The 106,477-nt window shown below is 42.7% G+C and overlaps 3 protein-coding genes across 9 annotated transcripts; 1 reads left to right on the top strand and 2 right to left on the bottom strand.

The window, feature by feature from the left end:
* The first annotated feature begins 5,266 nt into the window (after positions 1-5,266).
* Positions 5,267-10,945, top strand: MTERF2 (mitochondrial transcription termination factor 2). 3 transcript variants are annotated; one of them, XM_068400496.1, is made up of 2 exons: positions 5,267-5,288; positions 9,546-10,945. In XM_068400496.1, exon 2 carries the CDS (start codon positions 9,560-9,562, stop codon positions 10,751-10,753), a length of 1,194 nt encoding a protein of 397 aa, XP_068256597.1. In that variant the 5' UTR covers positions 5,267-5,288; positions 9,546-9,559; the 3' UTR covers positions 10,754-10,945. The 3 variants fall into 3 exon arrangements, with proteins under 3 accessions (XP_068256597.1, XP_068256596.1, XP_068256595.1); XM_068400495.1 differs by lacking the exon at positions 5,267-5,288 and adding an exon at positions 5,428-5,505; XM_068400494.1 differs by lacking the exon at positions 5,267-5,288 and adding an exon at positions 5,576-5,647.
* Positions 10,946-11,739: 794 nt separating this feature from the next.
* Positions 11,740-29,648, bottom strand: TMEM263 (transmembrane protein 263). Of its 5 annotated transcripts, none has more exons than XM_068400499.1 (5): positions 29,549-29,648; positions 25,927-25,986; positions 24,726-24,836; positions 21,292-21,361; positions 13,472-16,182 (listed from the first exon to the last, which is right to left on the bottom strand). In XM_068400499.1, exons 4-5 carry the CDS (start codon positions 21,353-21,355, stop codon positions 15,896-15,898), a joined length of 351 nt encoding a protein of 116 aa, XP_068256600.1. In that variant the 5' UTR covers positions 21,356-21,361; positions 24,726-24,836; positions 25,927-25,986; positions 29,549-29,648; the 3' UTR covers positions 13,472-15,895. The 5 variants fall into 5 exon arrangements, with proteins under 5 accessions (XP_068256602.1, XP_068256600.1, XP_068256598.1 ...); XM_068400497.1 differs by having other exon boundaries at positions 24,726-24,839; XM_068400500.1 differs by lacking the exon at positions 29,549-29,648 and adding an exon at positions 29,056-29,167.
* A 35,311-nt stretch (positions 29,649-64,959) lies between these two features.
* Positions 64,960-105,231, bottom strand: RIC8B (RIC8 guanine nucleotide exchange factor B). The gene is made up of 10 exons (XM_068401066.1): positions 105,094-105,231; positions 101,431-101,478; positions 88,339-88,947; positions 85,169-85,263; positions 80,379-80,532; positions 79,942-80,037; positions 77,278-77,422; positions 76,981-77,125; positions 74,594-74,713; positions 64,960-66,076 (listed from the first exon to the last, which is right to left on the bottom strand). Exons 1-10 carry the CDS (start codon positions 105,178-105,180, stop codon positions 65,965-65,967), a joined length of 1,611 nt encoding a protein of 536 aa, XP_068257167.1. The 5' UTR covers positions 105,181-105,231; the 3' UTR covers positions 64,960-65,964.
* Between the last annotated feature and the right edge of the window lie 1,246 nt (positions 105,232-106,477).

Consider the following 106,477-nt stretch of genomic DNA (forward strand, 5'->3'; position numbering starts at 1 on the left):
GCGGCTCCCTCCGTCCGGCTCGGGGCGGTGGGACCCGGATGAGCACGAGGCTCCGAGAAGGCTCTTGGAGGCGCCGAGTCCTGTCAGGACCCGCCCTCGCGCACGCGCGGGAGCCGCCGCGGGCGGGGGCGCGTGCCCGCTGGCCTGTTACGTATAGCGCCTTGCGCGCGCCCGCGGCTCTGCTCAGCCCCCGGCAGCGGCCGCCGGGAGGCCGGCGGTCGCAGCGGGCAGAGCGGGTGTGGCGGCGCCGTCGCCATCGGCTCGGCCGATCCCACCGCACCCCCTCCCGCGGGGCGCTTGTGTAAGCGTGTGCGTAGGCAGCCCAGCCCCGCCGGGTACCGGCCTGTGCGCGGACACCGCCGAGGCGCGCCCGAGCCGGGCGGGCAGGGGGACGGCGGCAGTCCTCCTTCCCCCTCCCCCGTTTTAGTCCTCGCACGTACCCCTCTGTCTCCCCTCCCGTGTCAGTTTGTCAGAAGGGACCGCGTTTGTGTGGCTGCCCGCTGCGGTGCTGAGGTGGCGTGAAAAAGGCTGGAGCAGAACCGCTGAGCATGAGGCAGAGTTGGCCCGGCCGTGCAAGCCTCCTGCTGCGGGAGGTGCTGAAAGAAAATACGTTTTCAAGCGAGTACTGAGCAGTGGAATGAGTTAAAATGGTCTCTCTAGCGCTGTTAGTAAAGTCATGGTTAGTAAATGGTGTATATCTAACGCCTTATCGTTTAATTGCAGAGCTCAAACCAGCGTCTGTGTGCTGCCGACACAGCAGGTTTCCCTGTATCACAGAATCACAGAATCACAGAATGTTAGGGATTGGAAGGGACCTCGAAAGATCATCTAGTTCAATCCCCCTGCCAGAGCAGGATTGCCTAGACCATATCACACAGGAACGCGTCCAGGCGGGTTTTGAATGTCTCCAGAGAAGGAGACACCACAACCTCTCTGGGCAGCCTGTTCCAGTGTTTGGTCACCCTCACTGTAAAGAAGTTTTTCCTCATATTTATGCGAAACCTCCTGTGTTCCAGCTTGAACCCATTGCCCCTTGTCCTGTCAAGGGATGTCACTGAGAAGAGCCTGGCTCCATCCTCATGACACTTGCCCTTTACATATTTATAAACATTAATAAGGTCACCCCTCAGTCTCCTCCAAGCTAAAGAGACCCAGCTCCCTCAGCCTCTTCTCATAAGGGAGATGTTCCACTCCCTTAATCATCTTTGTGGCTCTGCGCTGGACTCTCTCTAGCAGTTCCCTGTCCTTCTTGAACTGAGGGGCCCAGAACTGGACACACTACTCCAGATGCGGCCTCACCAGGGCAGAGTAGAGGGGGAGGAGAACCTCTCTTGACCTGCTAACCACACCCCTTCTAATACACCCCGGGATGTCATTGGCCTTCTTGGCCACAAGGGCACACTGCTGGCTCATGGTCATCCTGCTGTCCACTAGCACCCCCAGGTCCCTTTCCCCTACGCTGCTCTCCAACAGCTCTGTCCCCAACTTGTACTCATACATGGGGTTGTTCTTGCCCAGATGCAGGACTCTACACTTGCCCTTGTTATATTTCATTAAGTTTCTCCCCGCCCAACTCTCCAGCCTGTCTAGGTCCCTCTGAATGGCTGCGCAGCCTTCCGGTGTGTCAGCCACTCCTCCCAGTTTGGTGTCATCAGCGAACTTGCTGACAGTGCACTCTATTCCCTCATCCAAGTCATTAATGAATATATTGAATAGAACTGGTCCCAGTACCGACCCTTGAGGGACTCCGCTAGACACAGGCCTCCAACTGGACTCTGTCCCATTGACCACCACTGTACCTTTGCTCGTGTTGGGCACTAGGTATGGCTAACTGCTGGATGAGGCTCACACTGACAGGACTCCAGAGCAATTTCGGGTCCTAACAGGGCAGCTCTAGATGCAGATCTGAAAACAAACCTCCACCTGTGGACTGCAACCCAAATCCACAACTTCCAGAGTGTTCATAGACAAAGGGGTAGCAACAGCAAGAGGGGTCTCATTAGAAATAACGGCTCTCAAGTAAAAGGCGGAGGACTCACATCAGCAGTACTGACCCTTCTTGACTTCCAGAATTCCAGAGCAGGACAGTACTTTAAGAATTGTAGTTGCTTTTTCTACTAAAATGTTTTCTTCTGCTATGATACACAGAAAGTAAAAATAAAGTCTTTTAAAAAGAGACAGGCATCACGGGTTTCCCTTCATGCTTTTCTTTCCTCACTTTGAATGACGTAATAAAATGTCATTAATGATCAAGTCATTCTAACAGCAAAGCCCCCAGCTATGATTAGAATCCCCTTCTATTTGGTTTTATACAAAATTTCTTTCTAAAAAGTGTGAAGGCCGAACTGTTCATAAGCACTGACTTTAAAAATAGCATAAATTATTATGAGTTTTTCAATTGTTACTTTGTCATACATGGAACATCATATTCCACAGCTCATCATTCCGGTCCAAGAAGATCATACTGGATCCTGTCGTATAAAATACCCTTGCTACAATGCAAACCTGAAGTAGTTGGGATGTTGTAAAGATGAGCATTGTTTTCTCAATTAATATGAAGTACATTCTTGCTTGCTTGTTTTTTTTTGGTTTTATTCTTAAGAAATGACAAATATTTGGTGAAAAATTTTCAAAGAAATAAAATAGAAAAAGAAATATCAGTAGTTAATGACCACTTTCCGTCAAACTCCTTTTAATTCTATAATTTTTGAGCACATTGAAGAAGATAGATTCCTTATTTTCAAGGAAAGTCACATCACAATACAGTTTTTATTTCAAACTTTTAAACTGCTTTTTCATACTCCTTATGTCCACTGCTAGTTCCTTACAAGGCTGTGACACTGAAGATGGCCCTGAATAAAGCCCAGCGTCAACTGATCTGCCTTCTTGGGAACATTGAGGTGGAAGCAATCCTCCCTCACTAGACCTTATGGTTTCATAACCAAATTGCAACCATGAAGACCATCAGTCTGCAAGCCATTTGTTGCTACAGACTAAATAACAACTGTAGTATATCATTAGCATATCATTATGTCAAAATACCATTCGGATCTAGCCATACCTTCCATGCTAGATGGTTTGTTCTTGATGTAAAAGTGGAAGGAAGATGAAGACGACATTAATTAAAATGTCAAATCTCAAGGGAAGAGTCTCTCCAAGTTAGTAGAAAAAGAAAATAGAATCACACTTAATCAAGGAACTCGTACAAGTAAACCTCATTTCTGTGTTCTCTTGTGGATAACTTTTTTTAAAGAACATTATTGCTAATTTAGCTAATTTAGCCCAGACCATGATCACAAAAAACAAGAGAGTGGCGAGGAGTTAGAAGGGAAAAAAGATAACATGAAGGCGTGAAATGATAAAAATAAAAAAATAAAGCAGCAAGAGTACAATACATTGTGGATTAAAAATTAGAAGCATTTAGATACATGTTTTTAAAATCATTGTATGTAATTTATATTCACAAACATTGCTGATGGTTTTTGAAGCAGGAGTTATGTAGGAGGAGACCAAGCCTGAACTGGGTTCATAGAGCATCATTTCTATAGGGGTTCTCTTCTTCATTAGCTCTTTTTCATAGATCATAATACAGACTATTGAAAATGTGGCTGACAAAAGAAGTGTTCCCACCCAGAGACAACAGTACCAGTTTTCACTCTCTGAAGGATGGGATCATGCAGATCCAGAGTTAGTTTAAAAAATCCTAACATGCCTAGAAAAATCTTTCTAGTCTAGAAAGCCTTTATGTGTCTTTACTGATTTGTTACTCTACGTTTAGAAGAGAAATAAAGTAGATACAGATAAAAAAAAAATAAGATACAGGAAGATTATTCTCACCATCACATCTCATTTAACTTCTGAAACACCACCAGCAAAACACTGTAAATCCAGTGACTACGTATGTGGCTTTTATTCTTTTGTTCTGTAATAAGTGCAGTGATCATGTGGAAGAAAATATACTGCTGTAAGCCAAGGCTCCCATCATCTCATCAGTGTTGCCTCTCATCCAGATTTGATCCTGAAGAGATGTTTTCAGGGTACTGCTTTCAAAAATAGTGGAAGTGTCTTTGCAGAGATGAACAGGTTTGGTCTCAGGAGCCCTAGGGCTTTGATTCCTGGGTGCTGTGTATGGTACCTGCCATGCTATACACGGTGCAAGGCGTCACTAGCGCCATTGTTTCAACTTCACATCTGGATAAATACAAGAAACACCATTTATGTTACCAAATCAATAGTACTGCGTTCAGCTCTGGGGCCCCCAACATAAGGAGGACATGGAGCTGTTGGAGCGAGACAAGGGAGGGCCACAAAGATGACCAGCGGGATGGAGCACCTCTGCTATAAAGACAGGCTGAGAGAGTTGGGGGTCTTCAGCCTGGAGAAGAGAAGGCTCCAGGAAGACCTTATAGCAGCCTTCCAGTACCTGAAGGGGGCCTACAGGAAAGCGGGAGAGGGACTTTTTACAAGGTCAAGTAGTGACAGGACGAGGGGGAACAGTTTTAAACTGAAAGAGGGTAGATTTACATTAGATATTAGGAAGAAATTCTTTACTGTGAGGGTGGTGAGACACTGCAACAGGTTGCCCAGAGAAGCTGTGGCTGCCCCCTCCCTGGCAGTGTTCAAGGCCAGGCTGGATGGGGCTTTGAGCAACCTGGTCTAGTGGAAGATGTCCCTGCCCATAGCAGAGGGGCTGGAACTAGATGATCTTTAAGGTCCCTTCCAACCCAAACCATTCTGTGATTCTATGATCAGTTGCTTCCCATCAGAACACAGACACTCAAGTAGCTTAATTTTAAAATGTTCATTTCTTTGCTATCATAATACTCTGAAATCATCAATTTTCAAATTATTTTGATTTTTCTGTATTTTCTACACTAATTCTCTCTTGAAAGCTCTTTAAATCCAACCACCTTTAACTATTTCTAATCATAACAAGGTCTGTTTTAACCAGTGGAAGAACCTCAGGCGATTTTGCATCATGAAGGACTTGATGACCTTAAAGGTCTTTTCCAAACAAAACGATTCTACGAGGAGGCCGTGTAAACCCATTTACCACACTGATTGAGAACAGAGTGTACCAAGACATGAACTGCAGCACACTGGGTTCACATCTCTGGGATGGCAAAGTCCTCGGTTACTGCAAACTCAGCCTCACTAACCGTATTTCACTGCCACCCGCTCCTCCCCTCCGCGGCCGCCATGTGGTACGTCCCGCACCCACCCCCCCCCGGCCGGCACCGGTGGTAGGGCCCAGCGCGGCGGCGCAGCGCTCCGCGGTGGCGAGCCAGGTCAGGCGCCGCGCGGGTGTGTCGGGGCGGTTGCCGCCGGCTCCGACCGCCTCACACCAGCTGCGGGCTAGGGGTGCGAGTGCTTCAGCGGGCGCCCGGCCGAGCACCGGCCCGTGAGGGGAGCCTCGGCGCGGCCCTGAGGCGGGGCGCCGCGCGTAGCGGGCCGGCTGACGTTCTCTTTGGCCTCCCGTGCTCTGACGACAGACGCGGCCGTGTGGTAACAGTGACGGCCCGGAGACGAACGGGGCGAGGCGGAGCGGCCGCGTGTTCTTCAAATGATGCGTGGTTGGGAGGGAGCCCCTTGGGCGCGAGCCCTGGCTGCAGGGCGGGAGCGACGCTCCTGCCGCGTGACGCCGACGGTAACGGCAGAGACCCGCTGTGGTGGCGAGGGCCGGGATGGGGGGCGCCGGCCGGGCCTCCCGCCCGCAGCGCCCGGGCTGGCTGCGCCAAACCATCCTCCTGCCGCCCCGAAGCGGAGTCCAAAGGGAGGGAAAGGGGGTGTGCGGGTTGGCATTGACCATGTGGCTGGGTTTAGGCAACCGGGCTGTGGGGGCTCACTAGCCTTCCATTTTCTCTGTACTAAGAGAACCACTTGATGGCCTTTGGCATAAATAGTACTGTGCTTCCTTAAGCTTCTGTTGAATGTGTTTCCTTTCCTAGATGGAAAAGCTTTTTCCCCATGAGGACGGTGGAACTGTAGAACAGGCAATGCAGAAAGGCTGTGCAGGCTCCAGCCATGGAAGTTTTCAAGACTGGACTGGACAAAGCAGCCTGGTCTTTTCCCATAGCTGACCATGCTTTGAGCTCTTGAGATCCCCTCGAACCTGGATTATCCTAGGATCCTCTGTAGTTTTTTCTAGAAAGCTTTATGTTGGTCTAGCATATTTTTGTAATCTTTCTTTACCTCATTTCCACTGCTGATGCAAAGCAGATTTAGTTTTTGTCTGTAAGTGCAGAACTGTGAGTGCTTACTCGACTATGCATTAATCTAAAAAACTGCTACCTATTAGCGCTCCAGATTTCTGCACAAGCTATTCAAATCCTATTTACACTGCTCTTCTAGGTAGATACCTACTCTTACTGCTTAATTCAAAGTTCAATCTAGGCATTTAGTAGTTTCATTTAATTCTGTACAGCCTACTAAGACCTGGCTACAATCTGCTGTAATGAGAATGGTAGTAATCAGCGTAAGAATAGCTGTCATACTGTTGCTCTCTTCAGTGAAAGATTTTGTGAAAAACACAAAATGAGCGAGAGGTTGGTTTGCTAATTTTCAAAAAGTGAGATCTGAGTCTCAAAATACACATTCAGAAATTCAAAATTTCTGAATGAAAAATGAGGGATGAATCAGCCAGTTGATCCTAGTATCCATTTCCTATAGAAAATATACATGGGAGTCTCATTAAATAATGAAACTTACAACACCCTTTTACTCTGTAGATACAGGTCACTGCGAGTGTGCTAGCAAGCAGGATCACAGATAACTTCCAGGTGGACATTAGTTCACTTCCTTATTGCTGTTACAACACCTGGTGATAAGAGGGTGCTGCTGGCAGTGAGAGCAAACGTCTCGTCTAAAGTGGCTGGTTTTTTTTCTCAATTGATTTACAATCCCCACAGCAATATAAGTATGTAAAAAGTTACAGTGGGGTCCTGCATATCGTAACAGTAGTCCAGCCATGAGCTTTAAGAGAACTCTGAACTCTTAGAATAGGTTACATACCCTGGAAATGTAATACTGTCATCTGTGGACTCTGAAATACACCAAGTTGTAACTCTTAATCATCATCTCAGTTTCTATAGAAAACCATGACATTAAAATCCATTCATCTTATTTTGCATGTTATATTTTGCTTAGTGCTTGACAAGGGCTCCCAAGTACCCCAGTCAAATGTGGTTTGGAAAATAAAGTTTTCCTTCCTTTGATAGTATTCTGTGTTTCTGCATGGATGATCCTCACTAACAACAGGAAAAAAATTGACTATGATGTCAAACATTTTCAGACAATATAAAGCTTCTTTTAAGTGAACATAATCATTTCCATGTCGGATCTTGGAAGAACAGAGTTTACTATACTAGAATTTTTTAAAAGCTCTGTAATAGATAAAATAACTGCATTTTAAGTGCATTACTCACAAGGCAGTTTTGTTTAACAGCAGGCTTACACATTGAAGTAAAAGTCATGGTTATTTTTCCAGTTAGTACTTTGGAAGTATCATCTGACATCCCAAACAATTTTAACAATACTTTATTTTGCTGGCAGTTTCCAGCTGAGCTGAAGCATTAATGAAGAAAGCCCTGATCCTTCAAAGATTTACTTACTCTGACTGGACCCACTAAATTCAATAGAACTACTCAGAGTACTCAGACACAGGCAGCTTGGAGAGGCTTTAGTTTGCAGTCCCCATGTAACAGTCACTTTTTCAGGACATGGAAAGGTCAGCGCACGAAAAGTGTGTAACTTACCTACACTTAAGAGTACTTTCAGGACTATTGGGAAAAATCACTTGTTCTGCGGTGGAGCTTGCTGGACAGCACTTCTCAAATCACAAAGTTTATGAAGATAAAATCATTAGTCTTGGGGTAATGACACAAGCAGCTTCATTAGGCAATCAGATTTTGCCTCAGAGATTTGAAATAATACTAAAAAACAAGTTAAACAGCTTCTGTTAATAACATAAGCTGGCAGATATGAAATTATTTTAATGTATTCTCTGTTAGTTTATGATGTAGTAACATAACAAGCGTCCAGCTTTTAGAAGCTGAAAAACATCAACTTAAAAGCAAAGGTACACTTTCTGGAGATAAAGTATTTTACCCCTGGAAAATATTTAACCTTACCTAGCAACTAGATAGAGGCTCTATCACTTAAGTTCTCTAAACAAACCACATATTTTCTTAAAAGATGGGCCATAAAGAAGATTCTAGGGGTCTCGTATAGCTGTTCCTGCAATAGGCTTCTTGGTCTGTTATGTAGATTAGACTGCATGATCATAACAGTCTTTTCTCTCCTAAAAAAAACCCACAAAAAATGATTTAACGCTCACACAGGTATTTTTGAAGCACGCTATACTTTGGGAGAGGTGAAAGCAACTGTATAAATAGAATTGTCAAATGCACAAATTGTATTTTTTTCCCCTCATTTTCAATTTGAGCAGTTGTAAGCATGTTACCAGCAGTAGCCATTTGTGCGAGTACTTCCCTTTCACACTCCCTGCTTTCAAAAGGTTGTTACAAAAACACCACCTAGGAAGTGAAAAGATACACTTCATGATATCTGTGTTTGACTGCTGCGGCTCCTTTGGCCGTTGCAGAGCAGGTGGCACTACACGCGCTACTGGTGATACCGGGCAGGCAGTTTGAGCAAAGGTGGGGTATGGGGTTACCCACAGCTGCCCTACGGTTGCCGCATGGACCGCAGCACAGCCACACACCTGTTCTACAAGGACTCTGCCTACCAGGGGTGGCTGGCGATGACAGAAGTGATGTGGAGACAGAAATAAGGCGTCAGTGCAAAGGGCAGCTCTAGCAAAATAAGTACTGGAGAAGGCAAGTGAAGGCCTGAAGATGTTACAGTGTACTTGCTTCCTCCCCTCAAATACCAGTGTGCTTATTCAGAATCCAATTAACAGACTCAGCTAGTGAAAAACATACGCATAAAGGTTTTGATTATTTTTTTTCCTTAATTACAAGAATGATTTCACAATGCAGTTAAAGCTATGAACTACTGAATGAGCACCAAGGGGGTCTCTGACACATGAAGGAACAAGTCACGCTCCAAACAATGCTTGAGAAGTTAAGCAAATACATTCAGAAGAGTTAAGAAAGGTATTTAACCTGCTTTTTAAAAAAATCATTTAGTAGAATTACTGTCAAATTAAAATTGCAGGAAACATTCTTCTAATACGGTACAAGTGAGCTGTAATGTAATTAACAATGTTAGCTGCAGTAAATGGCTGACAGTTTGGTTCTTTGTATGACTGTAAGCATTTATATGGACAGAGCGCTGCTCCCACATCAGTTCTGTCGCATCCACATGTCATCCAGTAAGGCACCCATCAGAACATTAACCTTTCAAAAGTCTTTTTTTTTTACCCCAGCTTTCGCATGAAAGCGGAATTTTGTGCCAATAACAAAAAACTGTTGAGAATCATTTCTTATGCTAGCTCAGTCTAAATATCAATGCCTCTGAGAACATTATGAGGTATGTAACTTGTGCCTTAAATGGGTTTTCTTACAGTTGTTCTCTCTCCATAGGGCTGAATTCCACAATGTTGAGAGGAGTCGCTCATGGTGCAAGAGATACATTTACTCTTCTGTTGACAAGATCTCAGTACTGTAACCCAGGATTTAATTTTCCATCAGTATGGACTGACATAGCAAACAGAAGCTTCCCAATACATTCCAGTTACACAAGTGATACAAAATCAAGAGGGGAAAATAAAAAAACCATTGAGAGTCTCTACAGATTGTCAGTTGACATTAAGAAAATACGCGGACTAAAGGAATGGGTCCTTCTCCGGGACGTGGCCTATGTTACAGAAATTGCTGGTATCTTACAAGAAATGGGAGCGGATGAGACTGCTGTAGCCAACATTTTAGAACGCTGCCCAGAGGCAATTCTCCATACCCCTGCAGAGGTAAACTCCCAAAGAGCTCTATGGCAATTAGTATGCCAGAATGAAAAACAGTTGATTAAATTAATAGAGCAATTTCCAGAGTCTTTTTTTACTATTGAATATCATGAGAACCAGAAGGCAAATATAGTGTTTTTTCAAGAGTTGGGACTTAAGAATAATATAATCACCAGATTCTTGACGAGCGCACCCAATATTTTCTACAATCCTGTTGAGAAAAACAGAAACGTGATAGAGACATTACAAAGAAATTATTTAAATTTAGGAGGTTCTGATGCAAATATGAAGATCTGGATACTGAAGCTATTGAGCCAAAATCCATTTATTTTATTAAATACCTCCACTGCAATCCAGGAGAACTTTGAATTTCTCCAGAAGAATGATTTCACTGACCATGAAGTTCTACAGCTGCTGTCCAAACTTAAAGGTTTTATTTTTCAACTTACTCCTACTACTATGCAGAAGAGTATGTTTTTTTCCAAAAATGTCTTTAAGTGCAGTGATCAAGAATTAAAACAGCTAGTGCTAAAATGCCCAGCCCTTCTCTACTATTCTGTTCCAGTTTTGGAAGAAAGACTTGAAGGACTGCTGAAGGAAGGAATTTCTGTAGCACAGATTAGAGAGACACCAATGGTGCTGGAGTTGACAACGCAAATTGTTCAGTACCGAATTAAAAAACTCTCTGCTTTGGGATACGATATAAAGAGCGGAACTCTAGAGAGCTTGAATGGTACTAAGAAAGATTTTGAAGTCAATTATGGTAAGATACAATCAAAGAAGGAGAGACCAATTTTTAATCCCGTTGCTCCTTTAAACATTGAAGACTAATTTGAATGCTGTCCTTGAAATTAAGCAAAAGAAAATTATCAAAGAGAAAAGAGATGTTGGTTCTTTGAGAAGAGACAAAACAAAAGTAGTCTTAACCAGATTGTAGTCTTACACTATACTTTGTCCTGGAGTGGGTGTTGGGCACAACTTCATTATATAATTAAAGCTTTCTAATGCTTTCAAATAATACCAGCACCTGGTTATGATAAAGGTTGCCTTTTTTCCCCAGGGAGTACCTCACGTGTTTTTTTGGCGCTGTTACATTTCCTTATCTAACAGGACATTAACTGTTCAGGATTTTCAGCTCTGTCACTGCACAGTCCACCCTGCGGTAGTGATTAGCACAATCTTATCTGAGAAAGAGAAAAGAAGGGTTATTTTTCCAGCAGTATTCATCAACCCACTGGTTCACTGACTGTTGGGAGACTCTTTTGGAGTTCAGGTCCTTATTGCTGAAGTAAGTAGCTCTAGCTCCCCGATCCTGAACTGCAGCAGACTTCACTTCTTGGATAGGAGAGCCTAGCTAGAGCACAGTCTGAGAACAGGGGCAGGACATAATATTTTTATTAGTGATTGCTACAGTGAGGCCCTAGTATGTTTTGTGTACAAACCATAATGCAAAGAAACTGCAAGAGCTTCCTTTACACTTCTGAGACTTCAAAATTTACTCCTTTTGCAAAAGGTTTGCAGCAGGAGGAAATACATTTATTGCTATTGTCTAGTTCTCAATTTCTTCTTTTCTAGGAAGGCCTGGGGAGAGACTCAAGTGAGTCTCAAATGATTGTAGGAGAAAGGAAAAAAGTCAGGCTTTTATATTAGGTGTAACAAAACTCTAGTCTGTAAACCACTGGTGATTAAAAATGACTACCAGATTTGCAAACAGCTGCCAGAGTTTCTAAATATATGGGTGACACTGCTTCTCAGATATCACCGTATGGTAACTGTTGACAAGTGCTGGCTTTCAACATAGTAACTATCTGACAGTGTTTAAAGTCTCAGGAGATTTTATTTATTTTCATTTATGAGCTGTGAGTGGTAATATAAAATAGTAGCATCATTGACGATCATCTCAATAGAACAAGGATCATTAGTGATTTTATTTCTCAGAAGGACTTTCCTAAGCAGCTATTCCATACACACTCCCTCTTGACAACAGGAGAAAAAACAGTTGCACACCCCCCTCGCTCCAGACCATTCTTCAAGGTCATTTTTAACAGACATTTTGGCAGCAAGTCCAGGGTTCCTCTTCTTAAAGAGAATTTTTAAATTGCTGAGGAAAGCTGGTGTTGAATTACTTGTTTATAGAGGGTGGGCTGCAAGATGATGATTTCATATAGCCTGCCATGTTATCCACTGCAAGCTTGGAAAGGGCTAGAAACATCTGGTTAGAGCAGTGCCAAGATCTCAACAGCTGAAGGTCTTAAACTCACTGCCATGCAAGCGGGTGCGGACGTGACTACAGCCTGTGGGGGTAAACACTGCTCTTGTAAGGACATGTGTGACAGTGGTGAGAATTCAAGAAGGGGCACATATCACCAGCACAGTAAAAGTCAGGGTGTCTTACTAAGCCATTTCTTTGCTGACTCTTCAAAACACATTGTTTTTCAAGAGGAAACCAGGAAGACAGCCATATTAAAAATTCATAGGAACTTGCCCTTGTCACTTTCTGACTGTCCTTCAGTGCTCAACTATTAAGCAGACCACAATATTATTTGAATTCAAAAGCATCCTTCCCCTCAGACACAAGGGGGCATTTCAGCTCACTGAGGCTATTCATAATGCAATCTCTAATGCTGAAACACAGAGCTGATCAGTGGTTTAGGATGAAAAGGAAACCAAGACATAGAAGAGAGTTTTCCCTGAAAATATAGTTTCAGCATTTCTACAGGTACCTGTTTTTAAAGTTCCTGAAACAGCTTATTCCCATCAGGTAGAGTATTTCCAGTGGCAACAGACAAAAAGGAAAGTGACATATTTCCTTAATTGAGTCACAGCGTGAGTTATCTCAAACTCATTTTCCATTCTGAATGTTTCAATTTCTCCTCCTCCCCTTTCAAAACAAAAGCATAAGCAGAAAGATTCATTTCCTCTACCAGCAGACCAAAATTAATTCAACCCTTCATTCATAACTCTATGCCTGTGACCTGTTTTCTCTCTTCCCCACAGGATTCATTTATAATAAAACCTCAGGGAAGCTCCCAGTTACCAGAACATTGTATTGCTGAAATCCGCTTCCTCATCTCTCACTCTTACAGTGAACATGAACCAGTTTATACCGTTTAAGTCCGGCACTTAAAAGCCTGTAGACCAGCCTTTCGTTACACAGTGAGCAGTCAGGCATACAAGTAGTCTTCATAAACATTTCCCCTTTTGAAATGGGGGCTGGGAAAAGGAAAGTAAAATAAAACCACCACAAAACCAACCCCAAAACACAAGAACAACCCCACTCCCCCTGAAAATTTCAGTTCCATATTAAATTCAGCTCACTATGATCTTAAAAGTGCCTCAGTTCCCAGGCAAAAAAAAAGAAAAAAAATAGTGCAAGTGATTTTGTGTTGTGTCTACACAGAGCCAACACCACAGTGATGTTACAGTTTTTGCTAAGAACTTGTTGGTGCTATTTAGACGCGGGTAAAAGGCACTCTGGGGCACGATACTGTGGGAAGGTTTATACCTAAGTATGCCTTTCTCCATAAATCAACTAAGGAAGCTTTCAAGTGTCTGAAACAGCAACAATTTAATGTTTCACAAGTGCCAGGATAGAATCAGAACAAGTTTTTAAGATGAAGCAAGTTTCATAAGTGAATGGAAAATATTCAGGATATAGGACAAAGCTCTTTTCGAAAACTAAAACCATATGCCATGTTAAAGTGTTTCAGTTACAAGATTCAAAAGTAATAACTACAGGATATGTTAATGAACAAAACGAAGTGTTGGCAGCTCTTGATGGATCTAACATTGCTTATCTCAGACCACACCTGTTTTGTTGCAAGTTTCATAGTATAAAAATTAGAGAATGCATAAAAAAGGGGTATGACCAGTTCAACATTTATGCTTTCAGAAAACGATTAGGAAGGGTTTGGTTGAGCGTCACAAATATCACCACGCTCCCAACAGGTGACTTGCAGAGTTCAGTGGTAGCACTCGGGGCATACGTCTACATTGGAAACTGCAGGGGAGCAGACAACACTCAATTATTTGCTGCAGGTAGATTGCCTCTGATATCCAAGCTAGCTCATTTCTAGAGCTAATGGTACCCTTAAACTATGCTGTATTTGATGTGATTAGCTTCTGACTATAAAAAACAGTTAAAGTCTTCCATTTGTTGCATAAACTTACCTCATTACACCCTTGCAGCAGAATGGAGCTAAGCAGTCGGTGCATCTACCAAAAGGAGCAGATAATTCTGTTTGTTGGGTTTTTGCTCTCCCCACCACCCCAAATCCCCATGCTTACCAATACCATGCTACCAACATATACACCAATTACTGATATCAAATGGAGTTGTTCCAGAGTGCAGCTGAAGTACCAATGGCTCACAGAGAGACTAGGTGACTACTGTACCATAATTTACACATAGTATACTTCCAACACCCATGAATATAGGACTAAGTTTTAGAGAAGTGATATGTTTTGATTTTTTTAATTTCTAAAATGTCTCCCTATATATCCTTCTTGTACAACTATAGCCACTGAAAAAATAAGCTTACGTGCTTAGAAGTTCTCTGTAGGAGCACAAGTTTTTAGAAAAATACTGCATACACAACATTCACAGCCACCTTCTACGGGCTTCCAAAGAGGTTACTTATTTGTGAAGTCAGTACACAAAAAAAAACAAAGATCACCAACAGCTGCTATTTTAAGGTAGTGTCAAGCTGTGTCTTACAAGTGCATTTTGCCTCACACACTGCAGAGGACCTACAGATGTTCCCATCAGAGGTGTGTCAACATTTGGAATCTGTCAATATACGATTTACTTGGATGATGTTTGGTTGGTTGGTTTTTTAAGGCCTCATCTACCTTTTTTGGTTTGTTTTAAATAAAAATATTGCTTTTTACTCAAAAATCAAAATGCAAAGTACGAGAGAAAGATGTAGTGAAAAATTCCTTGCATTTGCTTAAACAGAGAAAGAAGCTAACCTGGCGCATCACGGAGTTGAGACAACAGCTTTGCTAGTTCTTCAGTGGTTTCCAATTACATGAAAGAATTTGTTTCAAGTCAGTTGTGCTAGATGACCACAAACATCAGCCCAGTTCCCATTAAACCCTCATTTTTTTTTAGTGTCTATAAGAAGTTTATTAGAAGCAAGTTTTCACTTGCAGGAGATAGATGCGTATCATTAAATACACCTGAAATGGAGCAATCTTGTTTTCAGTAAAAACTGACACGGTTTCAGATATCAGGATTCATAAAGAGAGTCTAAAGCTCATTCTGTGAACTGCACTGAAACGACAGGACAGTTCTTTACACAGCTTCACCTAGTAAAAAGATATTTTTTCTAATAAGGCATTAAGTTAGTTTACTCTTTATGATCTCTTCTACCATGCTGTCAAACTTTCTCATTTCTATCTCCCACTCTCATTTCCAATTTCTGCACACCTCCAGTTCTATTTGCTCCAGTCCGCACTGGCAGAATGAAGTCACTGATAGTTTACAGGCTGCCTGCAAATAGTTTCATAACTGAAACTATTCGGGTACGTCCAACAATGCTATTACAGATGAAGGATCCTTAGCAGGAGGTTGTGGAAACCACTGAGAACAGTAAATGGCATCTCCTCATATTGATGGTATGGCAGAGACTACCAAGTTTCTATGTTCACATTTTAGTCCAAAACTGCAAAAGACTTACAGTAAATGAATATTCAAATACATATTATCCCTTCAGATACACTTAGTCACTTCTATAGTTATCAAATGTAACATTTCACCAGATACAAAGCTTCAATCTAGGCTCTAATAGATCTTCATACTCTGTGCTAGCCAAGCTTCTTCAGTCCTTTTCAGATGAAATTGAGTTACCTGCACAGCTCTTTAGAAGATAAAGTGTCTAAGACACATGGCTTCTCATGGTCCAAATCTTAGCAGATTTTAATGCCACTGATGTAATATTCTGGAGAATCAAGTATGTCTCAGTTTTGGGTTTAGTCAGACTTGTCCTTTTTCTTTCCTGTTAAAGGCACTTTACTTGCAACAGCAGATCCTACAGCTGTAACACCTCCAGCCACAGCAGAAACACTTCCTTTGACTAGCCCCACTCCCATTGAAGGCACAGATGTGACAGCTGTTTTGGTAATTTCCAAGCTCTTCCCTCCAATCCAAACAACACCCCCAATCGTGGCACCAACAGCTCCCTTTGTGACACTGAAGAGGCCACCAGTCACACGAGAAAGCACGCCAGGCTGCTGCTGCGGGTGGTCTTTTAATGAACCTAAGGGAGGAAGCAACAAGCAAATCAATCACAGGGCTACGATTAAAGCATTTTCAAAAGAAAAGTTGTTCATAAGTATTTCCTTTTCTAGCCTAACGGCCACTGCACACATTACTTACCTTGCAGGCTACTTTTCTTGGATGGTCATACAATACCATTGTTCCAAATAAGTCTTTGCTGCAGCAAGATGTACCTCAGTGCTGTTTTCTAAAACACAAGTCAATACTAAGCCTACAAATACCAGGCATATAGCTGCCAGGCAGTCTTACATGATAAAATGCTTTCCTCTGTCTGTGCACCACCAACTTCCCAGACTCTGGAAAGTCTCATGGCCAAGTTAGCCTCATTTCTGTACTTCATTAATGGGGGGGACACACTACACGAGCCTCCCGCTCCCCCCATCCTAGTAGTCAGAGTTAACCCATGTGGGACACACCCCAAAAAAGCAGCAGCACTACCTTGCTGTTCAAATCTTTAAGGAAGGACTGGAAAAAGTTTCCTGGAGAAGCAGAGCCAAATGTTTATCAAAAAAAAAAAAAAAAAAAAGCTGTTCTTTGAAAAGAGCTCACGTTGAGACAGAGCTGTTTCTTTCCTTAACAATTACTGTTTTGAAGATGTGTTTACAAGGGTTGTGTGTAGGGGTCACAAAAAAGGGAAAGAAGGTTACAAACGACAGCAATCAGGGGAGTCAAAAGGATGGAGAGAAGGACAAAAATTTATGCCAGTTCTTCACTGTATCACTTCCTTTCTTTATCATGTACACAAATTTAGTTTTCTTTGAAAAAGGCCTTTTTTTGCAGTTTGGATAGGGAAGGGGAAAAAAAAAGAACTCCAATGGCCAAATAACTTCTAATAAAGTGGTCCCCAAAGGTACTAACAATAGCAAGAGTTACAGGCTCCCAATAGAACTCCCAATATGACGCACAAAACCGAATGTGAAACCATAGGATTTTTGCATGTTATTGACCACGTAAATGTGTTTTTTCTTTTTAATGTTACGTTTAACCTGCATTTTTCACAGTTTCTTCCTAGATGCTGTATAAGTCAATTTGTATTCCATATTTATGGTATGATTACATAGTCTCAAAATAATAAGTATTATAGTCAGTATGAGAGTCATAATAGAGAGTATCAGAGTAATAGAAAGACTCCCAGAATTAGCGACGTAGTCCTCTGATAGTTTAGCAATTGTCTTTGTATTTCTAAATATAGCCTTCAAAATCCTAAAGAGATACATGCACCTTGCCTCTAAAGGGAATCAAGACTGCAACTCCATGCCCCACTACTGCATAAATGCCATCTAGTCTTCAGAGAAGAAACAGGAAGATGAAACAGTATGTTAACATTGTATTTAAGCACATATCACCCACTGCACCTATAAACCAGCTTAGCCCTGACACATGTTTGTCTGCAAGATGTTTTCAATGTGAGCCTTGAGAAATCTCTGGTCTTCACAACAACGTTGTACAGGTAGGCATTTTTTCAGTTCCTGTTTGTCGATTCTTCACCAACCCCAAACTCTTAAAAAAGTTTCAGAGAAAACCATGGCAAGAGACAGCCAGTTAACAGAAGTAGGGTAAGAGTTCCACAGGTTTTTTTATTTTCTAACTACCTCTAGGTAATATATGGGATTTAACAGATACATTTCCTTTTCTTAGGGAAAAAGAACAGGGGGAACCAAGAAAAGAGTGAGCAGAAACACAGCAGGCAGAGCTAGGGAAGAAGCAAACATGAAATAAAAAGGTGAGGGAGTCAGCAGTGAAAGAACATGCTTTGAAGAGGACAACAAATCTAGAGAGGCAGAGCAAAAGAAAAAGCAGAGCTAGAGCCCCCAGAGACCTATATCCAGCCCCTGTGAACACACTCACTCTGCACTGTGATGTGCCTTAAGAGAACCAGCAGAACAGGTCACTGCCTCCAGTGCCCTGACTGCTGACAACTCGCATTCAGAGGACAGTTTCCGAGAGTCAGTTCCCAGCATTCATCTACTACAAGATGAAACCTAGAGTGAACAACGTCCCATGCACCTCCAATGAGTTTGTGATAGTGTCAGCACTGACCCAGGACTCAGAATCCATTAAAGAAGCATGAAGTTCAGAGTTCCTATGTGCATGCCCAGAATAATTCAAACAAAAGATGCCATCTAAGTCAGGGAATTTCTTAGAAGTTTGGCAAAAAAAAAGCATGAAGAGGAACAGTGCAGCTCAAGGGAGCAAAAAATACTAAAAATGCTTCCAGCTTACACTACTCTCTCTTACTTAAGAAATTGATATAGGTAACAGAAAGGGTCATGGAAACTAGAAACATAAATGACAGCCTTCTACGTAGAGCCAAGTAAGACCCTTGCTGGCTCATTCTAGGCCAGCAGCTTTCAACCTGGACATCTCCAGCAAAAATGCATCGCCAACACAAGCACACAGAGATCAGAATTTCTGTTTACATACAGAAAGCCTTTAAACAATCACACTCAGAGAGGAGTACATAGAGCCTGGTATAAAATCCACTGTCTAGCTATTATTCATTAGAGGATTCTTGTGACCAGACTTACACACTCTGTAAAAAATTTGGTCAGAAAGTGCTTCACTTCCACCTAACTAGATCACTGTCGTGAGGCTGAAGAGGAATAAAGTTTTATCACGCTGAATTTTAAGAGCTGATTTCAGTGTTTCAGACTGGACGTTAGCAAGAAAGGACCCATAAGAGCTAACTTAAAAAATAATGAGAAACAAACAAAAGTAATCTTGACATGCTTTTCCTCACATTACTTCAGGTAGCCAATCCTTTGACAACATCTACTCTATTTCACAAGTGTAAAAACTGACTGTAACTTGGTGTATTAATAACTTCTGGTGATGGTTGACACATTCCCATTTCATTCCTGTTTGCATTGTCCATTAGATCTAGTAAATGCCTGCAGCTGCAAAGAGTTTTTATTGCTGGTTGATTTCTATTCTAGGATACGCATTCCTTGTTTCTAACCAGTATGAGAAAGAAGGTAGAACAGATCATTCCTAAATCTAGGGAGAAAATGACACAAGTTCCCTGTTCAGGGCTTGGCTCTACCATGCTACCATGCAGCCAGCTTCCTGCTAAAAAAAGTCCAACAGCAAACAACAGTTTGAATGAATGCAGGTTGCAAAGGTTGGCGCCACTTGCAAAGCAGAAAATAAAGCGTTAGAATAGCACTACTCATAAAAAGCAGGAGCACAAAAGCTTATTCTACATATGTAGACAAATTGGAACTATTTATATCTTTATGAAAAACCAGCAAATTGGTTTTGGAATTGAGCCTTTCCTCTAAGGATTTTTTTGGCAGCCTGTTCAGAGAGCCAGCTTTCTTGCCAACATTGAACTGGTAGCCTTCCATCCACATCTGGCCATCTTTCTACAGTGGTGTAAGCATATCGCACATGAAGGCCTTGTATGACATTTAAAACAGGGATGTTCTTCAAGGGTATTCCAACATTATAACTAAGCTCATAAAGTTTGAAGAATACATGTGAAACAGAATCAAAAGGAAAAACCTCTTCAAGGATGGGGTTTCCATTAAGATGAGCTGTATTTCATTCTACTCCCTCTAACTACATTAACTTTCTCCATCTATTTAGACTTCAAAGTGGTTATTGTCAGACTGAAAGAAAATACTGTGCAGAAGAAAATCAGTCTTAATTGCTCACAAATTTTAAATAAAACCTTGCAATACCTAGTGATGATCAGGGTCTGCTGTTATGCTCTGAACGTGGACAACCTACTGAATATTCTAGGAAGATAAAAAACGCCCACTTGTTTCACTGCCTTCCTCAAGAAAGAATTGGTTGTAATTTACCAGTCAGACCACTGTTCAATTTCTATATGTGAGGTTTAACATGTATAAAACACAATTCAATCTTTAAGGGGGAGTTAAAAAAAAGCCTTAAAAATTAGACTTGAAGATAACACACATTAGGGCATAGTTTCCAAATTGGCATTCACTTTCAGAAATGTTTCTGGGATCTTGACAACCCCACAAGAGCTTAAAAAGAAAGATTTTTGTCCTCACGCCATGATACTGTAATGAGTTCAAGTATAGTAGAGCTTAAGAACCTCTGTGCCTCAAAAATCTTTTTCTCCTTTTCCTCTCATCTTCTACTTCTGTTTCCTGCCTAATAGCTGTTACGAATAGAGCAAGCTATTCCACTTCAGCTCCTTCTGCTGCAGTTAATGGATAATACTGTTGTTCAAGTGAAGTAAATTGTTCAGTTATACAACATATAAAAGCTGAGGGAAAAAAAAAAAACCCAACAAACAAACAGAGCTTTGAAGTGCCATTATAAATTGAAGAGCAATGAACCAAGAGGGACTCACAGACCTCTACATCCAACACATTTGGTCTTAAAGCAAGAGAAGACAGAACACAGACAACCTGTACGCCAAGAATGGCTTTTGATCTAGTATGCTTCCAGTCACAAGATGCAACCAGGACTCTTTGCAGTCCTGCTGTACCACAGCCCAGAAGGGAACTCTGTGCATTTGCAACTGCTTTTCCTCTGCAGATCTAATAACCAATTTAAGATTCATTTGGTTCAGGAGACCAAGATCCCACTGCATTAATTAAGTCAAGTGTGTGTTTGTTTTTAGGAAACCATGAGATTAAGTCAACAGTTAGAACCACAGTTAATTGTATGATGGAAAAGGGTCTCCAAAAGTAATAAAGTTCCATATATTTTTAAACACATCTTGTTTAAAAGTCACAAGCGCTATGAACTCAGCAAGGTGTTCAAAAGCGAAGCTGGGCTCTTTCCATCTCACGTAATGAACAGCAGAAATAAACACCCATTGGACCAATTCACATCTCTAGAAACTAATCTGCAAATTATGTCCTTTAGTATTTGCCCATCTTCTCTATAATTTATCAGTACAGTTGTTTACTGACTTATACTCAGTGGCCTTATTGTAATCAGGATAACACAGAAGTGAACAATAATCCAGATCCATCCCAGGGCTGGCCTGCTTACTATTACTTAAATGAAAGTTAAGGTGTTCAGCTTGCAGATTCATTTTTTTAAGAGAGAACCGAACTTCTGATGAATTTCTGTGAATTTACTTCATATTATAAAAACCAATACATACCTTCTGGTGGTTCATCATGAAGGTATGATGGGACTTCCTGTTGACTTTTGTCCGTTTGATTCATTATTGCCTAAAAAAGAAATTCACACATACTACACATCTTTTCTGGCAAAGCATAAATGTAATCCATGAATCCATAATTTATGTAGTTTATGTTCCACAGAAAAGTAACTTCTTTCTCATTACTAGATAAGCTAGCAGCTCCTGCCCAACTACTGCTCTTTTTATTATCGGTCTGTGCTTTTGCATTCCTCAACCAGATTCAGTACTTGAAAAAGGAACCCTCCACCAGTTCAGCAGGCTTGGTAAGAGCTTCCACCCCATACCCAGTGCATCTCAAACCTAAAAAGCAATCAGGAAGAAAACCAGTATAAAAACAAAACAGCCACTGCCATACAACAGCTTATGTTTATGCACTAAAAAAGAAAAGCCTAGTGATCATAGAGGTGGTGGGTAGAAAAACAACAGCGACATGCCTATAAGATCTGTTAGTACCTGGAAAGCTGTAGTTCAAAGAAACAAGTCCTTGCAGCAGAATTTGAATAAATGCCATGAAAACAAGATGGAAGAATTGTAATGAAAACACTCCATTTATCTTGTAGCAGTACTGCATACACAGTGTGGCGACAGCAGCAGAACTAGACTGTTTTAACTCTACACAAACTTTCCAATGAAAACTCAGGAAAGATTTCTTTACACCAAAAGCTGTTTCCTAGAGTAGTTCTAGAGCAGCAGTCCCTGACAGTGAAGGGAAGCGCAGGAGAGCTCAAATCAGCAGCTCTGCTTACTGCATCTTCCCTTCAGAGGGGAAGAAAGCAGTATCTAGCCCAGGGTTCCCTCCTGCTTTCCTCCCCCACGAAAGTAAACCTTGGTGTTAAGTCCTGTCTCCTCCCCTGAGCCCTCCTGCCAATCCTGCTTTCCCTCCTCAGCAAGCACTGAGGTCAGGAAAAGGAGAAAGATAAACAAGTTGCATTATACCACTCAGCATCCTTCTATCTTCCTGCCAGTGACCTTAGTTCCCTTCTCCCTGCACAAGCCTTTGAATCATTTTGTTTCTTCCAGGAGTCACTGACGACCACAAAAATAATTCCAGCTTCTCTTGCTGTGCCCAGATCTCTCTGTACCTCTCTTCTGGGTGAGAAAGCAGTGGCTGAGATCTGAAGAAGGGATGAGGAGACAGTAGCAGAACTTGAGGGTAGGAAGACTCACCTGGAAAACAACAGCTAAAAGAAAAAAGAGCCCAACCAATCACAGGGAGCAACCAAGTGCAATCAGGTCCTGAGAAAGGACAGGATTCAGGTACTATACAACTTCTTTGCATTCATCTAATGCAAGCTGGAAGAAATACACAAATTTCATCCTTGCTATGTGAAGTTACACATAGGTTGTTGCTATTTTCCAACTTGAAACAAAAATATCAAGCACTGTAAGAAAGAGAATCATAGAATCGTTTGGTTGAAAAGGACCTTTAAGATCATCGAGTCAACCATTAACCCAGCACTGCCAAGCCCACCACTAGAAGGCAGGGTCTGAACTGACGGGCCTGACATTACTTGATCAAAACATCTGTACAGAGATGAAGCAACTATGCTTCTACTTAACATGTGGCCGTTTTGTTTGTTAAGATGATTACTCTATCAGGAATTTGGAAGGAGTTTATTTGCTGCCATTAGGGAAGGTCCTAAAAAAGGTAAAATAAAAGTCACAACTTCTCAAGTCTTACTTCAAACAAAGGAATAAAAAAGTGACCAAAACAGTTTTAAAGCAGCCCCAAGGGAGACACAAATGAGTTAAGCCAGAGAGAAATTAATTTTTATAAAGAATTACCTCCACTAATATATTTGGATCTAGCCAGCATGTAACTCCCAAAAGAAACCCAGATGAAATTGCTTGTTTGAGCTACCAAAAAGTTTTTGTCAACAATTCCTCATAAGAGGGTCAGAAAAGCTATTTAATCTTATGAGGAAAACCAAAATACTGTCAGGGATTATCAACAAGTTTAGAGGGGAGCTGGAGTAAATTACCAGTTTTGAACACGACAGAACGCTAGAAAGTGTCACAAGGCTCTGCACAAGTTTTAGTGTTTTCTGCTATTAAAAAGATATTGGACACAGCGGCACTGACAGCAGATACAGCCCCGATGAAGTACCGAGGATCTGTTCTGGATGATTAAGACAAGACCTGTCCAATGGAAAGAGTCAGAGTAACACTGGCAAACAGCGCAGGTAAAAGATGCTTTCATAACTGTCCGTAATCTAATTCAGGCCACTGTCAAATCTGCTTGCAGTTCCTGCAAAGCTAAATAAGCAAAGCAGTGTATTGGCAGGGGAGTTTCACAGCAGAGTTTCTAGTTTAGTAATAAAGTATTAAAAAAAAAAGCATATAAAATCACAGCACTACATAAAAAAAAGTGATAAGATTAGGCATTCCCTTCCCTGCTACCTTCCCTAGAACCTCAAGGTTACATAATTCTTGACCCCAAGCTACTTAATAAAAGGTAGACAGGAATATTACACAATATATCACTCGCATGCAATGATTTAACAGAATTGCAACTCCTTCTAAACCATAGAAATACTTCATTCTCTTACAACTACATGGACCACAGTGGTTTATCTCCTACAGCTCAGGCACCGGTAACCTGCTGCTATCAGACCCCAGAAGTCAATGGAGTACTACATGGGCGTGAGAGGAGGAGCTAAGGGAAGTAAGTCACTGTTGGTAGGACTGAATTCATTCTACACAGAAGGAAGCCTCCAGGGGTCTGCAGATCAGAAAGTTGAAAACTACTGTATGATGTGTGGTTCTACAGGTGCCTGGAAGCAGTCCAGCGATGCTGCAAGAGATGTGCCTAACCAGCTTGTGCTAGGTTTTACTCACTGTTCTCCTACTACATCAGTGCAAGTGAAAACAGAATCACATCACTGTCAGAAGGCAGCTCACAGTTTGACCCGAAACAGAACTTGGCACACAAGAGCTCACAAAGTGCAATTCAAGTCCTTTTTTCTGTAGAAGCTCTCCAGTGAATCACAGAATCAAGTCCAAGATCCAACAAAGGACTTAAGCAGAAAAATTTAAGATACTTAGGTTACAGCCTGTGTCATGCATCCTCATATCCAATTTAATACGTCAGGAGACTTAAGAGTCTCTGAAAAGTGATCCAAAATCCTGTGTGCTAAACAGGGCGTAGCACACCTAGTGAACAGGAAATACTATGCACAGGAGTACATCTTAAACCTGGCTCCCCTCCAGAGATTTAAAGTGAGTATTTCTATTGACTGGAGGTCAAAGGCCTGGAATAACTACTTGGTGGCAGATGACTTCATCCAGTCTTGGAAGAGGGCAGGAATATAATTTTTTTCTTCAAAAATTTGAGTTAAAAAAAGCAGAAACCACTACCTTTAATGCAATACTATCAAGGTGAAAGCACTCACAGTTCAATGCCTCCTTTGTGTAGTAAGATCCAAGCTCGTATGTCCCACGTTGCAGGAGTCCCCTGGTCACCAGACGGCAGGTATCCTAAGAGAGCTTCCTCTTCACCCTTCCTGCTGAAGGTGTGTCCCCACAAAGAAGAAGAAAGCAAAATTCTTGAGACCCAATAGAGATTACAACTCAGCTAACACCTAAGGCAGCAATCTGGAAGTGCAAGGATGAGACTTTTGTATGGAGAATTAGGTCATTCAGACACAGTATTGATTAACGAACTTTGGAAACTTAAGTTGGAAGCTGCAGATTCAAAGTTCCTTATGTGCTGAATCATTAGTCACAATCATTACCAGTATTGCAAGTGCATGCAACAAGGCAAAGATTTAATCAGAAGCCTGAACTTTGGAACTTTTCTGGTATGTTTTTCAGAACATTCTTCAAAGTATACTAAGACTGGTGGGGATACTGGAGGGCAAAGAAAGAAAGAAGGAAGAATAAAGCAAGCAAGCAAATAGATCTATCTTTGGCATTTTCATCCCGTGATGCCAAATTTACAATGTCTTGTGTCATGACAACCGTGACAACTGGGGAAAAGCCTCCTGCTTCATTTAACACAGGCATTAAATGATAACATGGAATGAGGCAGGATCTCTCTGAGTCCTGGCAGAACTCATATGGACATTCCTGAAGCAAACATCTAGAGTATCAGTGGCACTTTCCAGTCTCCTCCTTCATCTGTGCAGATGAATACATAAGCTTCATGTTTTCTTATGTTAAGGAGTTGAAACAAACCCAGATCAAATGGGTACACATATAAACGACTGTCTGTTTTTTAGCTTACCTTCACACTTCACACTTATGAAGGTACTAGTCATTCGAGAGGCAAGATAATGCATTTTTTAACAACGCATTAAAATATGTATCAACCTTCATACTAAAAAAAAAAAAAAGGAAGTCACCCTTTCCTTTGGTTTTCAAGAAGACAAGACACACCTTCATATTGTCAGAATGTGAAATATGTAAGAAGCTTCAAAGTTTTACACAGCTGTAAAGAAAGAATTGGTTTAGAAGAAGATTTTTAATTCAAGAGCTCTTTATAACATTAACATTATTACACGACCCCACATGAAAACACTAGGAAGCTCTGGAGGTAATGGTACAGCCATACATACATTCACATCAAAGCTGATTAAAATAAAACTTTCTCACCAAATGTTCCTTTGTGAAGATGTCTAATTAGGTGTGTCCACAAAAGTATTCTGCATACACCTAGGAGAAAAGTAGAAGGTTAATGACATCTTTAAGGAACAGCACTACTGTCACATTCCTGCCACATGTGTACAGTGGGAATCATAAACACATAGCCCCACAGTAGGGGAGAAGCACACTTGGCATGGCCTTAAGATGTCAGAATTTTATGAGATTTATTTCACCAAAACGTTGATTCCTTCTGTGTTATTGGGCAATGGAGATAATTTTACATGCTCCATATGCTGCCATGAGGATTACTACGAAGCGTGGTAATCAATGTTAAGACACAACCTCTCCTTAATGAGCCTGCAGTTCTTGAACAGCAATTTGTTTAAAATTTTAGCCTTCCATTGAGAAGTGGGCTCTAACCATTACAGATGTGTGTGCAACTCCCCGAGCCTCAGATGATGCTCATGATGCCTTCCTGAGTTTACAGACAAAAAGCCCTACTGTTTCACCACAGCAAACCTGGCCTAAGCAGCAGCCAGTAAGAACTGGCTTGTTTCAATGCCACTACTCAGATATTTGAGGGCAGCAATGAAACTACCCAAGGATGGGGCCAATTTCAGTTAGCAGCATAATGCTGCTCCAGAAGGCTGCAGCAGCAGACAGTGCTGGAACTATTCACCTGACAGAACTGCAAACAATTGATCGCCTCATCTCAGTCCACCACGAAAAAATTTTCTTCCTTCTGCCCATCAGCTATGCAGTTAGAAAGGTTGGCTACAGAGCCGATGGAAAACAAAACAACCCTTGCCCCATGCACAGCTCTCCTTCCCCACTTTCAGCAGCTGCAGATTTCAAAATGAATCTGATGTCTTTCACGAACATGAAAAAAAATATTTTTAGGGATGATACTTTAAGAAATGCGTTCTGGGAAGAGTAACAGTGCTCTACCCTCCAAATTAAACAAGGAAATAAGCACGAAGCCAAAAAGGTAATCCCACCCATTGCTGCTCTTCAGGGTACTGCCTCAAGCTGCACAAATGACCCTTGATTATTAGCTTCCCTGCTTTACGCCTTGGATTGGGACTTGTAACATGTTTATGGGTAAGAGTGCTCAGTGCTGTCAGTTCTCTCAGACATAACCCTCAGAGCACAGCCAATATGGAAATGTGTTTTTCAGTTAGTTAATGCAAGGGAGACAGTTTGCTGAGCTTCTGCAAGAAGAAAGCGTCAACGCTAACAGCACTGAAGTAAAAAAACAAATCCAGGCACGTAGAAAGCATGGAGCTAAAAACTAAGAGCATAGCTGACATTTCAACCAAGCCTTCTGTTTAAAAAGCCAAGTTTTCAAAATTCAGATTTATATACAAATCAAGACTGGCTTGGAAGCAAGCATGCTCGTTTCAGAGGCAAAAAGACACAGTCTTCAGGGAAAGACTACAAAAAAGTCCATTAGAAATTTCCAAGTGTGAACCACAGCTTACTTCTAAACCTATAGCAGAATGGGCTACAATTCCCCTGAAAAAGATACCAAATCTGCTGTAAGAAATATAAACAACAGGCTCACAGCATGCAGGGTTCAGCACATAGCTGGGAAGGTAACCAACATATCTGTATTAAAAAACAAACACACACACACCACAATTAAAGGCAAAAAAGGAGGTATATCTCCTGAAAAAAAAAACCCTTAACTCTGCCTGGGACATTACAGCATCATATCTGCCTATAAGAGAATCCAGCATTTCTCTATCACCCTCAACTGAAGTATAGATCAGGCTCCAGAAGAGGCTCTAGGGAACACTTGACGTTGGCAATCAAGTTCTCCAAAGCAAGGATTCACAAGATACCAAATTAAAGGCAGCAGGAACCTGAATTCCCCTCTCCAGTCCTCCAAAACTGGTTTCTAGAAATTAAATAGTAAATTCCAGTAAGGCACAGGGCACAGCATCAGAAAAGCCAAGGACTTGCTCCATTTTACCGGTCCTGTCATCCTCCACCTCCTGCTAGCTCTGCTTTCTAAAGCAGAGTCTTCCCCGTTTCTTCTAACACTTTCCCAGTGCCTGAGCTCCACACCCGCCTCAGCTCTTTTCCAGGAGACCTACAAAAACAAAACCTGACCATCCCTAACAGCCAGAGCAATAAAGCAGCTGCTGCTGAACTTCCTTGCCACCCCTGCTAATGAAATAATGAACTTTTTCCTTAGCATCCACCACCTGTTTGTTGGCTCCTGCCTGACATTTAGACCTGTTCACTTGCCAGACAAGGACCACCTTTCGGTTTGCACTTTTGCAACACAGTCCATTTTTATACTGAGGAGGCAACACCAACTCTACTGAATGTTTAACCACAGCTTAACAGAAAGCTTGGAAAAAAAAAAAGTCTGGATAGTATTTACTGAGCAGTCTTAAAATTGATGTGCATGCAAACCAGTATTTGTGTACTAAATTAAGCTATCTTGTATGTACCCTTCTAATTACACAGAGACATGCTGCCCAAAGCAATGCTCTGGACACACTGAAGCAGGCTACGTGCACTTGGTATTTATCTTCCTCACAGAGTGACATCCTGATTCAGACTTCTTGTTTTCAGCCCACTTAAACGAGCAGAAGGAAGCATTTAATCGCATCCGCAGAGGCTGTCTATGAGCTTCACACAATGACCAGAACCAGCTGCACAGCTAAAATAACTTGGATTTATTTTCAGGCCACACCATATGAACACCTAGGCTAGGTGAATGCTGAGAGCTAAGCTGCTCCCAAAAAACTCTTCCAGTTCCTGCTCCATCAAGCTGGATTTGAGAGAAGTAGATGAAGTGTAGAGCAGGTAACTACAAGAAACGTCTGAGTACAGCAAAGTTTAAAAAGAGAAAACCCGAAACAAAGCTGCTCCTGGCACGGAGGAAGTTCACGGGGGAGAACAAGACCAGCCAGGAGCGAGGCCAAGGCGAGCATGGCTTCCCCAGCCACCGCCCGAGCTGGGCGAGACGCGCTCCGCCATGGACGCGGGGAGCGCGGCGCCGGCCCAGGGCGGGCGGCAGGACGCGGCGGGCGCCCCCGAGCCCGGTCCCGCACCCGAGGAGGTGCTGACTTCAGCCCATCGAGGCCCCGCACCCCCGCCACCTCCTCCCCCCGCCACAGCTACCTGCCTCCCCGGCGGAGCTCGGGAGGCGGCCCAGCAGCGACCCCCGCCCGCCTCCCCCCACCGGGCCGGCCGCGGGTACCGCCGGGCACCTCGGCGCAGGGCGGCGGCACTGACGTGGCAGCCAAGGCCGCGGCGGAGCCGCTACGCCCAGCGCGGCCCGGCCCGGCCTGGCCCGCCCTCCCTCACGCCCCCCGGTGCCGCGGCAGGAAGCACAAAGGCGGGCTGGCTGCGCCCCTCCAGGCCGCCAGCGCGGCGGGAGGCGCCGGGGCAAGCGGCGGCAGCCCCGCTTCCCCGGGGCCACCTCTCCCGCCGGCGGCTCCGCCGGGGCGCGCCGTGTCCCCTCCCGCCTCCTCCCCGCGAAGTTTCCCTTCCTCCGCAGGGAGGAAAAGAGGGGAGGCAGGAAGGGCGCTAGGGCGGCTGCCCGCCCGCCGGGCTCCCCCGGCTAACGGCGGAGCGGGGCCGGGGCGGCAGCGGCCGCTCAGCCCTCACTCACCGCACGGCGGACACGGCTGGGCTCCGCCGCAGACTTTACTCCTGCGCCTTTCCCCGCTGCCGACGTGGCGCCCGCCGCCGCCTGCCCCGTCGGCGCCCGCAGACCCCGCCCCAGCGCCCGGCGCGGCCCCCTCTGCGGCCGGGGGGCGCGCAGCCGCCGCCGCTCCCGCCCCCTCCCCGCCCCGGGGCTAGCGGGGGGTGGCCCCCGCGGCGTCCCCCTCCAACGCGGCCTGCTCCTGCGGCGCCACGCGTCCCTGCCTGCCGCCCTCGTAGGGGTCGGGCCGGGGCCAGCGTAGGCCCTCGGGGACGGCCCGACCCTTATGGCCCCCAACAGGCCCGCGGGTACCTTCCTCCGGTGGGCAGCGGGGCAGGCCCAGCCACGGAGGGCCCGGCCCCCCGAAGGGCCCCTGTGGGCTGCGGGGCCGGGGCGCTAAGGCTGAGCGGGGTCTTCTTGGCTGCGGGGCCGGGGCACTAAGGTGGAGGAAGATGACAGGTAGTGGTAGGGCAGATGAGAGGAGGAAAGGGAGGACATCGCTGTCCGAGATGCCGCAAGCCAAGCTCTGCTGGGCTGGGGAACACCTCAGGTGAGAGGTTGGGGTGAATAGATGTGCCCGTGGGGTGCCCTGGCCGTGCTGTGAGCAGAACGGGGAGGCTGCAGAAGCTGCCTGCAGCAAGGAGCAGCACCGTCTGCGCGGAGCACTGCCTGGTGCGGTGCCAACGGCATAGGGTGAAGCGGCTGCGCTAATCCGAAGGACCTGGGGTTACGTTAAGCAGCGTTTACATTGCACCCTTTCTCCCAGCTATTATCTGAGTGAGCGGAGCTACTTGCGTGCAACCTGTAGGGAATAAAGTTGTCATGATGGTTTAAGGGCATGGCTTTCTAGGTAACTACACCAACATGGATAGTGGGCAAAGACAGGTTTTCTGGTGCTCACCTCCTTCATTGGGACCTCTCCGTGGGCACCTCTAAGGATCTTTGGGGATGAACAGTCACTTTCAAGTTTGTTAGACAAGGAAGCGTTGGATGGCCAAGGGAGAGAGGGAAGTCCCAGGTACTTAGAATATGAGTTTGGAAACAGAACTCCTCTCAGCAGCACAGGAATACTAAGTACCCCGTGAAACGCTTCATAAGATTAAAAAAACTTGCATAGGCAAAATATCACCCCTCCTTCCTCCATTTGGCTTCGTGCTTGACTACTGCCCTTCGGCTCCACCGTTCTCTCTACGAAGATACATGTATGGAGGATAATCTTTCCTGGACTCCTCCAAAATCTGGGCAAGAACAACCCCATGTACCAGTACAAGTTGGGGACAGAGCTGTTGGAGAGCAGCGTAGGGGAAAGGGACCTGGGGGTCCTAGTGGACAACAGGATGACCATGAGCCAGCAGTGTGCCCTTGTGGCCAAGAAGGCCAATGGCATCCTGGGGTGTATTAGAAGGGGTGTGGTCAGCAGGTCGAGAGAGGTTCTCCTCCCCCTCTACTCTGCCCTGGTGAGGCCGCATCTGGAGTAGTGTGTCCAGTTCTGGGCCCCTCAGTTCAAGAAGGACAGGGAACTGCTAGAGAGAGTCCAGCGCAGAGCCACGAAGATGATTAAGGGAGTGGAACATCTCCCTTATGAGGAGAGGCTGAGGCAGCTGGGTCTCTTTAGCTTGGAGAAGAGGAGACTGAGGGGTGACCTCATTAATGTTTATAAATATGTAAAGGGCAAGTGTCAAGAGGATGGAGCCAGGCTCTTCTCAGTGACATCCCTTGACAGGACAAGGGGCAATGGGTGCAAGCTGGAGCACAGGAGGTTCCACATAAATATGAGGAAAAACTTCTTTATGGTGAGGGTGACTGAACACTGGAACAGGCTGCCCAGAGAGGTTGTGGAGTCTCCTTCTCTGGAGACATTCAAAACCCGCCTGTACGCATTCCTGTGTGATATGGTCTAGGCAATCCTGCTCCGGCAGGGGGATTGGACTAGATGATCTTTTGAGGTCTCTTCCAATCCCTAACATTCTGTGATTCTGTGATTCTGTGATTCTGTGAAAATCATAAGTTCCTCTGTGAACTCAGCACCTACATGGAAAATACAAAGCAGCACCCTATTTCCACAGATATATGTCTACAGAGGCCTTTTCCAGGCTCTGTATCAGCCTCAGCTTCAGCAGTTTACCTCCTGATTAGCACAGAGGGAGGTAATGCAGGTGTGAATGAGGGTTGAAAGAGATCTCTCCTCCTCAGAGCATGCAGATCTAGTCAGACGTCACTGGACAGTTGCAGGAGCGTTGCTGATCCAGGGACTCAATGTTCCTGACACGCTGAACAAATAGCAGCAGTGCTCTTCAGTTTGGCACTGAACGGGTGACAGCATGAATGCGTGAGAATCCAAGTGAAAAACCGAGGGCAGTGTCTGGTCAGGAGCATGCTTTTGGATCTTTCAGGACATGGGAGGCATGCAGGGTTCATGAATTAGTTGTGTTCTTTGGAAATACTACACAGGCACACAGGAGAGTCCTGCTCTGGGATCTTGATTTCCACCCGGGAGGACAGGTCAGCGACTCTCCAAACTTGTACAGTGTTTACCTCACTGGTGCTAACAGATGACGCCCACCCTTACCTTCTTCTTGGTTGTTGAGATGAAGGGATTTTCCTATGGCTGCTGCTCATCCCTTGCCCTAAGGCCCAGGCATTCGCGGTGCTTTCTTTATGTAGGGTGCTGTGCTTCAAATGCAAGGCCCGTAGCTTCACGTTTCTAGTGGCAGAAGAGATGCTGCTTGAGTATTTTCTCTGTTATACAGTTATCAGTCACCCATAAACTTTACAGCATGAGGCATCAAAGGATGTTTTGCCTCCTACTAACTGAAAATTAAAGGCTATTGCAGAGATTGAAATCTCTTCTTTTTCAAACTCTGAAAGACTTAGGATGGCACAGGAGGACTTGGGTTGGTGAAGTGTTTTGCTGAGCAAACGGAAAGAGCAAACTTCCTCATAAAACCACAGCCATTGGTGGTGGAGTCTCACTGGCAGGTGTAATAACTGAAATAACTTCAGGCTGACATCTCTGCAAACAACAGAAAACAAATGAGCGACGTCCCTGTTACTTTGCTAAGCCAACGTTGAAGCTGAGGAACAGGTTTTGGTTGCAGAGGTGTCGTCATAGCGACTATTTTTCCTCTCATTTAATTTTTCATGCATTGAACATTTCCTTCATAAATAGCCTCAAAGATGATCTCCTGTTGGTATATTCAGTAAAGATTTCTTTAGTATTATTTAATCTTTATGAGAAATAAATATCCTTCACTAACTGGAAATAGCATATAAGCAGCTTCTTAACAATTTTAAAGCGGAAAAAAATACAACATTCAGTTTTCCACCATGGAGGAGTGGTTCCTTCATTTAGATTATAGGTTTTTAGATTTTGTCTGTGAATGCACTGTGATTACAGATGCAGAAAATAATTGAAGTAAGGGCAAAATATATACATTTTGTATTCCATTATGATGATTGTGGTTATTTCTACTGCTGCAGTAGCTGTGGGGACTTACAGCCAGGGCTGAGTTTCACTGTGTTGGACTCAATGCAGACCTAGGAAACAGCCCTGAAAGGAATCCTTCTCTTTCAGTGTGGAACTTAGTTTAAAACATGACACGTGTCTCCTGAACTCTGAGGCCTTGCAGTTTCTTTTTTCCCATTGTAGGTAGCCGTTGTGAAAAATCAAAGCTGTGGGGAGAGCATCAGGCTCTTAAGTCTGGTCAAGTGTATAGGCATGTGAGTGGACAGCAAACTTCAGCTGAACTGTTTGCTTAACAGGAGATGTGAACGAGGAGCACAATGAGAAAGCACATGAGATACTGCACATGCTGTTTTATCTGGTTCATTTCTAGAGATAATGAAGTGGAGCAGCCAAGGGTGAAGGCCAGAGATGGACCTTATAGGGTGCCATCTCCTAACTGGTATGCCATGGATGGGAATACATCCCTATCACAGATCCATGCCTGTGGCGTAGTGGAGAGAGATTAGGCAAGAACTGTGCTTTTGCAAATTAGAAATATATATCTACCCTGGGGCTTAAAAATAGGTTCCTCTTAACCTACTAGGCAACCCAGAAAACTTCACCCCAGCAAACCCACTAGTTACACCTCCCCACATCAAACCAGAATGATACTTCCTATTTGCATACGCCATCCTCCACTCAATCCCCAACAAACTAGGAGGAGTGCTAGCCTTAGCCGCTTCCATACTAATCCACGCTATTAACCTAGGTTAATAGTGTGCTGGAAGGAAGGAGGGGAGAGGGAGAGATTAATATCCAACATGGGAGCGAGGCCACAGGCCGATGTTACCTTACTAGCAAAACCAGGTTGGAATGAAAAAGCAGCATACCCCACTCAAATGTATATAATGTCTTCATTGCATATGAAGAGATGTGCTTAATTAAGTGTGATGCCTTACCTGCAGATGCATCTTGTCTCATAGAAAATGAAACTGTCTGTCTGCTAGGAGTACTGGGTGACTGTAGCATGCAAGGGAAGAAAGTCAGAGACATGAGTTGGTTGTTGTCTCTGTTTAGCCCACACCCAGGGCTAAACGATAACCAGTTGTTCTATCACACAGTCTCCCCTCCCCAACCAAGAAAGGGAATTGGGAAAAGGAGGGAGACTCATGGGTTGAAATTTAAACAGATTTAATAAAATAAGAAAACTAATATTGATGCTAATTCAAAAGACACAAAATTATACTTAGCTCATAGAGCGGTGGCAAGTCAGAAGGGAAGAGAGCCCCCAGCAGCTTTCCCATTTATAGTGAACCTGACGTTAATGCTACAGAACACCACGTGGGCCAGCCTGGGTCAGCTGCCCTGGCTTTCACTGCTAATGGCCTTGATCACCACAGCTAGCCACAAACCGAAACAAAATGTAACAGAAAATTGCTTCTATAAATTTTATCCCTGCAAAACCAGGACAGTTGTACAACATTTTCAGCTGATGGTTCAGAAAGTAACAGATCAAACATATTACTGAAGTACCACTACAGCATCAGGTACCAACAGAAGGGCCAGAGTATCCTCATTCCTTTTCATAATACAGCTGGCTGCAGAGTCATACCAATACAAACTGGGAATAAGCAAAACCAGATTTTAAATCTTAGGCTGATAACTGTTTGGAGGTATCTTTGTTACAGGTGCACACACAAGTTCAAGCCATTATCATAATATAATTATATACTTAATAAAATTATCAAGAATCATGGTTTTGCAGATTGTAGTCAGCTCATTGCTGAGCTATTAAAAAACTGGTTCCAGCAGCAGAACTATTAATGAGCTTGTTTCAAGTAGCGTGTGCGTTGTGATTACTTGGCGCTCTGCCTCAGTTTAATTAAGATTTTAAATTTACATACTGCTATTCAACCATATGTTGCACTAGTGTTTACAAAGGTGAACAGATTCTATTGTCCACATTTTACAGGTCAGGACACAGTGTCATTTTGGAGTCAAGTGACAGGACTGAAGCCACCCAACCCCTGAAGTAGTCTGGATCTGTTGCTCAACCTGCAGGGTGGCATTTCCTCCATACAACTGAGAGAATGATTGGGTGGGCGTTGAAAAACCTGGAACAAAATAATTACAGTAATATTATTCAGTAGAACTATAGTACCCGGTTTAATGTATTCATTAAGATTTGTTGCAAAGATCACAGAAAAGCTTCATATCTGTGGAAGTTCAGTGGCCAATTAAAAAAATGTACCTTTGGTAGAAAAATTATCAAAATAATTGAAGTGATTTCTCAGAGTCTTAAAGAAAAAGAAGATAATTACATTATAAGAAACAGTGTTGTTCCTCCTATCATTCTTTCTTATATTACCAGCAATTATTTGATGTTCCAGTCTTGCAAGTCTTATGCACATGAGCAGCCATGAGTAGCATGAGCAAAGTTTGCTGAAACAAATGAGCCTGGAAAGGTCAGATCCCTGCCTTGAATAAATAGGTATAGATGATAATATTGCTGTTCAGTCTCCTAGGTGTGGCGTGCTGCATAGAAGTACAGCAACTCTTCTGTGACAGTTTGGGTTTTATCCAATTTTAAATAAAATGTCCTTCTTGCTATTTCGCAGCCGTGTGCTCTACTTATTAGTGCATTTTCGTAACCTTTTTGCTCTGTTTTCTGAAGGTGGAAGGTTGACTGAGTTACGAGTTCGGTGTGTGTTCACCGACATTCATAGTGTCTAACCTCTGAAGAAAATTGTTGGCACAGGAACCTCCCCCAAGAGACTGACATTTAGAATAACAAGCTGTAGTAGGCGTGAAGTCACTCCTCAAGTCTCTCTCTACCATGCCTCCATTGTTGTTATGAAATAAAACATTCACATTATCAGATTTACAGATGTACACAGCAAGAAGTCCTTCCATGTTTCTGAGGTTACAAACAAAGCGAAGATAAAACCCAGGCCTGTGAGGGCACTTGAGCACCAGTTTCCTTGCTTTTGCCTCCCAAGGGGTCTCTGCAGAGCTGAGTACATACCTTCCAACAGTTTAATTAGACATTCAACTCCCTGCTCTGCTTACTTGTTCTTCCCAGTGGACTGATGAGACACCCAAGCATTTGGAAAGTCAGGCAGGTACTCCATACTTTGTCACAGCTAATTAATTACTGGGTTACAGATAAGCAAGTGCTTTCAGGTACTCTTGGTACCGTCCAGAGGTGGCAACGTAACAATAAAACATTCCACAATCTGTCTTAAGGTCTAGTAAATGGTCTGATCATTGCTACCTGTTAGTCGGGAAAGCCAACAGATTGCCACTGGTCCTCAAGGTGTGTCTGTTGGAGCAGTGACATGCCAGAGACTTTTATGCTGTTATTGTGTTTATTCTTACAAAATGAAAAGATAAATATGAAACAGAGTTGTAAAACAGGTGTGGCAATACTCAGAAAAGGTACCTTTGTTTCAATTCTGAACTACAAATCACCTACTTCAAATAAGAAGTAAGATAATACTGACACTGCTAAGAAGTGAATACGACCCTATGGCTTTCTAATGTTGTGTCTGATCTCCCTCATTGCTCCATGCCTGTAGCTGGCATATTGTGGGGATAAAAGGAACATTCAAGAGTAAAAGAAGCCATGTGGTTTCACAAACCCTGGACCCAGCCCTCTGAACCCTGTCAGATACAATCCCATACACAACTAGGTCTAAATTCTGCACAATGGCTTTGTACCCTTCTTCTCTATGTGGAGTATAGTTTCCTTCATTCTCCCCATTTTTCTCATGGAACCCTATACTTCCTTTAATTCCTTTTTCTCTTCAAGAAAAGAATAAAAATAATAAAAGTGATGATGAGGATGATGATGGTATAATTCGTTACTTGCATTTTATCACAGAATCACAGAATCAACCAGGTTGGAAGAGACCTCAGGGATCATCGAGTCCAACCGCTGCCCTGACACCACCCTGTCAACTAGACCATGGCACTAAGTGCCATGTCCAGTCTTTTCTTAAACACATCCAGAGATGGTGACTCCACCACCTCCCTGGGCAGCCCATTCCAATGTCTAATGACCCTTTCTGAAAAGAAATTCTTCCTAATGTCCAACCTGAACCTCCCCTGGCGAAGCTTGAGGCTGTGCCCTCTTGTCCTATCGCTAGTTGCCTGGGAGAAGAGGCCAACTCCCACTTCACTACAACCTCCCTTCAGGTAGGTGTAGATGGCAATAAGGTCACCTCTGAGCCTCCTCTTCTCCAGGCTAAACAACCCCAGCTCCCTCAGCCGTTCCTCGTAGGACAGACCCTCCAGACCCTTCACCAGCTTGGTCGCCCTCCTCTGGACTCGCTCCAACACCTCAACATCTTTCTTGAAGTGCGGGGCCCAGAAGTGGACACAGTACTCAAGATGCGGCCTCACCAGTGCCGAGTACAGAGGGATGATGACTTCCCTAGACCGGCTGGCTACACTATTCCTAATAGAGGCCAGGATACCATTGGCCTTCTTGGCCACCTGGGCACACTGCTGGCTCATGTTTAGCCGGCTGTCGATCAGCACCCCCAGGTCTCTTTCCGCCGGGCCGCTTTCTAACCACTCTTCCCCCAGCCTGTAGAGCTGCATGTGGTTGTTGTGGCCAAAGTGTAAGACCTGGCACTTGTTCTTGTTGAACCTCATGCCGTTGGTCTCGGCCCATCTATCTAACCTGTCCAAATCCCTCTGAAGGGCCTTCCTACCCTCCAGCAGATCGACACCGCCACCCAGCTTGGTGTCATCTGCAAATTTGCTGAGGGTGCATTCAATCCCTACGTCTAGATCATCTATAAAGATATTGAACAGCACCGGCCCCAGAACTGAGCCCTGGGGAACACCGCTAGTGACCGGACGCCAGTTGGACTTTGCCCCATTCACCAGCACTCTCTGGGCTCAGCCATCCAGCCAGTTTTTAACCCATTGAAGAGTCCACACATCCAAGCCCCAGGCAGCCAGTTTGTCCAGGAGGATGATGTGGGAGACAGTGTCGAATGCCTTACTGAAGTCTAGATAGACTACATCCACAGCCCTGCCCTCATCTACTAAGCGGGTCACTTGGTCATAGAAGGAGACCAGGTTGGTCGAGCAGGACCTGCCTTTCATGAATCCATGTTGGCTGGCCCCGATGCCCCCATTGTCCTGCATGTGCCGTGTAATGGCACTCAGGATGATCTGTTCCATCACCTTGCCTGGCACCGAGGTCAGGCTGACAGGCCTATAGTTCCCTGGATTGTCCTTCCGACCCTTCTTGTAGATGGGCGTTACGTTTGCTAATTTCCAGTCAGCTGGAACTTCTCCAGTTAACCAGGACAGCCGGTAGATAATCGAGAGTGGTTTGGCAAGTTCATTTGCCAGTTCCTTCATTACTCTGGGGTGAATCCCATCCGGGCCCATAGCCTTGTGGGTGTCCAACTGGCACAGCAGGTCACTAACCGTCTCCTCCTGGATTACGGGAGGTTCACACAGCCCCCCGTCCCTAACTTCAGGCTCTGGGGGCCGAGTCTCCTGAGGACAACCGGTCTTGACATTAAAGACCGAGGCAAAGAAGGCATTGAGCACCTCTGCCTTTTCCTCATCCCCTGACACTACACTACCCTCCTCATTCGGCAAGTGGTGGAGGCTCTCCTTGACCCTCCTTTTGCTGTTGATGTATTTGTAAAAGCTTTTTTTGTTGTCTTTGACTGTAGCAGCCAAATCGAGCTCTAATTGAACTTTGCCCCTTCTAATCTTCTCCCTACACGACCTGGCCACGTCCCTATAGACCTCCCAAGTTACCCGACCCTTCTTCCAGAGCAAGTAGGCTCTCTTTTTTTCCTTAAGTTCTAGTCTAAGTTCCCTGTTTAACCAGGCCGGTCTTTTTCCCCGACGGCTTGCCTTCCTACAGACTGGGACAGCCTGCTCCTGAATATTTAACAATTCCCTTTTGAAGCATGTCCAGCCTTCCTGGACTCCTTTGCCCTCCAGGACCGATTCCCAAGGGACTCGGTCCACCAGCCTCTTAAACAGGCTAAAGTCAGCCCGCCGGAAATCTAAGGCAGGAGTTCTACTCTTGCCCCTCCTTACTTCCCCCACTATCGAAAACTCTAACATTTCATGGTCTCTACTCCCAAGACGGCCACTGACCCTCACATCTCCCACTAGTCCTTCTCTGTTCACAAACAACAGGTCAAGCAGGGCCCCTCCTCTAGTGGGCTCATTTACCACTTGCATGAGGAAGTTGTCCTCCACACATTCTAGGAACCTCCTAGATTGCTTCCTCTCTGCCATGTTGTATTTCCAGCAGACATCCGGCAAGTTGAAGTCGCCCACGAGTACAAGGGCCGGTGACCAGGCGGCTTCTGACAGCTGCTTGTAAAACACCTCATCCGCCTGCTCATCCTGGTTGGGTGATCTATAACAGACTCCCACCGTAATGTCCGCCCTGCCGACCTTCCCCCTGATCTTCACCCATAAACATTCAACCTTGTCATCCTCACCATCTTCCTCAATTTCAACACAGTCCAAGCACTCCCTAACATATAGCGCTACCCCACCGCCTCTCCTGCTTCGCCTGTCCCTCTTAAAGAGCCTATAGCCATCCATAGTTGCACTCCAGTCATGAGAGTCATCCCACCACATTTCTGTGATGGCAACCACATCATAACCTTCCTGCTGTACAGTGGCCTCTAGCTCTTCCTGTTTGTTGCCCATACTGCGTGCATTGGTGTAAACGCACTTCAGCTGGGCTAGCGGCCTTGCCCCCGACACAGGCCTGTCACCCCTAGGTTCATTTGTGGCTGCCCTGGTCTTATCCCCCTCCCCCATCGAACCTAGTTTAAAGACCTCTTGATCAGCACTGACTCACTCCTGTAATGCAGTTAACAGTCTGTAGAAGACACAGAACTCCTTTTTTGGAAAGAAGTGATGGGATTTCTGTCCTTGCTTAGGGGACATCCCAGTACAACTCTTTGACATCCCATGGAGCAGACAGGGGCTGGGTGTCAGAGGTGGTGTGTGCAGTCAGACTGAACTCTCATGGTGGGAGCGGTGGCTTTGCAAGATCTTGACATGGGTGATTTGGAAATTCTTGCTGTGCTACCAGGAAGGGGAGTGGGAGCACAAAAAGGTGGTTGTAGGCTTGGGGTTGCAAGGACTAACAGAGTTTTTATCTGCCATGCAGTGCACTCGGTGACTTTGCAGTTCTGCAGTCCTTTTCCCTTCATTAGTCATAGCCCATCACTGACTCATCATCAACCACTTCCCATCATTAGCTACATGGTCAGCTCTGACCCTGTTTGAGAGTTCAGGCACTAAATAATGACAGCCTTCTCAGCTTGCTTGGCTGTGGGTCATTTCTGAATGACATGAGGTACCTAGAATAAAAAAAAAAAAGGTCACATGCACCAGTACAGGTTGGGGACTGATCTACTGGAGAGCCTTGCAGAGAAGGACCTGGGTGTTCCGGTGGACAAGAAGTTCACCATGAGCCAGCAATGTGCCCTTGTGGCCAGGAAGGTCAATGGTATCCTGGGGTGCATTAGGAAGAGTGTGGCCAACAGGTCAAGGGAGGTTATCCTGTCCCTCTACACGGCCCTGGTGAGGCCACATCTGGCGTACTGTGTCCAGTTCTGGGCCCCCCAGTTCAAGAAAGATAAGGAATTACTGGAGAGAGTCCATCGAAGGGCTACAAAGATGATCAGAGGACTGGAGCATCTCTCTTATGAGGAGAGGCTGAGAGAGCTGGGTCTGTTCAGCTCGGAGAAGAGAAGACTGAGAGGGGATCTTATCAACACTTACAAATACCTTAGGGGTGGGTGTCAAGAGGAGGGGGCCAGACTCTTCTCAGTGGTGCCCAGTGACAGAACAAGGGGCAATGGGCACAAGCTGAAACATGGGAAGTTCCATCTGAATATGAGGAGGAACTTCTTTACTTTGAGGGTTACAGAGCACTGGAACAGGCTGCCCAGGGAGGCTGTAGAGTCTCCTTCTCTGGAGATATTCAAAACCCACCTGGACATGACCCTGTGCAACATGCTCTAGGGGAACCTGCTTTGGCAGGGGGTTGGACTAAATGATCTCCAGAGGTCTCTTCCAACCCTTAACCATTCTGTGATTCTGTGATTTTTTTTTCTGAGTAGAACCACGGAACAGGTAAAAGCCTCACAAGCATGGATCATCTGTGGAAAAATATAGTGCGTCATATTAACTGTGCATTACAGAGACAGGGAGTGGGAGATGGAGCCATTTGTTAATATGTAGACCCAAGAGAATTAATCAAATGTGTAAAAAGGAAATGTTCTGACTGCTCATTGGATTATAAAATGACAATACGATAATTTTTATTATAAACTGTAAAGATACTCTCTAAAAACACCCTAATATTTCTAAGCAGAAGCACCTGAGTCAGTCCCATCTCTATAGAGATAAAATCACACACCCTGGTCAGTGCTGTTGCAACCGTGGTGTCTGGAGCAATGCTGTGAAGAGAGAACGAGTTGTCTGTAAATCTTAATAGCTCAGAAGGCAAGTAAGGGCAAGTTAAACTCACATGGCATTTGGTATTTTTAAAGTCCTATGAATTTGGAGGTCTGTGTCAAAGTTGGAAAGGTTGTGCCTTGCACTGCTGCAATAAAGGGCACTGTCTCCAGCTGTGGTCTGATATTCCCTCAAAGAATTTGATCTGTGAGATGGAAAGTCTCTAAGCAGCAGCTGTGTCTCTGGTTTGGTCTCACAAAAAAGAAATGAGAGGACAGGTTGGGTATACTGCTTGCTAGATTTTCTGCCAGACGTGAGTGGCTCTGGGAAAGCAGGGCTCACACTCAGCCGGCTCTGCTTAAACCTAGGGGTAAGCCTAGCAAGGAACCATCCTCCTCCCCACCCGGACTTTGAGTTCAGTCCAGGAGAGAATGAATGACAAGCAATGGTGGGGACCCATACTTAGTTCTTATTTCCTGATTCTTTGGCCCATCACGGTAAGGGTACATGAGTTACAGGTCTCTGCCAGCACTCATACACGACATGAGCTTGACTGTATTCAGGAAGAAATTGCCTTTTAGCATCACACTGCAGGCTGAATTATCAGTTTCTGTAGGAGTGTGCTGAGAAGATAGACCCTAAAGTACTCACAAAATATTTCTAAAAATCATACTGGTTTAACCCCCGCAAATTATTGTACTCTGGAAAATTACATAGTCTATGGCTTAATTTAAATATACATGGTTTTTACTGTTGTTTTTTGCACTTTCAACCCTAAGGAGAAGTTCACTTCACTGCAAGGTCCACTCCTCACAGACTCCTCACTCTGCTAACTGTGGCTTAAACCCTAGCCTGGCAGACTTCACATCCTCAGGTGCCTTCATCCCACACCTCAGGGCACACCATGCACCCTTGTCTATAAGACCACTGCTCTGTCAGGCCGCGACGTAGCCCTCAGTACCAGAAACTTTTTGGACTCCAAAAATCACAAAAATGGCTGGACTAAAGCTGGCTTTGCTGTGCAGAGCCCTTTCTGTGAAGCACTGCATGTATCACCTAAAACAATAGCCTAATGGGTATAAACTTACACGAGGATTAGTACATTTAAACACGGTATTCAGCAAAACTGCAGGCACAGATGCCTTTTTTTTCTCTAACTAAGCTCTGCTACCATAAAGCATCAAACAAACCTAATGCTTCAGCACAGACATACACGTTAAGGCAGGTTTGGTTTATACAATCTCAGCCTGACTCTTCTTCTTTTGACATGAGTTTAGATCTGGAATAATGTGACTGGCTCATGCCAATACGTGAAATGAGGCCTGGCCCTCCACATCCTTCTTCAAAGGCAGCGGCAGCGGTTGCTGGAGGGGCATATTTTTTAATCAAGCCAGCAGATGGCATTCGTACACTGCAGGCTTCCCAGCTTCACACCTCCTTTTGCAGCAACACAGTATGTTCTCCCTTTATTAGGTGGGATCAAGTCCTTCGTACAAGACTATCATCTCCCACATCGGTAAAGAACTTTATTTTTATAAGGTAGGAGCATTTCCCGTATGTTGTCCAACCTGATAAATTACTGGACTGTGAGAATTGGATTTATTATCCCAGAGATTAAAATTTAAATTAGATCTCACAGAAATGAACTACTACATACAATCTGTCATTTCCAAAATGCTTTGATGAAAGTTGGGAGGTTTCCAAGGAGCTGCTGTCTCTTACTGTTCCGTATTACCTTTTCAAAGCCATTTCATTAGTCCGAGTTCTTCATATTGAGCAGAGCATACACATTATCATAGAACCATAGAATTGTTTTGGTTGGAAAAGATCTTTAAGATCATCAAGTCCAACTGCTAACCCATCACTGCCAAGTCCACCACTAAACCATGTCCCTAAGCACCACATCTACATGTCTTTTAAATACCTCCAGAGATGGTGACTCCACCACTTCCCTGGGCAGCCTGTTCCGATGCTTGATAACCCTTTCCTAGAAACCAAAAGATTTTACAAATTGAATAATTTACAAATTGCTTAATTTATCAAGTATTACCATGGACAGTTTGCTCAGAGGAAAGCAGCACGAAGGTGCATTAGAAGTAGTTTTTTCAAGAGTGAATGTGAGATCAGAAAAGACACTACTATGTTCTCAGTTTTTCAAGGTTCACAGAAAACAATAAGAATAGCTGAGGTTTGACTGTCCAGCTCATTTCAGTTTGTATAGCAATGAATCTCAACAGAAGGAATTAAATATCAAAACAATTCTGACATGACAAGGAATGCTGGTCATACTGAAAAGCAAAATGGTTGATGAGCCTCACAGAAACCAAACAAACAGATGCCAAAAGCCAAACTGAGGATTTTAAATACTTTCAAATGAAATACAAGCATACATGTATTTCTGCCTTCTGTTCATCTTCTAAAAGATATGGTAATGAGGGAGACCTCAGTTTTATAGTAATATTGGACCTAAATTATTCCTGTCTTTGGGACTCAAGATTTTATTAATGTTAGTGAGTTCAAGATTAGACTTTTTGTAAGCACAGCTCAGACGGTCAAATGATGGACTGCAGGAAGAGAAAAGTTCCCTCAAATTTCCAGAAGGTGTGTATCAGTAAACCCAGTATTATTTGAAAAGCTTTAAATGGAAAACCTGTCAAGGAAATGAAACTGAATAGTGCAATACTTGTATATATAGCTAGATGGCTGCAATGACACACTAACAATGTCCAGATTTGCTAATTCATTGTGGATTCTACTTTTGGTTTAGGTTTTGCCTCATATAAAACAATCTTTTCTGTCTTCATTTTCTTGACATTTTTATTATGTACAAACTTCATCTACTTTTGTCATCTGATTCTTCTAAATAAAGTTAATCAGCTTTAAGGTTTGCATCAAATGATTTTGGGCAATGACAATTTTAAGCTGAGACCATCTTTCATTTTTAAGTAAAACATTCAGTCTTTATTTCCTCTACGTAGCTGCTTCTTCAACTACAGAAATACGGAGAGACATTAAAAAAACATTTAAGGGCACTACACGTATTTAGAAAAATATCGTCTTCTAAAAGAAATTTTCTGGCAGGCAACCTGTTTTTAACTGTCATTTTATAACCTTACAGAATGTGATCTCTTAGGAACTCTCGCATTACGTTTAGGCAGTAAATTGGCACAAAAGAAAACTTAAAAATCTGAGAGAAGCATTGGCGGGTGCAGGAGGGGGAACACATCTTAGTAGCTTACACAAGCATTTCAGAACTTTTTTGGGGGAGGTTCTGTGAGTGTGTTAGTTTAAAAGCTTAAAGTTTGCAATCTGCACTGAGAGGAGAGTTTGTGCTAAAGTCTGTATACCAAAGCTGGCTGTGAATTGGAGAACTGTTGTAATTAGATTACTGTAAATACAATAAGAAACTCACTCCTGGTGGTCTGGGGAGGGGTGTCATAGGGCACTGGAGAATTGTGTTGGCAGGATTTGGGACAGTTTGACTGAAAGCAGAGAACACAATCTCAAAATCCTTTTAATCTTTTTTTCCCTCCAGTTCTTTGGGGATTTGTTTGTCATTAAGTAACAGTCAAAAGATTAAGGAAGTATAAAATGACATTAAAGCTCACAAGTACTTCTATAAAATTATCAGTGCTAGTGTAGTCTTCAGCAGGGATCGCTTCTGCCAAGACTTTCTAGAGCCAGACAAAATTAAAGAAAAGAGGCAAGCAGGCACAAAAGCAAACCCACGAACTTGGTCTGGAACACTGCTTTTCTGCTAGCGCCTCGAACGCCCCGTCCTCCAAAGCGCGGTGGCTGTTGCTATGTGTCTGGGCTCAACAAGCTTAAACTTTGCATGGCCCATGCTAAACTAATTTGAGTCAATTTGTCTACATCATTTCAACAATCGTTCTGTGCATTTTGAATCGTACATACAACACTGCATGATAAAGGCCCACCGAGCAGATGCCGACTGCTCATTCTGCCGTGGTCTAGCTGTTGCTAGTTCTTCACCATGGTTTCTCCATATCCTAGTGACAATGTTAGTTTTTCGATGGTGAGGTTAAGTCTGTGCCTGGCTAGTTAAGACTTTTCTTTACAGAGGACAGTGCCTATAACAACTGCCAGCTCCAAGCATGACCTTTAAAAATTAAATGAGGCAGTGTTTACTGGAGTATTTTTTTTTAAAAATCTCCCAAAGGAGTTCAAATGAATACAAGGAGATTTTGCAAGTAAAGTTTTAAGCCTGCATAAGAAAGAGACACTAATATCAGAAGCTTTTATCACAAGAACGCTGATCTAACCTGCTTACAATGAGATAGTTTCAGTGTAATGGGGTTTGACTCATTTGTAAACATGCACTTTGTAAGACAGTTTTATTTTGGAAACTAATATCAAACAAGAATAAAGAATTAAAGCAGCTTCACTCTGCACCTAGGTGATATAACAGGGCTGATCTGCAGCTGGTGCAAATCAGTGTAGCTGCAGAGGGAATTAGCTGCGTTATCCCATTTTCTACCAGCTCAGGATTTAGTCTGTGGGAGTTGAGCATCATATTTGGAAAACTCCCGTATTTTATGAATAAAAGAACAAGAAGGAGCATTAAAAAAAATATACCACAGTCTCATGTATGCTAAATCCCTGCAAGAGGCATTAAAATCCACATGTTCTGTAGGGAGAGAAAGCTTATAATTAACGTTTTTATTATTCTTGGATTGATCTGATAGTTTGTCTGCAAGCCTCTGCTGAAAAAGGATTACCTGGTGAGTCTTGCCCATTTGGAGCCCTTTATAACTCCAGGGACAGGCTGGTTGTTTTTCTCTCTCTCTCTGACAAACTATTCAGAATTTTTTGCTAGACACACTTAGCGTGGCAGCCGTTTTCCTATAGCAAACTTTGAGATAAATTTCAGTTTTGACGGTGCTTACAAATCAACAAAACTCTGCCCAAATTGCCAAAAACTGAGCTGGGATTAAACCTTAGTGTTTTAGTTATTTTTTTTACCCAGTTTTTCCTTCCTTTCTCCTTTTTTTTCTTTTTTTTTTTTTTTTTTTCTTTTTAAACCTAAGACAGTTAGGGTAGCCCCTCTGTGTTAACCAAAATTTTATTTTGATGAAAAACAAGCATATATTGCCTAAGGAGTCACTTTTTTCCTCTCACAGAAAAACATCAGTGAAAATCTTTCAGTGAGGTCCAGGTTTTAGGAGATGTTTCAATGCAGAGGCTTTTTTTTTTTTTTTCCCACTGTTTGCTCTCCAGAGGATAAAACCAGAAAGACAGGAAACATGGGCAGCTCTGCTTACTATTGCTTAGAGGCTCTTTTTTAAATTCACATCCATCAGGCATGTGTTCATCACACTCTGATTTGAATTTTAAGGCTGAAAATAAAGTTCAGTACTTTATTCAAATTCAAATGAATTTTGCTACACTCTGGCAGCCTTTAAGGATGTAGCAGGCCTGCAACCCCTCAGAAACTGGAGGGTGCAGCAGGAGCTTGCAGACTAAATCCTGGCTGCCCCAGTGCAAAGATATTCTAAAATCTCTTTTTGGGCAAGTTGAGCGAAGTGAAGCTGTGCACGAAGACCTGAGCTGGTCGTTCCTGCAGTGCTACACCTAATACAGGTGCACCCAGAGTTCATGCGGCAGAGGTCTGCGCGTTAGAAAAGGTGGTTCTGAGTTTGGGCTTCCTGCTGATGGCGGTGCTGTGGGAGTGCTACAGCACTAGGGTAGTTCCTGGATTTTGTGGGGCAGGGTGGACGTGCTGAGTGTAGATGCTGGGCCAGAGACCTGAGCTCTCCTGTGAGATTCAGGGGAACAAAGTATCTGTGACTGTTGATATAGTCAGTCACTCAAATAAAAGCAAGCTGATTGCAGCAAGGTTTATCGAGGCTTTGAAAAGCAGTATCAGGAATAAATCTGAATTTAAACAACATGCATTTATAAGATAAATGGGGGAGATTGTGAGTGCCCAAAGCTAGAATAGGAGCTGGATGCTGCAACGACTGTTGAACACCTCAACCCAAAGTGCCACCTTGTAGCTCTGGCCTGAGCTTTGACTCCCTTTGTAAAGCCTCCAAGGGTGTTGTTTGAAGAGCAGGAGTCACGAAAAAAGGGGATCTGCCTAAATTTTTCAGCAGGGTGACTGAAGAGAGAAAGGTGTTTTAAATCCCACCCTCTCCTGGGCACAGGTGCCATGATAGGTACAACTGGTCTCATGGTAGAGTGGCGTTACCTGAGGCCACTTTTGGCCCATGTGTACGATGCAGTTCAGCACCGCCAGAACAGGTTTCCTTCCAGCCAGGTATTCTCCTAAAACAGGTGCTTTTCTTTCAAAATATTACTTAGTAAACAAAATGCTTATCAGTAAGCACTGCCTTTCAAACAACTGATACCCCCGGAGTCAGTAATCTTCATGTCAATAATTAGAAAAGTCATCTGGGCAACCTTCCCTTCCAAGAACTACATGGCCATAATTTTTACCTTATTTATACCGCTTTTGCCCCCAGCTTGGCAGGTGCACACAGAAGAGAGCAAAAGTCATAGCAGGAGTTAGTCATTAATTATCAACCCACAAATTACACAACGTCCATAAAACTCCTTGAGGGAAAGTGTCTGGTCTTCAGTGCTCTGCTGGGAGCCTGTGGGACCCAGCTCATTCAGTCCGCAATTTACCCCTTCTCATGTGGGAACAGTCACAAACATCAGGACAGAAAAGGCGAAAGTTTGCCAGATTTTTCTCAGAAATAGAAGAGATCCCCATAGGGAGCCATGGGTTGCCCAAGCAGGTCTCAAACGGCGCTTTGTTCAAGAGGCTCCAAAGAGAGTAGCCCTGCGAGAGCACCAGGGCAGCGCTGGCCTTGCTCTCTGCTCTGGGGATCAGCCTCTTCGGCAGGCTGGGAATACAAAATACGACATGGCAAATTTATCCCTAGTAAAGAAGGTAAAAGTAAGCAGCTAAGACTTGACAAGGCTGAAGGGACAGGTTTTCAGCTCTTATTTTCCAAGTAGAAATGCAGCTGATCAAGCAGCTAGTGCAGAGCCACGAAGATGATTAAGGGAGTGAAACATCTCCCTTATGAGGAGAGGCTGAGGGAGCTGGGTCTCTTTAGCTTGGAGAAGAGGAGACTGAGGGGTGACCTCAATAATGTTTATAAATATGTAAAGGGCAAGTGTCATGAGGATGGAGCCAGGCTCTTCTCAGTGACATCCCTTGACAGGACAAGGGGCAATGGGTGCAAGCTGGAACACAGGAGGTTCCACATAAATATGAGGAAAAACTTCTTTACGGTGAGGGTAACCGAACACTGGAACAGTCTGCCCAGAGAGGTTGTGGAGTCTCCTTCTCAGGAGGCATTCAAAACCCGCCTGTACGCATTCCTGTGTGATATGGTCTAGGCAATCCTGCTCCGGCAGGGGGATTGGACTAGATGATCTTTTGAGGTCTCTTCCAATCCCTAACATTCTGTGATTCTGTGATCTAAAAGAGAATTTCAAGCATTTTATATGGACGTGGTGAGGGCAGCCACAGTTGGGTCACACATGGACACAGAGCTCCTCAGCTTAGTGAGTAACCCAAGGGGAGACACAAAATCCCCAGGCCAAAATGCTTTGGATCGGGGGGAGCCCACCACGGCCACTGGAGCAGGGAGATCAGACCTTGTCCAAGGGACTGAGATGTTTGCCATGAACAAAGCTTTCAGCAGCGAGGCCTCCCTGCAGCCTTGCAAGGTTCTTGAAGTGTTTTTCCTCCAGTGCTGGAGCCAGCTTGCTGCAGGCCAGGCTGCCATTTAGAGGGCACAGGGAGACTGGGAGTCAGGATGAGGGAGGAGGATGAGGGCAGCCCTAAGTCTCCAAACCCCAACCACTTTACCTCAGGGCTGATGTGTGAGCACCGTTGTTGAGGTACCTGTTGAGGAAGCTCTCCTGGCCGGAAGAAGGTCATCCATTTATTGAGCATCTCGGCTGCCTGCCAATTGGAGTAGGGGCAGGAGCCTCCTAGGAGCTCCTGGCACAGTTCCTTAGAGGAGGGATGGTCCAGCACCAAAAGAAAATGGGACATCAGCTCTCGAACTATCATTCTTTGGAGGCATCATGGTCACAGGGGCAAGTGGAGATGGTTCCCCTTTCTGCCAAAAAATGAAAATGTGATGAGCACCTATGAGAAGGGAATTTGTTTTCACGAGAGACAGACTGCTCTTCTAAATGAAAATACCCACTCTGAAACCCTCACAGAAAATTGTTTTTTCATCAATTAAGGTTGTTCCCCTTACTCAACCTAGTACCCTCACTGTGACCCCCACAATGTGTAGCAATTTTTTACATAAGCAGTACCACCGTCTCCACAGGCATAACCATGAAGAACAGATGGTGCTGTTTCGGGTAAATCAAGTTACCAGGATCTGGTTTTATAAAACTTTGGACCAACAATTTAACTGGTTGGTGCCACTCCCTTTTTGTCATGCAATGAGCATAAAACCATGCAGTTCTTGCATAACAAGGCTACGGTGCTAAGATCTTCAATATTTTTAAGATGCTTAGGCCTGAGCTAAATGTGACACTGCACCTAATCTGGGGAGCAAAGCTGTCCTAACTCTTCCCAGGACTGATAGAGTAACTCTCTTGCATTGAAAGTCTCAGACTAACCAAAGAATCGCAGGTGTAGGTTTAGTGATGACCAAAGCCAAGAAATCAAACAAGGTGGGAGGCTTCAGCAAACGTGCTGTGTTTGCTGCTGAGGGGGTAAGGGAAGATGGGGGAAGGATGATGCTTCTTTGAGGCTGCTGGAAGGGAAAGGAACACTATTTTGCCCCCAAATGGTCAAAGCCTGGGGCTTTTACTGGCCACTGCCACTGCCTTGTCCTGGTCCAACAGTCTAAGGCTGTTTTTAGAAAAAATATATTTGCGGAATTTGAAATTCCCCTTGGCATTCCTTGCTGTCAGTGCTAAGTTTTGGCAGGGTGCAACACTCTGTCCCCAAGTGGTGGCCAGAGCGTGTCCAGCATGCTACAGCCAATGTGTTTTCTGTGCTACATGCTGAGCACCAGCGCTGGTCTTATTAACGCACAAAACCCCTCATATTTGAACTGTGTAAACTGCTTCTAACAGTTCCTTTCCCCTCTTTGTTCAAACAAACAATGGCCTTTGGAAATTTATTTTAATGCTGCCGAGACCAAATTGTTATTTAATTTAACAAATGAATAATTCTCCCTTCCAAATCCCCTTTAGCTCTGCACGTATACTACTTAATAGCTTATCTATACGCCTATCAAATTCTTGCTCCTCTAAAAGAATACAATGAACAACCCTTTGCTTATACAGCAGATTAGGAGAGGGAAAGGGGGATATGGCTCCTCTCTTCCTTCCCATCTTGCCATACAGAGAAAGAACGTACTTTGGTTTTCTATGGACGTGTTTGCCAGCTTTTTTGGCCATGAGATATCACATTTGGAGCTGCCTCTGGGAAGACATTTGTGATAAGGAATACAACACAGGAAACATTTGCGTCAATAATCCCTGCTGATAGAATAAATTATAGAGATATTTTGTATCATGTCACTTAAAAGTTACTCCATTCCCTTTTTAGCTTGTTTTATGCATTCAGGATTCATGTTGATGGGGATTGGTTAACTCTCTAAAGGCTGCCACACTGCAGCCTTTGCATACCTGAGGAGCTACGTAGGTGAGCTGTAGAAGACAGTTTGCTCAGGACCACCTGTTTTGGGAGCTGGGAGCTGACCTTACCTCCCTTCCACCGCATTGCACCCCACTGCCCTCAGCCAGAGCTTCAGGTTTGCCCAGGGACCTGCTCTCCCTCCTGCATGTAAAGAACAGCCCTGGCAGCACAAGCTGAACATGAAAGCTGAGTGCTCAGCTCCAACAGAGAAAAGAAAAGCCACGTGTGACATCTCTGCAGCCCTCCCAGGTGCTATTAGGACCCCCTCCTCGGGGAGCCATCGTGAAGAGCGTGCATAGGCAGACACCAAAGGAGCAGAGGAGTGCAGGGGCGCAGAGCACCCTCACGAGCATTAGACCCCTTGGCATGGATGGGAACACGTCATCTCAGCCTCTTTGCAAACTTGCGCACCACAGCATGCATTACCATGCGTCACATTTCCAGGGATGTTTCAAAGCCAGCGATGGCACCTTCCCCTCACATCACTACACTTTTTGAAGGCCCTTTACTTTCATGATTTCTGCAAGAAAATCCTTGACAGCTTTCTTCAGAAATGAGCAGGGATAGCTTGTGTGTATATATACATATATTGTATATGTTATTATAGATACTAGGATTTGTAAAACCAACATTTTCACCACAAATCAGGAAGGTGCAGGCTCTCTACAACAATGAGTGCTGTGAGCTGCTGGACCTCACCATGTGCTCTCTTTTGCCATGGCACCATGACTGCACATCACCAGCGCAGGAGCACTTTTCTTCCCAGAGGACCAACGCGCTTCTTCACCTACTGCCACCATGGCCAAGGTGGGTGCCCAGGCTGCAGTGAGGTTAACCTGCCCTCACCTAATGGGGCCTGATCAGATGCCCACGCTGGCCAGTGGGATTCCATGGGCTTTGAGTTGGGCTCCTGTGGATGAAAGTAGGCAGGAAAGGATGGCAGTGCTGGCCCAGCTGAATAACCTTTCTGCCTGGAGGGGGAAAAAAAGGTTATTAGGAAATTAACAGGGTGAAGGGAGAGGGTGGGCAACCGAGCTCAGCCTGGTGAGACCTGGTTGCCTTGAATATGGAGCCTGCATGGCTGCAGGGGCTTCTCTTAGTGATGGGTCAGGAATCCTGCATCTTCACTGCCTTTACAAAAATTACCTGTGGGGCTGAGGGCAGTGGAAAGCAGCAGCTGGGCTGTTCTGTGGGTATTTTGTGTATTATTAACCTTGAGAGCGTAAAAAGGTGTCTACGTGGGACCAGAGAGCAGGCAGCATCGAGTTAGCCTGCTGGGTATGGACAGCACTTCAGCCGCTGAACTGCAGAGTTTTCCTAATCCTTTCTCTTTTGCCTCTCCACTTCTCTTCAGTCTTAGGCTGACTTCTGGATTCATTCAGCCTCATTTCCCAAATCCTCAGATCTACAGAAAATATTTTCCAAGGTTTCTGCCCTTTTACTTTGTACTTTTAAAAAGAGACTTTCAAATAAATAAACCCATGAAATAATACTAGAGGGTATACAGTAGGACCTACCATGTCAAATTATAAATAAACTGAAAACATTTAACTTTGAGAACAAACACCCCCATCACATCCCCTCCTTCACCCTGCAAAAGGCAGCATTAGGGAACATTCTTGTATTTAGGTAAAAATGTGAGGCCTAAGCAGTTAAAAGGCAATGTGCTCTAAAGCTTCCCTAATCTATTTTCCTCCAATTCTTTCCACCTCTAAGAAGCTTGTGGAGTTAGTTGCCGATTAACATTCAGGAAGATTGTACTCTGTCTCCAGTTCATTGCTCTCTTGTTGGCTTATTGTTATTCAGAGCCCATTTATTGTAGATGAGCCATTCATTTTCCTCTAATTGGATGGGATTGGATTTCACTTTCATTGTTGGATGCATTGAAAACCCGGGAGGGGCTTCAGGGATCAGCCCAGGGCTGGGGAGATTTAACTCAGCACAAAGTTTAGGTTGCAGCTGAAAGAAGCTGTAATTTTTTTTTTTACATGCAAATACCTCAGGGCTAGATTTGCAAGGTCTTCCTTGTGATCCCAAACACCTTATTGCATAACTTTTATACTTTTGGCATTTTTATATAGTTCCTCACCAAAGCACTCATCACATGGGGGTTGCTAGGAAGATTTCCGAGCACCAAAAACCCAGCCAGGGCTTTGCACCGATGTCCCTCCTGTCAGGATCCAGCTGGCTTTCTGACTCTCTCAAATGTTTGGATTAAATCCTTTCAGTGCCGGGATCCTGCACTGTAATGTCCTCCCCTGCAAATCTGCTCACGTTCATTTGGGGTAATGCAGGGGTCTGCAAGCAGAAGGTAACTTGGAGGCTGCGCTCTGCGGTTATTCGCACCACAAATTGCTCCAGCAGCTGCTGCACCCCCACCTAAGGGCAAGCTGAAGGCTGAAGAACCTGCCTGATGCTGAACCACAGCCCGGTTTTGTGGTAGAGACACAAGCCTGGACTGAATCCATCTCTCCCAACCATCTCATAACTCACTCTGAAGCATTGGCAGCAGAGCTAAAAATACACATGGGCACCCACGTGTGGGCTTGTGTGTCGCTCAGCCGGCACATTGCCACACCGCCTGGGAGCCCCCTTCCCAGTCAGAAACATGGGATGGCCGCAGTCATGGTGTGGGCAAGGGCAGCACAGTCACTCCGGGCTCCCTGGCTGTAGCATCTTGCACCTCACCAGACAGCTCAGGGGCAGCAGGGAAGCAAAACAGCCCTCCTCATTCTCCTGGAAAAACACATCTGCTGAGAGCAGGTCTCAGGATTTAACTATCTGAATTTAAGGCAGTATTAAAATTAAACTCAAGGATTTAATTGTCTGAAAAAATAGGTGTCTGATCTGCTGCAGATTGCTCTGGAGTCAGTGGAAAGACGGGCAGCCCTGGAGAGCGAGTAATGCCTCCCAAGACAGGTCTCACAGGTGAGATGAGCTGCTCTCCGAGCAGAGAAACAAGGAGACACCTACCTTATCTGCAGCCCTGAGCTCTAGCACATCCCCTAAGCATCCCCTAAGCATCCCTAAACTTGCTTCTAATCATCAGCTGGCAAGGTAAAGCCAGGGGCTGTCTTTCTGGGAGAGAAGGTGGAGGGAGAGGAAAAGGAGCAGGGAGGCGGTACGAGGCAGTATATGGCAAAACGACATCGTTGCGTTGGAAGGGTTAACATCTGGCCTCCTGCAGATGTGCATCTGATGGGGACCTGGGAGCTGGCTGAGCTGGGGTATTTACACAGGAAATTTTCCAGCAAACCACAAGCATGTACTTCAGCCTTTCCATCAGTGGGGGCCCATTTTGCACCTCTCTTTTCTTCTAGGGCATGGATTTTCATTAAACGTGTAGGAGAGTCATATCTCTAACACCTTTACTGTGCTGACAGGTATGTCGGAAATTGGCCAGCAGGTTTAAAAGCTACCAGAGGGTGCACAGGGAAAGGAGGGGAACACACGTGTACCTACACACAGTGACGGTGTGATCAGGAAGCAGGTTATTAGAAGGATGAAACAATTACCAAAGACATTTTTGAGATAGACCCTCTGCTCATGCACACAAGAACGAGCAAAACTCATGTCCTATACACCTGTGCCCAGTTGTTGATAGCGCCTAAGAATCACAGAAAGGTGCCAGCTTGGCCCAAAACCCGACCTGCAGTAAGGTATTTATTAATTTCCTTTTCATGTGGATCCTCTGGTGTTTTATAGAGGCTAAGCACACACTTGAACCCTTCTCTCCTCTCTGCCTGCCTCCTTTAGTTAAATTTTAGGTGACTTGATACCTCTGAGAAATCCACCTATCACCCACACTTGACAAAAGGACACCAGCACAGATGACAAGAGGCTGGGTGGGAGGCAGAGGGACCCACACACCAGGTGCATTGACAATAAGAGAATTAACACCAGCCCCAAAGATCAGGCTCTGGCTGAGACACAAGATATTTAAGACATTAACCGTTAAAACTGATAGACCAAGCAATGAGGACAACATACAAAAGTGCCTGAAATTTTAAAAAATGTTAAAAACAAGAGGTAAAATCTGACCTGTTGCTTGCTGGGATTTTTTTGTTTAAAAGGACTATGGGAGACACTATACCTAAAAGGCTTTGACATGAAGACCTGCATTATAAGTAACTGGTACAAAGCACAGACATTTTGAGGGCCTGCAGCCTCACAATAGCACATGAAACACCAATGGCAGCAGCAAGCCTGGCTATCCAGATTTGAAGGCGAGTTGACCAACCAAAGAGCTTCAGGTCGCAGCAAACCCACCAGACCTCACAGTTTGTTGCTTCAATGCCCAATTATGCACATAAAGTATTATTATTTTTTTTTCAGCTTCATTAAGTAAATAAAAGTTTTATATACCTTCTTCCTACGGAGGTATTTGGTTGTTGTCAACCTCTGGCTCTTGGTGGTTCCTAGGGTCTCCGGGCCCCTATTAAACAGTCTGTGAATGATAATTAAACAAAGCAAGACTATGAGCTCAGCAGCTGCTATCCCAGGTTTGCACCTCCCCTGGAAAACTGTGGTGGTCTGCAAAGCAAAAATTACAAAAACCATCTGCTCTGGCTCCCACACAGCCTCCCCTTAGCCTTCCCCTGAGTGTGCTAAGCAGCATGATCATAAATCATCTCACTGGGTTTTTTCAGGCCTCTGCAGATATGTGGATTATGGGCACAGAAGCTGGCCACAGTCATGGTCTCACCAGCACCGTACGGAAGGGATCAACTCCTTTTGGCTAACAGCACTTTCCCACATTCCCTGTGCAGGGATTATGGAGCCTCTGCGTAACTCATTGGCTTCGACCATTATACACCATCTCTGTGCTACCTCCAGCACTTTCAGGTTGTTTTCTAAATCACGGATATAGACATTGAGTCCCCCAGTGCACAGGTCTTCCAGGAACCTGTTGGATGTTTTCCTTTGGACAATGTTCTCCAAAAGCAGTTACAGCTCAGATACTCCTGAGCTACTTACGGTCATGCTATATGCACTGCACCAACTTTAGCATTGCTTTGTCTCATAACGTTACTTCTTAAGCAGGGACCATGCATTTCCACCTTTAACCCAGCTTCAGGAGAACCTTTGTCGGTAAAATCATATCAACCCACATCAGTGAACATCTCAGTTGTATCACACACTCAGAGTTCAGGTATTTTTCTCTTGGTTTTCTCCATTTTTTTCCAACTATCAACTACAAAGAGGCAGTGGAACTCACACAGTGTGTCACGGTCACAGACAAGGAAATTTGCTTTCCAAAGTCAAAACAGGGCAGCGTCAGAGAAACCAAAGTGTGGGCGAGCGATCTCTTACCTTTTCTGTCCTTGGGCACAGCTATGTTTCAGTTTTTCCTCTTGCACATCAGCCGCACCAAACTCCACTCTTCTCTAAAGAAAAGCAAAGCCAAACTGCTCATCCCACAGACACAGAAACTCTGGGTGGTATTGACTTCTACTGGTGCAAGGGCTTTACCAAGTGAAATCTAGCAGGAATAGTAAAAATTATGGCCTTTTTAAACCCTTCCAAACAATTACAAAAGGAAATGAGAACTTTCTGTGCCGTTTTAGTGTCCTGCTGTTTTAGTAAAAATTTGACATGACTGTTTTATTTCATTTCAGGATTTCTGCCGATTTCCTGATTTCGCCTTGTCTTTGCTTACTTGTTTTTCCTTCCTCTCATTCTTTGAGAATTTGTAGAGGTTAAAAAGAACACATGAACACAAAAATTGGGAAACTGAGAAAACACATAACCCTTTTTTCCATTTGACCGCCTTTTCCAGGTGTTTTTGAATGGGAGCAACCAACAAGGCAAAAAAAGCCTTGAATGAAAAATTAAAAAAAAAGTCATGGGGGTTGGGAATGACAGAAGTGTGAAGGTGAAAGGGAAGAGAAGACGGTTATTAAAAGTAGGACATCCCACCCCAGACTGCACCTCCTCACCCTCCGACTGCAGAAGCAGAGGTTATTCACAGCTGAATAACCTGACCGGCTGTCCTGGCCTCACCTGCTGCCAAGCCTTTATTTCCCAGAAAGCCTCTTTCCAGGCCCAGAATGGGTAGCAGGAGTGTCTGGACCCTGGTTCTCACCAGGCGGATACAGGAGCTTTTATGGCACTGATGCAGCCTCACCCGTACTCTTGGCGTGCCTCTGGGAAACACAAGACATACTTACAAAGGCATTTTGCCTTAGGCTGGGAAAAACTATCCTCATCTTCCACAGTTGTCCAAGAAAGGACAATGAACAAATGGCTTCCTGTCACTCATTATTTTATTATGGGTTTGCCTCCATGTAACAAGCTGCGTCATGACCTTGGGAATGAAAACCGCCTGATTCTTGCAGGTTTGCATCCAATATTGCCATTTCCTCACTGGAGTAATTCAAGCTCCCCATCCCTACGCCTCTTACAACCCTGTCGCTCCTCTCGCTGTGCCTCAGGAAGGGCTCCAAGCCTTTCCATGCTGTACCCAGGGCCCCCATGGCCAGCAGGGCAGGACCTGCCGCAGCCCCTCATGGGGACAGCCCAGGGGATTTCCTCCTCCCAGATGGGCATTTGAGGGGTCATTTCTACCTGAAGCACAGGTCTAGGTCCTAACATACATTGCTATGAATGAAAAAAGACAGGCCACTAGCTAACAAATAACAAAACTACCACAATCAAAACATCTGCTTTCATCCTTGGGGCATACCAGCTCTGGGGAGGATGAGCCTCCCTGCCATCTCAGCTGCAGCGCTGACAGGGTGGCAAGGACAGGCCAGCCATTTCCCGCAGGGCTTCCCAACGGCCATGACCTTTCTCCTTCTGCTATCCCCAGCTGCCGGGGCATGGCTCCCACTGGCTTTCCCCACCCCAGGGCTTGGGTAGAGCAGTTGGTCTCTGCTGACTTTGTTTCTTGCTTGCACAGGTGGGCATGAAGGACCATGTCTGCCATGTTGTGTCAGCTGCCGGAGCCTGGCTCACCACAGTTAACGGTGTGAGGCTTTGCAGGGCTGCCTGGACACAAAATGGTGTTTCCTCCTATGGCTGCTGTCCCCAGGAAGCAGAAAAGCATCATTTTTTTTCCATGGTGCCTCACAAAGGCCAGAGAGGCTCGTACCAGAGCGGCCCCAGGGGAAAGCCCCCTCAAAGCGGGGCGCAGGGGGAGGGAGGCTGCGGGACACTGCTGTGCCGGGCAGGAGCCATGGGGCAGCCTGGCCCGGCTCCCCAAGGAGCCACGTCCCCTGGAGCCCCACCAGCTGTTTTTCCCCGGTCTTATTTATTTGTTATGAATAATTACAGCTCCCCTTTCCCCTCCCCTCCAGCCCGGGCACAAAGCAGCCTGCCCCCCAAAAGGCAGTGGCATGTAAAAGTTTGTTGTCGCATCTCCATTAAACTGTACGCTCTCCGCCCGCTGGCGATAATGCACTTCAGATAATTCGTTGACGCAATATATTTTCCAGGATAGGCTTTTGTTTTCTTTCTTGGCCGCTCACCCTCTTTCTGTGGTCAGTTTTGCTCATTTCTCTTGTAAGCTGTCTAGAGGCAGAGAAAAGGCTTTCAGTTTTAAGCAGTTTCCTTTTCAGTACCGCATTATTGAATTCCAACCTCCATTTTTTTTTTTTTTAAGCATAGGGACATCATTTATCTCGGACTTTAAGTTGCAGGGGCCTTCAAGGGGCTTCTTTTTTTTCTTTCCCAGCTGCATTTGTTGACACACAGTCAATCTGGTTTTTGCCTTAGTTCCCCCTCTTCCCCCCAGCAGGCCATAAAGTATCGACAGCTGTGCCCTTTATTAGCATAGCCATTTTAAGCACAACAAGGGGGAAGAGGCTAAATATATTACAGCCATTACCTCTGTCAAAAAGTGACAATTTTAAAACATTTTAGCTTTTCACTGGGAAAGCCGGCAGCACAAAAGAAAGTGCTATAATTTTATTGTAAATGCTTTTTAAATATGGGTCACTTGGCCATAATCAATAGAAAGGATGGAAAAGTTCAAAGCTTGAGAACAGTTCAGGCAGATAGCAGAATTTTTTTTTAAAAAAAGGCTTGTCTTTAAAATATGCTAATTGGGGAAAAAATACAACAGTGAGAAGCATGCAAAATAAGATCTTGTTCCTGGCGGTTTTGTTTTCCGTGCAACTCTGTTCATGCTTTTCCCATCTACTTATAAGTGTGTTTTACAACTTGGATGGGAACTATTCCTGCCCAACAGGGTGTTAGGAACATTTGGGGACTAAGAAAACATGAGGGAATCCAGGCAGTCACTACTCTATTCTCAAAAAGGGAAAAAAAAATAAACTACTGTTTTTTCAGATGCCTTTGGAAGTGTGATGTGTCGCAGCACTGTGATTAACCAGGCAAGATCACTTCTTGAGCATAAAATAATCCTGAATCCTTAGAATCCTGGTAGTTTAAGGTTCAGGTTTGGATTCTTACACTTGCTGGCTGTTATATGGCAGAAACTTGTACTTTAAGCTTCCCGAATGAAGAACTGGCCTTTTTGATTAGACGAGGACTAACACCCACAGGCAGCATCTGTCATAAGCTCTAAAAGGTAAAAGAGGGCTTACGGATGCCCTGAAGCCTGTGGATCTTGGCTGCTTTTGTTCTGATTTGCAATGGGTTTATCAGGCAAAGAGGAAGGGGCAATCTCAGCGGGTTTATTTTGAATGGCTTCACCTTCTTCTCCAACTGTAACATCTGGAGAGAACTTATAAGTCCTCTCTTCTCGTATCTGTACCTCCCTAATTACAATTTTTGCTCGAAGTTTCACTTTGCTTTTTAAATTTCAGACATATGTAAAACTTGGCTTATACTGAGGCAAGTTATTAAACAGGCTCCCAAAAGCAAAGCTGCTTTAAAGGATCTATTTAAGCAAAAGTCCATGAAATCCTACACACAATATTATACAGTACCTGTCAACTGTTGCGATTCAGCATTTGTCTTGTGGTGGTGCCTGGGGGCCCATATCCCACTGCACTGAGCGCTCTCCAAATTTGCAGGAGAGAGCAAGCGAGCATCCTGCTCTGGGAAGAGTGCGGTACGTGGCAAAGGGGAAAAAGGAAGGAATTCTCACCACCCATCTTTTGGCAAGCAATTTAGCAGTTAAATGTAACCAGCTGGTCTCACCAGGCTCCCTCTGTAGTCAAGGGAGGGAAAGCAAAGCTCCTGCAGAGGGTCATTCAGTGCACCCAAATTAGCCTTACTCTGAATTGTCCTCTCTGTCATCCGTGACTGGAGAAGGAGCTTGAAGAGACTACCCTGGTAATTTAGCCAGCTAAGATGGGTGGTCTGAATAATTCCTTCCTCACCAACCTCTAAAAGCCTGCCTAGGTACCCCACAGAGACTGGCATGCTGCTGGAGGGATCAATTCCCAAGCACATCAGCAGTTCAGTAATCTGTGCTCATGCCTGCTCTAGAGAAAGCCGGGATGCTCAAGGAGCTTACTGGATCCTGTTGGACCCTGTAGCTCCCAGCCAGGATAGGGACCTGACCTGAGCCACGCACTGTCAGATAATGATGTTGGACCAGTTGTGGCAATGGTCAGGTTTGGGGGTCTTTTTCTTCCCTACCTGTCAGACTGGATCTGCTGTCCTCAAGACTAGCCAGAGGCCACCGAGATGGGAGTAGCTGTGGGACAGCCTGGCCCTTAGAGGTGTCTAATGGTGGAATTGAAAGTGGCTCCAGGGCTGCATAGACAGGAACCATGGCTGCTCCTACCTCCTTCCCATGAAACAAGTTTGGTCTCTTCTTGTGGAAATGCCTCTTCCTCATCCTGACTTGTACAGAGCGAGGAATGGGGGCTCGCTCTCAAGGAGGAAAGCAAGTCGTACCTCCAAAATGAGGGGCAGACATGAAACAGCCAAAGTGTTACCAATTCTTGCAACCAAAGGCAATAGCCTAAGGAAGGCACAGCCTCCCACGGGGCCAAGTAACAGGTAAAAGCAGAGGATTAACCGGACTCACTTGCAAACAGTGGTGCTGGTGGTGAGAGGAGGAGCCCTGAAAAATACTCAGCTTTACTGCAAAGAGGCAGTTACCACCATTTTCCGTGCCACGCAGCCACCTGCATCTCCCCCATCCACCTGGCTGCCCTGCAGCCTGTGCCTGCCTTGGTTACCCACAGGCAGCAGGAGATAGGCAGGGTGGTCTCCCAGCTCCCACCTCCGCCAGGCAGGGCCTCCACTGCCCTCAGGTCAGCTCCAGGCAGCTGGATGGCAGCGGAGGTCAGGCAGGAGTGCCAGCATACCTTCCCAGGCTCTTCTGCCTGCTCTTCAGCCAGCACTGAGCTGCCTGCGCTAGAGCTGCTTCTGCATTCCCAGGCACACCTAGCTGGAGGACACATGGCAAAGCTAAAAGAACATCACTTCCCCCCAAAATTCCTGGTCTAAATATTGCATCACCAGAGTGAGAACACGGATTTTGGAGAGAACCAACTTCGGGATGAGCAAAAGTTTTTGCATGAAGAAACCAGGAAATCTTCCCTATCACTTTTCATAAGAGCCAGAGCCATCCAAGTAACTAAGATGCTAATGCAACAAATATTTTCATTTGCCAGATTAAATTGTGCTCCCTCTTCCCACCGCCCCCCCCCCCCCCCCCCCCCCCGCCCCGAAAGTGAGCTACATCTTTGCACTACTACTAAATCAGCAGTTTTCCATGCTTGGCCAGAAAAGAATCTGACCTGGGCAGCTGTTTAACTTGCTGCTCGTCAAAGACCAGCAAAGTCTGGCTCTCAACTGTTTGAACAGTGGAACAGTCTTTTTACAGCCAGTCTTATTAAAGCACAGGATTTTATTAGCTGTTTTGTGGTAATAAGGTGAAGGACAATGTTGTGGAATGCTCCTTCAGGAGATTTGGGACCTTGGATGCTTTGAGGTTTACTTTCCTTCTTTGGACCAGGATGCTTGGCAACCAGCTAATACGACAGCTTCATTGTAATATTCTCTTCCTTAAAGTCACCTTTGACAACCAATTTTTCACCCAGGTAGAGGAAAATTATTGCTTGAAGAACTGTGAGAGAAATATACTATTGCCTGGTTGTTCTCTTTTCTATTTTTTTTAAGCCATTGCAGATTTTCAGGTAATTGGAAAAAGTTCAGATATAGGGTGAAAAAAAAATCTACTTTGGCCACACACAATATACAGCAATGTTCTATATTCAAAACATTGAAGCTAATGTGGTTTTCTTCTTCAGCAAATTTCTTTAAAGTTCTGGTAATTTCCTCACAACAATGTTTTTAATGGATTGTAAATGTCCCTTTTTCCTGAAAACCACTTTTGGGGCACATAAAGTTTCAATTAGTATTTGAGAATACCTGCCAGGAAGTTTTCATGAACATTTAAACAAATACATCTGAGCTATTTTGCAAAAGAACAAAGTATTCTGACAAATTTCAGCAATTTCCCGTCATCTTTTGTTTCATAACTCTAATGGGAAACAAAGAAAAGCAAAGCTTCCAAATCATTGATGAGCTTTCTTGAGAACTGTGTTACTTCAGACTGTGGATGCCAAAATAAAGATTGAAACACAATTTTTTTGTATTTGGGACTGACTGTGAAAGGCTTTTTGGGAATAAAAGGTACATGTCTCTGAAACCTGAAAAAAAAAAAAAACCCCAACCCTGAAACCTTTACAGTCACCATCAGAAAATCTATTGACATTTTACTCAGAAGAGCTTCTTTTTTCCAATCACAGTATTTTCTCAGTCAACTGCACTCAAGTGTTTTGGAGGAAAAATGAAAGCATGCATTTATGTAGTCAAATATTGTTATTTCATATAATACAGAATAGCTCATACCATGGGGGATATAACGCATTAGTTACATACCTACGTAACAACTCTATCAGAGTTACTGCTAACAGAGGCAGCAAACCTTTCATTGCTCTCCAGGCTTGAGACTACCAGGTATTAAAAGGTTGCATGTTGCAGCAGATTCTCACAGTCACATTGGACAGGAACTTTGGATGCTCATTCAAACGCAGACGTGGCACCTCCATGCTCTGTTGTGGAGGAAAGAGATAAGATGCCCCAAACTGGTCATTGCCCAGTTTACTGGTTTAAATGAGGTTCAGTTGCCCAAACCTCCAATTTCGGAGGTTTGAAAATAAACTCAGGAGCAAATCCTAATTTCACAGTAAACAAACAATTCCAGGGAGCTTTTTTTTTTTTAAAAAACCCCACCAAATACTCACTTTACTTTTCTCCAGACTCCCAATCCAAGAGAAAACTTAACACAGGCATGGTTACTTTGAAGAGAAAACAAACATCACACAGCACACAGGAAGCAGATGCACTGTTGGGTTGGAGGAACTTTGTCCCAAGACTTTCCCAGATCTCCAGCTCCTGCAGCTAAGGATGGACCTACGTTACATTTCAAAGACAATCCAACAATCTTGCAACACTCCTTCCACAAACTATCATCTTGGAACAACAGATACTTTGGGATACTGCACTAGTGGCAGTTATTAATTTATAACTAGATCAACCTGCATTCCCACTGCAGGCAACCCAATTATGAAAGTCACTCTTGAGCTAGAGGATTCAGGCAGAACTTTTCTATGCTTGGTCTTCGTTTTTTTCAATTGAAGTGGCATCTCATGCCTGTAAAACCTACTACAACCATGTATTTTCCAAGATAAACTAAGCAGAACTGTTTATTGAGACTATTGTTGCCCTGTTGCAATTGGCAGGAGCCAAACCACAAAACCCTCACGCTATACCATTTGTAACAAGGTCCCTGAAGCCATTATTGTTTTATTAATCTCTTTAGCCAGCTAATTGTAGGAGCATATTCTACAACTTGTGAAGCAACAAATTGAGCTTTTGCTCTTTTTCGCGCTCTGTTCTCATCCCTGTATAGCAACACATACAGCCTATTACTGAAATAACTGCTTCTCCAGCCCCAAGAAACAGCCTCAGCTGATACCTGGACAGTACTCAATTCCTCATTAATAGAGCTAGTTTTGCTCCTCAGGGAGGGTTCGTTAAGTTCTTCGCACCTGCAGTACACTTAATACTTGCCTGTGCTGCACTCAGAGTAGTCAGTGGATGATGCTAAACCCAGAATTACATTTTTGAGACCCAGCTTAGATGTAGCTAAGCATATTTTTTTGCTCCTGGACAACTCCTCCCTCCCCCTTTTGGATTTCTATATAATAGGTATGATTACAATATTATCAAGACATTGATGGGGTTTGCTGTAGCTATTGCTATGTGGGAACAGTAGCTGGCTTCCTTTTCCCCTATGCAAATCATGATGCTCCATGTGGATGCAGCAGACAATATAGCCCAAGTCAAGTCATAAATCAAAACACTGATCATTTTAACATTCAGAAAGGTCCCAGCATACAGAAATGTATAGAATTAATGTCCTTAAGTTCCCTTGTTTTCTTTTTTTTTTTTTTTTTAAAAAGGCAAAAAAAAAAAAGGCATTGCTATGGCTTGGCAGTGTCCTTTGGGAAAACAAACTTAACTGCTGAGAAGACAGCAGTACATTGTTTCTTTTTTAGTCCTTTCAGAAGACTAAGGAGATCTGTGGAAGCTCCTCACATGGGAAACCACAGCACAATTTCATACCAAATCCTCCCTTTACAAGGTCTTTGAACACCAACTTCCTTAGTTCAGGGAACCAGCGTCAAGTTGTAGGAAACAAAGACAAACTGGAGAACCTTTGCCAGCCTCTGAAAGGTTCACAAGAACAGCATGTGTATGCTTCTGAGTGAAAAAAAAAAAAGGAATTACAAACTAGGACATGGATTATTCTTCATGTAATTCACACTGGGAGAAACTCAGAAAGAAACCAAGCAGGCAAAAAGGCAACAACAGCAGTGCAGCACGCCTAAAACTTTAATCTTTGTTTTTAAAGAGTACAGAGTTGGAAGTGATGCTTTATTCACCTTCCCACCTTCCCATTCTCTATGCCATTGCTTCTTAAGTTCTCCCTAAAAGGAAATATTTCATTGTTGATTAGTTTGACATCCCTTCAAGTGAGGCATACCTGTTAATCTCCAAAAGTAGGCCCCAATTCAGTAAAAACACTTGCACATGCACTTCACTTTAGTCCACTCCCATTCATGGCAACATTTAAGTGTACATACTTGAATGCTCTTCTGAATAGGGATGGTTTTACTTAACCAAAGACAGGGGGTGGGGTACATTTGTGTGGGCTTAATGGGGGTGGAGGGAGGACATACAACATACATGATCTTGTTCCCAATTTAAAGGTAATTTTAGCAGCAGTCAGCGACTGACACACTGTTAAAATCTGAAGTAGCAGCTTAACCACAGAAGTGCGTAGCACTTAGAAATCCAATGACATTTTAAAAAGGGTAACTCTGAAATCACTGCTGAATGCCCGCTAAAGTAGCTTCACGCAGTCAGTCGGACTTCTAAGCTTAAACACACTCTGCTCCTATGCCATTAAGCAAACACGCTTCTTTAATTACAATTCTAGAAAGGGAGAGACTGGCAAGACGATACAAAAAAAATAAAATGTCAAGAATGGGAAAACCTACAGAGCTCAGAAAACAGCATTCTGGAAAATTAAAGTATCTGTATTTTATTTTACATCATAGGCTTTCACTCTTTATCCCTTTGAAATACATCTAGTTTTAAATTAATAAAGATTATAAACTAATAAATGGGTATGTTCTTTAAACAGACATAATAAAAATTCAGACATTACATCACAGGACCCATCATTTAAATATCTCAATAACAGAACAGTTAAAGTTATGCTGGCTAATGTGAGGATAAAAAGCCTAGATAAAAGATGTCGTGGCTCTAAGGAAAAGTGTGGATTAGAGGAGAATTGAGAGTAAAGCAGGTGATGCTTTAGTCTGAATCTGAACTGTCTTGCTTGTTGGTATGGTACTGGCTGACTGCTTCTTCCAAAGGAGCCATTGTACCATCCGGCCGCAGCCCCATTGGTTTTATAAGCTCATCTCTGCAAGAGATTTAAAAAAAGAATATATATTAGCATATGCACACATATCAATTCACATGTATAATACAGTCACATACAGTATATGCTTTAGTACATAATGAGCCTTTAAAAGGAAGTTATTTCTGCTAAAGCCCTCTGTTTTGAAGAGGAACAAAAAACCTTCCAAAATAGGTGGGAGGGGACGAGCAGAACAGATAAAGACTTCATTCCTGTAGGCCAAACCTACTTAGCCAATTAAAGACACCATGAAAAGTCAGTGCCTAATAGGCTCAAGACAAGGAGCAGGTTCACTGTTTGACATACACAAACTAGCTTTTCTTCTAAGAGTTTTCTGACAGTCATTTCTTCCTAAAATTTCACCTGCCATTCTGGCCAATATTTGCCCAGGCAATGAAAACAATGATTTGATACATATTCATCTTGTTGAAGGAAATAAATCAGTGATGAGAACAGACTCTGCCTACACCACTACTAGGGGTGTGTAAGTACTTGTTGATTCATTTAAAAAAAGCTGACTGATTCTAATACTATTGCTTTTGTTCGTGGCAGTTTAATTACAGGATTGACAGCCATTTTAATCTCTTCAAAGCTCCAAAGGCCTCTCAGCAGCTAATCCAATTATATCTACTCCACAAGCTACAGCCTCATCTAAGAGATGATTAATTATTGATTAAGCCAATCAAAAAGTATTAGCAAAGATTTATTTAATCCTTACTTTTTATCACCTCATTTATATGTGGATTATGGCAAAAGCTTTAAGGGCAAAGATAACATTTTGATTTTCTGCTGAAAAAAAATAATGGAGAATACCTCTAAATATTCAGGAGTCACCTTAAATAAAGCAGTGAAGGCTTGATGTCAATTTACGCCTTGCTTGAAAGGCATCCCAGTAAAACTGCTGATTTAACACACATATACCACCCTCCTGAGCCACAGACAATAAAACTCCATCACTCAATAGGGAAGCAAAGGCATTTCACCAGCTCTCTGCCTGGTCTGCACTACTACCTTGGCTGAAAAAAGGGACAAAAGTTGCTTGTACCCAGCTGGAAATCTCACCTGACACAACCATAGGAACAGCAAGAAAGGCAACACCTGAGTTACATGGCATGCGTATGCTAGATATTGTACAGTCAAGCAGCAGTTAAATTAAGTTTCCAAGAGTCTTTTTTGCTCAGGAGGAGCAGAGACCAGCAAGAGAAATGCAGCTATTTGCACAGATGTGGCAACCAGACACTATGGTGGTAAGCTCAAAAATCCCACTGCCTGCAGCACTGCAAAACATGATAAACTGGCCTGAAGAAACTGCTGTGGTTTGGCTAACCAGGTCTGGGTGGGAAGCTGGGGGCCAGGGAAGGAGGTCTGTAATGACCATACTCGAAGAGCACAGGCCAGACTCTGCCTCTGTGCATGTGGAAGAGTAGGATCTATCTTCAAATGGACAGGAAATAGCTTGCCATACTTGAGGACTGACAGAAAGTCCTCTTCCTTCAGGCAATGCAATCTAAAGTATGCAGGTTCTGCCCAAATGAGAGCACTCTTGAGTCACTTAAGTTTTCAAGTATCTGCTGGAGATGTGTGGAGAAGAGATCAAAATACTCCTCAAAATCAGATTCAAAAGAGCTCAAGAAATGAACACTGAAGATCTAGTGTCCAAACAGGGGTAGAACCCTCCCTGCCTGCTGTAGGGGTCCCCCAAAGGCAAAGTCAGAGTGCTTTGGAGTTGCATCTAATAGCAAAGACTTTTTTCACAGGAAAAAAGCATATACATCTGGGCCTTCTTGGCTTTTAAACTTTAAACACCATAATAGAAAACAAGTGTCCTTTGAAATCTGAAATCAGTCTTGCAACAATTCTTCAGTACCACTTACTCAAGTTCAAGCCTCAGTAGTGATCTATTACACTTTTTTTTTTTGGAGAAGAACAACCTAAGAGTAAGTCCTTGCTGATATTTTTTAAGTCCTAAATGTAAAAACATAGCCACAAAGAACAAAATCACCTTTGCTTGCCCTCTAAGCTGAAAGGATCCTAGACTTTTTTTAAAAACCACAACATTTAACATTGCAGCTGGAAGTCATAGAATCACATAATTTACAATTTATTATTGGTAATAAATAAATTATAATGTCTAGTAAAGGACAAAGAAACAGTTCAAGAAAAAGGAAAGAGAAACATAGGAAAACAAGGTCCCAAGTTCCCCTTATGCGAGGACCTCCCTCTCCTCACATAAGGATACTTGTAAGATATCTGTAAATATTGTCAAGAAATCCTGTCTCATCATTTGTCAATTATAAAGAAGTAGCTCTTACTCTGCAACTTCCCTTTCGTGCTTCACTTTTCATCCTGCCACACACACTCCAGAACTTTACAGAAACTTTTTCTCTCCTGGTGAGTCACCTGCAGGGACATTGAACACCAGAGGCAATAGACAAGCCACATCCATATGCACAAGTCTTAGTCTGTGGTTTTTGGGGGGTCTTTGGGGGATAAATGCACCAACTTTTGCAGGACAACGTAATGTAGAAGTCTGAGTCACTGAAGTGCACTTGTATCTTCCTGAGTGATGCTCAAAGGCCTGTTTCTCAGCTCACTCTACTCATTTCAAAATGCACCATTATGAACTGTGCTGTACTGCATTTGACGTTCATTCCCAGCACATTTCCTCCTCTCTAGGCTTTAACTATGAGCTAGGCTGAGCTCATGTTTCATAGAATAACAAGGATGTTTATCAATTACCTTTCTGTTCCTGCATGAGCTTCCTGCTTTGCAGGTCCCTGAACAGGATGAATGATGGTTGTTACAAGTTTGCTGTTCTTTCTCTATATTAGGAGGCTGAACTCCATACATCCTTCCTCAGACAAATGCTACCCAGAAATACTGAACTGTATGAAGACAGAAATATTCCAGGCCACCAAAAGAACAGGTAGGAGGAAACGCAGACTATTTTTTTCCTAACCATAATCTAGTCCTAAAATAATGTAAAATATGGCATCCTTTCACTGGTGAAGACTTGACTGTAAGCTCTGAACACTACACAAGCTTATTCCTGTTTTTCAAAGAGGAAAAATACAGAGGGAGACAAACAGATGAAAAGATCTAGGCTGCCTACAAAGCTAGCTTCAGAAGTTTGGAACAACTATCTGCTAAATAACAGAATTTTGTGTAGGATTGTAAGAGGTATCACTTAGCTAACTTCAGTACCACACAAGAGCCCACAGAGCTGATCCTGACCTGGTATGAACAGTCTCAGCTCTGCCAGCCTCAGGAACTGGCCGGTTTAGCACTGGCTACTCAGAGACCTCAACTGAGCTGTGACACCTTGGGCTAGCTGAGGATGTGCTTACTGTTTAAGGTGAGATACAAGGTGGCAAGGGAAGCACCAGAAACTGGCACATATAGTCTCAGAAGACAGTTCATTATCCAGAAATTGGATGTTTATGGTCCATCTATAGGGCAGAAGAGAGATTGCTTCAGCCCAGTAGGTGCCAGTGGGAATTACTTCTGTATCCATGAAGAGAGCGGAGGAGGACTTGGGGGTAGTGGTGGATGAAAAGCTGGACATGAGCCGGCAATGTGCGCTTGCAGCCCAGAAAGCCAACCGTATCCTGGGCTGCATAAATAGAAGCGTGACCAGCAGGTCAAGGGAGGTGATTCTGCCCCTCTGCTCTGCTCTCGTGAGACCCCACCTGGAGTACTGCGTCCAGCTCTGGGGCCCTCAGCACAGGGAAGACATGGACCTGTTGGAGCGGGTCCAGAGGACGGCCATGAAAATGATCAGAGGGATGGCACACCTCTCCTATGAGGAAATGCTGAGAGAATTGGGGCTGTTCACCCTAAAGAAGAGAAGGCTCTGGGGAGACCTTATAGCAGCCTTTCAGTGCTTAAAGGGGGCCTATAAGAAAGATGGGGACAAACTTTTTAGCAGGGCCTGTTGTGATAGGACAAGGGGTAATAGTTTTAAACTAAAAGAGGGTAGATTTAGACTAGATATAAGGAAGAAATTTTTTTACAATGAGGGTGGTGGAACACCAGAACAGGCTGCCCAGAGAGGTGGCCAAGATGCCCCACCCCTGGAAACATTCAAGATCAGGTTTGATGGGGCTCTGAGCAACCTGATCTAGTTGAAGATGTCCCTGCTCACTGCAGGGGGGTTGGACTAGATGACCTTTAAAGGTCCCTTCCAACCCAAACTGTTCTCTGATTCTGTGATAAATACAAGTACACAATGTGCATATTTATACATATTTGAACATCCTATGTGACCTCCCATATACTCAAATAGACCTTCTTGCAACATTCCTTTTTCTAATGCAAACAAAGCATTCTATTCAAGTGTACTTAGAAACACACCACAATTAAACAGTTGGTAAAATGCATTCTCTTCTTCCACTTTCACATCTCCCAAGAGTCCCTTCAAATATATCTATACAAGTTCTAGCTTCCTGCTTGCCATTTAGCTTGATAACGACTCAAAAATCATTCCCTTGTTTTGAAGGGTAACTCTTTCTTGTCTGCTCTATGTGCTATAGGGCAGTATTGACACATGGAATTAATGATGGTGTCTGTAATGAAACAGACATCATGTAAACACCAGTCTGCTCCTTTGATAAAAAGGCATGTTAGGGACCTATTCACCTCCTTATAATTAAGTACTACATAATAGTTCCGATCCTTTCATGTAACATTATTTTGTTCTATGATTAGAAAGGGGAGGAAAAAAAAAAAATCTATGTAACATTGCCTTCTTCATTCATCCTATGATTAATTTTGGGTTTTTAATGACTATGGTTGCTTATTTAGAAAGGTTCTCTTACATACTCGTTTTGTTGATTTCTGTTCAATGTACAACAAAACCCAAGCTGTGATAATTGGAGACCATTTCATCAGCAAAAGGATTCTTGCTATTAATACAAGGTTGGCTTGGAAAAAGCATCCTGACATTTTAAATTAGTCAATTAATATACAATTCTACCTACCATTTATAATAGAAAAAATGTTAGTATTTTTTCCAGACATGTTAATTAACACGGAGTATTTCCAATAATCTATGGCACAAACAGACAGAATATCATACAACACCGATTTAAGGTGGCTAACTTGATATTTTGCAAAAAATGAAGGGTTGAGTTAAATCTTTTTGCAGATTTGGAGAGTTTTTCAAAGCTCATAGATGTGCATCAAATATAGAGGACGCTGACTTATGGTCACCAAACAATTCTCAATGAATCAACAAAATAGTATTGACCCTTACTGGAGACAAAGCCCATAGAGTTACTTCAGGGTCAAGTTCACACATCCAGCAAACTACCTAAGTAACATCTACATCTCCTAAGAGCTGCAGTAATCAAGAGTTTTCATCTTCATTTACACTTATAATTTATATATATTTAATGATTTTAAAAAGTAATCTCATCCAGCCAAATCTGAGCAAAATCTTAACTTCTATAAAAGCTTTTGTAGAACCCAAGGCTATGTTAAAATATTGGGGCAGGGGAAATGGGTTCACAAACAATATTCAGCTTTCCTCCATACATTTTGATAACACAAAACTGGGTAATTAATTTTAATTTAGCCTTGTTGATGGTCAATTACCCCATGAACACGCCTAAACACCAACAACCTAACAGAATAGAAAAACTTTGGAAGTAAGACATGAAACAACCAAAAGCATGGATCAGTTTTATATCATCTCAAAGCAGTTTCAATTCTTCAGTGCCAATGCTGAAAATTTAGAGAAACCTGGAGAGCAAAAGTCCACTAGCATCTTATGGAGCAAGGGAGAAAATGCCGCTTTATTATTTAAAGTTTCAATAAACCTCTACAAAGTGTACAGTGTAAACAGTTAGCAGCCATTAATGAAGGCTATAACTTTTCACTGAAGTAGCACTGTTCTGCAAATTTGTTTTCTGAGTTCAATCTGTCATCAGGTAACTTTTCAAAAATGATACATAGCCAGTCAAAGCCAAATCTAGAACACCCCAGTCACAGACTGGCTTGATTATCCTCATCAGTCAGGAAGGGAAGCAAGTCTGTCAGTCCCTCAACGTCTTTTTTTTTTCCATACCTTTCTCCAGTAAAAGCTTGCTAGCTCTTTTTAAAGCTTAGCTTCCATTACTGGGACAATACAGGTGTACTAAGCCAACCAGTTTTGCTGCACATCACGCAAGTTCACTCTAAGCTCTAAGTTATACAGATAAAGTTACATAAACTCGTTTAAGATTAGAAGAAGGAGCTGTTGGTTCCCTGTCCAACTTCCTCCCCTCTTATAAGCAAAGCATTGCACCAAACTGAAACTGCTCAGTTTGTATATGTCCCCTCCTACAGTGACAACAACAAAGACCAGCAGAAGTAGGAAACCTGCCACGAGCAGTCTGCCTCAAAGCAAGATTCAAAACCCAGAATCAACTGAAGACTCCTATCAAAGCAACCTCCAGTTCAAATTTGTAGGTTGCAAACCAAGGGAAAAAAAGTGCATTCCACTGGTAGATTTAAGTCTCTGAAAACTCCCAGCACTGAAGGGCTCAAGCTGGAGGCAGAAGTGTTCAATTCCAAAAATATACAGAGACTCCCACTACTATCAGCATGTTACTAACCCTTTCTTGTATACAAGGCTGGCAGCTTCCCATTTTATTTAACATCTGCAAAACCCACAATTGCACTCAATTACATTCATTAAAAACATCCCGCAGCCTCCCAAAACCAAGTCTTACTTTCTTTTTCCTTCCTGCCAGCATTTCCGCCCTTGGCAATTCTCAGTAAAACAAAAAGGGTGGGAAGAACAGTCAAGTGATTTTATTCATGTTATCACAGCACCTAAAGAGGTCACATCAACAACACTATCCCCCAGTAATCACTATACTAAAAAACAAACAAACAAAAAACTTACAACAAAAGAGTCCCAGCCCTGAGGAGTGTGCAGTCTAAGTACTATAGAAGAAACTGCAGGTGGATGTAACAGACATAGAAAGCCCAAGGTGAAAGTAATGCTACTGGCCAAGAGCATAAGCAGTGACACAGGGCAGCAGCTGCTTAGTTAGTGTCAGTTTGTGGCAGGCGACACAGCAGGTGTCTCCAAGCCTCCGCACTGAAAAGGCTCTTATGCTACAGTAATGCCATGGGGACTTTCTGTGTAACTGCTATAGTGATAGCAACTGACTTGTCTTCACAGTCTTAGTTTATCTCCAGTGTCAATCTTCCTTTTAAAAAAGTTTTGGACCATTTAGTTGTTTTATTGTGATACCCCTAATGCTCAGCATCTTAATTCTCTAGCTTACATAGCAATTATTCCATTTTACATAGCAGTTCAATTAAGATAACATGTGCATTGCATTTTCTTCGCTTTTAAAAAGCCTGGAACCTACTACCCTGCTTTCCATGCAAATAACGTGAAAAAGTATCCAATTACTTCACTGACAGTCTCAGATCAGTTGTTCAGAGATCCTTCCCTGCTTTCACTTCTGCTTATAATTCAGCCTTTATCAGCTAAGATAAAATCCAGATTCTCCCATATCTTTTGCTGTATTCCTAATCTTTAACAGAGATGTAAAAATATTTGGTTTGCTCAATTTCTCTCAATAGATCTTGTTATTTGAATATCTACAGAATCTCACAAACACATTTCTAGCTGCTTTGTTTTCCCATGTTGAAGAATGATCCACTTACATATTTACCTAAATTCCCACAGCTCAGTTCAATAGTAAATTAGTATTATATTAAGCGTTTCTCAAGAATGTAAAACTTTGCTTACGCAGAAAACAACCTACAAGCAATCACTCCAACACGGCTACAAGTATGGGGGAAGAAAAAACAGCAAATTCTAAGCATATTGAGTCAAAGAGGAAAAAAAAGCTATAGCTAACAGCACAGGTCTGTTCCCTTTTTGTATGTAGAAAGTTATAAAATAAAAATAAACTTTCTGTACCAATAACATACACCTTTATGGCACATTAAGTACCATTTTCTTTTATGGCATTACCTCAGTCATTTAGAAAAAATTACAAAGGCTCATTTGTAATCCAGTCCACACTTACTCTAATAAAACTACAATAATTCTTGATTGTAAATTCCCTTTTAATTGCTCCATTATATAATTTATTGCTTCTGGTGACAACTGTTTTCACACTGTGTTTGTTCTTCATATAAGCAGCAGACATAAGTAGTTACCATGAGATACTGCTCATTGACTTGGGGAAAATAAGTACACTTGCCTTGGGTTTGGATTGTCCGCCCTACTTTAAAAGGAGAAATTTTTTTCATTATTATCAGCCTATCAATTTAGGAGGCAGGTCCCCTCACCACTAGATCTTACCAATTCTCTCCAATCCTCTCCAAAAGAGGTTTCCTCTGAAGTCCTGTTACATATCACTCTTTTCTTTGAAATGCTAAAGATTTCTCTCTGCAGTTAAAGTGGTCCTAATCCTGCAAAGAAGTTGATTATAGTACTATTTTGAAGCACTAGACCTTAATAAATAGCCAGGATATGAGCTGCCTCCCTCAAAAGCAGCTATAATACAATACCTGGAAAGTTTATCAAACATGTTGACAAGCTTCATAGCTTCATATTCTTTTTGTTCTTCTGTCATTTCATCCATCGGATTGGGCATTGGTTCTTCTAAGTGACCAGTGATAAGGTTAATGCTGAAGGTGGAAAAACAATACCGTTTGCATTTCTATAGAAAGATGTATGTAAATTGTCTATCTACTTGACAGGAAGAAAGAGGAACACACTAACAGAAACCACCAAGACTAAAACTGTCTGAACTTCACAGGGAAGTTTTCACTATAAAGAGCCAACCTTCATATTTATACCTTTTTTTTGTAGCCTTTTCCCGTGAATCATGACACTATCTTCTTGTTGATTCACTGTATTAATTTCTTGTTAGCTACTCAAATACACAGTCCGCTAGTACTCGTTATTACTCATCCACACCAGTTTCAAAGCAGGGGAATAATGATAGTAAAAATGACAATGTCATTAGTAATAATGACATAGATGGGGAACAGAATGACAGATACATGTTTGCAACTAATTCTGTACAGGCTTAATTTTAAAAATGTAGACAGGTTCCAGTTTCATTTTCTTATTCAGGAAAAATCATTGAACTAGTTTACTATTCCCCTCCCATGATGATTTTTGCTCAAACCAAATTAAGGTTACTTTACTTTGAGAATTTACAATGCTAGTTTTATTTTCACTGTTAAGAGAAGGGAACGGCAATACAGAAATGGTAACAAAAGCAGAGAATTAGTTTTAAAGAACATTTTCAGGGCAAATTATCTTTCAAGCAGTTTAATCACAAACATTTAACATCAATACAGAAAAGCAGATGCATAAAGCAACTGGCAGTTGTCTTGAATGTTTAAGTGTCAGCTTTTAACTAAATAGATGTTATAGTGTTACTTATATGCATGTAACTGGTTGTTAGGCTTTTTAAAGAAGAGCAGAGACAAAAGGGCAAGAAAAAGAAATCCTGAAGTGCAGAAATAAAGAGAAACCTCCTGTTATAGAGTTAATTTCTTAGCGTAGAAGCAGTATAATTCCTCTAACCTCTTATACATTTAATCCTCTCTTTCATTTGTGTCCCTCAATAAGAATCTTTCAATAAGCCACAGTCCTCCCTGTCATACTCCTAATCATGTCTGTGTAATTCAAGGAAAACAGTAATGTGGAAAAATAACATGCTTCAGATGCCCACTATCAACAATTTCAGAACCTACTTAAAATGGCATCAAACCATAGATGTAACACGACAAACTGAAACCTCTAACACCAAATTAATTACAATCAATAAAAATCAACAGCTTCTATGTGATTATTGAATCCTTCAAACAAATATATTGGATTCCTGATGCATGACTTCTGTACAGAAGTTATTTTGCTCCTTCCATATTTATCTATATGACCTACTCAATTCTTCAGGAAAATTTTAGTACCAGGCAATCTGACTGACTGAAACTAGACCTACTGGTTTGTTCCTTTTTTACAAAGTTCCACTTAAAACCTTAAACCACATTTCACACCTCTATTTTCTCTGTTACAGAGATATACCCCACAAACACTAGTTAGTAGTTTGGCAACTTCATGCGAGTTCCTGGAAAATCTGGAGCAAAAGCCATCCTTGCTAAGTTTGTTACTATATTTTTTTTTCCTAAAATTTGCTCAATTTGTTAAAAAACTCTTTTCAGACTTGAATTTTAAATAGTTATTCAGACTCATAGTCTGTAAGGAAAGGGGCCCACCTGAGAACTCCCTCAAACTTCCTCATAATTACAATGATTCAAATAACTCCTTTAGATTTTTTTTGCTATGGACTTGCCCCCTTTCTCTGCCTATTTATATCTCAACCGTCTAATCACTATTTACACAATGCAGGCTTCCAGCTTTTGATGAACCTGTGAAGAAGGTTCTCTATTCTTAATGCCTCCAGTAAGCTGCTCTTCAAAACCTTTTTTGGCCTGCTTTCTTACACTTTTACAGTATCATCTCCGGTAGCCTCCTTTACTCTCATTTAACAATTCTATCTTTTTAAGTATCCATTTAAATGGACAGCACACATGTACTCTGAACCTCTAATATGCATCTTGAAACTGCTCCTAGGCCATCCACAAACATTTCACATTTTTGTTCCTTATTTCTTTTTGACAAACATTTCATTTTTACATAGTTCCCCCTACTGAAGTTAAATCATTGTGATTTTTTTCTTTTTTGGAGCCATCTGACTATATGACGGTTACTGTTAGAGGCTGGTTTCTCAATAAGTAGACCATGAAGTCAACAGGAGACCGTAGTTAATATAAGCACATGTAATTACAAAACTAGCCTCCCTGAAAAAGGTGAAACAAAAAAATTATGTCAAAACATGTAAATTTCAACAGGATATGCAGAATTGAAGACAATACTATACTTTGGCTTTGCAGATTTGTATTCTTCTGTATCTGTATCTTCATCATCTGAGTACCAATGATCTCCTCTTCCTCCTGCTAACAGGCCCCTTGCTGCCAGCAATCCTGCCGCATTACCATAGCCTGTATATTTTAACAAGCTGTCAACTGCAAAGAGTGATACAGAAAATTACTCAGCTATAATCAGCTACAAAACAAAAACCAGCATAGTGTTACAAGAATCAAGATTTACAGCAAGAGGCAAATATACTAAGTACAACAAGACTTTATATAAAGGGAGAAGAAAAAGTAATTTTTACCTCTCTCTTTACAAAGAACAAAAAGAAATTCTGCTGCAATTTGCTTTACTCCAAGGTCAACATGTGTCATAAGGCGCACAAGCTTGTTTCTCACTGTCGTGCCAACTTCTGGACGATTTGATACGTCTCTTAAGGGAGGCAATACCTAGGAGCACAAAAAATGGAAAAACAGCATGGAATGCATGGCAATACCTGTCCAATGCTTGCAGAAACAAACACAGTCAACAGAACAAGAAAATACTGTAAGCTCTGCTCCTTCAGAAGAGGAATAAAATCAACCCAACTACACTTACATGCACTAGTAATGATTCTTGCTTCTTAATATATTCAGGCCTTCTGGTCTGCCATCCTGGGCAGAAGAGTAACTCAGTCCCAAACATAGACTTTAAAAAAAAGACAACTATCAGGAGTTTAAGAGCACAAATGAGTGTCCCAGAATAGCTGGCCAACAGGCAGCAGTAACCTCATGTTCTTTGTTTTGCTCAGATATCTGGTAAAAGCATTAAAAATACCAGCCTAAGGAAATTTACAGTATTAACATGATGTGTAATTTATACACAACAATGAATACACTTATAATGAAAAAAGCAGAAAAATAAGTCACATTGCAAGTTCTACTACCATAAATTTCAAAAATTGGCTCTACATGTATAGGGGAAATGCGTGCTTCTCCCAGAACACACTCTTATAAAAGTTCAAGCTAAATTTCAAAAAGATTTGGGAGAAAACACTGTTTAACATTTCTTAAAATATACTATTTTCTCATTAAATGTCATTAATATTGTTAACTTCAACCCTCAAGAAAGGCAGGAGGTGCCTGATATATGGCTGGTGTTGCAACCTAACTTCCACCTCCTTGTGCGTATGCCTTCAGACTCAAAACCTACATTATTTTATTCACATTCACAGGATCTTCAAACAAATCTGGGTCATAATATGATCATCATTTAATGATCTGAAGACTCCTATAAGAATTACGGATCTTCAGTGTTTTACTAGGGAATGAAACGAAAGATATCACTAATTGTCATAAGGAATTGCAGGTCCTTTGTCTTCTAGGTGTCTAATGTAAAATGTCATGTTCTGTGCAAAATTACTGTGCAATTACTACTGAAACCTGACTCACTGGGAACTGATAGTTTAAACAAATGAATGCTACAGTATTGACTACTTTGAAAAAAACAGACCCCGTCTTTTTAAAACTAAGTATTCAAACAATTAGCAGAACCATTTTACTTTGTCCCTGCTTACTTTCCCCAATGGGGATAGTACCATGACTGCCATTTCAGAGAGTGTTGTAAGAATGAATTAATGCTTTTAGAGTACTCTAATACTAATACAGTGATGAATACCATAGGACAGTCCATGAGGAAATTAATCATTCTGTCTTCAAATCAGAATTTGAACAGTGCACAATAAATAAAGCCTAAGGCCAACACTTAACAATGAGGGTAATTCAAAATATCAAACATCCGGTCATGCAGTTAGCAGTATCCATCCATTCTGTGCACTATATGAGGCAGTGGTCCCGTGGTAGAAGACAGCATGCAATTATATCCTGACATCTAGACGCTGAGATGTCGTAAAAACACGCAGACAACTTCATTTTCTAACTTCTGAACGTTTGGCTCTGCAACATTTTTTTTTTTTTTACTTAACAGATCAGAGGAGTATCCTAGGAAAAAACTGCTGCAAACAAAAACAATAAACAGCAAGAACGAGTTTCTTAAATTCCTCAAAAACACTTTTCTGGTATAGATGAAAGAGGCCAAAAATATGTGCTCCTTTCCATTATAAACTCCATTTATGAATTCAGGCGCAGCTTTGATCTGGGAACGGCATCTACGATGCAACCCGAAAATCACTGCAGCTTAGGAAAAAGAACATTTCTCAGCTGGTTTCTGCTGTCTTTCCCTTGCTCATCTTTTAATTTCTCCCCACTCAGCTTCAGGAAAAGCAGCAGAACAAACAGAAAACATAACACCCAACCACCAAGCCACAGAGATCCTTCAGATCTTTAACCATGGCATGGAAATATTTTTTCTTTTCTTTTTACAAAAGCCTACCCACAACCACTACTGTATTAAACAGCTCTTTTAAGAGGCCAAGTGATGAAGTGTGCCTCTGTTCAGCGACAGAGTTTTACTCTCACAGAACAGCTGATACACACGGGTACACAAGGTTCAATTCCAAGGACTCCTGCCTCCTGAGGTCACACTAAAGCTTAAGCAGAACCCATCAAAACACCTGTAGTCTCACTGGCTACAATACAGCTTTGCGAAGTTTTATTAACTGCACTGAATTTTTTTTGGTATGCTGGATGTAAGGGGACAGACCTTGCTGAGTTGTTTGCTCCTGTGTCACATGATGCATGGTGACCTACATTACACCTTTACAATACCCCTAATGTTATTATTTAACAGCTCTACAAAATGTATCATGGAACTTAGGCCATAATATCTATTGTTTTACATGATTGAAGAATCATCTCTATAGCTGACAGTTGCCACAGATTTAACAGAAAAAATACTGCAGAGAACTTTGTGGGTAATTTAATATGAAAACATTCATACTTTTGAAGTATCAGTGTCTTGCACTGATGTACAAAGCTCAGAAAGCTTATCACTAGCTTCATGTTCAAATTTTGATGAATATTTTACTTACCTGAGCTTTGAGAAACTTCCTGATATTCCTATGAGTTCGGCAGCATTCAGTTAATAAACTGAGAACTGGAGTCAGACCTTCTCTATAGCTGCTTCCCTACAATAAAACCAAATACAAATAAAACATTTTTAAAGCAAATTTTCCTTTTCAAATCCTATGAGCCCTTCAACAAAGTCCTATATGATAGCCAAAACATGAACTTTACATAGATATAAACAAAGAGCCAAATGTTCATCCTCTCACACACACACACACAAGTATGCTTCAGATATTCACAGGAATTTGTTCTCAATTTTGAAGTGTTTCATGATCTAGAAACAAGGACATCCATATTTGTGCTAAATACTGCCTGAAAGGTTTGTAAGAAGCTTTACATATGCGCACTTTTTGCTTTAACAAAAGAGGCCCCTTTTGTGAAGAATCTTTGCAGCCCATACCTTGTCTATTCTCTTCTCCATGAAATCCAGTAAAATTTGAATTGCTCCCATATTCATACCATTGTATTTTATATCTGTTTCCTCTTGGGATGATGGACTAATAAGAACATCCAAGCAAGAAACGGGAACATTGCTTAAGAGGTTGATGGCATTGCTGAAACAGATTTTAAAAATTCATTATTCATTTGGAAGAAAGAATTAAAAACAGAGTATAACTGACCATAAACTGTTCGTATAACTGCAACCAAAAAGAGGCCCTGCAACTCAAACAATTAAAAGGTTGTTTTAATTAAAGAAGGTGGCATGCATTATCGCCCGAGTGCTGGCTCTTGGAACAGACAAGGAAAAAAGAAAGACAAAAGCTCCAAAAGCTACACTGCAGCAGGGCATTATTACTTCCAGCCCCCGCAGTATCCGATCCCATAGATAAGGCACAGCTTCCAGCAGTGTGTTAGAGCAGCTGATCTTGCAGGACAGCAGGGGGAACTCTCACATTGATTTGCAGCGGTCAGAGTTTTTTTCCTCCTTGAAACTTAAAACATTTTACAACACATCTACATTACCATCATTAATGTGACAAAGTACACCACAGAAAACATTTCCTCCTCCTATAACAGTGGAGTGTGGTGGCAATTTCTCAGGTCCCCTGAAGTATTTTCACTTTTACCTACCTTGTAGTGTACAGGAAATACAGAAGGCTTTTAAGACATTAAACAAAGATTCAGGTTTATTTACCAGCACTACCTTTCAGTAACTGGCAGTCTTTGCATTCTACAAAGCACAGAGGAGCGCTTCCCAAATACCAGTTAAGTGATTTAAATTAGACCACAGGGTCTCTCCCTCCTCTTTAATGGAGTAAGATGGAACTTACTTTGCAAGGGTCTCTTGTATGGTACACACCCCTTGAGTTTGCTATCTGCCCTGTTCTCATTATACAGACTTGCGCTTGTACTCTTCCTGAATATGAGGCTAAGTTACACAGATGCTGCAAAAATTAGAATTCTGTCATTATATGCTTGCTGATGCCCAACTAAACTTATAAATGGATATATTAAGAAATCCTACACAACTATTTAGGCTGACCTACGCAGACCTCAAAGCTATCAACGAAACTATGAGCACTGATGTTTCAAGGATTGGCGAAGTATTCCCAGAATAAAGGAAACTTTTCAAATAACTTCATTTAACATTTTTAATAATATTTACTTAGAAGCTGCCCTCAGTTTTTATGTTATTAATACAATTCTAACACAGAATTCGTAAAAGAGAAAGCAAATCATGGCAATCAAACATAACAGGATTTCTAACAAATGTGCTTGTTTTGGTCTGATCAGACTGGGTGGGTGGCGGTTCCACATTGTGCCATCTCCCTTTTGCTCTTTTAGCAATTGAAATTCAGACAACTTCTACTTTTTGGAAAGCTTGTTCTCTTTGTATTGTTTCTAATTCCTGTTTAAGATACGTCTTTTATATCATGGAAGTTATTCCTCTCCAATAATTCAGGAACAGTCAGAAACAAAACAGACTGAAATCCAACAAATATTTGGTGGCTTCAGGCCTTTCATCAAAAGTTCTCTTTTTACCAGTTTCTTATTAAACAACCAAGTTCCCAAACACCTACAAAATTAATTTTCTGGATCACTGTGTCTGAGCTATTCTTTTCAACAAATGAAGCCCGGCTTTCTGATCTTTGTCACTCCACTGACAGTTTTATTTGTGGTAGAGGAGTGTATGAAATTCTCCAGCTACCAGGAAGTCAGTGACTATGCACAGATCTGCACAATAGTGTTTGCATTCCTACTCCAGGGGGTAGAAATACTGCGTATATTACTCTCCCCTTTTCGGCTTCCTAGAGATCATTAATCACTGGGACATGACATCCACCCACTCATGCTCCCAGCCCCCTCCCGATATGCAAATTCAGAAGCAAAGGCCTATTTAGTGCTGCTGAATGCCTTGATTAAAACCTTGTTAGTGGGCAAAAATGGCGCTCACTCTAATATGTGGTGCTTTAAGCTGTTCATATTCAAACGTTAAGTAATGACATGACAGAACCACAATAATGACAACAATACCAGGTACTAAATTAGTTAAGATATTTTTATAGGTAACTTCTGCTTGTTTATTAGAAATAAGAGTACACTGACAATCAATACATCACAGCTCAGGGCATGTATCCAACACCTGATGCTCACATAAAATAAATCCTCAACTTACACATTCAGAGCACAAGCATTCATACAGTGTGCTTTAACAGGCTGCCCGAACCCTTCATTTAGGCATCTCACATTCTGAAGATTTACAAACTCAGAGAAGTGCAAGTGATCAGCAATTCTAAGAAATATACTTATACTTAAGAAATAAACTCATAAAGTTTACTCTGCATTCAACACTGCTTATATTTTATTCTATTTTTAACATTATTTTTGTAATTGCCTTACTGATAGGCTCTGGGTGGAAAGCAGAGTGAGAAGTTGCACTTTGCTCTCTGACCCACACCTTATCTCTATCAATAAAGACTGCACGGTCAGAGTCCAGCATAACAAACAGACCGAACGATGACACGGCCTCATTTTTTTAGCTATGCTATGTTAGATATAGATTGCTACCACAAGTTTACTCATTCATTATTGAAGCTCCTATCAGGAAAGAAAGTTTTGCTTGACCAAATACATCAGGGGTCCAAAGTGGGGCCCTTGATCCAGGTCCCTGATCCCTCTGAGGATTTGCAGAGGCATTACTTCTGACTACACCTTTTCTATTGCAGAGCTGCCTTGTGATGAATAGTCTTGGTGGAAAAGTATATTAAATTATTCAGCTTTTATTGCATTCTGTAGCATTAAAAGACAAAACTCAGGTTCTGCAAACGGGCTGAAATAGTTGAATCACAAAAGTCAGTGCCCTTTAGCATGTTAAAAACAACCCTGAGTATAACATAAAACAAGATCGAATACTACAAGCAGCAATACTACACTCACATTCTTCTATCAACTTGAGCTAAACAAACTAGCTACAGTTAGCTAACAGAGGGAGAAAGTTTTCTCAGCATAACAGAAAGACTGATGCAGTGTTATACTGAGTCTGATGAAAAAGGGGAAACAACTGAAGTGACACAAGCAGTGACAACCATTCTCATTTATTTTCTGCTTCCCCCTCACAGAATTATGGAGAATCCTTGCTTTGACTTGGTGTCTCCATAAGGTCCACATGGGCAGCATCTCTATACAAAACATCCCTTCTGACTAAAAAAAGCAAGGACAGAAATCACACTAATACTACATATTCTCCACAGCTGACTACTTCTATACGTAAAGCCCTTTTTGGATCTCATCCGCAAGCGTTTGCAAAAAGTAAAACCAAAAGGACCTGCATAACATGCATCCTCTTGCAATAGCACAAGGTAATTAAGTTTTACAGAGTGACATATTTTACAGGGTGATCAGACTAGTCAGATTCCTGGACAAGGAAACAGAACTTGTTTTCATGGGAAGAGCATCAGCTGTAAAATAATTCAGCAGAATATCAGGCAGCCTTGCTGACTATGTACAATGCTAAAGGCCGACCTCTGTCTTCTTGTAGTACTTGTTGAATTTATCCAAATCTGTTCAATTTTCCCAGCAGTGGGGAACTTATTCCCACCCATCCCTCCCTTAAAAAGAGGATGAGAGGGCAAAACACCCACCATAAGCATCAGCAAAGAGAAAGCACTGACTGCCTTTTAGGACACACTCAGCACTAACTTTAGTCATGGCAACTACTGCAGCGGTATCCTAAATTATTCCAAACTAGTCTGCACCAACTGAGAAGGGCTCTGATGTAGGATTTTAGTGTTCACTTACTAAGACTGTTGATCTCTAAAAGCTTTCCAAGATTTTAATCAAGTTCATTTAACACTTTCAAGATTGCTGAGTGTGAAAAGCTATTATCATTCTTCCTGGAGACTGCTGGTTCAGGATATCTTCAAAAGATCCTACACTTAGATATATGGACATGTTTGAAGAAGAAAATGGCAACGCTAACTTTCATTGCTGAGAGATAACATGGGATAGTGTTTGAAGCTACCGTACTGTCAGGCCATGTGAACAGCTGACCTACTTGGATAAAAGTAAGGGTTGTCACAGAAAACAACAGTCACATTGAACAGAGAACCACCACCTCACTAAAAATATTCTGAATTTTGATTGAATTATTGGGTGCAAATACATAACAAACAGTTGGGTGCAGGACTGAGGAAAAAAAAACAACGCACCTAAAACTGCAAGATGATTCACTCATCTTTGAAAAAAATAAAGATTATTACCAGGCAACTGATACTTGTACTTTTAATAAAGCAGCCTAGAACTATTGGAGATAAAATATCAACTTGTTACTTCTATCCCAATCCATGAGAATTGCAAAAGTTACATACAAAATGCAGTTTTTCCATCAGCTTCCGTGCAAAACAACAGAAGTTACATTCCACTTCAATTTGCACTACCCCTAGAACTTCCATATGTATTTTCATCCTCAGTTACACACACAAAAAAAGATTTCAAAAAGGTCACCTTCATTATTATTGATCAAAAATAACAGTCTTGCCAGCCACTTTCTCTCTGGAATAGTGGACATGTTTAAACAATATTTTATGCGAGCAGCTTTCATCAAAAATATGAACAATGTTTTACTCAAAATTAATAGCTTTCATGGTTTCTCAGATTTTCACTTTAGATTTTAGGCAAAGTAGTTCTTTTTCTGTTTTTTTTAAAAATAAATAACCTTTTAAAATAGATTGGTTCTGCAGTTCTACCAACCTGTGCAACTCTTCAGTTTTGTCTTCAGTAGGGCCCGTGGTTAATAAGCAGTGTCGAAGGATGGCAGCCATGTAACGAAATTGATGAGATTCATTCTATATAAATATAAATTATGAAGATATTTTTTCATTTTGAAGATTGCAAGTGGGGGTTTCAGGTCACTAGAATAATAAAAATTAAAGATGGAAAATACCTATTAGATCATAACATCCATCCCTATCAATAAAAGGACTGTACCTTAGAGTTCACTGAATGCTTAATGCAACGTAACTGTCATATGCTGGCCTTTTAACTAAGCCTTGTAAAAGTCGCTGAGGACTTTTTTCCAGTTAAATGAGCCTTCACTACCAGAAAACCCCATTACAAGCATTTGCTCAGTTCCATACCGCTATTCCTAGTATACTGCTACTATCTTCCTTCTTGTATTTACACCCGGCCACCTCTTCACCCATTTAGATTACATATGTTCTCCATTGAATTTGCCTCCTCCTCGTTTAGACTTTTTGCTGCTGACAGTTTCACTCTCCCACCCAGTCTGTTTCTTTTTCTAATTCACTTGCTTCTGTTCCCTTGATACCTTTTCTCCATTTCATTAATAACTTCTCTACTCTGAGCAACCTTATTTGCCCTGCTTTTGCTCTCTCCAAGAAATTCCCCAATCCAATCTCCCACCAGACAGCAGCCACACAAAAGTACACCGGTAACTGCAATCATTTAGCAGTGTGTATCGTCATCCTCGTCCTTTTTCACTAGCTCTTCTTGGCATCCATCATATGTTCTGGCATGTTTGACCTAGCACGAAGTGCCCCAGTGCATCTTTTGTAACATCAGCATCCAAATCCGCCAACTGTACCACCTGCAGCTCTTGTCTGGCTTTGCCATTTTGAAACCATCCCCAGTCATTAAATACTGGTGTTTCAAATGTTCTCTCCCCCTTAGGATGGATCTCATTTAGTTTTCTGCCCACATGCCTAACCTCTCTGTTCTCCTTTTATTTTCCATCCCATCTACTGTTTGTAATCTCTTCAAATTCTGCATCTTCAGCCCACTTAATTAACATGCTGTTTACTCTTCTTACAGATCATCAATATTTCCACAGGTATACTTCCTAAGCAGAATGTCACCTAACATATCTGGCTAACAGTTTCCAACTACCAGAGCTCTTTAATTTAAAGGTTCCTTGCTTTTAGGTACTTCTAGCAAGAAGTTATTATAAAAGCTTTATCTCAAAACACAAAATAAGTTTCTCCCGCCCAAGAATGCCTTAAACTCTCACCCAAATTTAAAAAAAAAAAAAAAAAAAAGTTACTAACACCAGAATTTCCTCTACTAATCTGAAGGAAATTTTCCTGACAGCTGCATGCTTGGGCTCTTAGGTAGGAAAAGTTTTGTGGGACAAAACCTCCCTCATTCCACAGACCGTGGCCACGCAAAACCTCATCAGGTAACACCACAGCTGTGTGCCACCTCCCGCCCACCTTTCTGCGGTTAACTGGGCTTTTCATGTCTCAAGATTCCCAGTATTTTGTAAGAGTGTACCAATTTCAACATCCAGATTTCAAGAGCTTACTTCTCAAGAGGTGAACATGTAATATAGCTTCATTTTCCGACTTAACACCTGACATTATTACCTCCACACAGAAGAACTTAATCACAAAGATGATACTTCTCAAACTGTAAACTAGCAAACGTACATACAGCTGTGGTACATGCTTAACTTTGGGTAATTTTTCTCCACTGAAGTTTCTACCTCCAAAATAATCACCTGCCTATGCAAAGAACTTTCTCTGACAAAGTTAAAGGTATTTTTAATAAAGGTCTAAGTCAGGAATATAAACAAGAGAAAAGTCCCTTTCTTTACATTTCCTTGAAATTCAAAGTATTAGCTTCTCTGATTTTTTCTCCCCACTCACTCAATCTTAAATTTCAAGATTTCTTATTCAGTATATCCTTGAGACACTAAAGCAAAGAATAAGCTTCAGACTTTTTCTCAAGTTTTACACTCCTTAACATTACAATTAATGTCGTGTTTGCTGTTTAGTCCAATGCATTAAAGAGAACAATTATTTGCCAATTTTAACTACTGTAAACTTCTGCTTAGCTTTATATACTGCATATTTACAATGCCCAGTGAAAAGTTAACAACACTGTTCCAGAGACAATATGATGCGGACTAAAAAGAAAGATTCCCTATATAATTCTATTACTGTAGCACAGAGTTGGGTTATTCAACCAAAAAAGTTATCCTTATCATTTCTGTTTATAAATTTAGGGACTCAACACATAGGAAGTGTATTTGTCTAAGAAAAAAAAGGTAGATCTGATGTTACAATGAAAAAACCAAGATAAATCTTACTCATAAGACATAACAATGAAAGTGTGTTTGGTTCTCGTACTTGACCTCATCTTAAAAGATCATGTTTAAGTCCACACCTGGTGTTCGGAGGATGAAAGATAAAAACAGTACCGCTCTTTCTCTGGAGTTATTTGTTAAAAACTAGAGTTGATGTGCTTATCATCACGCTCAGAAAAACAGAAGAAAACTAGTGAGACTTCTCAGCTCTAATTATTACCCTATTGCTATAGTCCACAATATCCAGAGATGTAGCCATCTGATACACTTACATTAAAAAGTTTTTTCTAGCCATCTAATTATTAGTGAGCAGCATTTATTTTCTTTTGGAAATCTAAGACTCTTATGAAATAGTCTTCCTTGCATTTTTTAGTTGAAAACATACAGTTATAACTTGCATTGTATAATCCAAGCTATTCTCCCATTACACAGAAAATGTATTGATTAGATTTTGTTGCCTAAGTAGTAACAAGAACAAAAAAGTTATTCTGGCATTCAAAGCAATGAGCACTAAAGACTCAACACCTCTTGAAAACCCAAGGTCATCAATAGGTGACACAATCAGAATTCAGACAGACAAATTTTCTCAGACTGATTTTGCACATAGAGAAATTATGATGCAAAATTTCAAGACTACCTTAGCTGCTATTTTGAAAAATGCAATCATATTCCATCAAAATTACAGCAACAAAAGCTAAGTATTAAAATCCTTCCTCTGGGGCTTGGGCAACAACTGCCTCTTGCGTATCCACCTGCTGGTTTGGGCTCTTGCAGGCTAAACAAAACCAATTTAAAAAACACTACAGCTAAGCCTTACCTTGCTGTGGACATTCCAACTGTCAAGTGTTACATTAAAAAGAGCCTTTAGTGCCTCAATGGCACAATCTGTCTCTTGAAAAGATAGAGGAGGTCTGTCACGATCTTCCGCTGCTTTATATTCTTCCGTCCATCTTACACTCAGGGAACTTTCCAAAGCGTGAGTCAAAACTTGCACCCCTTGTAGCTCCTGACGCAACTGCGATCTAATATCTGTGTTCAGAAGCGACAAGAGGAAGAGGAGACGCAAATCAAAGCATTTAATGTCATCAACGAACTGCTGGTCCTTGCATTTTTCCAGAAGACTGCAGAGCATAGCTGCAAGGTTCAGTTCCAAACTGAGCTTCTGTGCAACAGCGCTATTAAAAATTATGTTACAGAGGCATTTTAAAGCTTCTACTATAACGGGAAACTCAGACACTCTCTCCAAAGGATCTTCCACGGTGTCCAGCTTTGCTAGCCTCATAAGGATCTGCATGTTCCTCTTTGTGGTTACAGGCACTAAAACCTTCTTGTCCCTGGAGAGAATCCGGAGGGCCTCCAAGCAGGCAACTTGACATGAAGTTTTTGCATCTTTTTCAAGGATGTTTAGAATTCCCTCACACAGTTTCTATGCAAACACAAACAAACAAAAAAGGAACAGTTTTAGCATCAAAATCTTGTTGGCAATAGGAAGCTACTTTGGCTAAGCTTCCATACTACTTTTGAGTTTTCAGATGACTTGACTCTTCAAAATATAAACTATTGCAAAAGACCTCCAGGGATCATCAAAAGCAGTTTTCCTCATGGATACAATCCAAATAACCTCAACGTTGGCAAAGGCATTAAGCCAAAATGACAGATACTGTCCATCACTGCCAGTTATGAAGTTTTCTCAGTATCAGGACTAAAAACTTGAGTAACCAAAGTTACAAGCCTAGAATGAAATGAAAGGTTTTAAAAATACATCAAAGTAGAACAGTCACACCTACAGTACCTGCAAAATTATAAGTTGAGGTTGTTTCAGTCAGGAGGCTGGGAGAAAAGAAACCAAACCAAATCAACTGCTGCTCAACATACAAGTATTAGTATTCCATGTTTGGTAACAGCTATAATTTGTGTTGCCACTTCAACCTAATCTACAGACTTCTCCCATCTTAAGTAAGATTCTTAGAAATGTTACCTCTGACATAGAAACGTAATGCACTTTTACTGAAAGACTTGGGCTGTAGCAGTTTTACCAAACCAGCAAAACTGATGCTTTGTCAACACAGATTGTTCTTGAAGTTGAAATACTTCACTGATACTTGATACTAACATGACTGCAGGGGTAAATATCAGTCGTATAAATGCAGCATGAGAAAATACAACACTAAGAACCTGCAGGTCAGAACAGTAACATCTGAATTACAGAAGAATTATCTTTTATAAGACAGAAATGGACAATCAGATGATCAATCAAAATGGAGAAAAGACAGGACAGAAGAGATTGCTTGATGGGGGAGGACTCCATAGGGTTTTTATGCCTTAAGCTCAGGACAACACTACTACTCACAGGTACCAGAGCCAGAAGTTCCCAGATAAGTGGCAATACAAACTGCATTGTACCTCACAGGACACAGTTTCTCTCCCCTTCTCACCCTGCAAGCTTTGTGTCTTGACCATTGACACGAATAAATTACCAAAGAAGCCAAAGTAGCAACTGAGTTGAATAGCCCTAGTGTGGAAGTCTGCTTAGAACCTAAAATCCATATCAATAAGAAAGTGATTAAAAAAGAGCATGGGAATATTAGTAAAGTAAAGAACAGTTCTTGGGGAACAGTGCCTAGAATTGCACTTTTCACCACCACCGCAACAAAAAGGCGGGGAGCACAGCAGCCCATCACCCCAACCCAAAGTTCAAAACAAAAGTTCCACTTGGGACATCCAAGCAAGCTTTGTTACTGTGATCACTTACAATTAAAGCCAAAAAAAAAATGTTAAGTCTAAAGCAAATCTAGAACAGACACTCCAGAAGAATAAGGGAGAAAACAACACAAGTCTTCAACAATGTTAACAGACAATCTGTAAACAAAGCCAGACAGTAGGAACTCACAATATCATTTCTAGTGTGCTTGTCCTGGGGTGAAGCCCACCCAAAAGCACCACCCAGAAAACCAAGACCTTGACTACATCTCCACAGCCCTGACTAGATTAATCCAGTAAGAGTTTGAAAACAAGGAGTGAGCTCCACTCTTACTATCACACAGGCAACATGAGAAATCTTCATCAGAATATTACAGGCACTGTAACAGTATAAAACCCACACTTGACCACCTGTACAGGCATACAGATACTTACCGTGGGAATTTCACAGACAAGCACCTGGAAAAAGATACTCAAGTACAAAGTTTCCGGAGTTCTTCAACATCAACCCAATGCTACTCCCACAGATCCGTACAACCCCCCGACTTGAGCATAGTATGTTAGACCTGCACTAAATGTTTCTGAAGGTAGCATCTTTAAAGCGTTTTTTTAAAAATGCCTAGAAAAATGACCAGTCTAGATCCACAGACAAATTACCTGGGCACAGCTCAACTTCTTACAAGAATTTTGTTTCTATTGTTAAGAGAGTTTTCCATGCAGTTAACTTTGTTTTGCAAGCTGAAGCAACAGTCATGAAGTCTGTTTGGTTTTGAGGAGTACCACAGAACTGAACAGACAGTTCAGAGAACTCCAGGAAAAGGTCAGTTTATTCTGGTCCCTGTTTAAGCACATTTCTATTAGACTTAGCAGTTACAGTCTTCCTTGTTGACATCAGCTACTACAAGGTGGTCTGTAATAATTTACCCAAATTCAACAGCTGGTTCACCAACTGGACTCCCCCTCTCTTCAGGAACTGTGTAGCAGTACCATATTAAGAAGACAAGCCAAGTTATCAGCCTTCCTCAAACCAAGGTGCTGAACGAACACTTCAAAGACATACTGGGCAAGACCGACTGCCTTATCAGTAAATACAGCACAAAAACATATCTGATTTTTCATTAACAGTGCTGAAGATTTCTTCTAAGACTTTAAATACCAAGGATCACTTCATAAATTATCTGATCCAATCAATATCCACTGAAATTAAGGGGAGTTTCCACTCATTTTTGTTAGCAGCAGAACCTATACACATCTTGCATCTGGCACACTGGTCTTTAATCTCAGTCAGATAAAACCTGAACACTCATTTGTCTACAAGAGACCAATCCTCCCAAATTCAGACTGATTTTTTTTTTTTTCCCCATAAGTTGCACCCACCTGCTGCTATGGAAGTGTCACTGCAAAATGTCAAAAGCACTGCAGGGGAGATCCCAAAGGTCACTGACTTGCCATGGGAGGTGGAAGTCCAACCCTCCCTCCATACATTTGAAAACTATCCTTGCAATTTAATTAAAGACTATAAAAACCATCATCTCAGGGCTTCAAATCTTAGTGAAATGCAGCAACAGAAGATTTTTAACTCTGAATAGCTGTACTAAAGATAGATACTAAATAGAACACAAGCAATTTTTTTTGAGATTTAGCAACCTACTTACAATTAAAAAAACCCAAACCATTGGTGTGCTTATAAGGTGCTTCATTTCCTACATGTTCCTTAAGCCTTGGCTGTATAAAAGATTTCATAATTTAGGCAAGGCTAGAGTTTATTTTTAAAAGCATTAATTATACAGTCTTATGCATACTATATTAACGAAACCATCACATACTTAAGAATAGGTTACTAAGCTTCCTAGCCATTACAGCAAATATTTTTTTTTTTAAGATGTAACACTCACATAAGTGAAAAACACATAGGAACTGCTGACAAAATTCTCTGGAGTTAGATCCTGGTGAGCCACCAAGAGTGATTTTAAAGGAACCAGCATTCAGTTACGATACCGGCACTTGCAATACAGCCATGACAGTGAACCACTCCTGGCTGATTTCAAGTGCCAATAGGAGCTTAGGAAAAAACAGAGCATCTGATTATAGCTGAAGAGTTATCCATGGAAAGTTTTGAAGCAAGGAAACAAAATTCATCCTCTTAGGAAATTGCCTTGGAGACAATTAAAACCAAATGCCGTACAGCACATTTTCTGCTTTCTCTGTGACGGTGTGAGGGAAGAAATGCGCAGAGAGAAGAGAAACAGGAAAGGATGTGAACACAAAAGCATTATTATCCTTTTCATTTTCTTTAGGTAGTTCTTCTACCACCCTGTAGGCCATTGGCATAGCATAAACTAAGGGGCACAGATGCTATTTATTTGGCTGGAAATTAAAGCAAGTGAAAGAATTCAGACAGCAAGGTACCTCCCCGTTCACAAAATATATGATGATTGTTCTAGTTTCAGGATTTTATTGCTATCACCTAAATTACTATACGAATTTAACAGTCCTTTTTTTGAGTTCTATCCTTTCAGAAGGGAGTTCTATCCTGTTCAGAAGGGAGTTTGACTTTCATCAGTCGGGCTACAGTAAAAAGTGTTTCTCATATACTTTTCCACAGAATTAAAGCAGTTTCTAGTGTTTTTAAACTTTTTTCTTTTAATTGTAGAATACATTCACTTCTCTAAAATTCAAGAATTCTCAGCTTTTGTGCTAATAGTAAGGTTAAGACAGAGCAATACATACCATTCCTCTTGTTTGTGCTATGGTGTGAGTAATGGTAAAACATTTTAAAATTTTATAGTGTGTCAAAACAGAAACAGCCATTTGTCATCTTGTCTTGACAAGTAAAATATTAATCCATTTTGGTCCTTTATCCTGATAGCATAAAAGCTTGATGCTAAGAAGCAACACAATCCTATAGAAAAAGCAATATCCTGAGATACAAGAGACCTGCATTTTCTTCCTTGCTCAGCCACAGCCCTGTTGTGTGGCTTTGGGCAAAAAGGTATCATCTCTTTACTTCCATTTTCTTTCACCATCTTTGTTTACAGACTAATTAGATTGGGGGTGGGGAGGAGAGGGGAGCACTGTAAGGGCTTACTAACGGGTGCTTGTACTTTCTGGGCTCAAGCTCAGCTGGGGATACTAGCTGCTTCTGAAAAATAGGGTACTTCATGATCTTGCTCTTTGGTCCTTGGGGTGCCTGCATATGAGGTCCTTTTGCACCTCCCTTCTTTGTGTTTGAAGATGTTGAGAAAGCACACTTGACCTATATTGACTTTTTTCAATTCACAGACCACTAAACTTTGGCTACATTATATCAGCTGAATTTACTGTAGCTTCTCAAGATCAGACTAATAAGCGTTTTGGTGAGAAAAGGAGACAATTTCCCTTTATTTGCTTCTTTCTCTTTGGCAAATCATTCCATTTATACCGGTCTTTGGATCAGAGCAGGAACAAGAGAATATAGTCTCCATTCTGCAAGTATTCAAATCCAAGCAAACACCACTGCTTTACTGAATATAGCATTTAATTCAGACACAAATTATTCAGCACTAGAGAAGCTGCAATTCAAACATGAACAAAAGTTCTGCTAAACATTACAGAAAGAGAGTACATCCTTTATCTCTTCTGCACCTTTATTTTTTAATTATGCCATAGATGCTGTAAGTACCAGGAGAGAGGTACGTTTCTTCGCAATCAAGTTTAAATTAAAACAAGGGGAAATAAGCCCCAATCTGTTGTCAAATTGACTTGGAAATACATGTTGCTCCCATTTTCCACTTTTCTCAGTGACAGAGCATATTAGTAACAAAAGCACCAGAAAGTCCATCAAGAACAGAAATTCCACAACAGCAGAACACAGGAGGTGTGCTTGGTTTTGTATCACCTTCACTCATTTCTCAAGATCAATGATCTTCAGAGTTCTTTGTATATTTCAAGGCATAAATACATCTATTTCGACAGAAGAGCAAGTGATATTAGCACACAGGGAGCAATATGAGTATGTCAGACTTATGAAATCCTTACTACATTTGTTAGGCTTAACTTAAAACAAAAATCAAGCTTTTTAAAGAGCTGACCACAAAAATCAAATGAGTCCTCCCCACTCTTTAATAGCTGGGAAAGAAAAGTCACAGACAGTGAGTGCTTGCTCACTCTTTTAGCACGGGTAAACCAGAAGCCGCCATGTCTTTGGCCTCATCAAGTATTATGTGCCAAAGCACACAATTTATTTAGGAGAATGGGAACATCATAAGTGGTACCAGGTCCTGCTTTCCTTCTCCTACACTGGCTTAAGTCCCTTTAGTTCACTTTGTCTTCTGGTCTATGTTTTCCATAATTTTCAAATTTCATTTTCAATTAAATTGTCTCTAAGGGTTCAAGAGAAGTACGTTCTTAATTTAATTTGACCTAGTTCTGCAGCTGTTTAGTGGTGAGAATGGTTAATGAAATCAACTGTAGTGCCAAACACAAAGTTCACAAGGAACTATATTTCCCCAACAGGTCGTATAGGTCTCCTATTGTTTACCCTCCCTGTATAGCTATCTATTCCTCAAACTTACTTTCTACTTTACTACAAACATGAAGATTCATAGCAGACTGTACCCAATTTTCAGGTAGATGAAAGGAATGTTAGTAGCAACCAATAAACTGCACATAAATTTTTATAACTTTTTAGTTTCTGTGGCTTTCAAAGTTGTTCAGAAGCTTCTCTTAAAACACAAGTCCCTCTCCATCTCATACAAGGCAAAATTAAGCATTTTACATGTTTCTTATATTTTCAGTAGACTACTGTCCTGTTTACATATGGGATAGAGCTATATTTCTTCTTAGTAGCTAGAATAGCACTATGTTTTGGATTTAGTATGGGATTTGATATGAGAACAACATTGATAATACACTGGTGTCCTTAGTTGTTGCTAAGAAATCAAGGACTTTTCAACTTCCCATGCTTTGCTAGTGTGTGGGTGCACAAGAAGCTGTGAAGGAGCATAGCCAGAGCAATGGATCCAAACTGGCCAGTAGAATATTCCATATCATGCCACGTCATGCTCAGTATATAGATGAGGGTTGGCGGGGAAGAGTACACTTCCTCTATTCTGGGATTGTGGTTTTGGGATTTCTCACAAAATTAGTTACCGGCTGGGGTTAAACCACAACACTATGCAAATCAGTATTGCAGAAAAACAGAGAGAAACTAAGTTTTTAGCAAGTCAGAGACAAGAGATTCCAGGAGCAAAGAGGTATAACTTGGAACTGCTGAATAAGAACATTGGCTAATCGTTTCTGCTAAAAGGAGCAGCATTAAAAAACAATGGTTTTATTCTGCTATTAGGTTTCAGAGTTAAGCATCCAAGGCAGTAAGAAAGTAAGCCAAAGAGTATTTGAAACGTTAGTTCAAGCTTTCATTTTCTCTGGAAGTCAAGACAACATTTATAGAACATTTATAATCAACTGTGCTGAATAATGGGACAACTAGACCACCTCCTCCAAAATGGCCAAGCCAAATATTTGCCTAGTCTTTGCGGACAGACATGGGCAGAGAGGGAAGGTGTACACTTGTATTCCTTGTGGATTCAGTCTGCTTCACTTCAAAACTTCGTTGTTCAGCCTGTATCAACAGCAGGAGGTTGGCCTGTTTGGCAGGAGCCTGCCAGCTCTGACATGGCAGAGGTCCAAGTCACAGGTTAGAACATGTGAGAGCTGAGGCTAGACAGCACTCCACAGGTAAGGTGAGGAGCACACACAGTAATCCGTGTTGTCAGAACCAGTGGGATAGACATCTGGTTCGGAGTCACAGAAAGGTGAAATTCTGCACAGCTGCACTCTCGGTGGCCCTCCTTGCGTTCCCCACTGAACAGGGAGAGGGAGAATCCTTTATAACCTCTGTAACCTAGTGGTGAAAGAAGAGTTTTAAAAGGAGAGATGGGCTTCACTGGCTTCACATAAGCCTTAAGAGATGTAAAAACAGAAAAATCCTGTATGGGAGTCGGCAGGACCAGAGGGAATTAAAACAAATGCTTAGTATTAATGAAGGATAATTAGTAACTTTTCTTCTCTTACAGACTGGTACTCCCTTAAGAGTTTTCACTAAAGTCAGAACAATAGCAACAACAATTAATACTAAGATACCACACAGTGTGCCCACAGGAGCGCTTGAGCTTAATACTTTTATAGGACATTCACTAACAGACTTTAAAAGCTTGCAACAAAGTTACTGGGAGGAGAAAATGTCTGTGCCTTTGTGGCTGCAGGAACCTCCAGACCTCCCAGAAGTGTCACGGTGTCAACAGCACTATCTAATAATGAGGTTCCCCTGAGATTTAGAGTGTGACAGCATCTTGCTCCATCAACATACTTACTGCTTCCATCCTTCCAAAGTTCAAATATGGTACAGTCCACAGCCTTAAGGAATGTCCCCACATCATGAATTTAATTGGGAGAGAAAGTCCCACAATACATTTGATATGACATCGGTCAATGGCTCAATGTCCAAGGGGACACCAGTGATGAGTGGTGTTCCACAGGGGTTGGTATTGGGACCAGTCCTGTTTAACACCTTTGTCGGCGCCATGGACGGTGGGATTGAGTGTGCCCTCAGCAAGTTTGCCCACGACACCAAGCTGTGCGGTGTGGTTGGCACACTGGAGGGAAGGGATGCCATCCAGAGGTACCTTGACAGGCTTGAGAGCTGGGCCTGTGCAAACCGCATGAAGTTCAACAAGGATAAGTGCAAGGTCCTGCATGTGGGTCGGGACAATCCCAAGCACAAATACAGGCTGGGTGGAGAATGGATTGAGAGCAGCCCTGAGGAGAAGAACTTGGGGGTGATGGTTGACGAGAAGCTCAACATGAGCCGCCAGTGTGTGCCTGCAGCCCAGAAGGCCAACTGAATCCTGGGCTGCATCAAAAGCAGCGCGGCCAGCAGGTCGAGAGAGGTGATTCTGCCCCTTTACTCCGCTCTCATGAGACCCCACCTGGAGTACTGCGTTCAGCTCTGGGGCCCCCAACATAAGAAGGACATGGAGCCGTTGGAACAAGTCCAGAGGAGGGCCACGAAGATGACCAGAGGGCTGGAGCAACTCTCCTATGAAGAGAGGCTGAGAGTTGGGGCTCTTCAGCCTGGAGAAGAGAAGGCTCCGGGGAGACCTCATAGCAGCCTTCCAGTACCTGAAGGGGGCCTACAGGAAAGTGGGAGAGGGACTTTTTATAAGGGCATGTAGTGGCAGGATGAGGGGGAATGGTTTTAAACTGAAAGAGGGTAGGTTTAGATTAGATATTAGAAAGAAATTCTTTACTGTGAGGGTGGTGAGACACTGGAACAGGTTGCCCAGAGAAGTTGTGGCTGCCCCCTCCCTGGCAGTGTTCAAGGCCAGGTTGGATGGGGCTTTGAGCAACCTGGTCTAGTGGAAAGGTGTCCCGGCCTGTGGCAGGGGGGCTGGAACTAGATGATCTTTAAGGTCCATTCCAACCCAAACCATTCTATGATTCTATGATTTACCATCATCTATTTCAACACCTTTAAAACATTCAGCAATGGGGGGTAAAAGACTGTTTTGGTGATTTTCTTCTCACTAAAGGAGGCCTTGAATTTTAGATCCATTATGTTCAAATTGAACCTCAGCAATAAATCAAGAAAACTGATCTCAAACTTTAAATATTTATATTATAGGACTGACCCAACACAGTAAGCCGGAGGCAGCAGAGTAGAAAATAGATATTGTAAGTACTACAAGAGGTGAAGCAGACAAAACAAAGGAATTGAAGAGGAAATATGTCAATCATGAAGACCCTACCATTTCAGGTAAGAATATGGCTGATAAGTAATATTCCTACATTTGGCTGCTGCTTCCTTTTTTTCCCCTTCCTCCCCCCAAACTCAGCATCTTCATCCAACTTAAAAATAAATAGTCTTGCTTGCTATCTTGGACAGATTTACTTTTTCTGTTATATCACCTAGGCAAATGGTGCTGCAGCTCCTTCCAGCTGTGGAATGCCATAGCTAACCAGGGAATCAATACTGACAGACATTTCCAGGACACAAAATGGTAAGAAAATCACAGCACTGTTTAAGTCTGTAAACAGCACAAATGTGTTGCTACTTCAGAAGCAGGATTTGGACCTGTCAAGGTATAAATAATGGAGAACAAAGCTATTAAATGATGAGACAGTAGTTCTAATAAAAAAACTTTCCTTTTTGTATTAGGACATGTGAGGCTTGAGCTGAAGTGCCTGCTTTGCCACATTGAGAGGGAGGCACGACGCCTGCCACCTCTCTCCAAGGTGACTGTCCAGTCAAGTTACCAGATACTCATTTTCTGGAGTTGGTTCCAGCATGGACATAAAAAAAACAACTGTTTGTGTCAACCATGCCATGCTGCTGTGAAGCGTTGCAGTTCTGAATACTGAACCTTTTCCAGCAAAATACTGTCAAGAACTTCTTGGCTGGTTGAGACAAAGAAATATTTTAGATTTCCAAGAGCTGGTTCAGCTCCTCTGAAGCAACAACACTGCCTTCATTTCAGCTGCTACTCCAGAACACATTTACCTCTGTTTGCAATTTCTATGTTGTTTACACAAACAAAATGAAAACAGGCTTTCAGAAATTCATATTTTTTATTAGCATATGAGAAGTTAAGAAGGAATGGCACTAACCTGATCTGCCTGGCATCTCAGTAGATCTTACAGTACAACACAGATTGCCAACTGATTTATATCCATAGCACCCGTCATGTAGGCCAACGCAGACACACACATCATTAAACAAAACAAGCAGGACAAGTAACAGCTCACATTACATTGTGTTTTTTATCATTCTGCAGTGTATTAAAGTCCTGCGGCTATGTCCAGATAGACAACCTTAATAGCATTACCTCTCTTCCTGCCTTCTAGAGGACACAACCTACTTTCCTCCTGGAGTTCAGTATTACAGACTCACGGCTGATTTAGTTTACAGCCTAAAGCATCATGATTTGATAGCCATATTACAGCAGAACAGCTTTTGCTGTCCAATTTACCCAGCTTCTACAGTCAAACCAGAGTTTTGACCTTTCTGTCTTTCATATTTTACAGCATGTCACTGTTGGATGCAGTTTGTCCTCTCCCTAACAGTATCCAACCTAGAAAAGCATAAAGCACAGTTACGCCTACATTACAACACAATTACACTACGGACACAACCTTGCTGTAATTCTAAGGTCATGGCTGAAGCTATGTGATGAGGCAGAGAAAAACCTTGCATTGCTATTGTTGATCTTTTACTTGCACTCTTGCATAGACATGAATGACTGACAACAAAGCCTGTGAGGCTTGCTGGAGTAAATAACTGAAAGCGAATTTACCCCTAGGCATGAACAAACCCAATATGCAGGAAGAGACTGTTAAGATGTATTGTATTCATCAGGTTATATGGCATGTTTCCAATAGCACCAGAAACCAAAGACAAAATCCTGAAGTCCCTCTGTATTTGCCCCCATACCTGAACTTCAAGTCTACTACATGACTTCATTATGGATTGTGACCCTTTGTCTAAACTCTCTTTCACTACATTCATTCTAAGCTATTAGCAGCAGAACTGCAAATACTATCAACTCAAGTGTATTCTGGTATTATTAAACAAAAAATGGAAATTGTTTCCGAATTAGCATGAGGCTACACCATGCAGTCTTCAAGCAACCCCCATTAATTTTGGTGACAACTTCAGTAGTTTGCTCTTAGCAAGAGCATGTACTATTTTACCTTTCAATTTAAAGCATTTTTATTTTTTACCTTAACTGAAGGATGAAAGGAGAATGCTCAATGTTTTACAGATACTAAGGACATCAAGCATGTGCAGTTGAGTAGCTGTTAAAAAAAAAAAGCAACCACACACACAGAAAATCCACCCCCCACCCAACACTCGTGTTTATTTAGCTTTTGCCAATTTGGCTTCTGATCTGTTCTCCTTTCTTACGTTTTCTACTTAGCATTCAGTTTTCCAGACTAGACACTTTCTAATTCTCAATGTAAAAAGAAATGGAAGGGAAGGGGAGGAAAGAGAGGGAAGAACACAAACACAATAAGAAAACCAAATCAAGATTCCATCTGAGTTCTTCTATAGACCAAAAAAGACATGCCTAGTCCATCACCACATTACTGAATGTCAGCTTCAAGTAAAGCCACAGATAAAGCCAAGCTAAGAGGTCTTCGAGTCATCTGTGTAATAAAGAATTGTAACTTAAGATTACAGTACACATAACTGATGGTTTTGTAAATGCAAAGCACAGAGAGATTTATCATCCCGCCATTTCTACCAGAAAAAGAATTAATACCTGAAAATATTTAGATTTTGCACAAAATCATGGAACGAATCGATGTGTGTCCAATTTGAGACAAGCTATCCTCACAGGAACCTTGCAGTTCTGATTACAAGCTTTGAGTTTATTTCAGAAATAGTGGAAACATACAGCCTCATTCACTAATGAACAATTTCTGAATAAATATGCAAATCAGCCCAAAAACTAATTAGAGAAAAGAAAGGAAGGGTCTTGTCATTACATATTATGCCATAAAAATAACAACAGGAAAAAAAATCAACGGCAGTCCAAGCTTTAAATGAGAGGCTGTGGATGGATCTCAAGGGACCTGTTAAGCCCTCACACACCTGTACAGCTCCATGCTATAATACACAAACATTTCCCATCTTTGGAACCTGACGTGCACAGTACACATTCCGCTGATTACAGCTACCTTTGGATTAACAGGGCCCTTACAACTCCACAGCTTGCTTCTGTACTTATCCCTTCATCTTAATCGCTAATACTCTTTAAGTACCTAACATAGACAGGAAATAAATCTGTGATATTGCTACCTGCTTAGAAGAGAGAAAATGGAAAAATATATTGCAAAATTTTTATCTCAGTAGATACAGAAGAGTATCTTTACTCTGTTCCTCCACCCCATCCCAAACCTGTACCCAACAAAATTATATATGGGCTTTTCTGTTACTACTTTTATTCAGAACAGGGGCTTTTGCTAGGGGAATTTGCTTTTCTCTTTCAGAAAAAAAGGGGAATGGGTAGTTGTCATGTCTCTTGCACTGAAGAAACAAAAATTAAAACAGAACTTTATAATCACTGCTTGCACCATTTCACAATGGCAGCTAAGTTAAGAGACTGCTTTTACTTTTTTATACTTCTAACCAGAGCAGGTATGCAGCTCAATAGCCTATTTTACTTACCTTTCTTTTGTCTTCATCTGTTGGATCAAATCTGAAAATGGTCCGATTCTGTAAAAAAAAGCGAAGAGTTTGCATTTATTACATGAACATCAGCTGTTAAGTATGTAATACCTGCAAAACTATTATAAAACTTTAGGAGTCTGGTTAAAACCAGCCTTAGATAATGAGGCCATAATCATGTCAACTCATGTCCTTTTCCCATGCTGCTGAAGCTCTTGCTGTTGGGTAAGTGGCTCCAACTAACAATTTCACTATTATCACTGGTACAGAGCAAGCCATTATCTGTGGGGCTGTTTCTGATGCAGTTAACCGCCTCACACATGGCACTTTACAGGGTGAAAAACGTTAGCTATAACCTTGTGTTTTTACAAATACCTCATTACTCAGACTCTTTCACAAGTAGTTCTTGTTTACAAGCTTTTGACTGCACTTTAAAGTATCCCAAACCAGAACAACCATAGTATAATATTACCCAGTAAACAAGTAGTACAAATCAAATATAAAAATCCTATAAATACAAAATACTACAAAAACTACCAGTTACTGTATTGTGGCAATTTCCAAGGTATTTGTTTCTCTGGTACAGTTAAACACATGATAGACGTGGTCTAACAACAAGTACTTATTTCCTGTCAAACACTTCAAATAGTAATTGAGTCTAGTTGTATGTTAGTATCCTGAAGTATCACAGAATCACAGAATGTTAGGGATTGGAAGGGACCTCGAAAGATCATCTAGTCCAATCCCCCCACCGGAGCAGGATTACCTAGACCATATCACACAGGAACGCATCCAGGCGGGCCTTGAACGTCTCCAGAGAAGGAGACTCCACAACAGTGAAATATTACTCATATGACACAAAGTTTATTCTGCCAGTCAAAGAAAACATCAGTAATACCAGACAGTTATTTTAATAACATTTTAAAACTTCCAAGCTAAATGATTAAGCATGATGAACAGCTTCTAAAAAAAAATAATCTCAATTTCTATTATTTCTAACACACAACTTGCTACATCATGCAAGTGACTGAAAAACAAAAGTGACCCTCCATAGCACATTAGTGAGCCTCTTCCCTTTCATGACACAAGCTCACAATTACACAGAAAGGCCACAGACATCTACCCTGCCATCAAGGGTTACCAATATCAGTTAGATCCTTGAGGATGGTAGGAAAATAATTCCTTTCCTCTCTTTTACGGGGCTCCCAATAACACTACTGAACCACACAATTTCAGTAAAATACCAGCCAAAAGCAGGTGAATATTAAATGATAAGCGATCAACCAAGAGAATGCAATCTTTGCATTCGCACATGAACCTTTTTGGAAATACACAAAAGAAATGTTGTGACAGTAAGTAGCCTAAGTGCTGGAGGAACAGAGATTTGGAATAATCATTGCAAAGAGTACTGCATAGAGGAGCAAGAACAGACCTAATTAATTTCTCTCACAGTTACTCTATAGTCACCCACACCTTAGAACTACACTTAATCCACCCCTTCTCTTCAATTAAAGCATATTTCATTTGTTACTTGGAAAAAACCTAGGGAAACCTAAAGCCCAGAAGAGGCATGGGTAAAGATCTGGAACCTGGAGTACTCTGCCCAGTCTTTGCTGGCCCACAGGCAATATATCTGAGTTAGTAACACATTGCACAGAGAGATGTAGAAAACATTAAGGCAAACTTCTTAACATGAAACACGGTAAAAGAAATGTCATATTGAGACAGTATTAAAAGATCCCCATCCCACTTCAAAAGAAGTATTTAGCTACACACGTTAACTCCAAGACTTCTTTCAAAGACTTGGAATGCCAGAATAGAAACCACACCAGCTCTCACTCGGTCCTTGAGAATTCAACTTCAGCCTAAAGAATTCATCTGAGGAAGCTGCTGAGAAGGCATAACATCCAGTACAGCAAAATGAAGACATGATGTTTGCGTGCACTTTTTGATTGACCACATTTAAGAAAGAGTAATTTCCAAGAGTAAAAACAGGAGATAAAAGGTTCCCTCAATCAGAATCCTTCCTCTGTACCTTGGAGGTCAGCGCGTTAAACCACTTAGATGCGTCCAATGAACTCTAGATCCACCAGTCCTTCAGAGAAAGTGCCCTGCAACTGCATCAATCTCTATGTTTGAATTTCATGTGCACAAAGGCAGCCTACAGCAAGACTGTTGCTCAAGCTTCTTCTAGAAGGTCAGGTTTGAGTGAAGATACCAGTTACTGCTGCTGTTAGACTTAAAACATATTGCACGTCAGACAGCAAACTTCAGGCCATCTCTTAGAGGCTGAACAAAAACCATACACCAGTCCACATTCATTTGGCTTTTCCCCTAATCACAGAGCTAGGAATCTTTAACTAAAAACCCGAATGTTTGTAACAGATTCCTAGATTTCAGCAGATAGTTAGTTCAACACAACTGCATTTAAATTGCATCCAAAGCCAAACCCTGAGTCATTACCAGCTTTAGAGACTTGAGTACCAGTTACAGAAGTGTCTATGCAAAGGACAGACACGTGATGGGTTGAGACGTGATCTTTAGAAATGGACTGTACCGCTCTATTAAAATCTAGGTATCAAAATGTCCCTATCAGAGGACAGGGGGGAAAAAAAATCCACCTAACATCTGCCTTCACTCCAGTTTCTACTTCCCAACGTCACCAGGAAATCCCTCACTTCTTGACTTCGCATACACATATCACACTGTAATGGCTGTAGACTCTGGGAACTCTTTAATACCTGTTAGTATTAAAAGCTCAACCTGTTGTAACCCTGCCTTTAGCCGTCTCCCCTTTTCCTTTTCCCCGGCCAGAAACGCAGAACAACCCAGCGAGGTCTGGCAGCCCGTTTCACACACGCCCCCTCCCACCGCAGAGCTGCTCCCCTGCGCGTTGACACGGCCACTGCCGAAGCAAGCGGTGCCAAGGCCGCTCGCCCACACGCCAGCCAGGGCGGGCGACACGGGGCTGCCCGCGAAGGGCAGCGCCTCGGGGAGGGACGCAGGCACCCAACGTTGTCATCCAAGAGACCTCAGTGTCATCCTGTCCAGCTTCTTCCAAGAGGAACAAGCAGGTTAAGAGACTCCTGAGGCAACCCTACGCTGTGGAATAGCTCTTTTTACAGCCTGATCACAGATAACCCGCTACGCCACACGTCAGGCACGTAAAGCAGAGCCAAGACAGAAGGGGCGGGGGGGCCACGGGCTTCATCCACCCGCGACACCGCTGGCTTTGTGCTCCCGTGGACGTCGGCTTTCCGCTAGGCACTGCCCTCGCTCACCGTCCCGATACCGCCGCGGTGCCCCGCACGGCCTGCGGGCGGAGAGCGCACAGGGAAGCGCAGGGACGCGGGCGGGCTACACCGGGCGGGCTACACCGGGCGCCCAGCCGGCGCCGCCAGCTGAGGGAACGCTGTATAGGCGGTGACCGCAGGGGACCCACCGCAGAGCCAAGCCCGGGGGGCAGCGGCCGGAGCGGCAGCAGGCCAGGGGAGCGGTGGCGGGACCCCCGCGGCCCAGTGCCGGCGGTGCTGCCGAGGGCGGGGTGGGACGGCGCCACCGCTGGGGGGAGGAGGGGGAGGAGGGGGAGGAGGGGGAGGAGGGGGAGGAGGGGGAGGAGGGGGAGGAGGGGGAGGACGCCCGCCCTCCCTAACGGCCCGTTACCTCCTCGTTATACCGCGCCAGGACCCGCTCCACGGCCTCGGCACCACCGCGCCCCTCCACGGCCTCCAGCACCGCGCCCAGCTCCATGCCCGCCGGCCCCCGCCTGCCCTGCCCCGCTCCGCCGGCAGCAGCCACCGCCCAGCCGCGCCCTGACCTCCTACCCCGCGCCCCCCTGACGTGACATGACGTGACGTGACGCAACGCTCCCTTTGGAAACCTCCCGGACTGGCAGGCAGCGCTAGCGCGCTATTGGCTGGAGGGGGCGGCCGCGTGCACCTCCGAGCCCTCCTATTGGCTGCCTGTCCTCTCAGTCCCGCCGGCAGGAGACCGTGGCGGGAGGACTGCGCCTCCCAGCATGCCAAGCGACGCGGCGCCGCCGTGCGCGGCGGGACTCGCGGGCTGTGGTGCCGCGGGGCACGATGGGTGCTGTAGTCCGCGCCGGGCAGCCCTGGCCGACGCCGGGCGGCAAGGGCGGCGGAGCGGGTTGCGGATCTGGGGTTCGAGTCCCGAGCGGCCAGCGCCGGCCGGGCGAGCGCCCTCGGGTTGCTCAGTGGCACAAAGCACGCCCTGACGCGTGCGCTCCTCGTCAGGCTTTGCTGTAACGCCCGGCAGCAAAACGAAACCCTTTTTCTCAAGTGTCAGCGGCCGGGGTGGGGGCGGAATTCTCCCTTTGCGTTTGGAGACAAGGCTGTGAGGGAACCACGTCGTGGCTGCCTGCCCAAAACTGCCTGCGTGCCCTTTCCTAGAGGGGCCCATGTCGTTTTTGGAGGGTGTTGATGTGGGTGTGAGCAGCCAGGGCGGTGCGGGGCAGAGGTGGCAGTGCCAGGCCGCTGCCCTGTGGGTGGTGGGAGGCCAGGGTGGGCTGCACGAGGGGGGAGCCTGCAATGACAGAGCAAAGGTGAGCTGTGTCACTCAAGTTCTCTGCAAGGCCTTACGTTTAAACCACAGCTGAGAAGATACATAGTGTTTCCTTGCTCAGTGTCCCTATAATCTACACTCACTGCCCAGATAGCAGAAGACAATTGTCTTCATTTAGCCCACACCCAGGGCTAAACAATAACAGTTTTTCTATCACCCAATGTCCCTTCCCCAACTGAGGAAGGAAATAGGGGAAAAAAAAAAGGGAGACTCGTGGCTTAAAATTAAACAGATTTAATAAAATAAAGAAACCAATATAAATCCTAACACAAAACACACAAATGTATACTTAGCTATAGAGTTGCAGCAGGTTGTTCCAGGAATACCAATCATCAGCAATAAAGAGAGGCCAGAAAAGAAAAGAGCAAAACTAGCCTCACCTCTTTTTAGCAAGCCCCCCCTTTTATAGTGAACTTGATTGTTAATGATATAGAACACACCTGTGGGCCAGCCTGGGTCAGCTGCC

Source organism: Nyctibius grandis, chromosome 5 (genome assembly GCF_013368605.1).
Source record: "Nyctibius grandis isolate bNycGra1 chromosome 5, bNycGra1.pri, whole genome shotgun sequence".
Classification (NCBI taxonomy): Eukaryota; Metazoa; Chordata; class Aves; order Nyctibiiformes; family Nyctibiidae; genus Nyctibius; species Nyctibius grandis.

What these genes read in the sequence shown, in the direction of transcription:
- MTERF2 (XM_068400496.1), top strand. Translation starts at nt 9,560, where the DNA reads ATGTTGAGAGGAGTCGCTCATGGTGCAAGAGATACATTTACTCTTCTG.
- TMEM263 (XM_068400501.1), bottom strand. Translation starts at nt 21,355, where the DNA reads ATGAATCAAACGGACAAAAGTCAACAGGAAGTCCCATCATACCTTCAT. An exon ending in TCATGATGAACCACCAGAAG is followed by an intron (nt 16,183 to 21,291) that starts GTATGTATTGGT and finishes TTCCTCCCTTAG; the next exon opens with GTTCATTAAAAGACCACCCG.
- RIC8B (XM_068401066.1), bottom strand. Translation starts at nt 105,180, where the DNA reads ATGGAGCTGGGCGCGGTGCTGGAGGCCGTGGAGGGGCGCGGTGGTGCC. An exon ending in CAGATGAAGACAAAAGAAAG is followed by an intron (nt 88,948 to 101,430) that starts GTAAGTAAAATA and finishes GTGTTTGCATAG; the next exon opens with AAACTGTGTGAGGGAATTCT. An exon ending in TGGAGAAGAGAATAGACAAG is followed by an intron (nt 80,038 to 80,378) that starts GTATGGGCTGCA and finishes GTTTTATTGTAG; the next exon opens with GGAAGCAGCTATAGAGAAGG.